Source organism: Mytilus galloprovincialis, chromosome 5, assembly GCF_965363235.1.
Source record: "Mytilus galloprovincialis chromosome 5, xbMytGall1.hap1.1, whole genome shotgun sequence".
NCBI classification, from domain to species: Eukaryota; Metazoa; Mollusca; class Bivalvia; order Mytilida; family Mytilidae; genus Mytilus; species Mytilus galloprovincialis.
Genome location: NC_134842.1, coordinates 67,700,471 through 67,844,649, shown reverse-complemented (window position 1 = coordinate 67,844,649; position 144,179 = coordinate 67,700,471). Strand labels below are relative to the sequence as shown.

The 144,179-nt window shown below is 32.2% G+C and overlaps 4 protein-coding genes and 1 long non-coding RNA gene across 7 annotated transcripts in view; 2 read left to right on the top strand and 3 right to left on the bottom strand.

Annotated features, from left to right (window-relative positions):
- Positions 1-10,648: 10,648 nt before the first annotated feature.
- On the bottom strand, positions 10,649-13,000 carry LOC143074672 (uncharacterized). The gene is made up of 2 exons (XR_012977998.1): positions 12,471-13,000; positions 10,649-11,855 (listed from the first exon to the last, which is right to left on the bottom strand). It is a non-coding gene; the product is annotated as an uncharacterized LOC143074672 (long non-coding RNA).
- A 230-nt stretch (positions 13,001-13,230) lies between these two features.
- LOC143076289 (uncharacterized) lies at positions 13,231-16,744 on the bottom strand. The gene is made up of 3 exons (XM_076252021.1): positions 16,602-16,744; positions 15,797-15,948; positions 13,231-13,676 (listed from the first exon to the last, which is right to left on the bottom strand). The coding sequence occupies exons 2-3, from the start codon at positions 15,862-15,864 to the stop codon at positions 13,247-13,249; spliced, it is 498 nt and encodes a 165-aa protein (XP_076108136.1). The 5' UTR covers positions 15,865-15,948; positions 16,602-16,744; the 3' UTR covers positions 13,231-13,246.
- Positions 16,745-69,081: 52,337 nt separating this feature from the next.
- LOC143076287 (ATP-binding cassette sub-family C member 9-like) lies at positions 69,082-115,739 on the bottom strand. Of its 3 annotated transcripts, none has more exons than XM_076252017.1 (35): positions 114,794-115,739; positions 113,129-113,308; positions 111,938-111,994; positions 109,868-110,152; positions 108,450-108,602; positions 104,865-105,020; positions 103,423-103,557; positions 102,009-102,171; positions 100,239-100,279; positions 99,541-99,789; positions 98,828-99,032; positions 97,672-97,878; positions 96,487-96,592; positions 96,083-96,178; positions 94,950-95,034; positions 92,964-93,044; positions 90,987-91,124; positions 89,985-90,109; positions 89,356-89,470; positions 89,014-89,031; positions 87,068-87,185; positions 85,082-85,359; positions 84,412-84,572; positions 83,570-83,639; positions 82,487-82,644; positions 81,666-81,758; positions 80,878-80,980; positions 79,823-79,936; positions 79,067-79,187; positions 78,323-78,453; positions 77,334-77,521; positions 76,303-76,406; positions 75,451-75,500; positions 74,156-74,302; positions 69,082-73,081 (listed from the first exon to the last, which is right to left on the bottom strand). In XM_076252017.1, the coding sequence occupies exons 1-35, from the start codon at positions 115,358-115,360 to the stop codon at positions 72,938-72,940; spliced, it is 5,142 nt and encodes a 1,713-aa protein (XP_076108132.1). In that variant the 5' UTR covers positions 115,361-115,739; the 3' UTR covers positions 69,082-72,937. The 3 variants fall into 3 exon arrangements, with proteins under 3 accessions (XP_076108132.1, XP_076108131.1, XP_076108133.1); XM_076252016.1 differs by lacking the exon at positions 108,450-108,602 and adding an exon at positions 107,346-107,498 and having other exon boundaries at positions 114,794-115,738; XM_076252018.1 differs by lacking the exons at positions 89,014-89,031; positions 108,450-108,602 and adding an exon at positions 107,346-107,498 and having other exon boundaries at positions 114,794-115,737.
- Positions 115,740-115,917: 178 nt separating this feature from the next.
- On the top strand, positions 115,918-126,566 carry LOC143076288 (transcription elongation factor SPT4-like). Its single transcript, XM_076252019.1, has 4 exons — positions 115,918-116,074; positions 123,090-123,196; positions 124,177-124,232; positions 124,974-126,566. The coding sequence occupies exons 1-4, from the start codon at positions 115,994-115,996 to the stop codon at positions 125,093-125,095; spliced, it is 366 nt and encodes a 121-aa protein (XP_076108134.1). The 5' UTR covers positions 115,918-115,993; the 3' UTR covers positions 125,096-126,566.
- Positions 126,567-137,905: 11,339 nt separating this feature from the next.
- LOC143074671 (uncharacterized) overlaps positions 137,906-144,179 on the top strand; it is a 13,424-nt gene continuing 7,150 nt past the window's right edge. The window contains exons 1-3 of the mRNA XM_076250021.1: positions 137,906-138,011; positions 141,060-141,109; positions 142,874-142,982. Of these exons, the coding sequence (XP_076106136.1) occupies positions 137,911-138,011; positions 141,060-141,109; positions 142,874-142,982 (260 nt within the window). The 5' untranslated portion in view covers positions 137,906-137,910. The remainder of the gene's footprint in view (positions 138,012-141,059; positions 141,110-142,873; positions 142,983-144,179) is intronic.

Below are 144,179 nucleotides of genomic sequence, written 5' to 3'. Positions count from 1 at the left end.
CACAATTGACAAAGAATCACACGAACAACAGCCAACAAAAGGCAACAAGTTCAAAATTTTAATACGCCAGAAGTGTATTTTGTCCACACAAGACCTACGTGTGACGCCCTGATACAAAAGTTTGAAAGCCGAAACGAGTACAAAGTTGAACAGCATCGAGGACCAAAAGATCAAAAAGGTTGTGCCAAAAACGGCAAGGGTTTTTACCTAGGTTAACATTGCCTAGGTAAATTTTAAAATTGTTTGTATGCACATTGAACGACAAATATATGTGACGTATAAAATTTTCTGACGCCAAACACACAAATGAATGAATGTGTATGTTGATAGATGTTTTTCTATTCTGTTAAATTGTTCCTTTTAAAATTGTTATACGATGATGACTGATGTACCCATATTTTGACTATTTTATTTATTGTGTCTGTTTAGTTAACGCATCAATGTAAATATAACGGAATTTGATGAGAATGTCATCAAAGTGAGAGGGTTAGCGATATAAAACCAGGTTTATTCCACCATATTCTACATTTGAAAATGCCTGTACCAAGTCAGGACTATGACAGTTCTTGTCCATTCGATTTTGATGCGTTTTGTTATTTGATTTTGCCATGTGATTATGGACTTTCCAAATTTGATTTTCCTCGGAGATCAGTATTTTTGCGATTTTACTTTTCAGACACATGATGGACAACGTTCAAAACTTGTTTTGTAAATTGCGACATAATCATCGAAAAACAATTGTTTGTCTAAATAACTTGTAATAATTACTTGTCGCCAATATGACGATAGTGTTTTGGAACATGTCCGTCGTCAGTTGTCAACCAAGTGTGGCAGTTAGAATTGATTTTCCTCTTAAGTTCAGTATTTTTGTGATTTTACTTTTTGAGAAATAACCCGGGAAAAACAATGACTATTTAAGTGGGTTAAAAGTAAGTGGAATATTTCCCATGAATATTGATTTTTTAAGATACTGATTTTGCTCTTTCCTATGTATCATACAGACCAATACAAAACAGTTCTGATGACTTGACACAAAGGAAACAAACAAACGATGGAACAAGGCAAAGCAGATAACAATCAGGAACAGAGAAGTGACACGAACGAAGAATCTAATTTGCAAACATATTTTCATAAACGACAGTTCTTGTAAACGTCAGGGTTGGTGGACAGTGTCTTGTTTATGCAGTTCAGATAGGCATTGAAGCGGAGTTAGCAGAAAATATCAACATTGAAGAGATATGTCAAAACCTGAGAGTTGAAGCTAAAAGAAATGAAAACTTCTACAAGGATTGTATGACTGACGACCAATATATAATTACAGAGGTTAAAGGTTATACAGATGAAAACAACTATATGTCAGGAACTGCGGATTTAATACTCGTTCTGTTGTGCAACGTGTATCAAGTTTGCGCCAATATAATCAGATTTGAGAACAACACATCTCAGCTACCACGTCCACAGCTGATATACGATGAAACATATATCTTGATTTGACAGGACAAGATGCAGTAGCACACAACAGCACTACTGTCAGAGAGGTAACATGTCATCAGAATACTCAAAAAGAAACAGCAACATCATTGGGCCCAAGCAAAGCACGTCCATTCCCCAAAACTTGTTCACCAAACAAAAACTCTAGAAAAAGTTCAAATTGAACATGTGTTGAAACAGAAAGACTGGTATTCGTACAGATAAACCATTAAAGAAAGCACCGGAAGATAAAGGAAAACATCTGATCAGAAACAGCAAAAACTGTTAAATGAAGGTTGCCACTCCACAAAAGCATGTGAAGACCAACAAACAGAAACACATAAGAAAATCAATAAATTCGGACGACGGAGATGAATGCTTAGAACCATATTCGAACAATTAAACAAGGGAATCTTTAAAGGAATGCCAGAAATCAGCTGTCATTTCAAATAATGGGCACATGAAAATGCACCAAACTAGACAAAGGATTTATTTGTCATACGTGTGACTACAATGAAGACTAGAAGGACGATATTGAGTACTGTAGATGCATATATATATATTTATAATAGATACCAATTCTTATTAAAATATACTTTTCTTTCATTTTATACAAGAGTGCACACAGATGTATCGCCTTCTTTATTTACCATTGATATTATGTTGATAGTCCAAAATTTAAAGCTTAATTACAACTATCACATAAACTTAACATGATCCAAGAAAATGAGGTCAAGGTCATGTAAACCGAGGAGAAATACATGTACACCTTACAATCATTAAAACACTAAATTTAGTTGGCCTGTTGGGCTTATAGTTTTTAAGAAACGGACTACTTAACCAAGAAAAACTAAACATTGGCCAATGAACCATGAAAATTAGGTCAATGTCAGATTGACCATACCAGGCAGACATGTACAGCTTACAATCCTTTCATACGATAAATATAGTTGACCTGTAGCTTATAGTTTAAGAAAAACAGACCAAAACACAAAAACTTAACACTGAGCAATGAACCATGAAAATGGGCCATTCCAGGTATTATCTGACAGCTGGGGTGAATGAGGAGATTTCTTTTATAAGTATATATGTATACATGTTGAGAAACCGGCAAAATTACCTCTCAGAAATTTTTCATACTATTGAAATACCCATTAGAATTTTTCTGACACTGCAACCTGTCAGAAGACACCTTCCACCCCTTTTAAACTTTCATTAAGTACTATGTCTCTGGGTATATTCTCTTTATGAGGCTAAAATGTATGAACATCTTTTTGTGGATATACCGATATTTAACATATTTAATCGTGGTAACTATGATGAGGAACTTTGCATACAGACTGTTTAAACACCTGCCTTTTATTTTGACCACAAGATGTCTTTAGGGTTACTGTCGTATTAACGTTTACCCAAAATCTTCATGTATTCATATATAAGACTCCGACTTCTTTTGAGTTGAGTTTTAGTGTGCGTATTGTTGTGTGTTTGTTTTTTCTACATTGGCTAGAGGTATAGGGGAGGCTTGAGATCTCAAAAAACATGTTTAACCCCACGGCATTTTTGCACCTTCCGAAGTCAGGAACCTCTGGCCTTGGTTAGACTTTTATGCTTTTTTGTTTTAACTTCTTGTGTATAATTTGGAGTTAAATATGACGTCCATTATCACTGAACTAGTATACCTTTTTGTTTACGGGCCAGCTAAAGCATGCCTCCGGGTGGGAGTTTCTCGCATTGAAAACCCATTGGTGGCCTTCGGCTGTCTCTCTGCACTTTGGTCGAGTTTTTGTCTCTTTGAAACATTTCCCATTTCATTTTTCAATTTTATAAGAAATATTTAATCACATAAATGGCCCCAAAAAGGTGGTCCTGTATTAGAAAAATAGTTATCATACTAGTATTTTTCTTCTTTTTCCTGCTAGAGGCTGATCCAGGGTAAATATTTAAAGAATCATTTCTTCTCCGTTTTTCAGCAAGAACTATGAAAATGTTTGCAGTTTAATTCTATTTGTTCTTTAAGTTTGAATGCTGTTGTGTCAACAGTTTGTTTGTTGTTGTTAGTAGTTGCCTATTTGTCATTTTCTACACTTTGAGGTTCCTGAAGGCTTGTTGACACTTCAATTTCTTTAGCCACATAAATATCCCAGATATTCTAAAATAACAAAGATGTCTATAAAGGTGTGCCATTCGTGTGTTAAGGTGAAATTGACTGTTGAATCTCCCTTGACATGTTATTTCTGTGTGTATCCCCTCATCTGTTTCGTCGACTCCATCATTTTGTTGTTCTTGGTTTTTATCTGAATTACTGTAAGGATCTACTTTCCTTTGTTTTATTTGTGCATAATTATGAAAATATAAGGTCACGGTAAAAAAAAAATCAGGTACACATGTGATTATTACTATTATTGTTGTAGAATTACTTTTAGAACTGTGTCAAAGGTATAGTTAGTGAGTTTGCAATTCATTTATATTACAATTTTTGCCGATTCCTTCATTACATTTAAAAACATTTCGGACAAGAACATTTCTATTGACCTAACATATCTAAATAATTGAATAATTTACATATAAAGAAGTGGTTTAGGGTTTTACAGGGATATAAATTCTAGGAATTTCAAATTTGCTTTAAATCTACATAAAATTTCTGGGCCTTATTAAAAATTTACCCTTTTGTCTTGTTCTCCTGTCCATTGCATTAAATCTCCCATTTATATTCCTTCAACAGGTTGGGAACAAACCCTCTGAACGGTGATTATACCTTGATATGGGTTAATCCCTCTATAGAGGGGTAAATTTGTCCTTAAACTAGTGGATATTTGTTTTCATGTGTAAAATAAAGCATAAAAATCATAGATCCGCATGTTACCCGTGCATTGGCGACAAACCTGAGAACTTACCCTCTATAAAAACGTGCTGTTTGAACGATTTTAATACCCAGATAGACGCCAAAGTGGATGTACAAGTACCGGAAGTAAGTATCTTTGTAATTTTCGCCATTAATTAGTATCAAATAGTTAAAAACAAAATAATGCAAATATGAGAAAAAACCTCCTCGCCATCAAACGTACTTTCTTCTTGGTATGAATATCCAGCATTTTGTTAAACATCGATGTGTACAGGATCAAAGAACTGACCAATCAATGTTCATCTTGCAAATTGATCACCTGCTTCATCTTTTTTATGGAAAGCTATTATTGTCCAAATTCATCGGTACAATTGTGGTACTATAAATTTGTTCTAGTAAATATATTTATTCCTTTTACCGAATAGCAATTTATCGGCATTTAATATTGATATGACGAATTAAAAGTACGAATAGTTATGGTTAATCATTTTCCTAAAAAAGGAGGGTTCCCAAAGCACTTAAAAAAAACTAAAATTTTAACAAACCATTGTTATATCGAATGAGTATAAAATAAACGTGTAACTTTATTGTGGGTAAATATGTAATTTACAGTCTAATGTTTATATTATGATATTCAGGATTTTGGATTTAAATCAATCGAACAAAACTTCCCTGTATTATTACTGATCTATTTTACACCTTATACATTATAATTTAGTATTGTTAAAACTTTTAACACTGAGGAAGGCCATTTTGTTAAGCCGAAATATTTGAAATTGTTGTATAGTTTACATCATCTGTTTAGTTTTTCCATCTTTGTGCGATGATATTCAACACATTTAAGTGTTTTGTTTTCCATCTATTTATCGGTATTGTTACACAATCTTTTAGACTCATATAATTTTTCCTGTTTGTGTAGTATTGTCAATTTTAATGATTCAATACCTATTAAGTATACTGGTTGGTAGATTCTTATAGATATGTTGATACTGCACGTAACACTAATTGTCAAACTTTATCTATAAAATACCTTTCTACATATTTTACAAACTCCTAGTATTGTTGTTTTAGGTCTGGGATATTATGAGATAAATATTAGGAAAGTGCTTATGAAATTGCTATGGGACAAAGCTATGTTTGATCTGCCAAAGATGCTAGGTTTTCACAGCCCAAAGAACTTGCAGAGCTTTCCGAATGCTGGAGGTAATAATATAAATGTACAATTAGATTTTTTGTAAATGAAAAAGATTCATTAATAATTCAGAATAATAATAAATAAAATTGTATTTTACAAAAATAGTCCAAATTACATAGAAGCCACACTCCACTGTTTAAAAAGATTCAAGTTGATAAAACCTCATTTAAACCAAAACCGATCAAAACTTACAAACCCCTTAACCCGAAGCTTAAACGGAAGAACGAACAGACGGGCCAACCGGTGGACAATCCTAATGGGCGCACTTGTTTCTAGTAAGCCGGTCATATGGCCGGCGTACGCCTATTCGTGCGAGAAACAAGTGTAACGGCTTATATACCGGCAAATCCAACATGGCTGCCCAAGGACCATTATTACCAGCAATTATAGGTTATGGCCTATTCCAGCTGTTTGAGGACGATGAAGAAGAATAGTTATCAAAGGTACCAGGATTATAATTTAGTACGCCAGACGCGCGTTTCGTCTACATAAGACTCATCAGTGACGCTCATATCAAAATATTTATAAAGCCAAACAAGAACAAAGTTGAAGAGCATTGAGGATCCAAAATTTAAAAAAAGTTGTGCCAAATACGGCTAAGGTAATCTATGCCTGGAATAAGAAAATCCTTAGTTTTTCGAAAAATTCAAAGTTTTGTAAACAGGAAATTTATGAAAATGACCACATTATTGATATTCATGTCAACACCGAAGTGTTGACTACTGGGCTGTAGATACCCTCGGGGACGAAACGTCCACCAGCAGTGGCATCGACCCAGTGGTGTAAATAGTTATCAAAGGTACCAGGATTATAATTTAGTACGCCAGACGCGCGTTTCGTCTACATAAGACTCATCAGTGACGCTCATATCAAAATATTTATAAAGCCAAACAAGAACAAAGTTGAAGAGCATTGAGGATCCAAAATTTAAAAAAGTTGTGCCAAATACGGCTAAGGTAATCTATGCCTGGAATAAGAAAATCCTTAGTTTTTCGAAAAATTCAAAGTTTTGTAAACAGGAAATTTATGAAAATGACCACATTATTGATATTCATGTCAACACCGAAGTGTTGACTACTGGGCTGTAGATACCCTCGGGGACGAAACGTCCACCAGCAGTGGCATCGACCCAGTGGTGTAAATAGTAAAATTGCAACTTTATCTTTTACAGACTGAATTGTGAGATTTTTATTAAACGTTCACAACTGTAACAAAAACATTTTTAAGAGCGACAAAGCATTTATACATTGCTCAATTATTAACGATTAACAACAGGATAACTATGATAATAATGATAACAATAGATACTTTATTTATAAAGGGTGACTATAATTAGTTACAAATACTTATCTTCCATGAGACCCCTGGCAATTCTAGAACAAATAGTAGTTTGTTTATAGTTAGGTTTTATGCCGTTTTAGCGCATTTTGGATATTTCGCGGCGGTCATTTTTTAATGGTAGAGGAAGACAACCACCGACCATCGGTCGGAAAAATTGGCAAACCTTGTCAATTAAGATAGGAGTCGAACACTTTATACCACCACGGTTGAGATTCGAACTCACAACCTCAGTTGTACAAATACATATGTAACTTGCAATCAAAAGATAAAAAAAAACTATTTAAACTCAAATTAGAAAGCATATGTATTTTGTACACCAAACACAAGATCATTATTGAACACTAATTGTTGTTTTGTTACCGAAATTAGTGTGCGCAGAATAATTTCTCTGTTCTGGTCATATCTTATTTCATGTGGAATATGAGGGTAGCCATGACGTATAACGGTAAAATTTCTTGCCAAATGACGTTAACGGTAATTCATAGTGCATGGCGATAAAATATACACTTTCTTTTAGACGATAAAAAAATCAGTTGAATTTGACGAATCACGCTATTTACCCCCAAAATAGCGGTAACGATTATTATTTGAGACATCTGACGAATATAATACGGTTAAATTTTAACTAATTTGACGCTAACGGTGGCCGAAAATGACTGTTTGACGCCTGACGGTAAAGGACAATACCAACCTGGAATATTATTCCATAAAACGGCAACCGAGTACTGAAATCTGTTTTCGGGCGTCGAAATTTGCTGCCAGTTTTAGCTGATCGTGAAGAGTAATCCGTTGATTCCGAACATTTTATAAACTGTTTACGTAAATAATTTGTTAAAATCAATTAATTGGTACATTTATACCAGTGATTTGTGCATGATCAATACTCCTTTATGGTATGTGATATGCTGAAACTAACAAGTTAATAAATAAAAGATTTGATGAGATAGGAGAGCATTTAAAACTGTAGCAATAATTTATGTCACGGTAATGTGTCAAATCAGTTATTTGATTATAAGGCTTGCATAATTTCAATGTATAAAATTGACCTTAATATAGTATTGTTTTAATTTCAGGGAGAGCGCTCGAAAGGAGAGAGTGAAAACTCAAGGTTATTTCGAAGTTACCATACCCCGCTATCTACCAGACACTTTCCAGAGGTTTTTTTAGAGTATCTCGAAATACTTTTGAAATTTTGTGCCAACAACTAGGTGCATGTCCGGAAATGCGTACACGTTTATATAGAGGTGGTAGAGAAGAACTCCCACTCCATAAAAAAGTCTTGCTGGTTCTGCGTTACCTTGCGTCTCAAGAGACTATCTTGGAAATAAGTGACAAGTTTAATGTGACTGAGTATACTCTTTTGAAATATAGAAGACAAGTTTTAGAAGCAGTCTATAACAACATGATGGGAAGGATTATAACTTGGCCGACTCAAAATGAACTACCCGATGTCGCTCAACGGTTTAACGACATGGGTCAATACCAATTTCCAGGGGTAATTGGTGCTATAGATGGCACACATATACCGATAGAAGCCCCAAGAGAAAACCCACAAGCCTACTTCAACAGAAAAAAATTTCACTCGGTAATTTTACAAGCAGTTTGCAAAGACAATTTGGAAATCATAGACATCAATGTTGGATGGCCGGGTCGTGTCCACGATGCGAAGGTTTTAAGAAATTCGACTGTATGGGAAGATGGAGATAGAAATTTCAGGGTATGAACGCTTCCATCTAATTGGAGACGGAGCCTATCCATTGAAGAGATGGCTACTTACTCCATTTCGAGATAACGGGCATTTGACCGCCGAACAGAAAAAATTCAACAAAAGTCTATCTTCAAAGAGACAAGTGATTGAAAGAAGTTTTGGACTTTTAAAGGGCCGATTCAGGAGACTGAAACACATCAATATGATTGACATTAAAGAAATATGCAATGTTGTGTGTACAGCAGTTGTTTTCCATAATATTTGTATATCAAATGGTGAGAATTTGGAAGAGTTTATGGAAGAGGACGATGATTTAATGCCACCTATTAATCCCCTATTTGATCAACAGGAGCGAAATGCAGAAGGGGCTTTGAAAAGATTTAATATGGCCAACAGGTTAAGATTTCTTTGAAGTTATGTAGACATGAACATTTGTAATGTTTATGCCAAGTTTACTGAATTATCAATCTGTATCTTGCTAAAATAAAGATCTACAAATTCTCTATCTCTTTTTAAAATACAATTGCATTTATTGTCTGTGACCGCTTGAATAGATAGCTCATTGTATGCAAGTTAAAATGAGGGTAAATTGTGTCCTTCGTCCTTTTTTTCAAGCTGTGAAAACCTTGATTGTTTGTTTTGTGTATGCCCTGCTGCTAAAAGTTGGGTGGTGGCATATTGTCTGTCCTTCCCTTCAATTTTCGCGCAAGAAGTCGGGAATTTTCCCACCCGAGTTCATGAGTTCACGCCGATATTTAGTGGAATTCGTGTCACTCAATTTTAAGTTTTTTGTGTTGTCTTTTTTTATTTTTTTATTTTGGACACGGTTTGGTTTTTTGTGTACCAGGCAAGCTGCGGAAAAAATATAGCGTGAAAAAGTAAAAAGTAGATGGATGTTATCTGAGCTACAAGCTCCAGCTTGCCTAGTAGTACGACCATCAGTTGTGATCGTGCATGAAATCTTGTTCGTACTAGTTGTCATTACATGCTTGTATGAGCCTCTAGATAATATGCCATATGATGTAGGTCTTTTAATCTTGCATGAATTTGCGTCGTTGAGTAGGTGAGCATTCAAGCAAAAGAAGGTCATTTTGACCTAGATTTTATGCATCAGTGACCAGGTTCAAGTTCATGTCAAAGCTTCTTTAGAAACTGTAAGATATAGAGACTTCTAAGCCTGCATGCAGATGCATATATGAGATCAAGAATCCAGGTTAAAGAAGGTGACTGTGACCTAGTTTTTATGCTTCAGTGACAAGGTAAAACTTTAATGTCCTAGCGCTTGTTTAAGGATACTTTAGGGGACTTCTACGCTTGCCTGTAATTTGGTTTGAAGAGTAGGTCAGCAGCCACGCCAGTTGGTCACTTTGATCTATATTTTATGTTTCAGTGACAAGGTTAAGATTTACGTTCAAGCTTCAATTTGAGGGTACTATAGAATATAGGGACTTCTACACTTGACAAAGTAGATTCCTTGTAACGAAAATTCTTGATCTGCTATTGCCTCTGAAACTAATATTCTGTCAAGCACTGCGGACATTTATATGAAAATATTTTCATGATATAAATTGGTGGTAATGAGAACTATTTGAATTCTTTCTTTTGTGTTGTTATGATTATCTTGCAATTCTTTCAAAAGAAATGTCCAAAGATACCATGTTTTTTTACGGTAGACTTGTATTGACATAAATATAAGACAACAGACAACCAGATCCTTTCCAAACACCAACATTACTTGAATGATCACGAGTATGTTCTTGAATGTTTAGTTTACATATTGTTATGTGGTCAGATGCAGGCTACCCTTGGGTGTGAGGATTCCTCACAGCTCATTGAAGACGCACGAGTCATCCTGTGCTGTTTTTGCTATTTAACTGACATGTTGGGTTGTTGTCTCTTTGGCACATTCCCCATTTCCATTCATTTTTCTATACAAGGATATGATCCTTTAGAACACTTCAAGAATAAATAACTTATATGGGTGTTTACCATGTCAAAACCTTAAGATGACAAGTTGTAAATGTTCTGATAACAGTTGACTGTTCTTTTTCATGAATGTTTGCAAAGTTTGAATAAGTATTAAAGACATGAAATAATATAACAAATAACTTTTATTCGTAACAAATGTAAACAAGTTCCTCTTGGAAATACATATTTAAAAAAAATAAAAAATAAATCTGTCAAGGACAAAGAAAGACTGTTTATGACATTATAAATCATTGTAAAGTATATAGACAATACATTTCAATACTTTTGAATATCCTCTTTGCTAAGGCTACAATTAGGAAAAAATCGTGTCAGCCCTAATCTATGTCCACATTATTTGTCTTGGGTAGATAGATATGTGATTTGTTTTTCTATATATTTTATATACAAGTTACAACATTTGTGCTTTGAAGTCATTGAAAAGTTGTTATTATTTTCAGAGAAACTGTGTACAGTTTACACATTTTTAAAACTTTTCTTTTTTAGTAAAAAATACATAAAAGAAAATTCTCAATAATTTATTTTGGGGTATGCATCTTTTACAGGGTTAGTAGGAGAACGGTTAACAAACTAGTTTTTTAATTCTATTAGTCTCTTTAATTATTCAACCAGTACAACTGATTTCTCTGTTGGATCACTAAACAACATACATATTTTCATGGCTAGTGTACACAGGAATTTTACCAAAGACAAGCTACAACAGCAAAACAGATTATGTTCTGAAGTTACCCTGGGGAAAACATGCACACTTAAATGACAAATCAATTTCAACACAATCACTGCCACACACTTTTCTGTCTACTCTAACAGACTGTATAAAAAAATATAATGAAAATAAAAACTAAAGTTACAATTGCCTATGAACAAGTTACTCTTATTCAACACTATAAAATATAATTAAAACAGGCTGTTACTGCCAACCATAATAAGAAGTTTTGATACATTCATTGGCTTTTAAGCTTTTGTTAATCTTCCCCTACCTGAATTTATGATTTTATACTTGTACAGATCCTCACAAGGCTAGCAGTAAAGAATATTAACATGTTAGAGCATACCATCGCCAATACTTTTAACATAATATTGTAAAAAAAAATTTAAAGCTAAAAATAACAATCAAATGCATTAAATGCAAAAACAGTTAATAGAAAAATCATGTCATTTTTTTGGAACAAGATCTCGCAGAATGCTTGTGAATTCTTTAAACACTTCCATCTTTTCCTTGTGATGCCTTTCTGTGGTCTTTTGGAGATTGTCCAATCTTTCATCAACTTCTCCCTTTTCCATCCTTTTCTTTTTCTTTCCCTTTGAACCAGCTGTAAATTTAAAGTATCTTAATAACAAATTGTGACGAATCATTCAGGTTTTCAATAAATACCAATAATTCATAAGCACAATACAGAAAGACTAAGGAAAATGACCAACAATCGCTCAAGTGGGACATATTTTAACAATATCACAAATTGAAGACCGCCCACAGGTGGTGAAGTTTACCAGGAAAAATTATATTGCCTAGGCAACAGGCAAGAAGAAATATCAATTTTCCAGTCCAGATCAGAACCAGAGGGGTGTCCAAATTTGGCGAAATCAGTAAAGATTGTGTTTATTGCATTGAAGAGCTATTAGAATCAATGATTTATTTAATTCATCATTTTAATATTAACCTATGCTATTAACTCTATTCAGGAGTTCACATTGCATAAATAGCTTCACTGAATTAGAAAGATTCAAACTCACATCCCAATAGATAAATCATAACACTTCTTATAATGCCATTATGAAGCAGTAGAGATAATGGTTTCTTTGGCATCACTCCAATTCAAACCAAAAATTTGGACCGGCTACTACTACTACTTTGGATTTCTACATGTCAGCTGACTGACTTTTAGCCAATATAATATTAGGATCTAATAAACACACAACTACAGTACCTTCTTCACTATCTCCACTATCTTCAGTTTTTTTTCTTTTTACTCCTTCAAGTTTGTGTTTTCTTTCTTCTTCTGAAGCACCTAAAACAAAAAACAAAAAAACATGAGAAGGTTTGGTTGCTAGAGCATTGATATAATTTCAAGACAACTGTTGTAGAAGTTGATGAGGCACTTGAAAATACCTGCAAAATCTAATTTGACAAATTCTGTGGTATGACCTCAATATTGTGACACAGTAGATGCTGGTACACTGTACTTAATATGAATTGTTTCCATAAATTTTGATTCTAATCAAGTTCTTGATACTTAAGGGCCAGTGGAGTGCTTTGTTAGGCAGTTGGACCTTGGGAGTAATACATCGTGTTTATGCTAATTCTTTTGTCATATATATGTATAAGAAAGAATATGAAATATATGCCAAAAAGACACGATCCACATCTTACATACTTATTAATAATAAATATTCAAAAGCTAAATTTAACTGCATGTAAATCGCTTTTCTGGATTTATCTTCATTAGACACGCTAGAGGTAAAAAATATGTTGTTTTAAAATCCTTGTAAAGTTACTTGTGTTGTTTTTTTTTCAAAGGTAAGAGTTGTTAATCTACTTTGTATGTATTTCAATCACCAAATTCTGTCTCATTAATTACTTTAAGAGGGCTGAAAATCATGTGATAACATTCTGTTTTCAAGTTTATATGGCCAAATATTATTTTCTTTTTGTTTAATATGTTTATGGTATTGAATAATTAAAAGCAATTTTACCAGTTTTCTCTTAACTCTGGAGAACATGTACAGGATTTACATCAGGCTGGTTTAAAAATACCTCATCCAGCTTTTCATCAATGGTGTCTTCTATAGGATTGCCTTCCCCACTTTTGTTGCTGAGTTTTTGGTTTCTCAGCTGTTTTTCTTTTAATGACTTGACTTTGAGTCTACACTGCTCTGATGAAAAGTCATAATTAAACCTTTTCATCTTGTCACTCATAAGTTGCCACTTGTTTTTAACTGGCTTCTTAGACTCTTCCATTTGTCTGAACTGCTCTAAGAGCAGTTTTATACTTTTATCATCCCATGTGACAGTGGTACATGTATTAGAGGTCACAGAGGTGGAAGTACATGTAGATGTTGAAGCAACATCCTCAATATTCGACACACGTTTCAATTTGTTATCTTCCAGTACATATACCACATATTCAGTATCACTGCAATACAATATAATAGACACATTATTGTACATTATATATTAATTTTTGCAGGATTTTGTTACCATGTTTATAAACAAAAATGGTGAGTTATTTTCTAGCATACACCTGTCTTAAATCAAGAATGCAGGAGTCTCTTTTTGTATTTCTTTTTTAGCTCACCTGGCCCGAAGGGCCAAGTGAGCTTTTCCCATCACTTGGCGTCCGTCGTCCGTCGTCCGTCGTCCGTCGTCGTCGTCCGTCGTTAACTTTTACAAAAATCTTCTCCTCTGAAACTACTGGGCTAATTTCAACCAAACTTGGTTACAATCATCATTGGGGTATCTAGTTTAAAAATTGTGTTCGGTGACCCCGCCAACCAACCAAGATGGCCGCCATGGCTAAAAATAGAACATGGGGGTAAAATGCAGTTTTTGGCTTATAACTCAAAAACCAAAGCATTTAGAGCAAATCTCACATGGGGTAAAATTGTTTATCAGGTCAAGATCTAACTGCCCTGAAATTTTCAGATGAATCGGACAACCCGTTGTTAGGTTGCTGCCCCTGAATTGGTAATTTTAAGAAAATTTTTGCTGTTTTTGGTTATTATCTTGAATATTATTATAGATAGAGATAAACTGTAAATAGAAAAAATGTTAAACAAAGTAAGAATTACAAATAAGTCAACAGGTCCAAAATGGTCAGTTGACCCCTTTAGGAGTTATTGCCCTTTATAGTCAATTTTTAACCATTTTTCGTAAATCTTAGTTATCTTTTACAAAAATCTTCTCCTCTGAAACTACTGGGCCAAATTTAACCAAATATGGCCAAAATCATAATTAGGGTATTTATTTTAAAAATTGTGTCCGGTGACCCGCACAACAAACCAAGATGGCCGCCATGGCTAAAAATAGAACATAGGGGTAAAATGCAGTTTTTGGCTTATAACTCAAAAACCAAAGCAATTAGAGCAAATCTGACAGGATGAAAGTTGTTTATTAGGTCAAGATCTTAACTGTCCTGAAATTTTCAGATGAATCGGACAACCCTTTGTTAGGTTGCTGCCCCTGAATTGGTAATTTTAAGGAAATTTTTGCTATTTTTGGTTATTTTCTTGAATATTATTATAGATAGAGATAAACTGTAAATAGAAAAAATGTTTAGCAAAGTAAGATTTACAAATAAGTCAACAGGTCCAAAATGGTCAGTTGACCCCTTTAGGAGTTATTGTCCTTTATAGTCAATTTTTAACCATTTTTTTCGTAAATCTTAGTTATATTTTACAAAAATCTTCTCCTCTGAAACTACTGGGCCAAATAAAAGCAAACTTGGCCACAATCATCATTGGGGTATCTAGTTTAAAAAATGTGTCCAGTGACCCAGCCAACCAACCAAGATGGCCGCCATGGCTAAAAATAGAACATAGGGGTAAAATGCAGTTTTGGGCTTATAACTTAAAAACCAAAGCATTTAGAGCAAATCTGACAGTGGAAAAAATTGTTTATCAAGTCCAGATCTATCTGCTCTAAAATTTTCAGATGAATTGGACAACTGGTTGTTAGGTTGCTGCCCCTGAATTGGGTAATTTTAAGGAAATTTTGCTGTTTTTTGTTATTATCTTGAATACTATTATAGAGAGAGATAATCTGTAAACAGCAATAATGTTCAGAAAAGTAAGATTTACAAATAAGTCAACGTGACTGAAATGGTCAATTGACCCCCTAAGGAGTTATTGTCCTTTATAGTCAATTTTTTAAAATTTTCATAAAATTTGTAAATTTTTACTAACATTTTCCACTGAAACTACTTGGCCAAGTTCATTATAGATAAAGATAATTGTAAGCAGCAAGAATGTTCAGTAAAGTAAGATGTACAAACACTTCACCATCACTAAAACACAATTTTTCATGAATCTATCTGCGTCCTTTGTTTAATATTCACATATACCAAGGTGAGCGACACAGGCTCTTTAGAGCCTCTAGTTTTTTAAATTTGAACAAAATTGACCTCAAAGGGCTGAAATATATTAGAATGAAACCTGTCAAAACCATCATTCCTACATGTCATGATATCATTAGTTTTTTTTTCTCTTCATACACCATTGTCATAAACTACATGAAACATTAATAAAATTTACATACCTGTGTCCTGATTTTTCGACTACACTTAAACTTTCTCCGCACACACTGTGCATAGCACTTCTTTCCATTCCTGTGTTATTGAGAATTCTATTTCAACTTTTTCACAACTTGCATGAAAGCACAAATGGCAACTGTGACACCTCTGATAGACACTATTAAAAAAAACATATGCATGCATTTAATTACTCTCATAAAAAAAAATTCTGAAAATAAAGCAAATCATTTTTTTTTACCAGAGAACAATGTAGTGTAAAAGTAAAAATCATGACTGGCCCTACATATAACAGGAGTAATATTAGTACCTAACCGACAGCCCATTAAACCCTGTACAATGGGGACACAAGTTTCATTAACTGATTAAGCTTTTAAACATGATTTTCAAGATCATTAACCAAACCTATATGCAGCAAGCAGTCTAATACTAAACAACAGCGCTGCCAAAGTCATGAACAGACATGACTCTGCACAGAGAGAGGGACAAATAGAAAGTGTCATTCCTATGAACCCTCATTAAACTTTGTTTGTTGAAAGTTACAAAACAGGACTTAGAGCCTTGTTCCTTGATAATATGATTTTTTAAATGTATTGGTTGTGATATTGTCCTATGTACATTAACTTCATATCCCTATTTTCTATGTACATGATGTAGGAGCATATATTTATATGTGTATAAAACTAATTTTGTTTCTGTAGGAACTTGTATGTTGATGGTTTGGTAAATAAATGAATAACATTTACAAGAGGAGTCAAAGGGTTAATTTGATATGAACATTAGGTAATTATAATTTAAAAAAATACAATTTACCAATAATCTCCGTCAACAAAGACTAAAGATTTCTTAGCCTTTTCCTGGGCATCCAGTGAATCCAGGGAATGATTTGGAGCTGAATTGTGACAAATGTAGCAGGTCCACCTTAATTTCTTACTGTTAACGTGTTCAGCATCCATCTACAAAAGAAATCATAGTTCATAGCCACTATTGATCAGTTTTTTTATTAAAGCAAGGTGAGCGATGGATGGGATAATAATAAAAGGGATGTCACTTACATCTGAATAAACGACTTTGGTTCTATTTACGCTTCATAAACCAAGAAAGTGTTATGTCCCCCAGACACGAGTGGACACAGGACCCCTGACATTGTGAGAATAGTTAGATTGCAGGTGTTGTTCTGGATCGGATGTAGGTCAATTCTATATTTGTGTTTTGTTTAATTTATATGTCAACATATGAAATGATGATGCATAGAAAGACCATGAAATGGATGATAATTTATGACAAAGCACTCATACCAAAATCCAATTCCTTTGATCAGTAAAAAAACAAATGTTTGGGATTTTTTAACTGTTTAGTGTGGTAAAATACGTGTTAAATAACAGGTGTCAACTCATTTTATCATTCAATGTATTCATAACAAATGTAATTGTGACAGAAAGATGATTAACAATACAGTTTCAAATGCACAAATTCGGTTCTTACAACAGTCAGCCATGTTTTTCGCCGCTTAGCCGGTCAATTCAAACCGGCTCGAGCGGGGTAACCCGGGCATGCGCAGTGCGAAATATTTTTACAAACAAGTGTCATGCCGGTTTGCCGGCGGCTAACGGCGTAAGCCGTTTGCTAGAAACAAGTCCCACCAATATCATAAGTCCCCTAAGTGGGGCATAAAAATGAAATGTATGCAAGTTGATGTACAAATTGCGTAGTTTCATTTAATCTATTATATATTTTTTATATTTCCTTAAAATCACAAAAGCTGGCAGAGTCTAATGATTTTTAAGCATTCCATGGCACAAAAACTGCTTGTCCCTTTCTGCCGTCAAGAAGGGAAGACAAATTAAAACTCTAGCTTAACAGGGTACTTCTATTTGAATGGTGCCACTTCTAGAAACTACAAGTTTATGTCAGAAGTAGTTTTCACTTACTGCCTGGCACTCCATGTATTTAGAGATGGAATCAGGCGCAACAACTCTACTGCTATATAAGCAGGAAAAGTAAAGTGTTCGCCATTATTCTTTGTTTTCAATATGCCTTTTTATATGGAGACATTTACCAGAGATTCATTTGTCAGAGTACAATGTTCGCCAGAAGTCTTGGCGTTCATTGAAGCAAACGAATCTTACAGTACTATTGGGCATGATTCAAAAGGAGAAGGTGGTGATTTTGTACTGGAGAACATTAAAAGCAAAAGCAAGATGTGGATGCCATCTGGCCTACCTGATAAGAAAAAATGGCTTGAAGTTTGTCGCAATATAGATAGACTAGATGAGGTGAGCTATAAATAATTTATTATTTTATCTACATTCATGCACTTCTAATGTGCTTTGGACAATGGAATTTTATTTTGCTTAACGAAGATTTGGTTTTGGAGCCCATGCCCCGACACATAGCATGCACCCAGAAATTGCAGTTTTTAAAGGAGCAGCAAACCCAGAGCCTCCTTTGATCGCTTTGGTCCTCCCAACAAACTTGGCAGCTGCTAGGATCAACAGTCAGCTGCTCCTTTAAAAAATTTCCTGGGTTTGTGTGGCCATTTCTGCACTCATCCTGGCCGGTTGGTGTCTTGGGGACAATAGGCTGTTTGATGTGTTTGTGCTGGTACCTGGTTGTTGAGTGGTATCTATTTTAATACTCTGAAAAAGGAAATAAAAACATTAAAAAATGAAATGATATAAAATTACATAAATGTGGAAAATGATTGAATGATATATATATATATATATATTGAACACAGATATTAATAAAAATACCGAAAGATTAACTTAATATTAGTAAATACAGAAACAAACATTTGTTTAACTAAAACAATATATCATACCTTTGTTAAATAATTCTATCATGCGGCACCTCTTTTAGTGTATTTATTAGACGTTGCAGACAATAATATAGTGATTAAAATAAATACCTCATTCAATTTCACTGATGGTGCTTCTGGTTGCTCTATCTCATGTGTGCTCTTAAAGCGAAATGATGATCCATTTGTCCAGGTGACAGAGAGTGCAACAGTGGCAGAAGTTGCCACTTCTAGTTCTAAAGCCTAAGACAAAAAAAAAACTTGCATTACAAAAAAGTTCTAAACTCCTTTGGCATTTTTAATAGGTTAACCTCTGACGATCGATAAAATATTGCTAAGGTATACGTATGCTTGCATTTTTTTTTTCTTAAATTGAACAATTTGTTTTTATATTGATTGGCACTCATACCACATCTTCCTATACTTATTTTATTTTCATACTATTTCAGCTACAAGATCACATGTACAACATACTTCACTTACAACCTGCTGACGATGATTACGTATGTTCCTATGATCTATCTGAAGAAATGTTTAACTTTAGAAAAATAATTCGTAATTCGTCATATTTTGATCAAAAGCAGCTAACACTCCAAGGAAAACCATTAGATCGAGAGCTAACGAATTTCACCAACAAAATAGGGATCATAGGAATGACTTTCTATCACAAGTGGTGGAGAATAATCTAGCAACAACAAAATAATATGAGCCGGTATTCATCACCCCAGGTGACCGTAATGAATATTTTGATATATCACGAAAAACAAAAACAGATATAGTGAAAGCTGTTGATTTAGAACTTGAATGCATTGATGACGAGAAATTAACAAAAAAGTGAATCAAAATTGAGAGAAAGAACAAAATATACCCATTAACTTTTCTCAAAGAGATAAAAAAAAAATATAAAAACCGCAGATAATGTTTAATTACCATTAATATATATATACATGTGTAACATATCAATATTTTGAATTAGAATGTTTAATCATAATACTTTATATTAAGTATTACTATTTATGTTATAACCCGGAAAATAAAACAAACAAAAAAGCCGATATAGAAATCAAGCCGCTACCTTTCTCGATGCATTTTTTAAACACTTTTAATTCATTTTACTACCTCGAAGATACTGGTTTTGTTCATAATTGAAGGTAACATGATGCTCTACTATTTGCTAACATGTATATAATTTGGGAGATATATAGTTGTCAGTTTTTGGCAATAATAAAACATTAATCACTTTATGATTCCGAAAGTGTTTTCTAAATATGAACGAATATATTAAGTACTACAATTCCAAACTCCTTTGGCATTTTTAATAGGTGAAGCTTTGACAATTGATAAATTATTGCTGAGGTATGCTTGCATTTTTTTTTTCTTGAATTGACCAATAGGTTTTTATATTCATTAAGCATGATCAATAAATGAAGAGATATAATTAACTACATTCTAATATTTTATATTTGTTATTATTTCATACCTTCTGGAACAAGGTGTCTTTTCTTCCTGAAAAGCACTTGCTAATATCCCTAGACGCCACCATTGTTCTTAATTCCCTTTTCTTACTGTTGGTGGGTTTTGGTGGCACTTTGATGGCATGCAAACTTTTTTTACCGCTTTTACTGACTTTTTCCTGTTAAATAAAATTGATGCCAACTGTCAGTATCAAAGATTGCAGTATTTGTTGATATTATTTAACAATGTAGAGACACACATTTCGAATTTTTTTCTATTTTTATGAGTTTTATTTTAAATTTTCATTACTATTATACTATAAATGAAGAAGACATGCATTCGTTTGGGGAAAATAACAAAGTGAATGTAAGAATTATACTGTATTTGTTTGATATGTAAAAGTAGATATTATTAAAAAATATGGATATTAAATTACGCAAATTAAACTTGTGATTCATTATTTATGTATTTATTTGGGTTTCATTCTTTATCGTGGTTTTGAGATTTCCAATGATTCCATGATGAGACCACCTCAATAAAAGTTACCCAATAACATACAAATAATTAAACCAAACCGTAAAAAAATGAGCTGAATGTATACGTAGACACTTAGTTTATCAAAATGCAAAATCGTCTTACAATCGGACTACCCTATCAAATATAAGTACCTCAATAAGTGAGGTAATGTGTTTTTTCTAAGCATCATGTTAAAAATTTTCCAATGTAAAGAATTATCAGGAAACGAACATTTATAAAAATTGAATATTTATTCCATCATCGTTTTTTTTTTTTTATATATATAGAATAAGAACATCAACAAACCAAAAAACAAGGGAGATGCTAATTCAAAAATCAAAACCAAAAGAAGTGAAGTATATCTAATATACTTACAAGTTAGTTTGGAGATATGAGTACTCTCCGTTGTGGCTATTTTTTTAATGTATCTGGCAGCATTTATGATACAGATATCATTTATTCAAAGGAGAAAACTGATATTCAATGTTCCGATGACTATGTGCAATGATTATTCGTTGTATAAGTCTATAGTTTCAATATTGAAATTATGATATTTGATTCGTCAACAAATTAAACCATAAATAAAGGCAACAGTAGTATACCGCTGTTCAAAACTCATCAATCCATGGACAAAAAACAAAATCGGGGTATCATACTAAAACTGAGGAAAACGCATTAAATATATGAGGAGATCAACGACACAACATTAAAATGTAACGCACACAGAAACGGACTAAGCATTATACAAAATCCTATGAGAATAACAAATATAACATCAAAACCAAGTACATGAATTTGGGATAGATAAGTACCGTGACACGTCTTATAGTAATGTTTTGAAGAGCGGTATACTACTGTTGCCTTGAATTCACACTCAAAAATAAGAGAAAACAAACGACACAATGTTTAAATGTATCACACACAGAAACGAACTATGATATAACAATGGCCATATTCCTCACTTGGTACAGGACGTTTTTAAAGGAAAAAATAATGGGTTGAACTGTGGCATGTCAAACCTCCCTCTTTTATGGCCATGTGAAATATAACATTAAAATGACAACACAACATTACAGGACTACAATATAAATAAATAAGAGAACACAATTGACAAAGAAACACACGAATAATAGCTAACAAAAGGCAACAAGTTTAAAATTTAATACGCCAGTAGTTTATTTTGTCCACACAAGACTTACTAGTGACGCCCAGATACAAAAGTTTGAAATCCGAAACAAGTACAAAGTTGAACAGTATTGAAGACCAATAGCTCAAAAAAGTTGTGCCAAAAACGGCCAGGGTTTTCTGTTGGTAATGATTTATACATTTGCAAACAGTAAATTTTATAAAATGACTATGCAAATGATATACATGATAAAACTGAAGTATTAACTATTTACAGTGGACAACCGAAATACATTACATAACCCGACAAAATGCAACACAAAAAAATAGACACATCCGAATAAGTCAAAACTTCGACGCCAAGTGATGTCATATTTGAATTTGTAAAACAGATCATCAAAAAATGAAAAATGACGTCACATCGTCACATTTGAATGAATAGGACAGAATTAGAATTGATTAAATATTATATTTAAACTAAATACTGATATTACATTTAAAAACAATGCACATTTCAATACTTATTAATAGCAAACTAAGGTACCAATTAACTATTATATAGCTATGTCCGGTTTGTTTTGAATCTTAACTTCAAACGTAAAACATTGTAAAACATCGCACAGATTACGTTAAACAAAATCAAATCTAATAAATGAAGGCGGTGATTAATTTTCTTAACTATAACACATGAATATCATAGAAAAGACGTCAACACATTTGACAAAATCTGATGAGAATTACAACATTAAAACTAAATACATGAATCTAGGATAGATAAGTACCGTAACACGTCTCATAGTAATGCGAATTCACACTCAGCAAAACAATCACAATCGGGAATAAGTATTTGGTAATTAAAAGATTAGACGACGTAATGACAAACTACAATCGACCATGTGGTAAAAATGTCCTTAGCTAGTTTGGTCAAAGACATATTGTATGGATCCACCAATTCGTGATGGTGTCCACAAAATTTACGGAGTGTCAATTTTAATCTGTCCTCCTCATAACTTTGTTGGAGCAGTTTCTGAGTAAGTAGCACACTCCTGTATATGAAGTCCGTATAGTGTGAACAAACACGAGAATAACCAATCAATTATCAGTATGTAAACACCATACGAAGGGACAGAGGTTATGTTACTGCTGAGAGATGGGAAATTGATAATTGGGAAGTTGAAATCGTCCCGTTTATCATAAATTTTCGTGTGAAGTCGTCCATCTCCGTCAATATTGAGGAAAAGATCAAGGTATGAAGCAGTCCTTCTAGTATCAGTAGTATCCTTAGTTTCAAGTTCACTGGGATATATGAGTTGTAAGTATTGGCTGAAATATGGGTTATTCAATGAAAGTACATCAACAATATATCGGAAAGTAAAATAAAAGAATTTCGAAAGGTGCTTTTTCTTTTTGTTTTTTAGAAGGTTCTGAATGAATTCTGCTTCATACGAGTACAAAAAAAATCGGCCAGCAAGGGTGCACAATTAGTACCCATTGGAATACCGACTGTCTGTTGAAATATAAATCCTCCAAACTCAATATATATATTGTCGATCAAAAAGTCCAACATTTTAATAATTTCATCTTCAGTATATTTTCTGAAAGATTCAGTGTGATTCTTCACGAAATATGAACTATTGTAACCCAAAACCAGAAATTTGTATCTACAATTCCCATTTCGATAGAAAAAGCTCTGTTTTATGAGATGGTGAAGTCGATCTTTCAACTGAGCATGGGGAATAGTAGTATATAGCGTAGAAAATTCAAAAGTTTTTATGTTGCTGCAAATTTGCAAAGATTGTGATCGAAGATTAAGCAGTAGATCTTTTTTGAAAATCCACATCTGGTTAACAGCACTGGTAGAATATATCTCATCACAATATTTTTGAAACCCATCTTCAACTGTAGAAAGAATAGTAGTCAGTACTTTAGAAAAATGTTTAGTCGAACATTTTGAAGACCCAGCTATGTATCGTTCTTTATATTGAGTTTTGTGTAATTTAGGTATCCAGTATAATGAAGGTAAGTTTTCTTCGTTTTCTTTGATGTTGATACCAAAAGAAAGTAGGACAGATTTATGATTTTGTATAATATATAAAAATTGATGTAAAGATTCACACTGGATAAAACTATTCATTACGTTCATAATTCAAGTGAGTGTATTCTTGTGATATTGGGTCCATACTTTTGCTTGCGCCTTTGTTTCAAAACATGTAAAAGGTGAATTTCGATAGGTCGTATTGATCTCGTGATCTCCATATTGTTGAAAATGGTAGAAGATAACGAAACAAAAGTGGCTGTGTAAAATTTTTCCGAAAAAATGTTGAAAAATACACATTTGAGAAGAAATTGAATCTTATAAAACAGCTTCCGGTTGAAGTGAGTGTATTATTCTTAAAGTTCAATGACTATATGGTTAATATTATTTAATATTATTTAATATTATTCACAGAATTAGAAAGATAAAGTTCACATTTACATACCACATGAGTTGACATGGTGCGGATCTGTGTTACTTTCAAGTACCAAGATTCCAAATGAAAAATATCCTCGATTCGCTGTCTTTTCTATACCCGTGCAGACGGATAAACCCCATATAAAGGTATAATCACCGTTCCGAGGGTTTGTTCCCAACCTGTTCAAAGTAGATTGAAACTCAAAATATTCTTTAAAGGAGTGCCATAAATCAGCTGTCATTTCTAGCTTTAAACTGTTCTGAGTTAACATTCTTTTCTTTTATAGAAATGATCACTGTAGAATAATAAATGTTTTAATGACACTAAAAAACTCATATTGTACATATAAAAAAATATGAAATAATTAAATCATTGAGTTTATCTGAAATACAATTGGTTTTCAGTCCACAAGCACTGATATGTTTCAAAATAATTAATTTCACATGACAGATAACTTGTTACCATCTAATTGCGCAATAACTTTAAAAAATGCTTCACTATTCACTGTAAAGTATTTCTGTTATTGTTTAACTTACAAGTACCAGGCACTACTTTATCTGGAGAATTGACATCAACCCCATAACTACATTAGCCCCCTTTTATAAATTGTGCAAACTCTTCTATGGGCACAACGGCCAAACCTTCCTTCTTTAATTCAGTTATGATCTTTAAATATTAAGATTAATCAAATAAGTTTTAAGACATTTGAGTATTGTAATGCAATGAGTTTGATTTAAACTTGAATTCTGTCTTGACAACGTTTACTATGGGATTAAACACCTTTTTAAAGAATTTATTGGTGTATAAACTGGACCAATTTCCTCACAAACAAATAAAAGACTGAAGTCAGGATAAGAACCATGCCCGACATACATGTACACCTTACAATTATTCCATACATCAAATATACACGTAGTGGTCCTGTCACCAACAGTACATGAGAAACATCAAATCACGGCATCTTACTAACCAATGAACCATGAAAATTAGATCAAGGTCATATGAAGTTGAACCAAGCAAGACAGATATGTACATATTACAGTCATTCAATAAACCAAAAATAGTTGACCACATGCTAATAGTTTCTTGAGAAATAAACCAAACCACAAAATGTAAACCGCTTTCAAAGAACCATGAACATGAGGTCAAGTTCATATGAATCCGGCAATATGGACATATTCACCAATCAATTAACCATACACTAAATGTAGTGGTCAAAATGATTTTAATGTCTTGAAAAAAGATAAAAACAAATCACAAAAACTATACATTTATTAAGGAATCAGGATATTTCAAGGTCAGATGAAACCGGCAAATAATGCATGTCCACTGTCAATTTGAATATACAAAATATAGTTTCATAATGCTAATAGCACCTGATATACACACTTGACTATGTAACCTTAACCTAAATTGTTGTTCCATCAAATGATGTCACGGTTACGAGGATCATGTAGGCTTGCAAGAAGCTCATCTATACAGAATACAGTTATTCTAACAAACTCATAATAATTGCATATTTTTCAATTGGCCAGAAAAATAAGTAACTTAATCAAGGTCAAACACAAAAGACAAATGGAAATTCTTAAGGAAGCTGGCTTGTCATGTTTTATTTTTTTGTCAGATTTTCGGAATCCTCTGGGTTTATCCATTTGAATGCCTTGAAAAAAAATTGCCGGTGACCCCCATTTTTTATTTTGTAAATCTTTTACATGTATAATGATAAGCCATCTGTAAAAGTCTTATAAATTTTTAATTACTTTTTATCAGTTTTTGAGAACTTCAACTTGTCAATGATAGAGCTATGAAAAGTCAAGAGAGAATATTTTCCCGCCAAAATTTCAATGACTAATATCTCGAAAACAAGCACGGTGACTTATATATTTTTTTGTTCTTTGGATTCCTTTATTAATCCCCTATCTATATAAACTAGTGTTTTGAAAAGGTAATTACTTTGAAACTGAAAAGCGAACTCCCTTAAAACAGGTGATATGTATACGAGGTATGATAAGAAATATTTCTGAGATAAAATGGTGTATGCGTCATCCCTAGCTTGTTTCACATTCTGCTTCTATATACAAGACAACAAAATAGTTTGTTTATAGCTATACGAGCTTTGAATTGGTACCGTTTTAATATCTCCTTAATTCTACCATGCCTATTTTTCTAAATTCAATTGCTTTTCACTATTACCATTTGGAAGTATAATTTTTTTATAATTTTTTTTTAAATCTTAGATAAAAAAATAGTATCTGAGATATACACTTGACCACCAATACTTGACCGTATTCATTGATTCATGAAATGAGTTCGAGGTCAAGTGAAAACTGTCTGACGGGCATGATGACCTTGAAAGGTACGCATATACCAACTATAGTTATCTTATTTGTCATAATAAGAGAGAAATTAAAATTACAAAAAAACTAAACTTTTTTTCAAGTAGTCACTGAACCATGAAAATGAGGTCAATGATAAGGTCATGTGACAGACAGGAACTTCGTAACATAAGGTATCTATATACAAAGTATGAAGCATTCACGTCTTCCACCTTATAAAATATTAAGCTTTTAAGAAGTTTCTTTCAAGAAGAAATAGATAATAGATATACACGAACACCACTGTTTTATCGTGCAGGAAAATAAAAAAACATAATAGATGAAGAACTATTTTGGAACCATTCCAAGCGACAAAGCGCAAACGAAACACACAAGAAAGGACAAGCAATGTAAACATTTACCATGAATAGCTTGTTTTCTGATATGTGTACTCTAGTGTTTCTGTTTGAGTAAAACTAATTCAGTCCAATTATTCGTGTAACACATACGAATACACAATCTCCGGAGTACATACAAGATATAAACATAAATCAACAAAATAATCAAATAGAAAGACTGATTGATAGTCAAATCACTAACTTAGTATGCAGACTTTTATAAGTAAAAATTGTGATTTATCGCATTCCAAAAACGCACTTTTTGGACTATACAGGGACCGGAGTTAGCTTTGTGGAAATCATCTTATATTTTAAGACAACTTTGTACAAATTGAGTACGAGGAAGACAAATTGACCGTTTTCCATTTCTGAATCTTTGTCTTGTGGTCTCACTCGTTTCCTTTTATTATAAAGTACATAACTAATGATTATAATACTGTCACAAATATTTATTAAACAATAATCATAACCAAAACTTTTATTTTTGATTCTAGAAATAAGTGAGCATAAAAAGTGTATCAACAAGTTCGATAAACCATTAGTCCTTGCTTAAATTAAACTCCAGCAATTAATACGAAAACATCCTGTGAATGACGACTTCAAAAACAACTTCGTCAAAATACGTTTATGATTCCCAAGAGCAAACTTGACTTTGCAAAAGAAAAGTTAGTTATTGCAAACAAAATCTCAAAAAAAAATAATGCTTCTGACTGGTGCGGGAAAAGCAAAGCTATGGCGAGAGTGTTAAAATTCAAGACCTTTGAAAATATGGTGAATATCTGCAATAAGAAAGGAACAGATACAAAGATTAAAAATATTTGTGTTTTCAAACTGATTGCGGATATAAGAACGAGCGCAAAGGTGTACACAAAAACACCGGAGTAAACACCAAGCCAATAAAAGGGAAAGAATGAGGCAGGCAATCAAAACAAATAAAGTTTGATTGACTCTGAACGATCCTGGTGTTTGTACCGTCCCGTCTTAGTGAACCGCTCCTTGTCTGACCAGTGTTTGAGGGGCGCTTGGACGGCACGGGTTCATACCGTCATTTTATCAATGGTGACCTACTACGTTTTCTGCGAGTGTCTTTACGTTCTAAACTTCTCGTAAGAGATCGACCCCTACTAGCTGATCTTTCTCTTAGGTCGTGTTTCGACCTTTCTGCAAACCAGTTCGATATTCTCTTGGACATCAATTTCTTTGAACAGAGTATACTGGTATCTTATCTTTAAGCCCGTTTTCTCTGTTTGCCCTATGTCTTGGTCTCCGCTTTTCGAAAAAAATTTTACACACTGTGCATTTAAATCCATATGGACTGTGCAGCTCCATCACATGTTTTTCTATCTGCCATTTAACATGTTTAAACGGAAATTCTATGTCGACACAAATCTTGCAAACTAGCATCTGCTTCTCTTTAGTAAAACTCATGTTGTTATTATTGTAACCTGCATTGGGTCACCTGCATTGGTACTTGTTTTCCCTAAAAGTGTGTACTGAAGTTTTTTAATTCTTATCAGTAATTGACTTTTCTTATTGTATATTCCTTGTATAACTATCTTTAACATTGCTAACTCTAACACTTTTTATTATTCTGGACTATGTTTTTTACATTCAGAACACGCATTAATTCTAAGCGGTTTTGATATACTTACAGATACCATGGACTAAACCATGAAGTAACCTGACAACCAACACTATCACAATGTACAATTTAATACTCGTCTTGTTGTGCAACGTGTATCAAGTTTGCGTCAATATAATCAAAGTTAAGAACAACATATCTCAACTTGCCTAACACGTCCACAGCTAAATATATGATGAAACACCTATCTCGTTTTGCAAGGATTAGATGCATCTCCACTGAAAAAAACTTAAAAAACTTCGAATTGAAAGAGAAAGACAGCTATTCTTACAAATAAACCAGAAAAGCACTAGAAGATGAAGAGGCGGGGTGGGTGCAGGCTGACAGTTACACGGGCCAGTGTATTAAGTTTAAACAAAGGACGGGGTAAGTTCAGACAAACACATAAGTGAAACCATCTTCATCTTTCTTTTCTTTCTCATACACACACACAATTCAATTTCACAAGTGACAACCCGTTCTTTATAGTACGGTTTTTCAGTGTATTGTGCCGAGTTTTAAGGTTATTGTACCACTGAGACTTTCACTTATATTTAAGTATAAAAAATAGTTGTCCATTGCCGGTGGAGAAGTCATACCGATCTATAATCGCAATTTGAAAGTGCGTTTATTTATGGGAACGGCAAATATTTGCCTATACCTAGAGCGCTTCGATCCAAAAGAATTGCCGTATTTGTCCTAGTAGAATCAAAATAAATCATGAGGCCTTGAATATATCTAGATTTTACCACAGGTTGTCCCTCGATGCCGATATTTTAAAAATATTTGTCATAAAGGGCCAACCCGCGGTAAAATCGATATATTCAACCCCCATGAATTATTTCTTAAATATTCAATAAATAATTATCATAATAAGAACTTTTGTTTTTTGTTTCTAGAAATAATTGAGCTTAAAATTTGCATCACCAAGTATTTCTTAAATATTCAATAAATAATTATCATAATAAGAACTTTTGATTTTTGTTTCTAGAAATAATTGAGCTTAAAATTTGCATCACCAAGTTAGATAAATCATTAGTACTTGCTGAAATTGAATTTCAGCAATAACAACAAATACATCCTCTGTCTGGTTACTTCAAAGCAACTTGGTCAAAATACGTTTGTGGTGCATATTGACTTTGCAAAAGAAATGTTAGAAATTGTAAACAAAATCTCAAAACAAAAGTATGGTTATGACGGGTGCTAAAAAGCAAGCGATGGCGAGAGCGTCAAAATCAGACCCTTTTTAATATGGTGAATATCTGCAAAAGGGAAGGAATAAAAACAAAGATAAAAAATAGCTGGTGATGTCAAACCAATTAGGTATATGACAGAACGAGAGCAAAGGCGTACACGAATACACTGGAGGAAACACCAAGTAAAACAAAAAGAGGAAAGAATGAAGCAGGCAATCGACATAAATATTTTCTTGGCAAATAACACACCACATGTGTCCAGAAAACGGAGACACTCCGTAAATTGTATGGACACCATCAATAATTGGTTGATTCAAACGATGTGTCTGTCTGGTTTTTCAAGAATATGACTGTTTTAACGATTGTGAATTCGCATTGTTGTAAGACGTGTCACGGTATTTGTTTATCCTAAACGCATGTGTTTAGTTACTATATGTAATTCTGATCGGATATTGTTTAATGTCTCATCATTTGAAGTTGTATTTCTATTTTATTTCTTTTTTCTATAAAAAGTAAAGATAACTAATCACCCAGTTCATACATGTGATTTGTTTTTAAAGTAACTATATGGACACATTTTGTTTGTTTTACAGTTTGAGTTAGAAGAAATACCGATATAGCTAGATTATACAATTAATTATGTAATTACTAACACAATTCTATATTAATATTCTTGTAATTGTTATATAAGACCTCAAATAACATAATTACAAACTCCATCTTGAATTTTATCCAATTTTTAGAAATTTGTCCTAGGTTATTTTGTTTAGTTTAAACATGTTTATTTATAGTGGATTGGGAAACAAGTTATTGCAACTTATACTAATCCCTTTCCACTTCGAGGGTGCGAGTGCTACCTTGTAGCGGCATTAGCCTGCCCCTTTTCGAAATCTACAAGGATGTCTTTTAAGTCCAACATATATGGCTCTCTCTTAACACGGTTCAGCCATTTATCGTCCCCTTCCGATAGACTATCAATCATCGTTCCCTCAAGACCATACTCGCAAATGGTGTCAAGGGAGAGCCAAAAATTAAGTCCCTGAAATTTTCACCCCAAAACGGGGATCGAACCAGGAACCTTTGTGTTCGTAGTCCGATGCATTAACCATTACCTCACGTTTTTTTTTGTTTGTTCATTCTTATTATGTGGTTAGCATGTCGGAATATACTATCATTTGAAAATACATGTACAAAGTCAGAAATATGACAGTTGTTGTCCGTTCGTTTTTGATGTGTTTTGTCATTTGATTTTGCCATGTGATCGGGGATTTTCTGATTTGATTTTCCTCTGAGTTCAGTAATTTTTTTTGGTGATTTTACTTTGTATTGTTTATTTGTGTATTTCTCCTTCCTGGGTGTATTTGCATTTATTTGTTCAGTATTCCTGTCATGTGATGTTAACATTTTAGAGGTAACTTTATCATTGCCATAAAAGCGCAAGGTTTGGCTAGCCACAAAACTAGGTTAAATCCACCATTTTTTGTACAAAGTCAGGAAAATGGCAGTGGTTATTATATAGTTCGTTTCTGTGTGTGTTGCATTGTCTTTTGATTGTGTTGCATTTCAGTGTTTCTGTTGTTACGTCGTTTTCCTCTGATAGTTGATGTTATTCCCTCGGTTTTAGTTTGTAACCCGGATTTGTTTTCTCTCAATCGATTTATGACTTTTTAACAGCGGTATACTACTTATTCCTTAACGCCGAGGTAAAAAAAAAGGCGAGAAAAGGAGACCAAAGGCGTATAGACAACTGAAGAAATTGAGTGTCCAGCTCATTAGCGTAGAAACATTTATCCAACGCTACAATCAGCGTATTCATAGAAACATGTAAAAATACCCCAAAAAAAAAAGCTGGACTCAAAAGAAGTTCCTAATCAAATGGCAACATCAAAAGCTCAAACACATCAAACGATGGATAACAACTGTCATATTCCTGACTTGGTTCCCGTAAAACCGCTGATTAATTTAACAGTCTCTTGAAATTCTATTTTATTAAAAACGATGTGTGAATAATACAGATATAATAGGTAAAAATGTAAAACAAAAAAGGTACGCTACAGCAGTCCACACTGTGTTATAATCGTAATTACTATTAAAACAAACAGATAAGGACCAAAGGAACACAATGAAGCATATAGAAAAAGCACAATAGTAAAAATTAAAGACAAGAACAAAACCTCTCACTTGTTTGATAGTCGCATGAAAATTCCATGATATTGACAACGATGTGTGAACAAATAATGAAGAATAGAGGAAAGCTTACATGTGAATCGCCCCGATCTAACTATTTTGCCAAAGGGATATAACGTTAGCCCGAAAGTAAAGACGTTAAGCACGTTATTGCGTCAATGCATTGAAATGCGACAAAACAATTTGATAAATAGCTCTTCTATGAAATCTAAATAGTTCAGCTTTATGAAATTTATATCCATAGATTAGGCAGGTATTACTGATTCCAAAAATATAAAAAAATATTCTTTAACTTTTCATAATTGTTTCAAATAATGATAAAAATGTTGCCAAAACGTCAAAAATATGCGTGTCAGATGTAACAAATTATTCGCAAAATAACTTTTGCGAGAATTTTTGTGGTCTAAAAAAGAATTTAAAATCCGCGAAAATTCGCATGAATGATGAACGTCATATATAATTTATTATATCATTGCTGTTTTTTGTGTTGATGGAACGGTCAAAGCTGATTTTTTTTCAAAAATGAATAATCCTCGCCATGGTCAGGTTTCGGAAAATGGTAAGTTATCAAAAGTTATCGCTTTTTAAAATATCAGATGATATAAAATTTTGTTTTCATATATTATTCCTTCAAAAGTGCTTAGACAGACCATTTCAAATCCGGAATTTTACAGCACTCACACCACAAATAAAAACGCATTGGCTTCGGGAAAATGTCTTGCAAGATTGTCCAATGTCGAATTTCGCCGCTTTTTACCAAAACACTGTCAGTTTCAACGTCATTATATTAAATATTCTATTTGTAGCATACCAAATAGTGCTTTTGAGTAATTGTGCTTTAACCCCACAATACGATAACATACTTTTTGATAAGCTGTTAAGTCGAAATGACTTCGTTTTTTAACAAATCAAATGTCTTGCAAGTTTGTCCACTGAACAATTTTCTTACGTTTTGAACGTTTTCTATTCGGGATGCTATACATATATAATAAAATTGAGAATGGAAATGGGGAATGTGTCAAAGAGACAACCCGACCATAGAAAAAACAACAGCAGAAGGTCACCAACAGGTCTTCAATGTAGCGAGACATTCCCGCACCTGGAGGCGTCCTTCAGCTGGCCCCTAAACAAATATATACTAGTTCAGTGATAATGAACGCCATACTAATTTCCGAATTGTACACAAGAAACTAAAATTAAAAAAATACAAGACTAACAAAGGCCAGAGGCTCCTGACTTGGGACAGGCGCAAAAATGCGGCGGGGTTAAACATGTTTATGAGATCTCAACCCTCCCCCTATACCTCTAGCCAATGTAGAAAAGTAAATGCATAACAATACGCACATTTAAAAATTCAATTCAAGAGAAGTCCGAGTCTGATGTCAGAAGATGTAACTAAAGAAAATAAACAAAATGACAATAATACATAAATAACAACAGACTACTAGCAGTTAACTGATATGCCAGCTCCAGACTTCAATTAAACTGATTGATATTTCTAAAAGTTTGTTCTTTGTTTTGGTGTAAAACACCACTACATCATGTACATGTATAAATGACATTTGTTGTATTTTATTGACCTGTCATCATAGGTAGGAGAAGCCGGACATCAGGCGACCTTAAGTTAAAATATTTGCAATAACTGTCGATTAGGATCGGAGTCGGACAAATCTCGCCACGAGCTTATCTTAAAATCGCCGCAGGCTTTTTATCACTTTATATGAACTCATTAGGCCAATCACCCTCCTTGGCCATCGAAATTGAAAGCAGTTCGTATTATCATATGATATATGAACGATATTTCATTGTTTTTAAATAACAAGTACGGTTCGATTTCATGTTTTAAGATCAGAGGACAAAACAAAATAACCAAATTACAAATTTCGAAAATACATTTGTGTAGATAGAATCATAGAAACCACGATAAGAACTGTAATATATAATAGTAGTTATAATCAAATAGAAAACGAATAATTATCTAAAATAAAAAAATAAAAAACATATGGTAATTTGTCAATAAATAGGTAAAATATTTAAGATGACTGGGGTTGTTCATTTAACCAAGATTCTAAAGTTGTGAAACGGCTATATTACGAGAGGATAAAAGATCAACCGTTTATTTTCAAACTTGTGAAGCGTAGAACTGCAATTTGCCATTCATCTGCAATACGGTTAATTTGAGCTGAAATTGAAGGAGGCAGTAAAATTGTTGTACCTGAGGAGTTACACCTCGATATTATACAAAGCTTGTAAACATATCAGATGAATATAATTATTTTTTTCACGCAATCATTCTCTTTCTTGATTCAATTACTCCGTTGTAAACAATAGAAGTCTTTTTCATTAAAATCCTTTCACTTATCATCACACACACACCCTCTCTCTCCCTCCCCCCCAAAAAAAACACAAAAAAACAACATTTAAAAAAAGATAAAAGATAAAAGCACAAAACACAAAAACTATGTTATTTAAGCAACATGAATTGCTTCCTCCCTTCCCTCTCTTCTTAAATTTAAACGGGTGACCAACGCTTTATATAATGTACTATAGGCACTAATTCTCAACCAAATACCTATTTTGTATTGTTTATTTTTGCTTGAGTAACTACCAGTAGGAAATATTTCATACATATTCAAGACTTTGAAGTATCCATATCGATCAAAAATGATTACAAACAAAACTCGATTACCGACGTAAAACGTCAAATTTTGACGTTACCAATTGGGACGCAATATCGTGCGTAACGTCAAAGGAAACCCTTCTCTACCAATTTACTTTAGTAGAAGTCATTAAGCCAAAAGTGCACAAAGAAAAGACCATGTAATAGTAACGTAGTGAAATCAAACATTTTGAAGAAATACACATTTAAACTTGTCATAGAGAAAAAAATTTCCTTCCTGCAGGGAAAAAAAGAAAATTCAGAATACAATTGGAAACCGCATAAAAATACAACTGTGAAGAAATTTTTTAAAGGTCCGAGTATTTCTGCAAATGAATGAAGAGTAGAATACCTCTTGTTAGAAAAAGACTATAACCAGAAATAAAAAATCAAAATCACAGTTGATAACAACTTAACTGGGTTGAAACATTAACTGACAATGTTTGTTGTGATATCGCCAAAAAATTGCAATGTAACTGATGTGAAAACAATGAACAAGATCTTACACAACAGGTATCGTGGTATAAGAGGTGCACACGTAGAGAGGAAAATGTAAAAAAAAAATGTCAACTGTAACAATTTCAACAGTTAACGTTGAATAATAGGAGTATTAGGTCATCTTATTTGTTAGTTTAAAAAAAAAGTCCGAGAAGTCCTGATTCCGAAATACCAGGTTTAAAAACATGAAATCCCGAGTTCCCTAATTTAAAGAAATTCCGACATCCCGAAATTCTGCGATTATCGAAATCATTATACATCGAAATCTGAAAGTCTGTACAATATTGTGTGAAAATATATTGGTTATGCTACCTATTCTTTATTTCTATATAGGCAAGCTAGCAGCATGTCTAGTTAACTATATATAGATAGAAGAAGGGATTTATGTAGCTTATTTCAGATGAAACATAGGTTCAATAAAGACATGCATATCGCTTATAACAAAAAAAGTAAAAAAAAAAAAAAGGTTGAAAATCTTTACCCAGGTTCCTTTTTAATTTTGAAAAGGTATAATGACTTGGTTTATTTACTTTTAGTGGATAAATGGGGGAAATCCAAAGTGGTTAACCATAACAAGTTAAAACCATATAAAGGGCAGGAAGTTCCAAAATGGAATTATAAAAAGGTTCTTAAATGAAAAGATTTAAGAATTATATTTATATTTAAATGTAACAATAAAAAAAAAATAAAGACATATAGCATGTTAATATGATACAGAAATATTTACGAAAAAAAATAAAATAAAATTACATTTCAGCAGAGGTGTAACATACAGTTGTATACTATTAGTAAATACAGTATATACATATGTATATATCATGTGCAGCATTTCATTTGTACAAATAATTGTTAACATAGTTGTACTATATTATATGACATTACAATGTACAAGTTAAACATTGACATGAATAGCAAGGCTTATCAATGATAATAATTGTTAAAGATTGACAGAGATCCAGATTTAGTTCGAACAAGAGGCTACTTGTATGTCTGCGGGAGGTGTCCCTATAGAGGAGAGAAAGCCGTGTGACAGACCATTTCTATCAGTATCATGCACAATTGGAACATTGTGATTATTTTTGTACCTTGTGTATGTTTAGATGTAGGAGTGAATAGTCTTAATAGTCATACCCGTGGTTATGGAAAGCGTAGGGAAGTCCAAACATTACAAAAAAGGACAAATTTATAATGAAAGGAATTATTTGAAGAAGGCGTCAATACCTTACATGCTTGAAGATAAACGTGATATCGTGAAGCAGTCACTCCTATTCGATAGCTCCAAAACCTTTAGCTTATTTGGAGATATCTACAGTTACTTCTTCAGCAGCAGTTAAACCAGACTGTTACAATCAAATATGCCTTGTCTTAGTATGCCAGCTTTCTCTAATTACTCCGTGGCACCGACAGCTTCATCACCTTATTTTCCGCCTGTTACACCTGTCGTTTCATCTAGGGAACAAACTACTATTACCAAGTTTGTACTTGAGAGTCCCGTTGCATCATGTATTTTGAATATGGAAACACCAACAGAGACATTGTCTTCTATACCAGTTCCACCTTTGGATCAGTTTCAATTTGATCTAGAAGATAATTTAGAATGTGGTAGCTGGAAATCTCCTTTCTCGGTATCGTTCCAATCTGTTGGAGATGAAGTAGAATGCCCAGATGGCATAGCTACAACTAATGACAATAACAGTGACCAAAATAACAATCATATTGATTTGACTATATCGTCTTCAGTCCCAGAGGTACAAGTGTCTGATGTGCCGACTGTTGAACAACAGAACTCAGAAGTTAACCAATTACGGACAGAATTTCATAGGTTATCCGGAGTTTGCATCGGCTCGTCTGTTGGAAGCTATTAATGGTTTAACAAATGCCATGACTGTCCAGACTTTAGTCTTAAATGCCATGGAGCGGAGTTTAACTCCAGTCAGCAGAGACCGCTACCGTCCGTATGCGGGAAACCACGGTAATTCTAAAAAGAACAATAAAAACAAATGATTCAGGGACTAGTTAAAACTGTTGTGTTATTTGGTGTAATTTGATAATAATGGTTGGGTTGAGAGGGTGAATTTTAAAACACATTGTGTGGTGTTATATAATTTAATAATAATTATGGTAGTGGTGGATTTTATATATTTATATTGTTGTTGAGATAATTTCTTTGCTGGGTTATCTTTAGTTTCATATAAAGTGGCATTGGTGGACTTTAAAAATTTGAATTTATCAAGTGTGTGAACTTAATGATAATTGAAAGTTGAATGTCTCTTGTTAAATAAAATTCAGAATGGAAATGGGGAATGTGTCAAAGAGACAACAACCCGACCATAGAAAAAACAACAGCAGAAGGTCGCCAACAGGTCTTCAATGTAGCGAGAAATTCCCGCACCTGGAGGCGTCCATCAGCTGGCCCCTAAACAAATATATACTAGTTCAGTGATAATGAACGCATAGTAGACTCCAAATTGTACACAAGGCCAAGTTCGGATGGATATCTAGAGTAGATGGGATTGACATGGTCATATATAACACCTGTTATGATTGGATATAAGTTTCCCGCCATTAACTCTCGAGGAGCCCTGGGTTGTGTCAGGGTTCCTAGAGATCGACTCGATATCCCGGATGTTATCATAGTTATGACGTCGATCCAATCAAATTTGAATGTAAATATATTCAGAATAGGGGCCTTGTACTTCCGGTAATCTAGAGACCTTACTCTTTAAAATTATTTATCGTTCATATATGGAACTCTAGTCAGAACTCGAGTTCCATCCAAACTTGGCCTTGGGCGAGAAACTAAAAATAAAATAAAACAAGACTAACAAAGGCTAGAGGCTCTTGACTTGAGACCGGCGCAAAAATGCGGCGGGGTTTAACATGTTTATGAGATCTCAACCCTTCCCTATACCTCTAGCCAATGTAGAAAAGTAAAGGCATAACAATACGCACATTAAAATTCAGTTCAAGAGAAGTCCGAGTCTGATGTCAGAAGATGTAACCAAAGGAAATAAACAAAATGACAATAATACATAAATAACAACAGACTACTAGCAGTTAACTGACATGCCAGCTGCAGACTTCAATTAAACTGATTGAAAGATTATGATTTCATCATATGAATATCAGGCATAATCCTTCCCGTTAGGGTTTAGTATCATATCATCATACACTCATTCTCAAGTTAGGGTCGCAATTCTATGTACCGCAGTGTAAAAGACATATTCAACCAGAGACTTGTACATTTCTATATATAGTCGGATAGGGGATACAGGTGCGGAGATAGAAATAATTGTTTTCCACATGTAACTCTCACAATTTAAACAAAATTCAGCTTTAAGAACGTCACAAACTGTATTTACGTTACTGTCCACGGCAAGGTATCAAATTATTAAAATCTCAGTCTCGTGTTATTTGAGTAATTTGTGCACAAAAAATTCTGCAGTTATTTGAAGAATTATCATACTTTTCAACTGATACTTGTATAATGCATACACATAACACAGTATAAAAATCAGATTGAAACGAACTCTAAATTTCCAGTGTCACCAAGTCCAAACTATTTGAATTAATGTGTTTCTTAAACGACGTTAGCACTGCCTTAAACGTAGTTATAGTAAACAAAACCTATTTGTTTTATTCCTTCGACATATTGTTTTAGCTGACAGATATCAAATATAACAAAATTGTTCTGTTCACATTGATTTTGCATTTTTTTCCATACCAAGGATCATGGTTATAAAATCAGGGGATATTTACGTGTTGCACAACACAACAATAACACACATCTCAAATGTCAACAGCTCGTAGTTATTGGAAAGGTGGAAGTATATGTAAACTTTTTACATCTGTACTGTCCGCTACATAAACAGTTAGTATTAAAAACGAATGACTATCCAGCCAAAAATATTTACGTTACGGATATTTACGATACAAAATATACCTTTGGAACGGACCCAGGTACTGATCATCATTTTAGCACTTTTCAAAAACAGCGTCTATGACGTCATTGTTTAACACGTTGTTTACAAGATTTCATGGCGTTACATATCCATACATTACAGAAGAGAGATAAAAGCAAATAGAAGAGCAAGGTAACTATGACTATGTTTGATATTTATTTTTTCTTACGTTTTGAAATAAACTGATGAAGTAGAAGTTTAATTGTATTCCATGCTTAGTTCTTGTCATTTTCAAATACACTTTTTGTACTGATCATTTACACAAGTTAATTGAATGGGGAAAGTATTTACGTTACGATTGGGTAACGTAAATATTTTACTAACTATAACTGAATTATAGAGTGAATACAATAAAAAAAAAGAGTTGTCTTTGTGATCTTAAAGTTCGTTTATAGATATATGGTGCTAGTTTCAGTGGTTAAAGTTAATAGAAATGAATGTTTTTCTACTGTAGCTGCATTAAAAAGATGCGTAGTAATGCTAGAATTGTCGTAGAATTTCACCATTAATTAAGCAGTCAAATCAATAAAACGTGCTAAAAATGCATCTCAACATTTATATTATGCTATATCAAGATAACAAAATGAACAAAAAACAATACATACAAGTTTACCAATTACTACACCTAATCTGCCTTTGGGTCTAATTGTAACGTAAATATCAAAATTTTATTATTGCTTAAAGGTAAATTTTTTATTACATTATTATAACATACATAATGTTTACCTAACTAGACCTTCTTATTATTCATATCTTCGTTCAAAACAAAGTGTTTGCTAATATAGTTCATATTTTGATATCACTAAATTAACATAAAACTGGAACATTATAGTTCAATTTGATGCAACATGTACTCCTTTTTCAGGTATTCATGGCCAAGTCACGAAGTCAAATCCAAAAAGAGTACAGAGAGAGAAAAAAATTGAAAGACGGAAAGAATTATTTAAAGAAAGAATCAGCCAGGGTAATTAAATACTATGTTCCAGCAGCTGAATTGCAAACTAAGGAAAGAAAGAAAAGAAACGCAAGAGCAAAAGTCCACAACCAAACACATAGACGCAAAAGAAATGCTGCAGCGTTGGCTTTGAATGAATCTATTACAGAAAGCAGTGGTTATGAAAGTATAGGTAGCCCATTGGTGGTAAAGTTGCCACTTGTTGGAAGGAGGAAAGGAGGAAAAAAGAAAAATACAAGAGCTTTAGCTAGAGCCCATGGTGCAATGAAGCGTTTGAAAGTAGAAAAGGAAAAGCTTCTGAAAAAATTAAAAGCAAAGTCCAGACAACTGAAAAGGCTCAGCACTAAGATTAATTCCGGAACTAGAAGGCCATCTGAACCTTGTACACCTAACAGCAAAACTGAATTAGAACTGAGAGAATTAAATTTGACACCCAGAAGAGAGAGGGTAAAGCGAAAGTTAATGTTGAAGAATGTGGTGTTGCACGAAATTTCAGAAGCAAGAGCTTCAACTTCGTCAATGTATGAGAGACAGTCCATAGCTAGACTAGTTTCTGGAAAGTTGTCAAAGAAATACAGACTCAATCTTGCTATAAGTAAAGGAACTGGTATATGTAGAAAGACTTTGACAAAGGTGTCCACAAAGCGGGTAAGACCAGACAGACGTATTTGTGCATTCAAACAGCTTGTTCTAGATGTCGAAGATTTCATGAGCAGAGAAGATAATAGTCGCATGCAACCAGGAAAAGGGGATGCAATTAAGATTTCGAAGGGAGAAAAGAAGCAAACAATTCTTCTAACAAATTATCTTGCTGATCTACATAAGAAATTTTCTGCAGAAAACCCTCAAGTGAAAATTTCGTTGGCAACCTTTTGTCGTTTACGTCGACGCCATATCTTAACAGCAAAGTTCATATCTCGAACATCCTGCCTATGTATAAAACATCAGAATATGGCCCTCAGGTGTCAGCACTTAAGAAATACAACATTTTCGTAAGAGAAAATCCAGAACACTTAATTGGTCAAAGTCTTGAAATAGAGCGTTCTATGGACCAGCTGCTAGAAAATCGAGTTGCTTATCGAGTATGGAAACAAGTCGCTGTTGAAGATAAAAAGAAAATGAAGATTATAGAAAATACGGTAGAGAAAAATGAATTTATAGAGATGATGAGAGTTGAAATGAATCAGTTTGCGAGTCACGTTGACAGAGTACGTTGTCAATATAGAGAAATCAAAACACTTAAAGATAGCCTTAAAGAGAAAGAAATTTTAGTCCAAATGGACTTTGCAGAGAACTATTCGTGTTAGTCTCTTGCAGAGGTACAGAGTGCCTATTGGAACCAGACCCCAGTCACCATACATCCAGTAGTTGTATATTTCCGTGGCCAATCAAAATTAGAACACAAAAGCATCGCAATAATTTCTGATGAACTTTCTCATTGTACGAGTACAGTGTGCACATTTCTTGATTCTTTAGTTCCAGTCTTGAAGGAAATCTGTCCAAATGTCGAGTTTGTCCACTACTGGACGGATAGTCCATCAAGCCAATACCGCAATAAAACCATTTTTGACCTCGTAGCAAATCATTCATCAGTTTATGGAATTCAGGCCCGTTGGAATTATTTTGAGGCTGGGCATGGCAAGGAACCTTGCGACGGTCTTGGTGGAACAATTAAAAGAATGGCTGACGAAGCAGTGAAGAGAGGAGCAGTTGTTATTCAAGATTCAAAAGAATTTTTTGATTGGTCTATAACTTCAAACATGAAAGAAGTGAAGTTTTTGTTTGTAAAAAAAGAAGATTGCAAGAAGAAGCTCGACCAACTAAATAAACTAAAGCTGAAGCCAATAGAAGGAACAATGAAGTTTCATGCTGTAGCCTATGACTTACAGACGGCCGAACTTTGCACCAGAGAAACATCATGCTTCTGTGACACATGCTTGAAAGGGAAGTTCTGTGAATCCCGGAATAGACAGACATATGAAGGTAACACAAATCATAACAGTCACACAGAAGAAACAGTCACACAAAATGAATTGCAAGAAAGTAATGAGATCCAAAATGAAGATTATCATGAAATAATAATAGTAGAAGTGTCAGTGGATGACTTTATTGCATGTGTAAAAACTTATGAAGGTCAGTGGTACATCGGGAAAATTTTAGATATGGACGACGAAGATGTACAGGTTACCTTTCTCGAAAGAGCGAAAGCTATGTTTAGGTGGCCAACTTCACCTGACACGATATGGTGCAAAAAATCAGACGTCTTCTATAAACTTGATTATCTAGAACCTTCCGGCAAGAGCAAACGCTTTTGGAAAATAAGCCCAGAGGACAGAACTAGAATTGAGAACAACTTTGAAGCTCATGAAATGAACACAAATAAATAATCATATTTGTTGAATCGTTTAACATGTTTGATGCATAATCTCTGCATTTTGATATTTACGTTACCAATTAAAAATGTGAAATTTTTGTCTCTTATTTGATGGTAGACAAATGTCTGAGTTAATAAATTCGTTGTACATTCATTAAAAAAACTTTCAATGTTTAAGGTCAGAATTTCGGATTAAAATTTTATAAGTTAGATTATTGATATTTACGTTACCTTTACACAGGTCTATGAAAAGTTTAAAATATCTACCATGCCAACATTTCTTTGGGAAAACCTTTTTCATATGTCATTGCAATTATTCAAAAAAAGGTATCAGCCATAAATTGTTTACTTACAATGCATTGAACTGGAAAAAAAATTAAATCAAAGAAAGTGATTTTATAGAGTAAAAGGAACAGCTACAGTTAAAAAACGGACCCAGTTTTGATTTGGCTGATTCGGTCATATGAATTTCGGACCATGGTAAACAGAAGTGAATTTGAAAGTCAAAACTGTCGGTCTATTTAGATAACTCAATATTTTGAAGTATATTGATGAGCATTGGCTTTATTTAATATGTTTAAAACAGTCAGTTGCAGATCACGTAAATATTTTGTCAAAAATTGGACATTAAAGGCGCCAAAACTAAAAGCTGGTAATTTTTTTATCCATGTATGCGAGTAGAAAAGAATTGCAGTTTTGATTAACAGGTTTATTTAGGTATGATGTATGAAAGGTTTTAATGTAATTTTGTGACCTTTATTATAATTGATTTAAGCATATGCCTTAGCCACCGTAACTTGAGAATGAGTGCATAACATATACGAGAAGAACGTAACCCGTGCCATGCCAACAACTGGTTTTTAAATAAATGTGTTTAATTCCAATGCAAAGACCCTATAAGTATTAACGCCAAAATATGCAATCTTTAATGACTTGACAACAGTATCGTAACTATATCCCTTCTTAATAAGTCTATTTATCATCTTTAGCAGCACAGGGTAACGAGTAATAAAGAACATTGGACAATAGTGCTTTTAATTGTTATAATTGTTATTAATATTATGTGTTCATTTATTGATGTTATATAAAGAAAATGATATATATTGGATAAATTGTGTTGTTGACTATACTTTGTCTATGTCTTGGCTTATATTGATGTGTTCGTGTGGACACCTCGCTTAAAAGGCGGGGTTTTGTAATGTTTGCCATGTGTGATAAATATGTTCGATGATTCGGGAAATATGTCGTCTGAACGAAACGGGTTACTTTGTGGATTTATAATAGAATAGATAATGACATGTTTTTTGGAGTATTTATATGCTTACTTTATATCGTATCAATCATTAGGAAATTGTCTTTGTTGTTTGTAATATCGTATTTGGTTTAGAACAGCAGATATTGAGGTCCTATTCGTCATTTTTGGTTTCACATGTTTTGTAAAGGAAGTCAAGTACTCGTTTCTAATACTACTTCTCCTTGATGTAATTACTAGGCAACCCGATAGCTTCAGGCTTAAGGGGAGGTTTGGCATGCCACAAAACCAGGTTCAACCCGCCATTTTTTCCTTTAAAAATGTCCTGTACCAAGTCAGGAATATAGCCATTGTTATATTATAGTTCGTTTCTGTGTGTGTTAAATTTTAACGTTGCGTCGTTTGTTTTCTCTTATTTTTGAGTGTAAATTCACATTGCGATAAGACGTGTCACGGTACTTGTCTATCCCAAATTCATGTATTTGGTTTTTATGTTATATTTGTTATTCTCGTGGGATTTTGTCTGATGCTTGGTCCGTTTCTGTGTGTGTTACATTGTAGTGTTGTGTCGTTGTTCTCCTCTTATATTTAATGCGTTTCCCTCAGTTTTAGTTTGTTACCCCGATTTTGTTTTTTATCCATGGATTTATGAGTTTGAACAGCGGTATACTACTGTTGCCCTTATTTATCGGTCAGAAAAGAAAGTTAGGTTTCGAGCCATATACACTTCAAACCAAAAATCTGACATACTATTTACCTTTATTAATAAAATTTATTATTAGTTTGATTCAATGTTACATAAATACAAGTCTAGAAAGATACAATAACACAAACAGTAATGGTCATGTGATTATGAGAGTAAGGAGAATATTGTTGGAACCAATGGCAAGGCCTAAATTCTCCTATACTGCTGGTGCTGACATTTAAAAGCTCAGAAGCGGCAAAGTTCGAATTTGGTTAAGCTAGTAATAAAAAAATAATAATAAAATTGCAGAGATCTTGCAAATGATATGAAGGTTTAGGGGAATAAACATTAAATTTATATCTGCAATTTTTAGCGTGTAACTTGTAGTGCTAATTTTACAAAATGAATTTAACTGGGAGAATAAGTCGCCTGTGCTATGTTTATGCTCTTTACTAGAATGATATTTTTTTATTTACATAAGAAAAAGCAGGGTCAAACTTTGAAGAATCTACTTTTTGTCATGTTCAGCGTAAATAGTTGTAAATATCTTTAGTTATTGTTGTAATATATAACATATAAATAACTACTGCTAATGGCTCTGTAGATTGGAGTTTTACCTCTAAAAACAATTCAAGAGGAGTGCTCATGCTATATAAAATGTATACTATAATATATGTCATTCTGTGAAATGACTATGGCTGACTACACGTATGTGTACTATGATATAGAGACTGTCAGAAATAATATAATACTAGTATGTAGACAGTATGAAAGCCAGTTGAGCCTAGTGGAGGTTTCTCCTATATTTCTCTATATGCAGTAGCCATTATAATATGAATGTATAGTAAGAAGTATAACTCAAATAGTTTCTCCTTTATCTAATTGTTAACATGTATTCTTGAAGCATCAATAAAATAAGAAAACTTCGTTTACCCATCTTCTTTGGTTAAAGAGTTTCAATTTGGTTACTTTATTTCCAAGTTAAACGAAGTTGATAGATTAATCTTTGTTCTATAGCTTGCTAAAGCCTCTCACTTATATGGCAGTCGCACAATACTACATTATACTGACAACTATGTGAGCAAAACAAAGATATTATATGTAAAAATGAGGTACGGCAATCAACCTTGTTATGTAATCTATTCTTTTTTAAACAAATAAATATTTTCAACCAAGAAAAACAAATTAGCATATAGACAAAGTACATGAGCGAAAATAAAATAGACGAGTACAAAAAAATGACTGTGGCAAGATTACACAATGGCGGGATGTATAAGTATTGAGAAGAATATCATTTACGAGAGACGAAGGATACCAGAGGGACAGTCACATAAATCGAGAATCAACTGACAACGCCATGGCTAAAAATGAAAAAAGACAAACAGACAAACAATAGTGCACATGACCCAACATAGAAACCTAAAGAATAAGCAACACGAACCCCACCAAAAACTAGGGGCGATCTCAGGTGTTCCGGGAGGGTTAGCAGATCCTGTTCCACATGTGGCATCCGTCGTGTTGCTCATGTTATAACAAATCCGGTAATTAGTTTAATTTCGTAGTTACGACGTAAGGAACATATCCAATATCATCTGTGAAACGGTTCTTCCATAACGGTCAACCAACTCGTGATGGCGTCCGTACAATTTACAAAGGGATGATTTCAACTTCACCATTTGGCACTCTTGGTTTGATAGCCTCCTTTTGAGCAGCAACCCTCTATCAAGAAAATCATGATAGGAAATACAAGCACTGGAATAGCGTATCATTCAGCAAGATGAAAGAGAGTTAGATTGTATGTACTCTAAAAGATCTTTGGAATGTTTAACTAACCACATCTGATTAGGCAGTTTCACAATAACTTTGAAGCCCGGCTTTAATTGCTGATGCAATAGATGTTTTATAATAGTTTCGAAAGAGGTTTCGTGGATCGTTTGGAAGACATAGCAATATACCGTTTATTTTTCAAAAAAGGATCAGACCGAAAAGGTTTAGAATTTACAGACAGATAAAAAAAAAAAGTCAGTGCCTATACTCTATACATGACCATCATGCATTCTGGTTAAGATGTTTTTACGCTGAGTTCACTGGATCTGTAAAGATGGATAGTTTAGTCTTAGATGCATGAAATTATTTATATATAGTAGCTGTTTATTTCTTTGAATAAGCTGTCGGTAACTGCGAGTATTCTTATATTTGTTCTTAGTTTTCATTTTGTTGTGGGGATGTAACTCAGTGGTTGTAGTTTGTTAAAAAACTGTGTTAAATATTTGTTTTTCGTTATTTTTTGTACATTAATTTCATCGTTTAAATTGTTTTAAATTTGTCAGTTCGGGATTTTTTACAGCTGACTATGTGGCATGGACTTAGGTCATTGTTGAAGGCCGTACGATGACCTATAGTTGTTACTTTATGAATTCGACGTTTACTCCAGATACCTGAATTTTTGACACATTTGGACAAACTCTGGCGTAGTTTTCAATGAACATGTTGAAACACTCTGTTCTTAAACAAATTAAAGACATGTAAACCAGATTTCACGGTATTCCTTTTGATTGAACTTGGTTTGTTAGCTGGTTCACTTGTGATAATTGATTATCGTTTGACCAATTTAAGAATATTTTATTACAGAAAAAACGTTCGTCCGATCTATTTATTTGACCGTTAAGGAATAACCGTTTCACTTATGATATCGGATATGTTCCTTACGTCGTAACTACAATTCCCTTCCCTTTCATGAATGTGATATACCGGATTTGTTATCACATAAGCAACACGACGGGTGCCGCATGTGGAGCAGGATCTGCTTACCCTTCCGGAGCACCTGGCATCACCCCTAGTTTTTTGGTGGGGTTCGTGTTGTTTATTCTTTAGTTTTCTATGTTGTGTCGTGTGTGCTGTTGTTTGTTTGTCTTTTTCATTTTTAGCCATGACGTTGTCAGTTTGTTTTAGATTTATGAGTTTGACTGTCCCTTTGGTATCTTTAGTCCCTCTTTTATTCAAAAAGACTGTATGATGCAGAAACAACAAAACGCAACAGTGACAGATACCCTATTCTAAAGTTTAATTCACCCATATCGCGTTTTTTTCTCTATTTATCGATTAAAATATGAAAAATAACCTATAGTTTTTCAGGTTCAAATTTTGAAAATAAGTTTAAAAAGACACGAAATACAGATGAATAGAACATAGTTATTACAAAATCGACAAAATACATATTGACCAGAAAGTCATCCGCCATCTTTGGATGTAACTAACTGCAGTTACGGAGATCACATGAAAAAATATTCATGCGTTTCCCTCAGTTTTAGTTTGTTACCCCGATTTTGTTTTTTGTCCATGGATTTATGAGTTTGAACAGCGGTATACTACTGTTGCCCTTATTTACCCCAGTGATTAATATATTTCCAGATTTAGAAAATTAAAGAAACAGCATACACGGCTTCTTCCGTCACCCACTCATACCTCGAATTTGACATATATAGAACGGTGAGAAATAAGGTAAATTTGAAAATTTAATGGACCCAAATACCTCACGGCTAATTTTGATACTATTTTGTAGATAAATATAATATTCTTGATTCAGGCATGTCGTATAGTGCCAAAGAAGGGAAGATCTTTGAAAACTGCGTTCGAAGGTCAAAAGGGGGGATTTTTTCGATGGAAGCATGCACTAAGAATGCTCCACAAATACAGCTAGTCATATTTATGTCTGATTACCAGATATTAGTGATACGTACACTCGCTTGCAATATGTAAGAAAATGAAACAAACATCTTTATCTACGGAAATAATCGACAAAAAATATTCATAATTAAGAGTTAGCTATGCAATAATCATGATAATATATGGATACATATTAAGATATTTTTGGGAAAGTTTAATTAAAATGCCATTAAGAACTGAGGAGAAATAAGAACTGTAAAGTTAATACCCTGTCCATGATGTTATGAAAAAAAAATTATGAAATTCTTTTCTGATTATTTAAACTTAAAAGGATGTTAGAACTATAGAAATGAGTCTTCATGTTCATGACACTATAGTATATACAGTTTGTGTTTATGTTAATAAATAAATCAGAACTAGACCAATTGCACATTGAGAACATGTATCCCCCCTTTTCTTTTTATAAAACAACGACAGACATGGTTGTCTTTGTTGATGTAGTTCATAAATGTTATATGTTTCTAGTCTTAATATATATTAAACCGTTGCAATGGTTTTACACTAGTCATTTTTTTGAGCCCTTAAGACATAATGGTTAACTTTTACAAATGATGACCTGGATGTCTCATTGGAACTCATACCATATCTTATATCTATAAACAATGAATATATAGCAGACTTGAAAGCCCGATATATATGGGAACAAAGATTCACAGGGATATTACGCTTCAAAAGTTGCCGTCAATGTATAATTATAATACTTTATTGAAAAGCACTTTACGCCCATCTGGGCCAATGGCCTAAAACATGATACATAATATACAATTTACATATATAAAACAATGAAAATTAACAATGCAGACACTTTGAACTAATCCTTGTCTTTCTTTAAATCAATATATATAATATATATATATATATAATTTTTATACGTGTGCATGTAAAACAAATTTCGTTGTAGAAGGGTCTAAAAACAGCACAAACAACATTTTCCAAAAGACCAAAAAAGTGTAAAAGTATATTTAAACAAAACGCATTTGACTAACAGGTCGAACAACTGATGTTCTTTAACCCTGCTGACTGCCATTGGCGATTGCCAAATAAAATTGATCACAAGATGTAACACAATGGATCTTAATATAAATTTAATACTAAACAGAAAAAAAAATTAACTCACAAACATACAGTGTCAATATGTTTTAGTACACCAGATCCGGATTTCGACAATTAATGTCTCTTCAGTGATGTTAGGGATCGAAACAGTATTTGGAAATTTGGAAGGCCATATAAAAAGTACCCTCATTTTTCATTTTTTAGATAGACTCTTGAATTTTAAGAGTCAATATAGGATGAACGGATCATATAAACCGGAGGGAAAATATGATACAAGCCCAAACGAAAAAATATAAACGAGTATAAATTGAAAACTACGTTCAAACCTATGATTGCGTTGGATAAAAACCGCAATTTTTATACGTGTGCATGTAAAACAAATTTCGTTGTAGAAGGGTCTAAAAACAGCACAAACAACATTTTCCAAAAGACCAAAAAAGTGTAAAAGTATATTTAAACAAAACGCATTTGACTAACAGGTCGAACAACTGATATTCTTTAACCCTGCTGACTGTCATTGGCGATTGCCAATTAAAATTGATCACAAGATGTAACAAAATGGATCTTAATATAAATTTAATACTAAACAGAAAAAAAAATTAACTCACAAACATACAGTGTCAATATGTTTTAGTACACCAGATCCGGATTTCGACAATTAATGTCTCTTCAGTGATGTTAGGGATCGAAACAGTATTTGGAAATTTGGAAGGCCATATAAAAAGTACCCTCATTTTTAGAAAAAGTACCCTCATTTTTCATTTTTTAGAGAAACTCTTGAATTTTAAGAGTCAATATAGGATGAACGGATCATATAAACCGGAGGGAAAATATGATACAAGCCCAAACGAAAAAATATAAACGAGTATAAATTGAAAACTACGTTCAAACCTATGATTGCGTTGGATAAAAACCGCAATTTTTATACGTGTGCATGTAAAACAAATTTCGTTGTAGAAGGGTCTAAAAACAGCACAAACAACATTTTCCAAAAGACCAAAAAAGTGTAAAAGTATATTTAAACAAAACGCATTTGACTAACAGGTCGAACAACTGATATTCTTTAACCCTGCTGACTGCCATTGGCGATTGCCAAATAAAATTGATCACAAGATGTAACAAAATGGATCTTAATAAAAATTTTATACTAAACAGAAAAAAAAAAATAACTCACAAACATAGTGTCAATATGTTTTAGTACACCAGATCCGGATTTCGACAATTAATGTCTCTTCAGTGATGTTAGGGATCGAAACAGTATTTGGAAATTTGGAAGGCCATATAAAAAGTACCCTCATTTTTAGAAAAAGTACCCTCATTTTTCATTTTTTAGATAGACTCTTGAATTTTAAGAGTCAATATAGGATGAACGGATCATATAAACCGGAGGGAAAATATGATACAAGCCCAAACGAAAAAATATAAACGAGTATAAATTGAAAACTACGTTCAAACCTATGATTGCGTTGGATAAAAACCGCAATTTTTATACGTGTGCATGTAAAACAAATTTCATTGTAGAAGGGTCTAAAAACAGCACAAACAACATTTTCCAAAAGACCAAAAAAGTGTAAAAGTATATTTAAACAAAACGCATTTGACTAACAGGTCGAACAACTGATGTTCTTTAACCCTGCTGACTGTCATTGGCGATTGCCAATTAAAATTGATCACAAGATGTAACAAAATGGATCTTAATATAAATTTAATACTAAACAGAAAAAAAAATTAACTCACAAACATACAGTGTCAATATGTTTTAGTACACCAGATCCGGATTTCGACAATTAATGTCTCTTCAGTGATGTTAGGGATCGAAACAGTATTTGGAAATTTGGAAGGCCATATAAAAAGTACCCTCATTTTTAGAAAAAGTACCCTCATTTTTCATTTTTTAGAGAAACTCTTGAATTTTAAGAGTCAATATAGGATGAACGGATCATATAAACCGGAGGGAAAATATGATACAAGCCCAAACGAAAAAATATAAACGAGTATAAATTGAAAACTACGTTCAAACCTATGATTGCGTTGGATAAAAACCGCAATTTTTATACGTGTGCATGTAAAACAAATTTCGTTGTAGAAGGGTCTAAAAACAGCACAAACAACATTTTCCAAAAGACCAAAAAAGTGTAAAAGTATATTTAAACAAAACGCATTTGACTAACAGGTCGAACAACTGATATTCTTTAACCCTGCTGACTGCCATTGGCGATTGCCAAATAAAATTGATCACAAGATGTAACAAAATGGATCTTAATAAAAATTTTATACTAAACAGAAAAAAAAATTAACTCACAAACATAGTGTCAATATGTTTTAGTACACCAGATCCGGATTTCGACAATTAATGTCTCTTCAGTGATGTTAGGGATCGAAACAGTATTTGGAAATTTGGAAGGCCATATAAAAAGTACCCTCATTTTTAGAAAAAGTACCCTCATTTTTCATTTTTTAGATAGACTCTTGAATTTTAAGAGTCAATATAGGATGAACGGATCATATAAACCGGAGGGAAAATATGATACAAGCCCAAACGAAAAAATATAAACGAGTATAAATTGAAAACTACGTTCAAACCTATGATTGCGTTGGATAAAAACCGCAATTTTTATACGTGTGCATGTAAAACAAATTTCATTGTAGAAGGGTCTAAAAACAGCACAAACAACATTTTCCAAAAGACCAAAAAAGTGTAAAAGTATATTTAAACAAAACGCATTTGACTAACAGGTCGAACAACTGATGTTCTTTAACCCTGCTGACTGTCATTGGCGATTGCCAATTAAAATTGATCACAAGATGTAACAAAATGGATCTTAATATAAATTTAATACTAAACAGAAAAAAAAATTAACTCACAAACATACAGTGTCAATATGTTTTAGTACACCAGATCCGGATTTCGACAATTAATGTCTCTTCAGTGATGTTAGGGATCGAAACAGTATTTGGAAATTTGGAAGGCCATATAAAAAGTACCCTCATTTTTCATTTTTTAGATAGACTCTTGAATTTTAAGAGTCAATATAGGATGAACGGATCATATAAACCGGAGGGAAAATATGATACAAGCCCAAACGAAAAAATATAAACGAGTATAAATTGAAAACTACGTTCAAACCTATGATTGCGTTGGATAAAAACCGCAATTTTTATACGTGTGCATGTAAAACAAATTTCGTTGTAGAAGGGTCTAAAAACAGCACAAACAACATTTTCCAAAAGACCAAAAAAGTGTAAAAGTATATTTAAACAAAACGCATTTGACTAACAGGTCGAACAACTGATATTCTTTAACCCTGCTGACTGCCATTGGCGATTGCCAAATAAAATTGATCACAAGATGTAACAAAATGGATCTTAATAAAAATTTTATACTAAACAGAAAAAGAAAAAAAATAACTTGTGGCCACGATGATATGCCACAAACATACGGTGTCAATATGTCTCTTCAGTGATGTTAGGGATCGAAACTCATTTTTAGAAAAAGTACACTCATTTTTCATTTATTTTTTCATTTTTATATATATATATATATATATATACAAGAGATTTAAATTATATTAAGGATTCCCTGCCCTCAGTCTTAGTGACATTTTTAAAAAGGAAAGTGTCCTGCAAGTGTCCTGTTTTGTTTCAGGATTGGGGATATGTTTTAATTTATCTATATCATTTAAGTTATTATATTTATTTTCATTTAAAAATTCTTTTCTTAATTGTTCATTTATTTTTACATTTAAAAAAGAAATGAAACTCATCATCTAGTACATCACAATGTGTACATAGTCTTAAATCTCTGGAAATTTTCCTATATCTACCAGTTTCTATTAATAAACAGTGGTCACTTATTCGAAATTTACAAATTAGTTGTATTCCCTTTCATGAATGTGACCTACCGAATTAGACTATTTACCGGATTTGTTATCACATAAGCAACACGACGGGTGCCACATGTGGAGCAGGATCTGCTTACCCTTCCAAAGCACCTGAGATCACCCCTAGTTTTTTTGTGGGGTTCGTGTTGTTTATTCTTTAGTTTTCTATGTTGTGTCATGTGTGCTGTTGTTTGTTTGTCTTTTTCATTTTTAGCCATGGCGTTGTCAGTTTGTTTTAGATTTATGAGTTTGACTGTCCCTTTGGTATCTTTCGTCCCTCTTTTAGCTTTTATTTATTTTTTTAAAAAGTTGATGTTTGCTATGCTCTTGTAAATTAAATATTTTATCATTATATAAGTTTTCTAAATTTTGTTTGTATATTAACCTAATATTTTTATCCTTATTTTGGTTAACAATTTCTAAATAATTTTGACTTCTGACATGAATTACATATAAGTACCAAGAATAAATACCGCCATTATGTAAAGTTTTTACCAAATTAAGTGTCTCTTTTAGTAAGGGGCTAGTTTCTACCCTTAATAGTCTATCATGAAAAAGAAGAGTTCGTCTTTTTATAAAGCAATCAATAGGGTAGCTGCCTAATTCAGATCGAGCAGCTATATTACAAGGGCATTTTTTTTACTCCTAACGTTAACTTATTAAATTTATTTGGTACTTTATCAGGTGGACTTTTGTCAATGAAATTAAAAGTATCTATCTTTTTATTATTTCATCTCCTTTAACTGAAGCTTTATAAAATGATGAGTATCCATCCATATACCATATTTCACTGTTATAAGTTAATATTGGTCTAACGAGTGAGTTAATAAATGGTTTGACAAATTTATAGGAGGCTGTTGAAACGAATAACAATATGTTTATATAGAAAAAAATAAAATCACAAAAAAAAACTGAATTTAGAGGAAAATCGGAAAATTCATAATCACATGGAAAAATCAAATAACAAAACGCATCAAAAACGAATGGACAAGAACTGTCATATCCCTGACTTGGTACAGGCATTTTCAAATGTAGAAAATGGTGGATTAAACCTGGTTTTATATCGCTAACCCTCTCACTTTGATCAAATTCCGTTATATTCACATTGATGCGTTAACTAAACAGACACAATAAATAAAATAGTCAAAATATGATTACATCAGTCATCTTCGTAGAACAATTTTAAACGGAACAATTCAACAGAACACATAAACATCAATCTACAAACACATTCATTGATTTGTGTGTCTGACGTCAGAAAATTTTATACGTCACATAGATTTGTCGTTCAATGTGCCTACAAACAATTTTAAAATTTAGGCAATGTTAGCATACAGGGTTAAAAAAATCAATAGTATGTAAGCTTAAATTTCAGAAATAAACTCGAAATTTAAAATAGTTCAAAATTTATACATGTTGTATATAGAATTTATAAGAATCCACAAATAGTTAATTCTACTGCGCGATTGAATGATTTTGACGTTTGTGGTTTAACGTATTTTGTAATTCATAATAGAAATATATCATAATGACATAAAATAGAACAATATCATACTGACGGGATCTTTTAAAGTACAGAGTCACGTTATAACATCAATTCTCTGTAATAATAAACCAAATATGAAAAATTTTGGCCAGATTATTTTTTTTCGATTACTTTTTTTTAAGTTGAAATGGTCCAAACTAACAGTCAAATTAAAAAGAAATCTGTATAGTATGGTTGCCATGGAAACAACTGAAATGGTCCAAACTAACAGTCAAATTAAAAAGAAATCTGTATAGTATGGTTGCCATGGAAACAACGTGACATCATATGTATATATATTAGTATAGCAAGGAAAAATGGCTGACATTGTATTTTATGGTAAAAAATGAGATAAAGCATAACATTTTTTGTTATTTTCATGGGTATTAGAGAAGAATTCAATCATTTAAACATACATGCTGGATATGTTTTGCGAGTTGGAACACGTAAGAATTACTTGTATATACTGTATATATATTATTTTTGTTCTTCCCTAAATGAGCTATTCTGTAATAGCCCTATAGAACTATATAGGGGGTTTCTCTTCCTGTTGCGAGGGTACAAGTACAGTACGGAACAATCTGAAGGGATACATTACACAAGGGTCACAGTTGGATAATCTCTGCTCTACTTTCGAGAGGAGCTTAAACAAATAAATGTAGCGAAGTGCATCAAAATCGAAAATCATTTGTATCAAAATCAAATTACTTACATAATTGTTATTACATAGAAAACATTTAGCGAGGTCAAAATGTGAGATTAAATTATTGTTCTATCTGAATATTTGCAATAACATAACAGTGTAATGGCAATAAAAAGTGTTTTTTTAAATTTACAGTATAAAAATTACTTCGCCATTTGAGGCCAGGATTTTGTAAAACCTGTTTAAAGAGACCACTTAAGAGAGAGTAAAAATGTTGGCTCTAAAGACAGGTTGTCTTTAAATATTACAGGTTCTATTTATATGAAATGTACTACAGAGGGATCTTATAATACAGATTTTTGCTTAATATTGATGGTTTCTTAAGAGGTTTGACTGAAATACAGAAAAGTAGTTAAGACTTTCCTGGCTGCTCATTGTCACCTTCCATTTTCCAGAATATTGATGTTATCATCCTTCCTAATTTTTTTTAGGAATGGCTATTCGACATAGCAAAGTGGCAAATCAACGCCAACTTTCACCAGGAATCAAACGATTGCAACAAGATCAGAAAATATAGCATTCAATTATATGAAATTACAACCGATAAAACATCCAAGAAATTTTCAACAGGAATGCATTGAACTGGATGTTTCTGGAGATGACATTGCTGTCATCAGTAATTCAGAAAACAGTTGTGGAATTTATATTGAACAATTTCTGGATGTACCAGAAGCTTTCTAAAGCATACATCTTTAAACAACCACATCGTCATTGGGAACTGTCACTTCCAATCAAAATGTAAATCTACCAATGACACATACATAAACATATATGCACTGAAGATTCAATGTAAACCAGAGTGTTGGTTCTTGTTTCAACTTGAGTTTGAATGCTGAGGAAACAACAAACACAAACAAACTTGAAAGGGTGGGCTCTGAAATCCAGGAAGGCTCATGTCACCTTTTCCATAGACCAAAAGAAATGGCGTGCAGAATTTTCGTACCACAACATATTACTTGTTACTTCTCTCGTTATTCATGACAGATAAACACCAAATATAATAATGGAATAGCTGTTAAATTAGAAAATGAAACTTTAATTATCATACAAGAAGTAATGGCTAACATTTTTGAAGACACATAAACCTGTGGTGACTGATCTCAATATTTTGTTGAAAACATTATCTGTTAATTCTATTCATACTTTTAAGATTAAATCTATCTTTCATCTTTGAGTTTAGTCTGAAATATAAGTCTCTTTGATAAAACTAGTTTGCATATATATAGACCAATGTATTAATTTTGGCCTAAACACTGCATTGCCGTCTCATTTTTAGCTCACCTGGCCCGAAGGGCCAAGTGAGCTTTTCTCATCACTTTGCGTCCGTCGTCGTCGTCGTTAACTTTTACAAAAATCTTCTTCTCTGAAACTACTTGGCCAAATTAAACCAAACTTTGCAACAATCATCATTGGGGTATCTATTTTAAAAATGTGTCCGGTGACCCGGCCAACCAACCAATATGGCCGCAATGGCTAAAAATAGAACATAAGGGTAAAATGCAGTTTTTGGCTCATAACACAAAAACCAAAGCATTTAGAGCAAATCTGCTAAAAGGGTAAAATTGTTTATCAGGTCAAGATATATCTACCCTGAAAATTTCAGATGAATCGGACAACCCGTTGTTGGGTTGATGCCCCTGAATTTGTAATTTTAAGGAAATTTTCCGGTTTTTAGTTATCTTGAATATTATTATAGAAAGAGATAAACAGTAAACAGCAATAATGTTCCGCAAAGTAAAATTTACAAATAAGTGAACATGACCGAAATGGTCAGTTGACCCCTTTAGGCGTTATTGCCCTTTATAGTCAATTTTAAACAATTTTTCGTAAATCTTAGTAATCTTTTACAAAAATCTTCTCCTCTGAAACTACTGGGCCAAATTAATCTAAACTTGGCCACAATAATCTTTGGGGTATCTAGTTAACAAAAATGTGTCCGGTGACACGACCATCCAACTAAGATGACCACCACGGCTAAAAATTGAACATAGGGATAAAATGCAGTTTTTGGCTTATAACTCGAAAAACCAAAGCATTTAGAGTAAATCTGACAAGGGGTAAAATTGTTTATCAGGTCAAGATCTATCTGCCCTGAAATTTTCAGATGAATCGGACAACTCGTCGTTGGGTTGCTGCCCCTAAATTAGTAATTTTAAGGTAATTTTGCAGTTTTTGGTTATTATCTTGAATATTATTATAGATAGAGATAAACTGTAAACAGCAGCAAAGTAAGACCTAAAAATAAGTCAAAATGACCAAAATGGTCAATTGACCCCCTAAAGAGTTATTGTCTTTATAGTCAATTTTCATTTTCCACTGAAAAAAGTAAAATCACAAAAATACTGAACTCAGAGGAAAATCAATTCGGAAAGTCTATAATCACATGGCAAAATCAAATAACAAAACGCATCAAAAACGAATTGACAAGAAATGTCATATTCCTGGCTTGGTACAGGCATTTTCAAATGTAGAAAATGGTGGATTGAACCTGGTTTTATAGCTAGCTAAACCTCTCACTTGTATGACAGTATGACGTGTATGAAACTACTGGGCCAAGTTCATTATAGATAGAGATAATTGTAAACAGCAAGAATGTTAAGTAAAGTAAGATGTACAAACACATTACCATCGATTTATATGTATACTTTATTATGTTTTGACCTCTTGTACACGTTTGTGTCTGAGGAAATAAAATATTTTGTCTTGTCTTGCCATCACCAAAACACAATTTTGTCATGAATTCATCTGCTTCCTTTGTTAAATATTCACATAGACCAAGGTGAGTGACACATGCTCTTTAGAGCCTCTAGTTCTGTAACAATAGCATAACACCACCACATAGAAAAAGTTAGTTGAAGTATGAATACTAAACAACAGTAGCACTGCCACTGATACTTATTAAAATTAGGTTCTGCCTAAAGTACACTTCATTCTAAAATTACGGTTTTTCAACAAAGATGTAGTATGTTGTCCTCTAACCTTTACTTTAAATTGAATTGAAGAAAAAAATCACCAAGTTATAATATAATATATATAATAAGGAAATTTATGTTCCTTAGCAACCGACAATAAGGACTGGGATGATTAAGATTTATATAAGATTTTAATGAATAATGCAACTAACTTTGATGTTAGAGGTAGTTTTTCTATCACATTAATTTTTTTATGTGGCCAGCTGTAGGTTGATGCATACAGAGAATTGATGATAAGAACTAAAGAAATACAAAAAGTCGCACATACAAAACACAGATACATTATTTTCATAGATTTTTTGGCTAATTTTTGTGCTGAATGAATAAGACTTCCATTCTGACTAATGATATTACCAAGAAATTTAAACTTTTCCATTTGCTCTAATTTGTCACCATTATAATTAAAAATTAAAAGAATGGTCAACATTTTTCCTATTGTTACTTGTGCTTAAATTCATTGTTTTATTTTTTTTTACAATTTACATTTAACTGTCATTAATCACAGTATTGAGACAAATGGTTTAAACTTTATTGAAGACCCTCTTGAGTTTCAGACATTATCAAAATATCATCAGCAAATAGGAGGCTTCCAATATTTGTCTGTTCTATTTTCAAAGGATCACAGTCATCCTGTTTAAAAATTTGAGGTAGATCATTTATGAAAATATTGAATAGGTTGGGACTTAAAGAATCCCCTTGTCTTACCCCTCTAGTTACTTCAAACCAGTTAGTGAGTTTATCATTAATTTTAATTGAAGATTTTGTGGTTGAATACATATTTTTATTACTTCAAACATTTTACTGCCAATACCCTGAGACAAAATTTTATATAATAAAGATGTTCTCCAAATGGAGTCAAATGCTTTACGTAAGTCAACATAACAAATATATAATGGTTTCTTTTTTAAATTTTTAAATTTATTAATCAAAGTTTTAAATACAAATAGACTATCTGTAGTTCTTAATTTAGGATGAAATCCAAGTTGTTCCTGGCTAAATTTGTTTTCCATATATTTAATTATTCTGTTATTTAAAATTGAACTAAATATTTTGGCAATACCATTTATAAGAGATATTCCTCTGTAGTTATTTGAGTCTTTGGAATCTCCCGACTTAAATATTTGCACTATTAGAGAATATTGCCATGTTTCAGGGGAATATCCTGAATCAAGAACAAGGTTATATAATTTTGTGTAGCATTTAATAGTTACTGGACTACATTATTTAATCACCTCATTTACAATGGAGTCTGGTCCAGGGGATTTTTTTCATTTTAAGGGATTTTATAACATTCTTTACTTCTATATACTGTTATTGGACTATCACTTATTTCATTAAATCTTTTTTCACTCTCTTTGTTTTTCAAAAAATGGTTTATCTCATCTTCTGCTTTATCGCAAGGTTTGTTCCAAAGACCTTGCTTTTGAAAGTGGTTTGTTAGGTTATCTGATTTCATATCAATTTCTGTGGTATTCATATTATTTCTTATAGACTTAAGTAGTTTCCAAAATTGTTGAGGGTCTTTAGTTTGAAGATTTGATAGTTATTCAATCATTTGTTGTTGGTGTTGGATTTTTTTCTTTTAACTTGCTTTTTTAAAATATTTTGCAGTTTCAAAAAATTACTGTTTCAAATTTCTAATACACTATCACTAGACATCAATATGCACGTCAATTTGAAAAGGTAACGGAATACTCAAAAAAAATAATAAATGAAGACATGCTGCACTGTAATATATATCATGTCCAAATTAATTTGAAGCATCAGAAGCAATTTTTTTTTATTTTCATCAAATAGTTAACTGTGTTTACAATGCATGCTGAATGTTGAAGCGGCTTGTCCTTGAAATTATTTATGACGAGTAAACTCACCACCAGATGGCCTACCTGATAAGTTGCGTCATGATAAACAATATTGGCACGCTCAAATGACTCGACATGCATTAACTGCTTTAATATATTCTTGTATGATTTTTGCCTGCAGAATAGACATTTTATACCAGTCATTGTATTTTTATGCCATGAAGCGTGTTTTAACGAAAGTTGATTCATCATTACACGCATGTTTTTTTCCCCTCACTAATTCAAAGGCATGATCCTGTTTTCTTCTTGGATGAATGAAAATGAAAAAAATCAGAAAATCTCACTTTTACGCGATTTTACAAAAACTGAACTGCACCGTGGGAAAACTCTACGACAGGGCTGAAAAAGTATTATGAAAAGTATAATGTTTGCTCTATCTTCGTGTGAATTTTCAGCCGTGAGGTATTTCGGTCCATTTAACTCCTTAAATAAGCGACTTTTCCCGATTTGTCACTCCACTAATACATAGTCATCTCAAAACCAGAATCTATGACTATTTTTGAAATTACAATTTTCTCCACCATAGTGGCAATATATCAATTTCACCTGCATATTGGATATACATTTCCAAACATATTTGGTATTCAAGAGCTTGCAGTTACTACTTAGACTTTGTAAAACGTCACCAGTATCAGAAATTGATGAAACAGGGGTTTTTCTAAGAAAGTATAGTCTTTTTTCTAAAAATAAGTTCATCGGAAGGTACCAAGACCTTGAGGATAAATATTCCCATATCAGCTTCACAAATAATAGAGGATGGTACTGAATTATAGATTCTGGTTACTGACTTTGTTTAACATCTTAGAAATGCGTTATAGTATTCTTTAAATAGTATTTATGAATATTACTTTAATTTACTTGTACCTTAATTGTGTTGTTTTTTCTGTAATCATTGTTATTATTGTCTTTCATTTATGCTAATGTGTTTTGTCTGTAGGCTTTATTGTGTTTCTTTGATACATATGAAGTTGCTCTGTACTTATACATCTCGTCATCGTATTATTGTTGTAAGATGATTAAAGAAAAGATGTTTACGATTCAAATGATAATGTATACTTTGTAAGTGATGGACTAACAGCCCAGTATAGAGATAAACAGAACATTTATTTGCTGTAAACCTATTTTTTAGGTTTTAAAGTTGGAAATTTGAAATTTATCTTGTTATGAAGCCGGCTAGGGGAAAGGAGCTGCTACTTGCAAAGGGGTTGCAGTGAAAATAACAGTGGAAATGGTAATAGCAAACGGTCATGATGTCACGAATTTAAATCGTTGCGGCAAGTGTTAAATGACGCTAATAGTTCAATTTATTGGTTTTAGTAGAGTCCCCACACTACCATAACAGCTGAATTAACTATTAGCGTCATTTAATATTTGCCGCAACGATTTTTAGGCTATGAACAAATTAATACCAGATAGTTTGAAACCTTTAAATATCAAAACCATTGGGTTTTATCTGTATATGTGACTAAGCATACAATTAACTCAATAACTGAACAATTGCCAAAGATTGAAAAGGGGCATGAGATCGTTTTATAGACCATATCACCTCGGTAACCACACAAAGTCATATCTTAGCATTTGCATGACTACAAATATCAACATTTTAGGATTTTAAGAAAAAATACACTATGGACAAAGCTCATCACGTGATTTCAAAAACCACATATAATGAGGTCAAACGTTTTCCCCCAAATCATCAATACATTTATAAAGCCCACATACCATACATATAAGCATTCTGGTTTATTGATGATAATTTATTTCATTCTAAATTAATTTTTGAACCAGTGTTAAGTTACGTAGTAATATTAGTTTAACATTGGGTTTCACATTTACCATGTTGACTGCCGTCCTTAACAGCACCATTTCAGATTAAATTTGTCAAAAGTCTGATTATGATCCTCTGAATCGTGGCTAGAAGTTCAAACTTCAATTAAAATTTGTAAACCCATTAATTGAATCACGACAACAATCCAATGTTGTTCAGAAAGCGTTCAAACTGAGCAGTTTCCAACTACCGAATTAGACTATTTACCGGATTAGTTATCACATAAGCAACACGACGGGTGCCACATGTGGAGCAGGATCTGCTTACCCTTCCGGAGCACCTGAGATCACCCCTTGTTTTTTGGTGGGGTTCATGTTTATTCTTTAGTTTTCTATGTTGTGTCGTGTGTGCTGTTGTTTGTTTGTCCTTTTCATTTTTAGCCATGGCGTTGTCAGTTTGTTTTAGATTTATGAGTTTGACTGGCCCTTTGGTATCTTTCGTCCCTCTTTTCCAACCGAATATGTCCCGATTATACCCTCCTCAATCCGATTCTAATTCGATTTGTATCTTTTGCAAGGTATATAACGACCGAATTTTTCCCGTCGTCATCCTGGTTCTACCGAATGTGATCTGACAGAGATCATACAGTGAACCGACGCTGACGGAAGTTATCCATTAGAAAACTGTCCCCATATTCGGAATTACATGTACTGTTGAAACGCAATCTGATAAGTGTGCTGTTCCACCTTGCACAAGATTTTTTTCTTGACTCAGTCGTATTGTGTTTTGTAACTGTCTGGACTGCCAGATAGGTTTAATTGCCGAATTTCGTATGAATAACGGCACTAGCCCGGAACAGTTTCGGCATAAAGATAGCAATGAAAAATTTCTCAAGGTCATGCACATTCCAGGGGACAACGTCTAGAAAACATAGAACATGGTTACGATACGTCATAATTTGTCACGACATAGCCATGATTAGACTAAGATCAGTAAATAAAGGCAACAATGGTATACCGCTGTTCGAAACTCATAAATTGATAGAAAAAAAACAAATCCGGGTAACAAACTAAAACTGAGGGATACGCATTAAATATAAGTGAACCACGACACAACATTAAAACGTAACACACACAGAAACTAACAAAGCATTAGACTAAATTCGATGAGAATAACAAATATAACATCAAAACTAAATACATGACTTTGGGATAGAAAAGTACCGTCCCACGTCTTATAGTAATGTGAATTCACACTCAGATATAAGAGGAAACCAACAACACGGCAGAAACACATCTTTAAAATGTAACACACACAGCAACGAACTATAATATAACAATGGCCATATTCCTGACTTGGTACAGGACATTTTTTAAAGACAAAATAGTGGGTTGAAACTGGTTTTGTGGCATGCCAAACCTCCCGCTTTAATGGCAGTGTTAAATACATGTATAACATTAAAATGACAACACACCATAACAGGACTAAAATACAAATATATAGGAGAACATATTGGACAAAAAACCAATCGAATAATAGCTAACAAAAGGCACCAGATTTAATACGCCAGGAGTGTGTTGCGTCCACACTAGACTTACTTGTTACGCCCAGATACAAAAGTTCGAAAGCCAAAACGATTTCAAAGTTGAACAGCAAAAGTTCAAAAAAGCTGATCTAATACGGCCAGGGTTTTCTGCTTGGGATACGAACATCTTTATTATTTAGAATAATTTATACTTTTTGCAGCAAACAGTAAATTTTATAAAATGACTATATAAAAGATATACATGATAAAACTGATGTATTAACTAACTACAGGAAACTAGAGGCTCTAAAGACCCTGTGTCGCTCACCTTGGTCTATGTGCATATTTAACAAAGGACACAGACAGATTCATGACAAAATTGTGTTTTTGTGATGTTGATGTGTTTGTAGATCTTACTTTACTGAACATTCTTGCTACTTACAACTGTCTCTATCCATAATAAACTTGGCCCTTTACATACAGAGGAAAATATTTTGTAAAAATTTACAAACATTTACCAAATTAATGAAAATTGTTAAAAATTGACAGTCAGACTATAAAGGACAAAAACTCCTTAAGGGGTCAACTGACCATTTTGGTCATGTTGACTTATTTGTAGATCTTACTTTGCTGAACATTATTGCTGTTTACAGTTAATCTCTATCTATAATAGTATTCAAGATAGTAAACAAAAACAGTAATATTTCTTTAAAAATTACCAATTAGAGGGGCAGCAACCCAACAACCAGTTGTCCCATTCATATGAAAATTCCAGGGCAGATAGATCTTGACTTGATAAACAATTTTAGTCTCGTTCAGGTTTGCTCTAAATGATTTGGTTTCAGAGTTATAAGCCAAAATCAACATTTTGCACCTATGTTCTATTTTTAGCCATGGTGGCCATCTTGGTTGATTGGAGGGGTCACCCGACACATTTTTAGCTCACCTGGCCTAAAAGGCCAAGTGAGCTGTTCTCATCACTTGGCGTCCGGCGTCCGTCGTCGTCGTTAACTTTTACAAAAATCTTCTCTTCTGAAACTACTGGGCCAAATTAAACCGAACTTGGCCACAATCATCATTGGGGTATCTAGTTTTAAAAATGTGTCCGGTGACCCGGCCAACCATCCAAGATGGCCGCCATGGCTAAAAATAGAACATAGGGGTAAAATGCAGTTTTTGGCTTATAACTCAAAAACCAAAGCATTTAGAGCAAATCTGACACAAGTAGAATTGTTAAACAGGTGAAGATCTATCTGCCCTGAAATTTTCAGATGAATCGGATAACCCGTTGTTGGGTTGCTGCCCCTGAATTAGTAATTTTAAGGAAATTTTGCTGTTTTTGGTTATTATCTTGAGTATTATTATAGAAAGAGATAAACAGTAAACAGCAATAATGTTCACCAAAGTAATATTTACAAATAATTCAACATGACTGAAATGGTCAGTTGACCCCTTTAGGAGTTATTGCCCTTTATAGTCAATTTTTAACCATTTTTCGTAAATCTTAGTAATATTTTACAAAAATCTTCTCCTCTGAAACTATTGGGCCAAATTAATCCAAACTTGGCCACAATCATCTTTTGGGTTAGTAGTTTGAAAAATGTTTCCGGTGACCCGGCCATCAAACCAAGATGGCCGCCATGGCTAAAAATAGAACATGGGGTAAAATGCAGTTTTTGGCTTATAACTCTAAACCCAAAGCATTTAGAGAAAATCTGACACGGGGTAAAATTGTTTATCAGTTCAAGAATTTTCAGATGAATCGGACAACCTGTTGTTGGGTTGCTGGCCCTGAATTAGTAATTTTAAGGAAATTTTGCTCTTTTTGGTTATAATCTTGAATATTAATATAGATAGAGATAAACTATAAACAGCAATAATGTTCACCAAAGTAAGATTTACAAATAAGTCAACATGACTGAAATGGTCAGTTGACCCCTTTAGGAGTTATTGCCCTTTATAGTCAATTTTTAACCATTTTTCGTAAATCTTAGTAATCTTTTACAAAAATCTTCTCCTCTGAAACTACTTGGCCAAATTAATCCAAACTTTGCCACAATCATCTTTTGGGTTAGTAGTTTGAAAAATGTGTCCGGTGACCCGGCCATCCAACCAAGATGGCCGCCATGGCTAAAAATAGAACATGGGGTAAAATGCAGTTTTTGGCTTATAACTCAAAACCCAAAGCATTTAGAGCAAATCTGACATGGGGTAAAATTGTTTATCAGGTCAACATTTATCTGCTCTGAAATTTTTAGATGAATCGGACAACCCGTTGTTGGGTTGCTGACCCTGAATTGTTAGTTTTAAGGAAATTTTGCTGTTTTTGGTCATTATCTTGAATATTATTATTGATAGAGATAAACTGTAAACAACAATAATGTTCAGCAAAGTAAGATTTACAAATAAGTCAACATGACCGAAATGGTCAATTGACCCCCTTAGGAGTTATTGTTCTTTATAGTCAATTTTTAACAATTTTCATAAAATTTGTAAATTTTTATTAACATTTTCCACTGAAACTAATGGGCCAAGTTCATTATAGATAGAGATAATTTTAAGCAGCAAGAATGTTCAGCAAAGAAAGATGTACAAACACATCACCATCACGAAAACACAATTTTGTCATGAATCCATCTGCTTCCTTTAATATTCACATAGACCAAGGTGAGCGACACAGGCTCTTTAGAGCCTCTAGTTTTAACTAGATACACCAAAGATGATTGTGGCTATGTTTGGTTAAATTTGGCCCAGTAGTTTCCGACGAGAAGATTTTTTTTAAAGTTTACGGACGCCAAGTGATGAGGAAAACTGACTTGGCCCTGAGGGCCAGGTGAGCTAAAAAAAAATACAAAACAAACCAGATACATTACATGAAATCGGCTGAGTTCTCCGAATGTTACAGGAAGCACCAAACTATCGATGGTGCCTGGACGACCTCTCGTAAACATTCCCAATCCCCATGAATCTGAAACGAGCGTATACGACTTCGATAAGACAATTTTAGGACATCTTAGATCAATTAGGATAGTAATTCAAGTTTTTAATTTTTTGTCTCTTAGGGAAGATTTAAAACGGGAGGCATAATTGGCACTGTGTGTACGCCGTATTACGGAACAATGTTTAAAGAACAATTCAATACGAAACAAGAGTGCACACGCTGAAATGTCTCGCCGTCTACACTAATCATTGATAGTATGTTGATAGTTCTAAGTATAAAGTTAAGCTTTATTACAACTGTCACATAAACTTAACATTAACCAAGATAACTTAACAAAGACCAATGAACCTTGAAAATGAGGTCAAGGTCAGATGAACCATGCTAGGCAGACATGTACAGCTAACAATGCTTCTATACTACATATATAGTTGACCTATTGCTTATAGTTTAAGAAAAATAGACCAAAACACAAAAACTTAACACTGTGCAATGAACCGTGAAAATGAGGTCACGGTAAAATAAAACCTGCTCGACTAACAAAGATCATAAAATATTTCCATACACCAAATATAGTTGACCTATGGCATATAGTATTAGATACAAAGACCAAAACTCAAAAACTTAACTTTGACCACTGAACCATGAAAATGAGGTCAAGGTCACATGACATCTCCCCGCTAGACATGTACATCGTTAAATACAATCATTCCATACAACAAATATAGTAGACCTATTGCATATAGTATGAGAAAAACAGACCAAAACACAAAAATTTAACTATAACCACTGAACCATGAAAATGAGGTCAAGGTCAGATGACACCTGCCAGTTGGACATGTACACCTTACAGTCCTTCCATACACCGAATATACTAGCCCTATTGCTTATAGTATCTGAGATATGGACTTGAACACCAAAACTTAACCTTGTTCACTGATCCATGAAATGAGGTCGAGGTCAAGGGAAAACTGTCTGACAGACATGAGGACCTTGCAAGGTACGCATATATCAAATATAGTTATCCTATTACTTATAATAAGAGAGAATTCGACATTACAATAAATCTGAACTTTTTTTTCAACTGGTCACTGAACCATGAAAATGAGGTCAAGGACATTGGACATGTGACTGACGGAAACTTCGTAACATGAAGCATTTATATATATATATATATATATATATATACAAAGAATGAAGCATGCAGGTCTTCCACCTGCTAAAATATAAAGCTTTTAAGAAGTGAGCTAACGCCGCCGCCGCCCAATCACTATCCCTATGTCGAGCTTTCTGCAACAAAAGTTGCAGGCTTGACAATAAAATTGAGAATGGAAATGGGGAATGTGTCAAAGAGACAGCAACCCGACCATAGAAAAAAAAAACAGAAGGTCACCAACAGGTCTTCAATGTAGCGAGAAATTCCCACACCCGGAGGCGTCCTTCAGCTGGCCCCTAAACAAATTTATACTAGTTCTGTGATAATGAACGCCATACTAAACTCCAAATTGTACACAAGAAACTAAAATTAAAATAATACAAGACTAACAAAGGCCAGAGGCTCCTGACTTGGGACAGGCACAAAAATGCAAAAACACTGTTTCACAACACTATCTATTAAAGTTTATTTATAGAATATAAGACACATTTTCAAAAAGATTACTGTTTACATTATTTTGTTACTCTTAACCTCAGACAAGCTGTTCAAATACATTGATTTTTTGGTGATTTAAGTAAGTTTTTTGTCAGGAGCAACATAATTTAATATCTTGACTTACATCTAGAAATTGACAATGAGGGTCGGTTGAAAACAAAACTTTACGACAAAAGAGATGATTTCAGCTTTCCAATTGTGAACTTTCCATTTCTAAGTAGCAACATTTCAGCAGCACCTGCATACGGGATATGTATTTCCCAATTGATACGATATTCTCGTGCTTGCATTTCCTATCATGATTTTCTTGATAGAGGGTTCCTGCTCACAAGGAAGCTATTTAACCAAGAGTTCCAAATGGTGAAGTTGAAATCATCCCTTTGTAAATTTTACGGACGCCATCACGAGTTGGTTGACCGTTTCACAAATGATATCGGATATGTTTCTTACATCGTAACTACAATCCCCTTCCCTTTCATGAATGTGACCTACCGAATAAGACTATTTTCCGGATTTGTTTTCACATAACCAACACGACGGGTGCCACATGTGGAGCAGGATCTGCTTACCCTTACGGAGCACCTGAGATCACCCCTAGTTTTTTGGTGGGGTTCGTGTTGTTTATTCTTTAGTTTTCTATGTTGTGTCATGTCTGCTGTTGTTTGTTTGTCTTTTTCATTTTTAGACATGGTGTCAGTTTGTTTTAGATTTATGAGTTTGACTGTCCCTTTGGTATCTTTCGTACCTCTCTTAACAGTCCAGTCAATGCATGTCAGTTGCTTCTGTAAGAAATCGGAGACTAATTGATGAACAACAATAAACAAAAAACAAACATGAGAAAAATTACAAACATCAACCTCTTGGAGATTGACAGACACATAAAGTATGTGGCGGGATAAAACGTGTAAGTTCACTAAGAGGTATATTAGTTAGAGAGCCATTATCAGGCAGAAGCAGAGTCCTCCAATGATAAGTGATCTACATTGTAAGTAGCTCTTCAACAATGCTTACTATGTATCTATTTCCTGCCTTGTTTGCGACAAAGTGTATTCCAATCTGATCTTAAGTGACTAGGATTGCAAATGTTCTGGGCATTCTGGCTTTCTCCAAAAGCAAAACTGTCATGATAATGCCAAGACTTCTAAAATAGAAATGAACACCAACAAGCAATCAACCATTAGTAAGAGGATAAAAGTGTATATATATATATATTCAGCAGGAATAAAAAACATTAGAAATCATTTTCATGTTTAATCATTATATTTTCCTGTAAATTAAGCCAGGAAAAATCTATGTTAAATAGACAATTCTGTACAAAAAGTGTTAATAATGCCTAAAATGCAATAATCAGAAAATAATCAAAACAAAAATATATGTGACAAATAAACCATAAAAAACTAAGACTCTACATTGATAAAATGTCTATGTAAATTTTATGTGCATGTGTAAAACTACAAAATCAAACTTAAAAATAAACAAATATTGTACTCAGCAACTATATTCAAATATAAAAAAAGGAAATAAATAGATACATTAACAAAAAAAAAAACAATGTCAACAGGGTAAATAACCTTCTTGTAGATTAAATATTTCAAAATATGAGGTGATGCACACATCTTTCATTCTAAGAAGCAAACTGAAAATATACCAATTAAATTGACTAAAGCTGTGTGTGTAGGCAAAAAAAAATGCTTCACATGAACTTAATATTCTTAAAAAATTGAAACTAAAAATGAAAAAAACCATCTTATTTGTTTGATTAATCTTTACAATTTTCGTGAATGTTGTATTGAAGGAATTCTAAACAGTTGTATTAGTTTGCCTTTGTAAGTAGTTTTGCACAATTTTCGATTTTTATGCTATTCATCTCAGTTGTGGATCCAGGGGGAGGGTTCAGGGGGTTGGACGCTCCCTTTTTTTTAGCACGATCAATGCATTTGAATGGGGGCATATAGTTGGAAACCCACTTTGTCCTGGGTTGGGAACCCCTCCCCTTTTCAAATGGCTGGATGCGCCACTGCATCTTGTATTTGTAGGTTTGAAATTGTTTTGACTTGAACAGTATGTAGAAGAAACACACATCTTGCATACCTTAATATTACCCTGGTATCTTTGATGAGTTAGAACTTAATAATTTACAGACATGTAGTTGTCAATATTCTGAAATTTGATGCAGTTGTCAAATAAGTGAGAGGTTTAGCTAGCTATAAAACCAGGTTCAACCCACCATTTTCTACATAAGAAAATGCCTGTACAAAGTCAGAAATATGGCAGTAGATGTCCATTAGTTTGATGTGCTTGAGCTTTTAATTTTGACATTTGATTCCATTTTGAGTTCAGTATTTTCATGATTTTACTTTTGAATGGATCTGAGGTTAAATATATGCCCTCTGACGAATGGTGTCTCTCGTTTATTTAGGGAAGCATAACTAAAAAAACATGACTATATATGTTTGAAACTGTTACCTTTTAGACGCCTAACTGCTCATCAGTTGATACAAACAAAAAGAACATTTGTTAACATTTAAAACTGTTACTTATATGTTATGTGTGGCTTTGTCAAAATATTTACAAGTCTTTATCATTCATAGCTGTATAAAGAAGATAATTAGAACTTTCTTTATTGCTATATATTACACTATTTATAATTAGATTCTTTTCATTCAATTAAGTTATCAAAAACAATCATAAACTACGATTTAACAACAATGTACTGATAAATAAAAAAACATATATTTAAAAAAAAGTTATAAAATACTTCCACAATGTATTATCATGTAATTCAGTAAAAAAAAAATTGTCATGTCACAATAATAATTGGCACCAACTGAAAAAAAAATTTCATAGCCTATATAAATATGTAACAATAACGCAACAGGTGAATTTATTTCCACTTTTCACTATATAAATGAGTGTGGATGGTGTTTAGAGAATAATGGGCAAAATGTGCAGAATAAAAGGCAAACAAAATAAATAGAGAACAGAGCATCATGGGTGGTCAAAATAGACAAAATAGATAAAGCAAATAGAAAATTGGTCTAAAATAATAAAGAAATGAATGGGCCACTATCCAGACCCTAATATATTCTGTCGCCAAAGAAATTTTGTGTAAACCAATGCAGTGCAAAAAACTGTTCCTAAAATAAATATTTAAGGTGGTACCTAACACTACAGGGAGATAACTCTGTAAATTCAGCTGAACGTTTTAATTACATTGTGTTGTATAAGGAATATTAAGCTTCTCAATGATCAATATTGGTGTTTGTCCAATTGCTATATACCCAGTGTAATTTTTCTGACAAAACGGTTGGTTCAAAAAATTTTAAATTTTTATATTTTTATTAAAGTCTCAAAGTAAATACTTTGACAAAATTTTATGAAAATTAAACGAACCAAATTAATTTTAGTGAAAGTGTTGGGTACCATCTTAACAACTAGCTGTCAACTGAAAGTGTGTACTGTACACAAATAATCATTTGATAGGTAATCAACAAATATATCAATACATGACAATATGATATAAATGTTTCATTCACATAAATTCAAGCACTGATTTCATCAATTTTGATATTGTCAATACTTTTTACATGCATACCTGTATATTGTTTTCTTTCGAACACAATTTTTCATAATTATTTTCCCTAGAAATTACTAATTGCACTTACATACTAAATGTTTAGTTAATTCCCTTACTGAACATACGATAATAAACTGAAATATGACTATCCCTCCTAATGGCAGTGATGTTCTGTTATAGAATGATTCTTAACAGCTTAAACTTTAAAAATTTTATGATAAACATTTAGCTTTGACTATCTTTAACTGCAAAAATTCTGTCTTATATATAATGTTTACCTGAACTGTCAAAAATAAGTATTACAAAAATACTGATATTAAAAGTAAATTCAAATTGTCCATAAAAGGTGTCAGACCAATTAAAAATCCCTTTCTGTTCAACCAAATTTTGCAATTTTCACAGCTTTCTTAATATTTTACCTTGAGTTCATAGAAACCAGGTATATCCTGAATTGTACATGTATCAGCTTTCTATATGCCAATTTTCACCATACCTTTAAAGCCTTCTAACAAAATAACTGACCTTGGAACAGAGGTACTCCAAAAATAACCCCCGGTTTTCTAGATATCTTAAATTAGTATACTATGGAGCGCATTAATCCTCAATTTTTAATGCAAACTCATAAGACAAGTAAATTTTGGCTCAAAATGGTCTAGATATATTTCTCTTTCACCAAAAGTTTGTTACATTTCTGCAAATTTGTTGGTAAGTTTAAGTAAACAAGGACATCAAAAGCACTATTTTGTGTCGGAGAAGGGCTACTTTTACATACGTTCTAAATTGGAGGGTGTGAATTGGTGGTCTGACACCTAAAAACTGACAAAATCAAACGTAGGAATATATCAACAAAGGGAATGAAGTTAAACAATTGTCCTGGCTTTGTACAGGCATTATCTTAATATAATGGTGGGTTAAACTTTGTTACAAGACATGCAATTTCACAGTCATTTCACATAGCAGTCCTTGACAACTAGGAAAAGTAGATCTCATGTTATTCTGTTCATCACATTCACTGACAGACCAGGTAAAGATGTTAATATGGATGTGGAACAGAAATTGACTGCCACAAGGAAGATCAGTCATTTTATTGTCATGATAAAATGTACACTAAATCTAAATATAAGGTGCATGATTTACGATAAAAAGGTTTACTTGATGTAAAATGTTATAATTACTTCCCACTTTATTATCCAAGTCTATTTTCTTGTCACATTAGCTAATTGATCATAAGATTTTTAGAAACAAGGCAAATATTAATCTGACAATTAAACCTACAAAATTGTTGTGATCTCTCAAAAGTGTTGCATTTTTCAATGTTAACTGTTAAGAAATCAGTGTGAAAAGATTCATCACAAATAGATACAGTTTATGTTTTGAAAATGCATGAAAGCCTTGCTGTTACATTCATATATATATGGAATAGCTTGGACCTAATTTTATTTCTAACATTGTAAAACTATATACATATTTTATTGCTGCCAGTATCAACCTATTTTGGGGCTAGATTTGATTTCAAATTATCTATTTTTGACACTTTTGACCAATGCACTAAACATGCTGTCTTTGTCTTTCATTAAGTTCTTTGGTGATTCATATTCCATAACCTTGCCTTTGTCAAGAACAATAACTCTGTCATAATTCATAATTGTGGAAATACGATGCTACAAGAGACAAAAATCATGTTAAGTTACAATACAACTGGTGCATACTGTATAGGTGCAATACTAATATCATTACTAAATATGTTATCATGTTTGATTGATTGATTGGAACTAAATGCCAATTTCAACACTATTGTGCTATTTGTTGGAGGTGAGTTGGTGAATGGTGCTGCAGTTATAGGAGAGAACCAACGACCTTCGGTAAGAAAACTGACAATCCTAGTCAATTAAGACTGGAATAGAGTGCCCCTCCCTCTCGTGGGATTAGAACCAAGAACTTCAGCATTGACAGGCTAGTGATACAGAAGTTCCACTAAGACCACTCGGCCCCGTATTTAGTTTGACAAACCCCAAATAGTAAATTTTCGTCAAGGCATATAGTAATCCTTCCAAGTCTATGGCCATTCATTTCTAATTTACAATGCTATTACTTTTATGCTTAGCTAGTGATGTTGAATACATATCTGAAAGTCAAACTCATAGTTAAAATTCAGAATTCATACCAAAAACATGAGTTATGGGTTTCAATTCAACAGATTTTCTGAAGAGAAAAAGATACAAAGATATATACAATTTGCACTTTCAGATACTAATGCATTCAGGGTAATATTTTCAAAAATATACACAAAAAGCATTGCGTTTGGTTAAAATCATCCTACGATTGTGCTATTTGTTGGAGGTAAGTTGGTAAATTGGTTGTATTATCAAATACAACTTACATTTAAATATTAAGAATGAACACAAATGCATCAACTTCCATTTAAGACAAAAACCGTCTAAAATTTAACTCAAATGCTAAAATTGTGAAGATTTCAGTAATATAGCATGACTTTATGATGCTAGTACCCGATATATGTGCATTGTATTGTCAGCCCATATTTATGTGGCAGAAGTATTCCACTTTCCAATAAATAGCTAGAAGTTTGTATTTTAACAATTTTGTAAAACTGCTATAGTTTGGGGCCAAAAGGGATCCTTCTGAACCTACTCCTTTGTGGTTTATCTTTACCCACAAAATCCATCAAAAATGGTATCCTATGAACAGTTACAAATCTAAATAAAAAAAGTACTTACTGCTATAGTGATGATAGTTTTGTTTTTAAATGCTGAGAAGATAACTTGTTGAAGTTTATTATCCGTGGCTAAGTCTATGGAGGCTGTGGCTTCATCTAGTACTAGTATCTTATTATTCCTTAAAAAGGCTCTGGCTAAACAGAATAACTGAAAATACAAAATATATATTTTAATAATAATTTTTTTTTACTCCAGAAATAGATTACCCTAGATTCATTTGGCAAAACCTTTCAGAAATTTTGGTCCTGGTTGTTTTTCAACTTTGTACTTCATCTTTCTATTTTATTTTTTTTTTATTTGAGCATCACTGATGAGTCTTTTGTGGACAAAATATTGGATTGGCATACAAAGATATACACCTGACATCTTTTTTTTTTAGATGAAAATGATAAAATGTTGATTGAAACCGCGTTTATATCACACATGTGTTATATTGTGGAATAGAAAACATAATTAAAAAAAAATATATTTATTTGTTAGTCTTGTACGATTTTTAATTTTAGTTTCTTGTGTATAATTCGGAGTTTAGTATGACGTCCATTATCACTGTACTAGTATAGATATTTGTTTAGAGACCAGCCGAAGGACGCCTCTGGGTGCGGGAGTTTCTCGCCGCATTGAAGACCTATTGGTGGCCTTCTGCTGTTGTCTGCTCTATGGTCGGGTTGTTGTCTCTTTGACACATTCCCCATTTCCATTCTCAATTTTATGCTCTCTAAAAACAATAGATTTCCAAAGGCAAAAGAAAATTAAAATATCATAAGAAGACTGACTGAACCACGCATGATGTCATCCCAAGACTAACTCAGAAACAAAAGATTTTTAAATAGTTTCACAAAAAGGAAACATAATGTCAAACTGAAATTATTGGGGAAATCAAGTAACAGCTCCATAACATATTCTTAATGATACAACTTTCAATAAAAATTGCAGTATTGTTCAACACTGGAAATTATATTACCGGTATAGAGTTATCTCACTAAAACAATAATATAAGACAGAATCTCCCATCTCTGTGAATCAAAGTTAGAAATGTGAAAGTTTGTCCTTCAAGTTAATTTCATTATATTGTTCACAGATGCATGTAACAGTTGTACCTTATAGTTATTAGATATAGGAAGATGTGGTGCGAGTGCTAATGAGACAACTCTCCATCCAAATAACAATTTTAAAAAAGTAAACCATTATAGATCAATGTACGTTCTCTATCAGTATGTTTCCGCAGTTCTATGAGAAATAAAGTATTCATAGTATTAATTTAATTTTCAATGTATGTTAAAAGTTATTTGACAAACCTGTTTCTGTCCAACACTGAAGTTTTCTCCTCCTTCTGTTACATCAGAATCTTAAAGGAAAAAAAAAGTTTTTAAACATTTAAAAATTTGTGTAAAGGGTTTTATTGCAAATGTGTAAAGTTATTTGCAAAAACTAAATCCATATTTCAGTATAATAAATATACAGTAACATACAAATTTCAAACTTATTTTTTCAGATGATAATTTGCTAATCTTGATGAAATTTATTTCCAAGTTTCATGTCATTCAATGTCACTTGACAATGCTACAGCAGAATATTGGATGTCTATATTTAGCTTCCTCAACAAAATTTTGCAGACTTGACAAAAATATATGAAAAATATATTAATTTTAAACATAAATCTCTGATTATTTCCCCTTGATATAAAATAAAATATAGGATTATTTCCCCTTAAAATAAAATTCAAATCTCTGATCATTTCCCCTTAGTACAAACAACAATAAATCTCTGATTATTTCCCCTTATTACAAAATAAAACAAATATTTTATTATTTAGTTTAAACATATTTATTTAAAGTGGATTGGGAAACAAGTTTTGTAACTTATATTAATCCCTCTCCACTTTGCAGGTGCCAGTGCTGCCTTGTAGTGGCATAAGCCTGCTCTTTTTCGAAATCTACAAGGGAGTCTATTACGTGCAAGAGATATGGCTCTTAACAAGGGTAAGCCATTTATAGTCCCCTTCGACAGCCTATCATCATTTCCTCAAGAGCATACTTGCAAATGATGTCAAGGGAGAGCCGAAAGTTTGATTATTTCCCCTTAAGTTCAACCTAAAACGTAATTCTCTTAACACATGCATCTCTTAAAATGACAATAATGCCACTTACTTAATTGGTCCGGCAGGGCAGTAATGACCTCTTTCATTTGTACTGTTTCTAATGCTGACCACAACTTCTCATCATCTAAAGTATCTGTAGGGTCTAAATTGTACCTAAAACAAGTAGACAAATTTTATCATTACTTTTATATAGCATTTTCTTATTGTACAGATATATGTGTGTGTATGTCCATTTTTAAAAGTTTTTAAATGCTTTCAGACTCTATTAAAGAAGGTCTGTTTGTTGTGTTCACACATTGTTGTCAGTATAGTGAAATTTTATGTGACTGCCCTACAAGTGAAAAATTTAGCTATAGCTATTAAACCAGGTTTAATCCAGCATTTTCTATATAAGGAAATGCCTGTATCAAGTCAGGATATGACTGTCATTTTCCAATCAGTTGATATGTTTGAGCTTTTGATTGTACCATTTCAAATTTTCCCTGGAGTTCAGTAATTAAGTTATTTTACTTTCTGATATTTGACCTTGAAAGTTTAAAGTTATTTATTGTATTGTATTGTTGTAAGTATTTATTTATCTGTTTCTAAATACAATACTGTCTACACTAAAGTTTTTTACTGGAACACATTGAATTATTCATATGTGCACCAATTTTTATGGATTAAAGAATTTTATTTTTTTATCATTTTCACACTATCCACACAAGTATACAGCTGAATTTGTTGTTTTTTTTAACACTATTTATGTATTCTTAGTTGTTCTTAGCTCAAGAAATAAATGAAAATAAGTACATGTACCACATACATAGTCAAAATGACTCAACCGTATATTGTATGTTCATGCATTCAAATATAGCCAAAAAAACCAAAGCAGAATAATATGGATTTTGACTGAAGCTTTAATACCTGCCCATTGTAGTGAAGTAATTTTATAAAAACATTAATTTTCCTTATTTTTTACATAAGAATTTAAAGGGGGTGTGGTATATCTTAGTATCTGAGTATATTATGTAAAGAAGAAAAACATTTTTTCCCGAGATTTCAACCTTGCAGACACAAATCTTTATATCTTAAACTTACCTCACAGAGCCAGCAAACAAAACTGGATCCTGAGGGATTATTGCTAACTGGGATCTCAATTTTTCTAAAGGTACTCTTGCTATATCTTTCCCATCTATGATTATACTGCCACCACATATATCAATCATGCGGAACAAACTCAACGTAACAGATGATTTTCCACTGCCTGTTCTTCCACATAAACCAACCTGAAAATATTTGTATATACTGTAAACTCAAAAATTATTGGGATGTTTTATTTTTATGAAAAATGCGACAGGGTTATAATGGCAATAATTAAAACTCGCATTTTGAAATTTTTTCATATGAATTAAACAGGATTTTTCTCAATATTGCAAATATTAAAACCGCATTGTAGTCTGAAATGACAAAATGGCAATACTGAATACATGCAACAATTTCTGAATTTACAGTATAATATTTCAAATTTTTGGAAAATTGCTCTTAAAAATGCTGATTTATTTCCCATAATATAACCATGTACATTGTAATTCCATTTTCATGTAAATCATAATAGGGATCTTATTTTAAACAAGGACATAAAACAAGTTTGAAGTCTGTAATAAAGATCTAATATTTGATACATCGCAACCATTTCAACATCCCTTAATATTTCAAAACTCTATAACAAAGCTTGCAATTCTTTCTTTTATATTGATAGATTGATTGATTAATGTTTTATACCACATTCAACACTATTGTGCTATTTCGTGGGAGTCAGTTTTTATGAGTGAAAGAAGCCAGATAAAATGACTGATCTTCAGAAAGAAAACTGACAATTCTAGTCATTCAAGATCCAAGTCCAGTGCATCTGCAACATGCTGGATTCGAACTCACAACCTTAGTATGGAAAGGCTAGTGGTACAGTATTTGAGACCACACGGCAACAGGGGCCCCCTTTTTTTTATAATATTCAACATTAATTAAATATGAAATAAAAGTAAGGGTATAATACTGTAGAAATAACAAAACTTTTGGTATGACATTACCTTTTCTCCAGCATTTATAGTAAATGATGCCTCTGTTACCACAGGATCTAAGTGGGAATCATATCTTAGACTGACTTTATCAAAAGTTATCTCCCCTTTCTCAGGCCAGGATTCATCAACAATCAAGTTTCCTATAAAAAAATATATAAAACTGTTTTACAATATAATCATGAGTATTGTTTTTTTTTATGGTAATATATTCAATATAATAACAAAGCTTATTTGTGCAATTACCCTTCAGAAGCATTCAAATTATAATATTTCTGGATATTAGTAAGAAATAAAACAGTTAAAAAGATCAGAAAATCAGTATGTATTATTATGATTTAGATGCAAATTAAAGAACAATCCATGCTAATTTATTTTCATGGATACCAACTTTTGTAAATTGAGGAAAAGTTGTTTTTTTATTTTTTGTCCAATATTCAGAATTCTTTTGTTTTATCCATGGGATAAACTATCAGTTCATAACAGTCTATTTAAAAGCTTCTTATTTTGTTTGTTCGGTTTTCTTTCTACTCTTGTGCATTCAAAGATCGTACTCATTTTAGACTGAAAATAGGTGTTAATCCTTATCTTGGTGTTTGTAAGGTTCTTAAATTGTGTGGAATGTTACCCACTGTCTGGGTGTTTGTAAGGATCTATCATTTTGTATAAACATATCCTCTCTTTTTAAAACAAATAGTTGTTCCTCATCATCTGGGTGTATTTTTAGGTTATATAATTATGCAGGATGTTACTCACCGTCTTGGTGTTTGTCAGGTTCTCTTTCTAACTTGGTATACTCATGAACTCTCTCCACAGAATTCATTAACATTTCTGTCTCAGTTGTCATTCTTACAATCCAATTTAAATAAAATGATACCTGAAATCATTTTGTTACAATACATTATTATAATAATTAAAATCATAAAGGTTGATTTTTTTCTCTCTATAAAATTTAGTTTATTAGTTTCATAAAAATGTATGACATATTAGAACATAGACTTCTGATTGTTTAATATCAACATATTTCAAGAATTAACCTAAATAAAGCAGTGCATTTTTCTTATTTTGAAACCAGATTTTTTAAGAGAGTGTAGAAATTGTATCTTTGTATGCCAGATATAATCAAATTAAAGTTCACAGTCTCATGCTAGCTTGGTTACTTTTTTTCAGGGGTGAAGTCTTTCTTGTTATTTCTCATTCCACGGTTATCATAATAGTCTTATAACTTTATTTTCATGCTCTTGCATTTGCACTATTTTACTTATGATTTTAAAAAAGAAACAAGATTGACTGATTGTTGGTGTTTTACACCACTTTCAGCACAGTCATGTCGTCCAATTCTTATAGACATAGGGAGCTTGAAAATGCAAAGAAAATTGGACCTTCAGCATTAAAACTGTCATTCTTACTCAATTAAGACCAGAGTCAAACACATCTTGCCACAAGTAATGTTGAAACTCACAGATTGGTGATCACTATACAAAAAGAAAAAGCTTCATAGTTAATATATACCTGTAAAGCATATGTTATTCCTAGACCAACAAATGCAGGTGATGTACTGCCTGCCAGACAGCTGGATAGTGTTACTACAGCAGCAAATAAAACTTGGATTGACCCTAAATAATCCTTGGAAAGAAAAAAATACATTTACTCATTAGATTCTGTAAATTTAAAAATTTGTTGTTATGATCCTTGAAAATTATTGCTGAGTTCACACGTAATTCAAATTCGAATCGCATTAACTAATTTGAATTAATTTAATTCGCATTTGAAACGTTTTACGTCCTAACGTCAATTCTAATTCGAATTGCAATGCGCGTCAAATTAGCCTGACTGTGCTAACGACGTTAACTTTTAATTTGTATTATCACAAACATATTTCTAATGCAAATTGATAAATTCAAATTAGCCAATTTGAATCAATTCGAATTAAAAAAAGAAGAGTGTGTGACTGCGATTAGCGAATTCGATTCGAATTCAATTCGAATTAAATGTACGTGTGATCGAGGCATTATAAAAATATGAGATTAATGATTGCATATTCAGGAATTGCTGCATACAAATGCTATTACAATTTAAAATGAAAATTTTTAATGTTGCAAAACCTATCCTGTCGCAACTTTTGCATCAATAAAAGCATTGCAAAAAATTCCAAATTAGAATTATTTCATTTCAAACAACAAACTGTGAAAGATTTTTCATGTTGATAGCACAGAAAGGGCTAGATACAATATTTATCATAACGACATTTTACTACAAGAGTCATTGTGTGTTATGGGAATAACAATATCATCAACCCTGGCAAATAAATTGATACTTTAGGCAGACCACTATAGACAAGAGCCTTTTTTGACTGACATGAAAATTTGAAATAAAAGGTCATATTAAATAGGTGGAAGGTATAAATTTGTTGTAAACTTAATTTTTATAAATTGTAAGAGTACTGAGTGTAAGCAGGTTGGACATTAAAGCTGGCATGATTTCAGAAAAAAAGTTTAATTCATACTATTGTAAACCATTGATTTAGTAATAAATAAAAAAAAGAGAGAAATTGTCATATTACTTACCAAATTTACACCTAACCATCTATTAGCTGTATGCATATATAAAAATGGTGTGTTGTTTTTGTTTATTAAATTCATCACTTTGGAAAAAAATCTTTTCTCTGCCCTGAAAAGAAAAATGTTTATAATTATTTGAATCTTACATTTTTTAACAGCTATTGATGTTTGTTCTTTCAATAATTGTTTATTGAAGTCTGGACCTAGCATGTCAGTAACTGCTAGTAGTTCTTTGTTAACTTTTGTATCATTGTCATTTTGCTTAGTTTCATTTGTTACCTAATCTGACATTGGACTCATATTTGTGTACAACTGAGTTTTACTGTGTGTTTGTTTTTTCTTCATTGGCAAGAGGTACTTTGGTATGTGATGAAAAGTTGTCTCATTGGCAATCATAACTCATCTCCTTATTTTCATAATGACCATTGAACTTGAAATCATTGTGAAAAAAGAAATACCTGATTCAGAAATTTTCAATGAAGGCAACTATAATGCAATGCAACAAAATGTAAAAGTATAAACAAATTAAAGGTCCATAGGAAACAATATCCTTCTCACAATATCACATTTCCATGTTTGCTGACAAATGAAATCTGGGTCCAACTACTTATATTATATATGTATTAAGAAGATCAATTAATATTTGATGTGACTTCAACCAACCTTAAAATCCAAATTTTTACCTGATAAGGGTAACATAGACAGACAAACAGACATACAGACACACAGTAAAAACATTTCTGTTATGTTTTTTAAATTGGACCTCAGAAAACTGAATAATAAATATACTTTACCTGTATGCCCTAATAGTCTGTAGTCCATTTAATGTTTCTGAGAAATGTGAAAAGATTGGTGATTTTGTTGTATTATCTAATCTTTGTAACTCTCTACAAAACAAATTGCATATAAACTGTTATTATTGTAATTTATTTAGCAGTTATTTTCTTGGCTCAGGAAAATCTTAAAAATAAGATTTACGGTAAATGTATTGATATTTTGGTAAATTCTAAAAAAATGAAATGTTGAGCAAAAAGAAAATTGGTTTTACATTTGTTCCAGGTTTAGGAGTTTGAGGACTCTCATTCATATTAAACCCTGTCACATACTGTAAGGTATGCAATGATTTGATTTGATTTATGTTGTTTAACACCACTTCTAAGCACCACATTCAGACTATTTCGTGGCGGACAGTTTTTATTGGTGGAGGAAGCTTGAGTGGCCGGAGAAAACCATCAACCTTTGATAAGAAAATTAACAATCCTAGTCAATCAAGATTGGAGTCGAGTGCACCAGCATGAGCAGAGTTCGAACATACAACCTCAGTGTTGACTGGCTAGTGATTACAGTAGTAACTACTTTAGACCACACGGCTGTACAGTGACCTATAGTTGTTAATGTCTGTGTCATTTTGGTCTTTTGTGGATAGTTGTCTCATTGGCAATCATACCACATCTTCTTTTTTATATTTAGACTCTGTTGGATAGTTATATAATTGAAAGTCATACGATATCTTTTTTTTTATTACACATATATGGTTTTCTACCCCCTATAAAGTTAAAATGGCAATGGGGAATGTGTCAAACAGACAACAAACAGTCGAGGGCTAAACACTTACCTAGCCGAAGCTCTGAAGAACAATTGTATGAGATAATACAGTATAAACAGAGGTATGGCAGCTAATAGAAAGTATGGCGTGGTTATAGTATTGACAATCACAGCACATAGTGTGGTAAATAAACAGCCTAGAAAGTTATCCAAAATATTTGGTAGTTTCTGAAAAATAAAATGATACATATTACTTCACAAAATGCTGTTGATTCATTTTTCAATTTCCTGGAAGGAGGAAAAGTATTTTCATCAATTCTGTAATTTGGTGCTTTGCCAATGTATGTATACAAGCATAAAATGTTTGCTTGTCATGTTTTGGAATTTTTGTCAGATTTTGGAAATCCTCTGGTTTTATCCATTTGAATGCCTTAAAAAATTTTGCCCATGGACCCCCATTTTTCTTTTTATAAATCTTTTACATGTATTATTATTATTCATTTGTAAAAGTCTTATACAATTTTTATTTTCTAATAGTTTTTGAGAACTTTAACTGGTCAATGATAAAGCTATGAAAAATCAAGAGAGAACATTTTCACGCCAAAATTCCAATAGCTAATATAGCGAAAAACAAGCACATTGACCCCTTTATTTTTTTTGCTTTTTTGATTCCTCAATTGATACCCTATCAATATATACTAGTGTTATGGAAAACTATTTATTTTTAAACTGAGCAGCGAACTTCCTTAATTGCAATTCTTGTGCAATGGATCAGACAAAAAGGAAAGATTTAATTATTGCATTTTCATGAATTGCAACACACAAATAATGCTAAAAATATTTTAATTGCAAGTTTTATATAGATTAGACCGTTGGTTTTTCTGGTTTGAATTGTTTCACACTAATCATTTTTGGGGCCCTTTATAGCTTGCTGTTTGGTGTGAGCCAAGGATCTGTGTTGAGTGCTGTACCTTGACCTATAATGGTTTATTTTTTAACAAGTTGTGACTTAGATGGAGAATTGTTTCATCTGTACTTATACCACATCTTCTTTTATGGAAGGTATTTTTTGGTAAACCTGTCAAAATTTTTGCAGACCTGTAATAAAATATCTAGGAATTTTTAAATTTCTAGTTTTTGAATAATATATTACCTGATCCACTTGTCCCATATCATTAGAAAATCTGTTGATAATTCTTCCGCTGGGATTTGTGTCAAAGAATCTGTAAAACGATAATTATGTATTAAGGGAGCTACCATTTGATTTTTATGGGGGGGCTAGGATGAAAAATTATGTCCTGCATTTTTTTTTAGCTGTAATCTCTGTCCTGCCTTTTTATTTTTCACTCTGTTCGGTCCTGTCTTTTTTTTTTTAGTTTATCCTGACTTTTTTTTACCTAAATTGTCGTCCTGACTTTTTTTTTTTTGCAAGTGTTTCATCCTGCCTTTTTTTTAACTCAAAACTCCTGTCCTGCCTATTTTTTTTCAAATTTCATCCTAGCCCCCCCCCCCCCCCATAAAAAATCAAATGGTAGCTCCCTAAAGCAATTACACTTGACAATATATATTGTTGCCTACCTATATATAGCTACCAACCTAAAAAGTTTATTACCCGAACAAATTCTATGATTCAGATCACTTCAATTTTTGTTTAATGATTTTTTCCTACTTTCGTGTCTTTTTCTTGTCTAAAACATGTAACTTATTTTGTTGGCAAAAAAAAACAACAACATCCCTACCTACAATGTGTACTAACAAACCCTGCAAGGCATGGGTAGGCAACATCAAACAAAGATTTTTTTAAAGGTGGTCTTATTGTATTATTTTATGCCAACAACAATGTGCTTGAATAATTTTTTTAAAACAATTAGTAAATTAAATTGTTTTAAAATTATATTTTAAAAGAAATTCTTATATGACTTTAAAGTAAATTATTTGTCTGTTGATTTCATTTATGAACTATATATTACATTTTATTGATATCAGAATTCTTACCTCCCAGGTACATGCAGAATTGTATCCAGCATCAACTTGTGTAGATTTCTAGATGCCCTAATCCCAACAACATAGAGGACCAGACCAGCCAATAAAGCTGCCATGATCCCTCCTACAGATAATGCCACATAGATATTGGTGTAATAAGTGTTGTTAAATACCTGAAAATACAGCAAAATTAATAAGCAACCAGGTGTGTCTATAACTTGTTATTCTATATATAGAAAAATACCTGCATAAATAAAATACAGAATATACTGGTAAAAAGAAATTTCTGCAATCTTCTTTGTACTGATATAGAATATATATATATATAATCTGTTAATATAACCAAACAGCTTATATTTAAAGCATAGATGTTGTGTGATTGCAAGTAGTTCTGCGTAAAAAGTTGCTTTAGTTTATCACTAATTTGCAGAGCTGTAATAAATTTTCTTCATGCTTCACTGTGACATTTAGATAAAGACCAGCAATCATAGCTTTGTTTCTTGGCTCTTGATGTTTTACATATGTATAGAGATTGTGTGTATAAATCAAATCAATTTTGGTAAATTCCATTTTTGAAACATTCAATATGCAAATGAATACACTATACAAAAATTTCAAGACAACAATAAAAGTCACATGATCAAAATATTCCCATCGGTTATCTCCCCTTAGATTAACTTACAGGTGCAGTCATATTGGTGCTATTTCCTAGCTGCTGGAATGCTTTTAGCTGTGTATTAAACTCAGTAGAATCTTCACTCCACACAGACAGCCAGAAATTACTACCAACTAACAAAGCATAATAGGATACCAGTAAGGATAGAACCAGTATAACACAAGCAGTGCCGCAGGCTTTGACATAATGTAAGTATACAATGGCCTTCACTGCACCTTTCTCCTGATGCTCTTTCTTTATCAATTTACCATCTTTTTCAGCAGTATTGCTCTTCAAGGGAGAAGCTGTAAAATAAATCTTTATCAATAAGGAAACTATTTTCCATTGAAGAAAATTTATCTTTTGATTTCTGTTTTATTTTGTTGTTGTCCAAGGTAAAATCAGGAAAATACCAAAATACCAGGAAAATTCAAAACGGAAAATCCATAAGGGCTATTCCAGAACAAATGTATGGGGGGGTTTGGAAGGCAGTTTTTGTCAGCACCCGCCACCCAGACAATTATAATTGAGAATTATTGTGCATTACAGTGTGAAAAGTTGTTCTGACACCCATCACCCATGTATTATTAATATAATGTGCCTTCCAACCCCCCCCCCCCATACATTTTTTTCTGGAATAGCCCTAATCAAATGGCAAAATCAAAATAGCCTTGTTTTGAATTTATGTTTATATCTTTAACAATCTTTTTTACCTACTCTCTATTTCTAATGTATCAAGGGTTAGGGCTATGAAATGACAAATCATTGTAAAATTGACTGTTTTTAGTGATGAAGAAAAATACCATACAGGGCATACGCCAAAAAAGAAACTTATGGTAAAAATGTATTTTACTTTAGTTACTTATGTCTATGCCATTGTAGCAAACAGCAGGGCACTATTTCAATTGAACTTTCAAAATTATGATTATCTGACATATAAATAAATTTGGAGTATTTACTGTCTTCTGATTGGTTAAAAGAATTAGATTAATTTCAATGTTATCCATTTTTATGAAGACACTCCCACTCTAACGTGTATTCATACGCAAACATCTGTGTACGTTGTTATTCTTATTTATATATATCTTTGAGCTTTATTTTAGATAGAAATTTATTTATAATGAATGGCAATAATTTATTTTGAATTTATTGAACATAAAATTAATTTTTGACTCTTGACACTTAACATAATCCGCTTCACGAATTATTCAATGTGAAGAGTCAAAAATTAATTTTATGGTTCAATAAATTCAAAATGAATCACAGCCATTCATTAAATACAGCAGAAATGATGCTGTCATAAATTGTACATTGAAGTATGACCACAAATAATCACAAACCCTTGCAATAAACCATTCCTCCTTCCTTGTTAAGTTGTTCCTTTGATTTCTATGTGTGTGTGTAGGAATTTTGTGTGAAGAATGAGCCATGTCATTTTTTCCTGTTTAATTACATTCCCCAATGGTACACATCTATGAACTTACAGTAAACCAATTTTTTTTTCAATGCATTTAAATTTGCCAATTTTGGAGTTTAAAAATAGTTTTATTCAAACTGTCTCAAATTTGTAAAGCTTATCAAATACATCAGGAATATTTGAAAATTACAAAAAAAGATCTCTGTGAAATCGGCTAGAACAGGCAAATTGAGATGTCAAATAAAATATCCAAGAAAACAAGAATGTGTTCTCAGTACACGAATGCCCCACTCGCACTATCATTTTCTATGTTCAGTGGACCGTGAAATTGGGGTAAAAACTTTAATTTGGCATTAAAATTAGAAAGATCATATCATAGGGAACATGTGTACTAAGTTTGAAGTCGATTGGACTTCAACTTCATCAAAAACTACCTTGACCAAAAACTTTAACCTGGAGCAGGACAGACGGACGAACGGACAGACGGACGAACGGACGGACGGACGAATGGACGCACAGACCAGAAAACATAATGCCCCTCTACTATCGTAGGTGGGGCATAATAAGTTAGAAACTATTGATCATGTTGATCAAACCTTCAGAATCTTCGTTTTCTTCAATGTCTTGTTCCTTAAATTCTATAACTGGTTCTTCTTCTTCTTCATTGTATGAAAACTGTGAGAGCTGACGACCTAATGTGTTGGAACTGAAAGACTGAAATATATTCAAATGATTAATTTTGCATTAGATGGTGACATATTTTTCATAAAAGTGTTGGGACCACTGGTTCACAACTATTGGAGCAAGCCAAATGAAATAATTTACTTTGTTTTTGTCTAAGAAAATCAGAATTTCATTGCATTGTTTCTTGGGATTTTCTCATAAAGCATTCCAACTTACAGAATGTTGCTACATATCAATGTTAATTTACTTTGAATTTGGAAAATAAATATTGTTAAAGTCTCCATTTTGCATTCTATTTTTATTTTTCTGCAGGCTACATAACTTGAATGTGCTCATTTTAAACATTTTACGCTCACAAATCTATGAAATGGACTTCACCACTCTGTATAGAAGGTACTCTATTTTCTTAATTCAAGCAGTGAAAATATGAAGTTTTGAATATGAAAATCTGAGGCCTAGCCTATGAAATTATTTCCTTACTGTGAATTTCTTATTATTCATGGTGTACCAATTTCTGTTGATTTTATTGGAATAGGAAAACAAACAATTATAAGGTTCAACAAAATATTCCATAGGCTTGTATTCAAAATTTTGCAAGGCAACGAAAATAAAATATCAATGCAAATACATTGTTCCTTAATTAACGAAAAGTGGTACCCACAAAAAAAAAAGATTCCGCAGTAGAAACCTAAATTTAACTAATTCTGTTTTTAAGCTACAAATACTGTACTAAAGTAGAGAAAATGTCTATGTGATTCATTTTTTCACAATGACAACAAAATAATTAAGTGCACAAACAGTTATCAAATTTCAAAAAAATCATTGCAAATTGTGAATTAGTTAATATGAGACTGAAATAATCAAACTTTTTTTGTGAAATATTTGACAAAAGTGGAATTACTTATTCTAAATTATTTCAAGTGGATAAATGTTGCAGTCATTGTGGTAAAGTGGAAGAACTAGTTTCTAAAACAATTTAGTGGAAACTAATGATTTCAAAGAGTGAATTTGACAAGAATATACACAAGATGAATTTAAAATGGTTGATTTAACAAACTGGAAAGAACCAGTTTAAATGAATACAAAATTAAAGAAAAAGAAATACAAATTTATAATACATGTATCAATGAATATTATTTACGAGATAAAATTTAAATAATTAAATAAGATACCAACCATCAATATGCATGCACTATCAAGGCAGTTTTGGGCAATTTGACAAAAAACAAATCATAATCAATAATAGATTATATTTTGATTTGTTAGCAAGATTTTAAAGATATAATGCCCACCTATGATAAAATGAGTAAAAGCATATTGCATTTTAAGAATTTTTTCTTCAACAAATATATTTTGATTATTAGCAATTCATTTACAAATATATTGCCTACTCATGTTAAAATTAGCATATATAGCCTATGGCTTTTAAAAATACAAGTGAAACTGTGGGATACTGCTTGTTAATGATACCCCAGCCTGTCAAGGAAGTTGTTGAGAGATATAACTGAAAATGCATCACACGGTAAAGCTGACTTAAATATAAACCCTGAATTCAAATTTCAGAAATCCTATTGACGTTTTTCCTGAAAAAAGGTATGACAAAAATATTCATGGGACGGACCAACAGACTGACAGACAGAGATAAAACTGTATACCCCACTTATTTAAAGAAGGAGTATAATTAATCTGTAATGATTTAATGATAAAAATTTTTTTTAGAATGATTCAAATGTCTATGTCACATGACAACACCTTGGTTAAGAAAACAGAAAAGTATATTATACGGATTGCAATAAACAGTACACCACAGAAAACATGCATCTTTGTACAATACTTTTCATCACTCATGATAATTTACCTTGGATTGAGACTCATTCTGTAAAATACAACTGTTATATAAGGTGCATGCTAGTAAGGGTCCTATTCAATTATTTTCAAAATAAAATTACCGCAAAAAAATTAATAATGGTAATACACCTATTTTTGAATGAAGCTATGGCGTCTAATAATAGTTACTTAAACAATAGATTTATAGATGAAATTTTCACAAATATCACATGCCTCTTGTGTTATTTTATTTTTTGAAGTAATTCTTGATTCCAATATTGAAGGGAAAAAAATGCAAAATATCTAATAAGCAGTTTTCAACTAGCCTATGAAGCTATACATTCGTTATGAACTGTATATTATTTAGACTTACGACTGATGATTGATGTTGAAGTTCAGTAATACTTGGATAGCTATGTTTTCTTCCCTCCAAATGAGGACTCCCCACTCTCATTTCTGTAGAACTCTCTGATGGTCGTTCACTCTCTCTGTAAAGATAGAAAAAAGATTGTGATAAAGGAAGTATACTATTGGATAATTTTGGAGAATAAATGAACCTAGTCTAAAATAAAGCACCCATGATGCATGATGATGGTGGATTAATGTTTAAGATCAAAAGGAAATTAGTAAGTTTGTTTCATGGGTGGGGGAGGGAATAAAACTATTTACAATAAATTTGGAATTAAGCTTTTGGAAAATTAACATGATTGAGGTCGTGCCTGATTGAAAAGAAAAAGTGAAGAACTTCATGCCCTGCTTTAATACACTTTCATAATTCCATGTTCAGGAAATCACAAAATATGGGTCAAAACTCTAAGTCTGTAAATCTTTAAAAAAAAAGGAAAATAACAAAAATCCCAAACTTTGAGGAAAAGTCTCTAAGTAATTGGCTAAATGAAAAGCTCAAACCCATCCGACAAATGGTTAACAACTGTCATATTCCTGACTTAAATGTTGACAAAATAGGTAAATAATAAACTATAGAACACTCAGAATGCTTACCTAGGTTCAATGGTTGATGCTTCCCTAAGAGCTTTCCTCCAAGACTCGTATAATTCTGGATTGACCTTTTTAACATCATGCAGTTTACCCTGGTATTGTATGCCACCTTCTTTCATTACTATTACCTGTTGTGAAACAAAATCATTAAGATTCATTTTTTTATTGGTTCATGTGTCAGATTTTAATGTTTTAGTGAAAAAAATATCAGATTCCATATCCTAGTTTGTTTTTTCATTTGTAAAAATAACATAGATTTAATACCCTCTTCAACAGCTGAACTACTTGAATGTGTACTACAGGGATAGAAATTAAGTTTGCTTGTTTAATTGTTAAACTATGATGGTATTTTGAAATTTGTGAAATTATCACAACTGACATAATCTATGAAAACACTTCACCTATTTAAAATAAAAAGTCCTTTATAGGTCAATCGTACTATATAAAAATAACATTCTCTTCAAGCATGCAGCACCTACACTTACATGACTAGCATAACTGAGGTATTACAGTTGATGTGTGACTAGAATTACAGTAGAACCTACACTTACATGACTAGCATAGCTGAGGTATTGCAGTTGATGTGTGACTAGAATTACAGTAGAACCTACACTTACATGACTTGCATAACTGAGGTATTGTAGTGACTAGAATTACAGTATAACCTACACTTACATGACTAGCATAGCTGAGGTATTGTAGTTGATGTGTGACTAGAATTACAGTAAAACCTACACTTACATGACTAGCATAACTGAGGTATTGTAGTTGATGTGTGACTAGAATTACAGTAGAACCTACACTTACATGACTAGCATAGCTGAGGTATTGTAGTTGATGACTGACTAGAATTACAGTAGAACCTACACTTACATGACTAGCATAGCTGAGTTATTGTAGTTGATGTGTGACTAGAATTACAGTAGAACCTACACTTAAATAACTAGCATAACTGAGGTATTGTAGTTGATGGGCGACTAGAATTACAGTAGAACCTACACTTACATGACTAGCATAACTGAGGTATTGTAGTTGATGGGTGACTAGAATAACCGTCCTTTTCTTCTTCAACATGCGATTCAAAATGGCTTCCTCAAACACATGCTTCCCTACGTGAGCATCCAATGCAGAAAATGGATCATCCTGTTTAAAAAAACATATTAAGTTACAGAATAATCCATTTACCAATCCGTCAAAACTCACATTGTTGCCAAGGAATGTCCTTCAAAATTTGGAAAAGATCTAAACAGGCAATTTTAGGATTTCAATGACATTAATGTTATAATTATATATTGCTAAGAGCATAAATATTATTTAACATATTGTTTTTAATTATTATAATGCAAAATGTATTTGACACACAACCATAGTTGAGATTTTAAGATGCCTTTCTGAATTATACTGGTTCTCTGTGAAATTAAATCCTTTTTTAATGTGTACACGACTTAGTTAAAAATTTTTGCTTTAGGCCTAAATTAAAATATTGTTTGTTTGCCCTTTTCCGACCCTATGTTTTGAAACAGGGTAGGTAGGTAGGTAAAATATTTTATTTTTTTCCCCAAAAAAATAACTTGGCTCGGTATATTATTTGTCATGGTATAATATTTTATTTTATAGATACAAACTCTGCAAAATGTTATTTGTGTCCGTTTTGTTTTTGCAAATAAGTTTTCTGGGACTATTAGTTTAAAAAAAATATCACGTAGAATGTGAAGCTAATTCATATGCACTACTATTTTGTTTTCAAATATAAAAAAAATAGAGCTGTGCCGCATATCTTCAACACGTTTATATGCCTGGAACTTTGAAGAGTTTGGAAATCAGTTTGAACTTGCACTTTTATTCTGTACTACGTACCTTGTATGCTTACCTTAAGATTTTCTGTAAAAGATAACTTTGTACTGATAAGATATGTCCGGGCAGACATACATTACTTGTAGAAAAAGTCCCTAGAGTGTTAAAAACATCGTGTGTGCCTTTGTTTCCAATAAAAATGCTACAAGACTTTAAAAAACTCTGACAATTGTCACGTATTTTACATCGCATTCATAAATGATCTGTATGGACAACTTGGCGATTTTACTGCCAGATGTTCTCCACTTTACAGGGTTTTGTCACTTTTGGTTCATGTCAGATATAAATAATATAGCGGCATCGTTAACATAATCATCCTGATCTGCGGATCACAAAAGGCCATCCCTACATAGAATACAACGTCCGTTACAAATTAGTTTGTACACACGTTGATAATTTTGTATCAAACGAACTTTTTTGAAAATGAACCCTGCTCTTTAAGTATAAAGGTACAGAGAAGCGTTCACATGCTGAACATCGATTTCAAACAAATGCTTTGAAATTTCAAATGCAAGTGTTCATGTCAAACGCTCAGGTGATACCAAACGGACTGGACCTTATACGTTGAAGATAAAACCCGAGAATTCCGGATAAAATAGTTTTGAGCGGGAAATACAAATATAAGATTTTTGGTAGGAACGAAAAAATAAAATAAAATAAAATCTTGCTGGTAAATACAAATAAAAGATTTTCAGGCGCAACGAATTTATAGGGTCGGTCGGTAAAGGGCAAACAATCAATATTTTAATTTAAGCCTTACTCTTCCCCGAGAGTGAAGGAATTATCATAACTTTAATCATAAAGTATTTTTTCATCTTATTTTATTCCGAATTCATCCTCAATATGTATATTTTTTTCTACAACAGTGAGTTTGCTGGATATAAGAATCTAAATTTTTGTCTTTTCATATCTGAAAACTTCAAATGTTTAAAATGAACACAATCTGTAAAGTGTATAGTAAATAGTCTCCATTGCTCAATTTAGTCTTGGTATCTATGATGAGTTTATTTGCTACATAGTAGGTTAAGATACTAGTCCCTACACTTTAGTCCTTAAAAATATTCAGTCATAAACATGTAAAGCTTTGTTAAGACAGATTTCTCCATACTGTATTCAACGTTATCTTACCAATAAAACTGTATCAGCTTTGGAGTATAAGGCTCTAGCAATACTTATTCTTTGTTTCTGGCCTCCACTTAGATTTATACCCTAAAAAATAAAATTAAAAAAATAATTCAAAGTCTATGACTATATGTGGCAACAAGGTACAAAACAAGTACATATTTATCAAAGTTATGGACTGGCTTTGTTGTCTCGTGGTAGCATGCTCACATTATGGGTTCCATCCAGAGACAGGTCAAACCAAAAACTTTCACATTGGTATTTACTACTTCTCCAAAAAGCATGCAGCATAAGGAGTTAGAGCAATGGCAGTTTGGCTAGGAGTCAGAATAATGTGTCCTGATAGGGTGACATGTCTTCCAGCAGACTGTTACTTTGTGAACTAGTATGTTAAAAATCCCTGAGTTTTGCATGTTTTGTTCTAGTACAACATGTACAAGGAAGTGTTGATATTAATATCACATTAAAATATATTCATCCAGATAATGCATTTAAGGTGGTACCCAACACTTTCACTAAAATTAATTTGGCTCGTTTAATTTTCATAAAATTTTGTCAAAGTATTTACTTTGACACTTTAACAAAAATATAAAAATTTCAAAAATTTTGAACCAACCAATATATCAGAAAAATTACACTGGTTATATAGCAGTTTGACAAACACCAATTTTGATCATTGAGAAGCTAACTATTCCCTTAACAATACAACGTAATTAAAACATTAAGCTGGTTTTACAGAGTTATCTCCCTGTAGCATTAGGTACTACCTTAATATTTTTTTCCAGTTGAAAACATATGAGCTGTGTTTGATAGAAACCAACCTTATGCATGTGTATAACTGTTTCAAATTAAAAATAAGAGTTTAATTTGGTGTGTTTTGTAAAGTTCTTATATCAACTCAATTTTCAAGTATTTATAGACTTTGAATCGAGATTTTTTTCAACCAAAAAAAATGGGTTTGTAAATGTATTGAAATTCATTTGAACCAGTTCCAATTCTTTCTGAGCAGCTCATATGATAAGATTTCAGTGCTCACATAAATATTCTGGAATAACTTTCAGGTAAAATGAAGGTGATCGTGTAGAAATGAGATTAATTGATACAAATAATATCCCCAGATTTGAACTCAGTTATCACTGTTTTCTGACAATAGGTACTATTGTCAGAAACAGGGAGGATTGTGCCTGATATTCATATGATGAAGACATAATTTTTCAATCAGTTTAATTGAGGTCCGGAGCTGGCATGTCAGTTAACTGCTAGTAGTCTGATGTTATTTATGTATTATTGTCATTTTGTTTATTTTCTTTGGTTACATCTTCTAACATCAGACTCGGACTTCTCTTGAACTGAATTTTAATGTGCGTATTGTTATGCGTTTACTTTTCTGCATTGGCTAGAGGTATAGGGGGAGGGTTGAGATCTCACAAACATGTTTAACCCCGCCGCATTTTTGCGCCTGTCCCAAGTCAGGAGCCTCTGGCCTTTGTTAGTCTTGTATTATTTTAACTTTTAGTTTCTTGTGTACAATTTGGGGTTTAGTATGGCGTTCATTATCACTGAACTAGTATATATTTGTTTAGGGGCCAGCTGAAGGACGCCTCCGGGTGCGAGAATTTCTTGTCGCATTGAAGACCTGTTGGTGACCTTCTGCTGTTGTCTGCTCTATGGTTGGGTTGTTGTCTCTTTGGCACATTCCCCATTTCCATTCTCAATTCTACTATTATCCTACTACTATATTATTTTGTGCTTAGTACCCTTCTGTCATGGCTTTGTGTCTCAGAGACAATAAAAACTTAAATCATTACTGAAAAAAGTTCAATAATGGTTTTTAATCAACAATAAACAAAATATTTTCACAAAAAAGTACTCTTTACAATTATAACATGTATAATATATTATGAGCTTGAGTATACTTAAATGTTGTTGACCTACTAGTATTTTTACTCTCAAGAATTCTTGCAATAAGAGCTGCAGGATAATTTGACTTACCTTCTCTCCAATTTCTGTAGAATCACCAGATGGTAACATATCTAAATCTGGCTGCAGAGCACAGGAGTGAATCACACTTTTATATCTGAAAAGACATCAACAAGCATGGTATCAGCTGTATGGTATCATTCTAGATAAAATGTGGATTCATTTATTTTTGTGAGTTGAGGAAAACTTGCATATTCTTGACTATTTGATTTCGAGGTTTTTCCCTTCTCTAGTATTCTCTACCATGCAAAGCCTATAGAAAATTAGTAATTTGTTTAATATTTAAATTGATGGTTCACCTGTACCCACAAAATCCAGGAAAAAAATGAAGAATATATCACTATGTAGTATATAGATATTGTGAATTAACTAATTTTCACAAACAATTTATATTTTTACTAAAGAGAATAAAGCCAATATAAATTGCTGTCAATACATAAAACTTTAATCTTTCCTATTTATCTTCATCAAATATATTTGAGAGTCACGAAAGTTGATTAGAAAAGGCTAAATGTGAAATACAGTACATCTGTGAAAACAAGTTTGTTTACCGTATCTTAATCCGACTGTAAAGTACATGGTGATAAAGTTTTGATACTAATGGTTCAATCATCTATCTTTGTTACATAATTCTTCTTAAATTTCTTAATGTTATATATATATCTTGAAGCTTGTATATCAGCAGCACGTCATTTTCGCTTATGAAATAGTATATGAACTAAAGAAACTGATATGGTAAAGATTTATTCCACTGATGTTTGCCACCAAGGTGAGGGAAGGGCATTTATTCATGTTGGATGGGATTTATAAACCAATTTCTTTAGTATACTATTTTCTGTTTGTGGGGCTGAGAAAAAGAGACAGTCCTTGTCCACCAGAAAATTTTTGAAATATAGCCTTAAAGTAAGGTAAGTTTTATTCCTTTTAAATATTCAAATATCATTTCTTCATACTACTGTACATTTTTCGTGAAACCAATTTTTGTGGATTAAGGAAAACTTACAAGTTCTTGGATATATTTAATTTAGTGATTTTTCTTAAGTCTATAGAAAATTTGTCATTCATACAGTGGTTCACCTGTACCCTAAAAATCACTGAATTTTTTTTTTTAAAAAGATAAAGTATTATCCTTTCACTGAACAAACCTTCTCCATGTGTAAGGGAGACCAAACAACACATTATCCCTGAGTGTATCGTGAAGTAACCATGCTTTCTGTGCTGCATAGGCTAGTTTTGATCCCCTGAAAAAAATACACATATATATGTATTTCAAAGTTACCCCTTCACTAAAATAATCTCTGAATTGCTTTTGGATTTTCTGTTTTTCCGGTTCTTTTTGTTTTTTGCATAAGTCTAATAATTCATCGACAAAAAAATAAAGAATATAATTTTCTCAAATAAGAATTTATTTCTTTCAACAGATAATGACTCTTTAGATAAAATCTACATCAACTCAAAGAATATGAATTGATCTATTTCTAGTAAAAAAGATAAAAAATGTTCTTGTAATTTTTAGATATAACAGTACAACCTGGCTGAAATTACATACTTGTGCCAATTAACTTCTCCTTTGACAGTTAACATCTCTCCCAACATTGCACTGAGTAATGACGTCTTTCCTGAACCTACTGATCCAACTATTATTGTCAACTTTCCTAAAAAGTATAAAATTTTCATATCTGTGGCTGAAAAATACTCTACATATATATATTAGTTATAAATATGCTTTTTGTGTTTTTGACTTTTTTTTCAGGGCCACAGGGAGGAGTGTTGTGACATTTGGGTTGCTGTCTCATTAACTCCCCAGATATTTCTTAAAGCATCCTGGTAGAAAAGAAAATTTAAAATACCATCTTGTTTTTAAAAAATATAGCATAAGATCAACAACACAATATTAGAAAATCAATTCAGATAGCATCACATTCTGGGGAGAACACTGTAACTTATACCTCAATTTTATTTTCATTTCATATCAATTCTTTTTAGAGGTATAGTTAAAACTACAACTTTTTGTGCTTAAAAAATTTGAAAATTTACCAAAGATTTAAAGTTGGTCTCAGTGGGGTCTAAGTGTGACGCGGGATTGCTGATTTTTTATAAGCGTGACACGTGAAAGTCAAATTATTGTGGCGTGAAAACGGGAAATAAGGTCTTGCGGGACCCAGGAAATGAAAAAAAAATGAGAATTGCTTACGTACATAGTGTAAGCGGGATACGGGAATCTGACAAAATAGTAAGTGGGATCCGGGATTGAAACACCCCCCCCCCCCCCCCCCCCAATGAGACCTCCTTTATATGCAGATTTTGTTAGAACCATAAACATAACAAAATACCAATTTTTCATCAATCTACAGAATTTGAAATAAGAGAATCCATAGCATGTTAATGAAGTTATAAATAGATACCTTTTTCTAAATAAAATATCTCTCAATTAAGGGGTAGACCTTGGTTCAGGAAGATAACTCTTTAAATCAGTTATGCGTTTGTTAAAGTCATGTTTCGTCATTGAATTTTAAGCATTTACCTGAAACAGATTGGAAATAATCTATGTATCCTAGAAGCTTAGAACATATTTATGAAAATGGCTGGCACAAACGTACTGATGATTTTAAGAGTTATTTCCCTTAACCTAGGTCTTCCTCTTTAAAACTTTCCATGTTCTAAGTTTAAAAAAATTATAATATATCTAAATGTACATGTATAGGAATTTGATTGGTTTTTTTAAGTATAATACCTGTAGGTATTTTGACATTGATGTCATTCAAAGTTGGTTCTTTGGATGAAAGGTCCCAGGAGAAGGACCCATTGTTGATTTCCACAACCATTCTCGCCTCTATCAATGTAAATTTTTCAGCAATCTCGTCCTCATCCTCTGTAGATACACCACTAGTATGGCGCTGTCTTCCAGTTGTTTCTTTCTTATCATTTACTGTTAATGATCCTACAAATAATGCAAGTGTATATACATTTAAAAATATAAATAAGGGGTTTTCAGACCCTTATTAAATCCTCTCTTATAGTATGAGAACAATAACTCTTTTCAACAAGAATGTGTGCCAAGTACATGGATGCCCCACTCGCATTATCATTTTCTGTGTTCAGTGGACCGTGAAATTGGGGTAAAACCTCTAATTAGGCAATAAAATCAGAAAGATCATATCATAGGGAACATGTGTGCTAAGTTTCAAGTTGAATGGACTTCAACTTCATCAAAAACTACCTTGACCAAAAACTTTAACCTGAAGCAGGACGAACGGACAAACGAACGAATGAACGAACCCACAGACCAGAAAACATAATGCTCCTCTACTATCGTAGGTGGGACTTACAAAATCTAAGATCTAAGAACACATACACACATAAACATTAAGGATAACTTTTTTATCAACTTTTCAAAAAACATCTGTAGAAAAGAGCTATTTAATGCTACAAAGGTGATTTCAAATAAAAACCGTAACAGATATATATATGCAAAGCCATTGGCATATGTCTTAAACCACTTCTAATTAAGGAATAACAAATTTGATTCATTTGCTTGGTTTGATTTACTCAGTCTTTTTTTTTAACAAATTCAATTATATCAGTTCTTTGGTAACTGTGACTGAAGGGCTTAACTGACCTGGTTATTAGGTTAAATGGTTCACTGTGATTAATATTCTGTTTCATTGTGTAATCTCTTATTCAAAGAACTACAGTATAATGAACATCAGTGAATAATGACCCAACTAAACTGTTTTGATAGGTTTACTATTTAGTTTCTCCTTTAATGATCTATGCCTCATCCCAGTGAATTAGACCCACCTGTTCTGTTCGGTTCACTTACACAGTCATTCCTTGGATGAAATTTGCTAATCTCTAGTCACCTTGACCTCAGTGAACTTTTAACCTACCTGTTTTATTGGGTTCACTGTGTCGTCTCTCCTTCAGCTCCATGATATCCTTCAGTGAACTGTGACTGTTCTGTCTACTGTGACCAGGTGTTCTAGACAGGTTACTCTCCAGTGAACTCTGACTACCAGACATCTCATTCTGTACAACTGTCACCGGTTTACCTGTTCCATTTACACTCTCTACAACAACTCCAACTTTCATTGGCTGAAAAAATATAAACACAATGTACAACTCTCAACTTTGATTAACTGAAAAAATACATACACAATTTACAACTCTCAACTTTGATTGGCTGAAAAAATATAGACACAATTTACAACTCCAACTTTCATTGGCTGAAAAAAAAGAAGACACACATTTCTGAATATATAAGCTATCATGACGAATAACAGAGATTGTTCATTTTTAAAAATTGATGTTTTGTTTACATTGCATGCAACATTTCAGTAGTTGTTGCTTTTTTTGTTGTGATCATTTTGTGTGCATTTAGATACTTTAAGCTACACATATGTTGAAAGAGGTGCATAATGGCAAATAATATAAATACAATTGTCATGATTGTTGAAATTTCGTTTCTAAAAAAAAGGCCCATAAGATTTCAGCTGCTTGTTTTTTCAACTATGTGAAAATTGGGCACTCTTTGTAAATTTGGTACTGTTATGTTACAAAACTTAGTTTTTAACATTAAATGCTCTACATATATCATATTTACCTTGTCTTCCATGGTATCTGTACCAATAGTATGTGTTTTGTGTTTATCCCCTGTGTTAAACCCCTCAGCATCTTCTGCCAACAGATAGGGAATTACCCTTTTGGCACTGACATTTGCATTGATAAATGAGTTTATAAAAGCTGTAAACAAAATGGTTGGCAGTCTCAGTACATTGAATAGAGCTAATGTTGACAGAGCTTTCCCAGCATCTAGTGGCTCATCCTCTAAATATGGATACAGTATAAATGTCTGAAAACACAAAAATGAGTGTCATCCTTTAATGCAATTTTCACTCAATAATAAAATTGATAAACAAATTAAAAAGAAATAATGTACCATTTAGAGAAAATTCTCACTAATAAATGAATTTAAGGCTTGTATTGTCACAATTTATTTTAAATAAGTGCAAACACATTCATGTATTTTCTATTTAACATCAATTCTTACAAGCAAGACAAGAGGGGTGCAACATATGGAGAAGAATTTGCGTACACTTTTGGAGCACCTCAATTTACCCCCAATTTTTGGTGGGGTAGTATTGCTCAGTCTTTCGTTTTCTATGTTGTGTTTTGTGTACTGTTGTTTGTCTTTTCTCTAGATCTCTTTGGGTTTTTTCCAATGGTATTTCAGTTTGTTTGTTGACTAAGAGTTTGATATCCCTTGTGTATCTTTCACCTCTATTTTACAGATGTACTTACAATCATAGTTCCTAGAATTGGTATGGCTACTCCAGCAAAGTCTGTAAATATATTAAAATATAAAGTACATGTACAGTGGAAAATCATGTATAAGAAATCATACTTTCATGCTATGCCCTATGCAGTTTTTAACATGGGGAAAGGCATTATATTTGTCAAGATCTTTATACCAAGCATTAGCAAAGTGTCAAATCAGGAGAATGTAGTTCAGTTTTTGATCTTGGTCATGTCTGTTGTAATTATTTTTCCTAAATTAGGCTGTTATTCTTTTCTAAGAATTGTTTCACAATTTTCATGTCATGTTTTTTTTTCTGTCTGATAATGTACAAGAATGCTACAACAGCCAGGGGTTTCATTATTTTTTTAGACTGGTGGTACCTTTCAGATTTTAGCGGGAACCAAACCCAAAGGGCGAGGGGTCTGATGGCCGCCTAAGGCCCCCATTGGGTCCAGGGCTAGCCCTATTAGGGGGGCCAGGGGGCAAAGCCCCCGGAAGCTCCTGGATTTTAGGGATTTCAGCCTTAATTTTTTACTTTAAAAAATAGGGAAAAGTCTGTAATATTTGCTTCAATTTTGGGTAAGTTAACATTGAATTGGTTTTTTTTTTCTAGAGTAATTATCTGAAAATACATTGCTTATAATTATTTTGTAATCAGTTATAAAATATGTATGACCTATAATGCAGGGGTTTCATGTGAAATGTTGTTTAAATGTTTTGTTTGTTTTTATACTTTTATTAAATGTTTTGTTTGTTTTTATACTTTTATTAAATGTTTTGCATTTGTTCAATATTGTCAATTTGTGAATGAAATTTCATAAGTTACATACAATGTAGTATATTATTAAAAAAAAATGATAATAAAACTTGTAGCTTTTTTTTATTGCTTTCAACCTTTTGTTATAATCATAAAAGGGGGGGGGGAGGCAAATTAATTATAGGCTTCTTAACTATAGTAAGTAACTGTAAAACTGTGTTTTTTCACTTCTTCGGAGCTTTCTTTTTTTAATTTTAGAAGTCTAAAATCTCGTCAGATATTATATTTTGTAAACGTAACAGTTTAAGTTATATATGTTACTTCAGATTGTTTCACAAAGTCTTACACTAAAAATTTCCTGCAGACAGCAGTCATTTAAATCACAACATAGAACACATATCGAGAAAACGGTGATCAGGGACAACGTACGGTCCAACGGGAAACGAACTGATTTGATACAATTAACGATTTTCTGAATTTCATAGAATGTTAACCTTTATTAAACCTTTTATTCATAAAATAATCTGTGATACAAGCTGCTTTCCTTTTCTTAGACATAGTTATGTTGTTGTTGTTTAAATTCATCAACAATTTGCCGCTTGAAAATATAGTGCTAAATCGTCGCATTTTAAAGCGCTCTTATGATACAGATACAGACACGTGGTTTATAAGTATCACTTCTCCTTACTTTGGAGGTGTGCCTAAATTGGCAGAAGATAGATCTATACTTTAACGCGGACCTCGACGAAGACACCTTAAACATACACCTGAATGGCGTACACGGAGATTATCACTTTTAAAATAGGAAAGAAAGAAATTAGATTTGAACGATTTCAAAAGAAATTTACACATTATTTTTTTGTTTTTGTTTTTTTTTCTGCCGGTACCAGACGCTTCCGTAGGCGGGTAAAAGTACCGGGTACCGGGTCTTAATGAATGCACTGTCAATGTCTAAAATATTCATGTTTCTCATTCATTGTTTTTAAAAACTAAAATTACATAAACATTGTCTTACTAAAGAATATACGGAAAACTGCTGCCCTAAACAAGGCCCATAACTCTGGTTTCCTGCTCTGGTTAATTGTTTTCTGACAAATTTTCTCCCATGCCAACAGTTTTATTACTCTCATAGATTGAATCATCTCATTGCACTTTTTCACTCTGTTATCAGCATTGCTCTAAAACAGAAAAAAGTAATTCAATTACATTACCTAAAAGTTAATCTGCACTTTAAAGAGGGTGTATTTTTTTTTATATAATGATACCATGCAGTAAATATGTACCATGTTTTGTTTTATTCAAAGAATCCATACTATAAATGACTGATAAAATTACAAGAAATAACTTCAAAATTAAAAATAAGGATGTATGGGGGAAGGAAGGCATTTTTTATTTGACCCCACCATGCATAGATTTTAAATTGGATATTTCATTTAAATGTTCATGCAATCTTTCTTAAATAACCAACAATCATCAATTTTTAATAAAAGTGCCTTCTTACCGCCTCCCCCCTCCTCCATTTACAATTAATTCTAGAAAAGCCCTTAGGAAAAATTAAGCTTCTCAATGATCAAAATTTGTATTTATCAAACAACTACATATTCAATGAAAATTTTCCAATAAAGTGTGTGGTTCAAATTTTATGAAATTTTTATAATTTTATCAAAGGGTCAAATAAATTTAAGTCAAGGTGTTTGGTACCTCCTTAACTACAGATTTTATTACAAATCAGCATTTAATAAGCAGTATACTAGTTTTAGTTTGAGTGTACTGTCTATGCATGTATCAGACTTTTTATATTCTTATACATGTACTTTTGTTCTTTCAACTTACATACCTATTATGTGCAATTATTATCATTTTAAAATAAGGTACAGATACTAGAAGACAATTCAATTTCAGATCTGCAGAAAGCCTTTTATAATCGTTTATAACAAAATGTGGTTTAAAGAATGATTATCAAAAGCTTATACAAAATCAAATATTCTTACTTTACTTCGTTTTCAATAAAGTTGGTGTTAAAAGTTGAGGTGCTCAGATCGCAATATATTCCTTTATTTCCATGCGTTGCAGCAAATAACCATCCACCTTATTTTTCTTTTAATTTCCTTCATAGAAGTAATTGATGAAAATCTAATTTTCAAAGTTTTCAACCGGACAAAAGCATGTCAATACTGACAGCAGAAAGGTTTTTATTAGGGGCTAAAAAGCTAGTGCACTCACCATAACTTTCTTTTGCTTGACAGACAATTGTCTAGTCCAAATTGTTATGATGTCGTGAAAGGCTCATATAAAATTTGCTATGACGCCTTCCTAAAATTATACATTTTGTAATAACCTTCAAAGAGGTCATAACTATTTGGACTAGCATTTGTCTAGATATATATAATATTGCAATGATGCTGCAAAGGTAAAAATACATCACTCACCATGACTTTTTTTTGCTGGACAGACATCTGTCTAGCTATGTAGTACTGTAGAGGTGCTGCTAAAATAAAGATTGATGCCCCGATAACAGCACTAACTCCTAGCTTAAAATACAGCAGTATAATTGCAACCATTACCTAAAAAAAAATGATGTACAATAGATAGGATGTAAGACTAATTAATGAATACACAAGAATATTCCACTGTAGCAGAATGTCCTATTCACTGTGTAACTGTGGGATATAGTCATAAAGTGTGAGAAGGCTGACTAGGATGAGAAGAGATGTCACAAAGTGACATTATGTCATAGTAAACAAGAATGTGTCCTCAGTACACGAATGCCCCACTCGCACTATCATTTTCCATGTTCAGTGGACCATGAAATTGGGGTAAAAACTCTAATTTGGCATTAAAATTAGAAAGATCATATCATAGGGAACATGTGTACTAAGTTTGAAGTCGATTGGACTTCAACTTCATCAAAAACTACCTTGACCAAAAACTTTAACCTGAAGCGGGACAGACGGACGAACGGATGGACGAACGGACGCACAGACCAGAAAACATAATGCCCCTCTACTATCGTAGGTGGGGCATAAAAATACATATCAGTATTACCAAGTTTATAAGATCCCTGTTATAAGGTGTCGGAGGAGTTGCTTCACAAGGTGTCATTGTGTTACAAGAAGGTACTTTGTCACATTTTTCCCCCTCACTGTTAGATAATTTATACCCTGTAGATAAACATCATAAAGAACCAATAACTGGCATTTTTGAAAGACTATGAAATTAAGGACATCTTGAAGTAAGATTTTAAGTCATCTTTGAAAACTTATCAGACTGGAACTCTTTTACATGCATTTTGTTGTTTTAAGTTTCCAACTCTTGCACTATTTTCAATATTTGTTTTTTCAATCTCTAGACTTGAAGATCTGAAACTTTCTTAATCCTTTCAATTTTTTCGTTTTCTGATTTTCCAATTTTTCCGTTACTTTAGTCTTTTATTGTCTTTTTTAAATCTCTGTTATCAATTTAAGGTTATACTGTATTTTTACATTTGAAATTTTGCATGTGTCTTTTGTGTATAAAATCTAAATTGCTTGTTGGTAGGGAAAATATGAATATTTTATTAGCAATTGTAAATATGGAAACAAGTTTTCCAGTGGCGGATCCAGGGGGGGGGGGGGGTTCCGGGGGTTGGAACCCCCCGTTTTTTTTGGCTGATCAATGCATTTGAATGGGAGCATATAGTTGGAACCCCCCCCCCCCCACCCCCCTTTACTCTGGGTTTGGAACCCCCCCTTTTTAAAATGGCTGGATCCGCCACTGAGTTTTCCCCCTCTTCCAGCAGTAGTTACATATCTTTGTTCTTTCAACACAATCATGTATATGAGCTGTAAGTGACATGCTATTTGTTGACCAATTACAAAAAAGTGGAACAAACCTGTAATGGTGCTGCCCATATATAATGGAAGAGGAAAAACAACATCATAATAAATAAGGTATCTAATGTCATGTGATTCATGATTGAACCAATCGTCATCTTCCCTCCACTGATCACCAGTCCTGATATTGTCAATGATTTCTTGTAAATAATGGTCTGAAATAATATTGAACATGAATCAATAAGTTATTGAAAACAAATAAAATTTATCAATCATAAGCATACTAAAATGATCAGTCATATAACATATTAATGTGTCAATTCATCATATATTGTATTTTTAATCCAAAATATGGCTGTCAATTGCAACACAAAATCAGATGACATTTTCAACAGAATGTTATATTTTGATAGTAAATTTAAATTATAAAGAAAAGAAAACAAATGATAAACAAATAATTCAATTTAACGTCAAACATTTAATTGTATGTTACAATTCAAATTTATATCTTTGCATGACCTAATGCTTGTTTCAATTTGAACTAATTTCACATTTCAAAAGTGGAACTTAAAGGTTCAAAGTTATATTGTAAATGTGTTTACAGAGCCTTTCCCCGTGTTAAAACACAATAAGTCTTAAGCTGAGGTGAAAGAATTCAGTTTGTGAAGGGTTTAAGCAAGTTTAAATTTCATGAACATCAACAACTTTATCATGTTTATTCCATTTCTTTTTTTTAACAATAATTGAAAATTTCACAGCTAAATATTTATCTTCATTTTGATTTATCATTTAAAAACTGATGAAAATTATTTTATTAGCAATTTTTTAGAGTGTAGAATAAAGACTGCTTTTAAAGACTCGGACCTATCATGCGAAAATAAAATGGTCAAAAAAAATAACTAACATTTCTTTTGATAAGATACATTCACAAGACAACATTTGAAGAAAGTTTTAAACATCTGTTTGAACACATTTTTTTCTAGGTTGATTTTGTTTCATAAATACTGTAACAAGATATACTTAATAAATCATAGCTGTTGAAATTAAAAGCTCAAGCAGAAATCAGTGACTTAGGGACGACATCAAAAGTTCAATGTAGGATAAAAAACTTAATTCCCCCCCCCCTTCTTAACTTAATTTGGGAGAAATTGATTTACCAATTGGGATATATGTAAAAATCGATTTTTTTATATACAAAACTTGCAGAATTTTAACCCCCCCCCCCCCCAAACTATTTGATTTAAGTTTTTTATCCTACATCAATCTTTTGATGTCGTCCCTTATATTGTACAATCATATGCTATTTAAGGCAGATACAGATAAGTTATCTTGAGGTCTTCAAAGACACTTATTTAACAACTTATCTATGTCAAATGACTCAAGAATATTTCAGATATGTATGGTAAGTATTTATTTATAAAATTCTATGAGTGGCAGATTCAGGAGGGAGCATATAACTAATTAGAAAATATGTAATTTTTTGGCATAAAATTGTAACAAAAAAATTCATTGCAGACAATTATGCCCCTCTTTTCTTTGAATCATGAACCCCCTGGGTGATGATCATCTTATGTAAAAGTGTATTCAAGGACCTCACTAAATTTATATCTGTAAGCAAAATTCATATTATCATGCAAAAAACACCTATGTTATCTGCGTGTTCTGAAATCAAACCAAAACATAATCTAAAACTAAATAAAATTGCATATAAATTAGTAAAAAGCTGTTAAAACAATTACAATTACATGTAAAGCTGGTGTTTTCAAAACATTATCAGATATTATTGCAATGTTTTTATTATTGTGAAAATAGCAACTTAAGATATCTGTGTAGCAAAAATAAAAAATTGCATTTCCAAATTTTTGTCACACAAATTCCTGAAATTTTAATAACTTATCTAATTTGGTAGTACCAAACTTGGAACATTATTTAACAATAAAAATAGTAAACACCAACATTTCTAATTTACAGTATAAGGTTTATAACTGATTTTCATTACCATTTATTGCCATGATTGCCTGCTTTATCTGTTTGTAGTTCAAAATAGGATATAGGTCTGGACAAATTAACCATATTCTTATCATGTTTATAGCATGTTATAGACACATGAGACAAATTAATAAAAACTCTAGGTTTTTTGTCAGACAAGCGGTGTGACCACATAGCATAATAATTATGGTAATGAAAATCAAAGATTATCTCTTATGCACGTTTTGAAAGAAATAACAGGGTAAAGAAGCCATAGCTCAACAAAACAGAATAATTAAAATTAAAAATGATAGCGTTAACATTGGTACATCAATTATTAGTTTAAACAACACTCGAAATATACCAACATTCCAAAAACAATCATGCATAATGAATACAAGGAAAGTTTATGTCTCATTTTGTTCAAACAAATTAACATATCTACAATACACTTGATTTGGCCTCGGAAGTAAGCTTAAGACAGCTGACCAACAAAATACACACTTTTTTCTTTCAAAAAGTGAGACATAAATTATCCTTGCACATCTTTTCTGGAATGCAATTAATTTTACCTGTAGGGCTGTTTTTACTCTAATACCTTCTCTGATTACAAGAAAATAATGATACTGAAGTAGAGATAACTGAACTATGGTGCATATGAACAAAACACCACATAAAACATAGCCGTTTTGTAGGAACTCTGACACTGTCAAGTAATGGATGATCTGAAAAAGGCAAAGCAGTGCAAGTTTCTTTAATAATGTGTATACTTAAATTTTCTTATATCAGTATATAGGGTAACATTCTAATCACAGCTGTTGAAAAATTTGTGTACAAATATAGCAAAATAATTTTAAAGGTTATTCTTATCATGCTTGAAGTTACAAGATTGTTCAATTTTAAATGATTCGACCTAATTTCATTTTAGATTTTTTTCCCCACAGCTGTGATTAAACATGTTCAATGCACTTATCTGCTTATAAATATAGGATCATTCAAGACAACTGTTCTTACCAAAATCAACATACAAATTTAAAAAAAAACAATATTGCAAATTTTGATGCCATGAATTTTATCTACTGTAAATTCAGAAGTTATTGCGTGCATTAACTATTTCAACTTTTGAAGACTGAAATAAAATGCGAGATTGCTTTTTATATAGACATGCACTCACTCAGTCGCATTATATTCATTAATAAAATCTTCACAATATTTTATGAATTTACAGTATAGATTGCAGTGTTTCCAAAAAAAATCAGAAACAACAGCCAGCATGTTTCTATATATTTCCAAACCAATTCAATTATTTCTAGAAAATCATGAAATTCTATATCATAAAATTAACCTACAGCTAATTTCCTAATGCATGTAAAACAAAACTTTGGTTAGCTTGCTTGCTTTGTTTGTATATTGTACAATCAGTAGAATAACACCCAATTAAATTCAAATATGATATATACAGGTAAAAGTACTATGCCTATATAAATTGTTTAAAGATGTCAATCTTATTTACAAAGCTTGAATAAACAGTTATACAAACAAAGCAAGCAAGCCAACCAAAGTTTTGTTCTACATGCATTAGGAAATTAGCTGTAATACAAATATGACACCTGGGTCTCACATAAAGAACAGTTACCTTGAATGACCCCGAAATATATATTTGCATAATAATTTACCTGTAAAGCAGTTTTAACTCTAATACCTTGTCTAATGACGAAATACACTTGTAGCTGATTAATGGTTAATTGTATACTGGTCCCAATAAACAAAACGAAACACAATATGTAACCATTCTTAAAGAAGTCAGATATGGTCACGTAGTATATTATCTGGAATATATAACACCATATATTACTAAGTACATGGTGACAGGAGTTTGGGGTTGGACTGCTTGGTAGGACTGTGGGGAGAATAAGGAATCTTGAATAGTATATTATATATAGGGAGATCTAGAGGGGGAATAACAAATATGCATGTATTGGTAGAAACACTTGAAGCATAAGTCACGATGAAACTTACTTAAAAATTGCTCCTTCACTTGTATATAAACTACATTGTCAATGATTAGCTGTGGGAAACCAATTAATACTTTGGATAAAAAAATAAATAATGCTTTTAAATGCTTAAATGTTTACCATGAACAACATGAATGTTGATACTAGTTCAGAAGGATCTGCTTATCATGTTTATAAATATATGATTATTTTTTCTAGAGCAACAAAGATCACTAACAGACTTTTATGGGGTTGATGCTGTGTAGTGTTTTTGGACTGATTTGTTTTTTCATCTGACATGCTCATTTTTTTTCGTTTCTTGCCATGGACTTTAACAGTTTCTCTTAGACTTATAAGTTTTAAAAGGTCCAACTGTATCAAAAGACTCTATTTTCAAGATATACTGAACATGCTGAAAGGTCAATTAAAGTTGAACCTCTGGTTTCGGAAAAAAAATGCAAATGAATAATAAATAGACACAATGATCTGTATGATGTATCCATATATTCACTGAGTTTTTCAATACATAAAAAGTATTTTATATTCATATACTTTTAATTTAATAAGAAAATATGGTGCTTTTAAATTTTTTGGGAATGAAAGATTATGAATTTTAAAAGCATTTTTTAACATGGTTAAGGAGGACATGTATATCAGTGTTTAAGCCAGGATTTGTTTACCGTGTTTTTGTGTTCATGGTGTCAAGGTCAGCATGTGCTAAAATCTGTGTTGCCATATGATATTAAAAATGTCTGTATTGCAATAATGTTTACAATTGGAAACGAAAAATATCAATTATTAATTACATATAAACATTTGAATAAACAGAAAAGTAAAATAACTTTATAAAATAAATAACATACCAGTAATGAATTGTTGATTTGAATATTTTAAAATTAATGTTCTTTATGATCATGCAGCTTTTTTCTGATATAAATATGTGCAATTTTGTATATGCAAAATATATATATGTTCACTACTTCCACCAAAGAAATTGCAACATTGGTTTTTGCATAAAAAGTCGTACATATCATATGTGTATAGACCCTAATCACAAATTAATAAACACATAAAAGACTATAAAAATATTACTTATATACCTGAGTGGAATTCATCTGATTAAGTATAAAAGTAAAATTATTGGATAGGTTGTCTTGGTAACCATATAAAGAAGCATTCTGATTGGTCAGCGAAGGAACAGGGAGGTCACGTGACTTTGTTTCCTTATAAGCATAAGCAACAACATGCTCAACGCACCAAGGTCCAACAAATGCCAGCATGTCCCCAAATAGTCTTAATAATCCAGCAAGTGCAAGAATGGGCCAGAAGGCTCTCAAGTAGATCTTGTGAAATGATGGCTGTTCACCTTTTAATTCTGCTTTACTCTAAAAAAAAAATAATAATAATTGTTTATGCCATTTATTTTCATTTTTCTAATCAGTCAACATACTGTACATGTGGATTCATTAATATTCCTTGGATACTAATTTTCGTGGATTTTGTGGGTACAGTGAAACCACAATATTTTCAACAAAATACAAATTTTTAACAGAATGTTTGCAGACTTTGTTAAAACAAAGAATTTAAATATCCACAAATATGCAAGTTTTCCTCAATCTGCGAAAAGTTGTACCCATGGAAGTAAATGAATCCACAGAAGTCAAACATGTCTTCACAAAGCTGGACATAATCTATGAGAAATCACAATGTCAGTATTTTTTTATTTTCCTACATCATGTACATCTTAACAATGCTTAAGGTGGTACCTAACAATACAGGGAGATAACTCTGTAAAATCAGGTAAACGTTTTAATTACATTGTGTTGTTAAGGGAATATTAAGCTTCTCAATGATCAAAATTAGTGTTTGTAAAACTGCTATATAACCAGTGTAATTTTTCTGACAAATTGGTTAGTTGAAATTTTTTGAAATCTTTATATTTTTGTCAAAGGGTCAAAGTTATTACTTCGTCAAAATTTCATGAAAATTAAACGAGCCAAATTAAATTTACTGAAGGTGTTGGGTACCATCTTAACTATTTTTTCTGAAAGACGACCAGTTGCTGTACAAATGTTAATTGACTACAGCATACTTTGGATTCATTTATTTTTTCATGAGTACCAATTTTCTTAAATTTAGGAAACATTGTATTTTTGTTGATATTTAATTTCGTGGTTTTACAAAATTCTGCATACATGCATATAGAAAATGTGTTCTTCATCTATACCTACCAAATCATTGAATATTAGTATCCCATTAATCATAATGAATCCATAGTTCATTTAGATCTCTTTGTGACACTTTTTTGTACATATACAATGTTTGATTTGTCATGTTTGTGTATTTTCATATACCTGTAAGATCGTTGTGGGGCTCATATGGAAGGATCCTATCCTTTTTAGCCCACCCTATTTTGGTACACTTTCAATGCATGCTCGTATTTAAAATCTTGGTTAAGACACTGTTCCTTTTTTTTTTACATGTGTAGTATAGAGTGATTGTGTGTCATGAATTGATTCACCTTTTCTCAAGATTCATGGCTGATCAATTATCAATTTTCAAGAAATTGAAATATTAACTATATAATTTTATATTGCACATTTCAATATTTTTATATACATGTACATGCTATATAGGCGATATAATGGTTCACGAGGTACATGTAGCCATTCACTAAATAAAAATCGCGTAGACATTTGAACATAAAAATGTTAGTTTTTAGTCAAAACAGTTAAAATCCATGACATTAACAATATCAATAACGCCATGTAGAACTTTGAAACAGAATTCATTTCAATCTGCAAATCCCAACCCTAAGAAAAGCAAGTGTGTATAAATTTCTATTCATTATAGTTGGTTTTTTTTTAAATTTAGTAATTAAAAATTTCATATCCCAAAAGTGTTTAACATGTTTAAAGCTGGCATGTTTACCAGGTTGGCCAGAATATGGTTTTCAACAACTCATTTAAAGGAATTGGAGTTATTTCCCTTGCATTGTAAACCTTAAGAATTTTAGTTCACTTCTAAAAATAATAATTGATTTTTTTTTTATCTTATACATTGTTGATTTTATACTGTGTACACTCACAGTCACATGCACATATATCACATTTTTTTGTATTGTATAACTGTATAAAAGATTTTCCTCATATAAGAATGATAATACAAACCTTTTCAAATTCAAATGCTGCCTTTAACTTTTTATAGTTAGTAGAAGAAAGCTCACTCTGTAAAAAAAGACAACAAATATTAAACATATTGTTAAAGGTGAAGGTAAAGGAAGTCTCATTTTTTGCCAAAAAATTAAAATTTCACAAATATTAAAATGTTTGATAGTATCTGTTAATTTTGTTCACATTTCTAGACTTTGATTTTTTTTTTAGCTAACATTATATAAACCGTAATCAGCTTTGCATGTTAATCCTTTGTTGTCTTTAGGTTGCAGTGTCTTGTATTCTTTATTAATTTATTTGGTGCATAAAAATATTAAACAGATAATTGACCATTCCTCTTTGTATGAGGTAAAAGTGGTACACTTAGGCTACAGACTAAGGTGTAGAGTTAATGTCCCCTGCCAAGTTTGCTTGTCAAAAATAAAACAACTTTTTTTTTATTCTGGAATTCCATCCCCCTCCTTTAAAAAATCATTTCAATTTGTATCTGCTCTCCTAAAAAATACACAAAATCTTCTTATTTATCATACATTTTGTTTACATACAAGAACCTTTCTTAATATTCTTATTATACATGTTATACATTGTGTACATGTACATGCATATGCATACACCATTGGTTGCCTTCGGCTGTTGTTTGCTCTGTGGTCGGGTGGTTGTCGCTTTGACATATTCACCATTTCCTTTCTCAATTTTATGTATGTACAACAAAAAGTAAAATGTAATATACATTGTAAATAAGCCTGGTAGTTTTCTCATTTTAAACATGTTAAATGATTAACATTTGTCAATTTCATGGCCTTTTCATGTTCATGTAGCTGACTATGTAGTATTGGCTTTTCTCGTTCTTAAAGGCTGTATCATGTGTATGATGACCTACATTGTGTAGTTGTTAATTTACGTGTCATTTTTGTCCCTTGTGAATTGTTGTTTCATTGGCAATCATATCACATCTTCTCTTTTACCATGTTTACTATGTACTGTGGATTCATTCTTTTTCGTGGGTACCAATTTTCGTGGATTGTAGAAAACTTGCATATCGTGGATATTTGATTTCATGGTTTTCCAAAAGTCAGCAATTAATCACAAAGCAAATTTTCAATTCGTTGTTTACCTGTACCCACGAAATCAACAAAAAATGGTATCCAACGAATAATAATGAATCCACAGTAAGAAAAATGTACATACCTCTGGAAGATCTCCAAGATGTTCTTGTTCTAAAGGATGTTTGTATCCTTGTCTTAGTAAACTTAATATCCAAAAACATGTGATTTTTGACATTAGATTTACATGCGAAAATATGTAATCAGATTTCCCTAAATCTGGTGATGGTCTAACAGGAATTGGGTTACTAAAAAAGGCATATCTCTGCAAGAATAGAAAGATTCATAATCATGATTTAGTAAAAGAATAATATCATTCAAGCTTGATAGAGGTTTGAATTTGGATTGTATTTCAATATTAGACACATTTTCAATTAAGGTTTCTGACAAAGTATAAATTAGTTAAAAGCCTTGAAATTGGTTATACATGTTGTATGATTTGAACTTGTATTCAATTGAAGATTTCTTGCTTTTGTACAGGGGTGTGCAATACACTATATATGACTATGAAAAAAGTCTATGATCATGATGATGTTGCGCTATACGTTAATCTGTTCAGAATATATACAATTAGGCCTAAATAATTGTGACCCCCTTTTTTCTTAAATCTAGAGGGAAAAATTGTGTATATATTGATTTCATCATCCTGTTCATTATGATAGGTGTACATGTATTACTCAGATCATGCTGCTTTGCACATGACTCATCATCATGATCATGCTGCTTTGCACATGACTCATCATCATGATCATGCTCATGTTCAATTATCAAAATCATTGTAATAAATTACTTTGCTCTTCATGGGCCCTTTAATTTGAATAAAAAGATCTTGTCTGTTCTTAATACCAAAATGTGGTAAAACAAATTTCTCTTGTTGTGAATATTTCAGTCAATTTTATATTAAAAAAAATGTGGTTAAGCATGGAAGTAAAAAGTCACTTCTCAGTTGTGAAGAAATCATTTCAAACTATGCTGATTGACAAACCACATGAACCCTACTTATTGTCTTAAGCTTTGTTTCATGGTGATATCTTTCTATTTTGAACCAGATTTCCCAAGGTCGGAACTACCCAGCCCTTTTTTTGTCTGGACTCCCTTTTCAAAAGCATTGATCATCAAAAAAGCAGGGGTTCCAAATCCCAGACCCCCCCCTTTTTTTGGCTGGACTCGACACTGTTTACTGCAATACATGCAAAAACAATGTAAAATGTATGTACATGTATATGTTTTTTGATATTTATCAAAATGATTAATTATGGAACATGATCATGACCTTGTAAAATGACACATTTTGTTCAATCACATATATATTACATCCTACATTTTCAACTTTTTTCATTCAATCTTTTTCTGGTCCAATTGTATTAAAGATAACAATAACAAAATTTGTTATTGTTTAATAATCTTTAATACAATTGGACCAGAAAAAGATTGGATGAAAAAAGTTGAAAATGTAGGATGATTGACCCTAAGTCATCCCAGTTTCCTTTTGTGATTACATGTACCATAATTACCACTAATCAAATATTGACATGACTGAAATAAACTTGACTTCCTCAAAAGGTTAACTGTTAACCCAATGATATGAATTAGTTTCAAAATAACCATGATAACTATAATTAATGTAAATGTTGGTCATGTAGGTGATTTTTAGTTAGAACGTGGATTGTGTGGCTGATTTTTCACTACTAGGAACAAAAAAATGTACATAATATATATTCTATTACATTTTTTGTACATAAATTTTTACCTGTATAAAAAGAAAGATTATTTCTGTCATTAATAAAACCAGGTAAATCGCTATGTCTATCCATGTAACCCACATTCGAATATGTTCCAATGTCACTTTATTTTGGTCAAGTGAAATATACTTAAGTACTTTTAAAACAACACAGGACGTCCAATATAGAATCAATGACAATAAAAATTTCGGTGAATTCCACTGTTCCAAATTATGATAAAAAATGATGCTTAGCAATGTTCCTACTAATGCAATACACTGTGGTACAATTACATGTAGATTTATTGTGTCTGTATCAGCAAGTTCCGCCATAATTCCTTCCAGTAATGAAATAATTATGTTAAGAATCAAAAGCAAAGTTACGATCCATCTGACTGTGTGTCCTCTAAAATGTACCCATGTTTTCGCTTCCATATTCCCAAGTGAAGATCTATTCCATACAATAAGAATAAACAAACTAAACATAGAAAAAATTCCATGTGGAACAAGGTTTAGGACATCAATGTAACATTCATTTCTAATAACACCCTCCTTCACACTAAGGGCATTATCCCTATTTCCACAAAACCCCATCATTTTTTACAGTGATGTTTTAATCTGCCAGTAATATTTCAATTAATACTTTTAGTTGAACCTGAGAGCACATGTTCTAATGAACTAATCGACCGGCAAGATGGATCATAAATTGCACAACGTTTGTTTGAATAGGGTTTAAGGTTCATAATTCAGGTCAACGATTGATAACTCAATTTCTATTGATAACTGAATTTAAACATGGACTAAAAGCCGAATCGTTGTAGGAAAATGTAATAGCAAGTATGTCGTTTAAAAATCCAATTAAAATCTTTATTTTTCGGGTTTATTTAATGTTCTTAGCATTTCAAACTATCAAAATAACGTGATGCTACATCGGTGATCTTTTAATCTAGGAATCTGTTTTGATTAGCCTAACAACTCCCCAACAGAATAATCATGCAACTTCCGGTATACTCAATTCTTCGCCTTTTCAATCTGAAATTAATATACAACGGTGGATATAAAACAGAATCAATTATATTTTTGTATTTCAACTATATTAATTCATGAACGATATAAATGTTAAATAAAACTTCGTGACTACGATTTTCATGTACTATATTTCCTACGCTAAACCGGAAGTTGATAAAAGTGCTAAACACACCTGCGGCCTGCAGAGTATTAAACATAATAATGGCTCAGCCAGCATCCCTTGAGACTGTTCCTAAAGATCAAAGAAATTTAAGAGCCTGTTTATTGTGTTCCCTAGTCAAGGTTCATTTTCGTTATATACCAGAATTCAGTGTCTCCATTTACTATGGAAGTCATAGACTACTTTTGCAGTTTATAGTACTGAAATTTATAAACCACACAATGACACATATACCCCAAACTCGGTAGGTCTTTTCACCACCGAACACCACCGCACACCGCCAAACACCACCGAACAAACCAAAAGTTTATTATTTTGTCCTTTATCGTTATCAATGTGAATTAAATATAATATTCAAGTTAATATGAGGCAGGCATTACCTGTGAATGGGGACGAAGTTTGTTTAAATTATTTTTTTTGTAATTTAAATATTTGTTAAAATAAAGATACGGAAATACCGTAACGTTTTCGATTTTGGTTCTGTTGTTAGGGATTTTACTTGTGACGTTATTTAAGTTATGATGTCATGTTCAATGTAAACAAAGAAACGCAATGCATCAGGTAGGCCTAACGTTTATTCATACCAATCAATTCAATCACGTTGATAAAAGAAACCGAAATACCGTACGTAACGTTCCCGATTTTGATTCTGTTGTTAGGGAATTAGCTGTGACATTCTTTAAGTTATGAAGTCATATTCGATTTAAACAAAAGAAACGCTTTCATCAGGTAACGTTTTTTCATATCAAAGAATTATCAAAATTGAATTTAATTGTATTGAGATCCAATCTTATAATTTACTAGACTGATAAATATAATTTTTTTCAAAGTCTCATGCAAACAAGACAGATATCTGCGCAAAAGCGGAGAAAACTGGAACAGGAAGTAGATCTGAAAAAAAAGTTCACGATTTTGAGTTCATTAGTAGAATGAAAAATTCGGGAAATTTTCCCGATTTTTTTTTTTTTTTTTTTTTTTTTATTGATTTTTCTACCGTAATTGGGGACTTCGTCCCCATATTAATTCAACAAATCAGAAGATTTAAAGTCCAAATAAACATGTATGATATCTATAGAAAACAGAAAGGAAGAGTCTTATAATACCCCACTTTTTGAACTCCGCTGACCCACATGGACACCTCAAATATACTTTTTTCCATTTTTACTTCTTCTAACTCTTCTATAAAATAGTTGTACCAATAATAATAAAAGAGAAAAATATCGAAATCTAACCAATGAACAGAGATCCAGGATACTTGAACTGATTACTAATTATGAAAGTGATGAATGCGGAGACGTTTTTTCTTATATTGATTTTCAATTTTAACATAAAAATGATGCCCATAAAAATCGAAAAATTGATTAAATTATATGTAATTTAATTTATTTTATCGTTTTATTGCATAATATCAAAGTTTTTCTTAGTGGTTGGTGGTTTTTCAGGTGTTCGGTGGTGTGCGGTGGTGTTTGGTGGTGAAAAGACCCACCCCCCCAAACTCGAAGGTAACTGAAGACCTAATGTATTCTACAATAAAAAGCCTTCACCAGATACAAACATAGAATGTAATGGGTTAAATGACAATTTTAATTTACATTAGACAGTTACATTTACGACATCATTTTTGTTGATAAACAATGATAAAAAAACTCTTTACTGTAGTGAAGCATAAAATTAATAAGGGGGAGGGGGGCAGAACCTTTTTCGGTATGTCAGGATCATGTGCTTTTAAGCTTGGGATTTTGGGATCCAGGATTTCATTTATCGAATTTGGGGATGTCTGGATTTGAGGTGATGATTTTTTTTAGATTAGGGACGTTGGTTTTCATGTTTTTAAGCCCAGAATTTAGGGATCAGGATCCCTCCCCCCCCTAATAATTATGACATCTTGAAAGGTTAATTTAAATTTTTGCTGACGCCTTCCGTCAAGGTCATAAAAAAGCATCCTCCCAGAAAAAACTGTAATAGCCTTTAGACGTCATAATTATTTGGACTAGCTGAGTCCTGATCTTAGTTGGTATCACATCTGTTCGGGCCCAATACACTTTTGCACCAATCACTTTCGCACCTGGCAGGTTCACCCCTACACGCTCACAACCAATTTTAGATCAAAATCCAGTTGAACTTTTATAAAATCATGATCGTTGTGTTAACTTGCTTTTGTGTAAATACTGTATATGTTTAGCTTAGACATTGAAGATTTTAGATAAAACATACTAAAGTTGATTGTTCTAAACAACTTTGCCCCCTTATCTTACTTTATTTTGAATCAATAGAGAAAAAAATATAGCCATACACTAATCAAAACTTGATTAATTTAAGATTTTTTCAACACAAGAAAAAAGTTGTCAGAATATCTTTATTTTAAAACAATGACAAACAATTATAGTAATACACTAACTAAAACATAATTATTATCATTAAGATTAATTCTTAATCACATTGATATTACATCCTACATGTTCAACTTTTTTCATCCAATCTTTTTCTGGTCCAATTATATTGTATTAAAGATAACAATTACAAATACATGATTGACCCTAAGTCATTCCAGTTTCCTTTTGTGATTACATGTACCATAATTACCACTAATCAGTCAGAGCTCAGACAAAAATAAGTCTGAATCTGCTTTTCTCTCATAGAGGTCTAAATTTGTAAGTTTTAGGATTTGTCTCCTTTTAATGCAAGACAAAATATGACTTTAATATATGCTACATATATATATGTTTCAAAGGGACAATATACATCATTAGTTTTAATAAAATGTATACAAGTTCTCTGTACCTATGTATCATGTGTATTTGGTGATGAGAATAAACTGATACTACTTTTGTCATTAGGCCAAATAAAAATATATGTGTGGTTCCAGTAACCCGACCGACCCTAGAACTTTTTTTTTCATTTCTGAAAAATAAATTTGCAAACGATCAAATTTTGAGGATTGTGAATTAAAATAATTAAATTCATAGATTTCTGTCATCTGAATTTCCATCACAAGTATCTGTTAATTCTAAAATGCAACAATTCATAACCAGAATGCAACAAAATTAACTAAAAACGTATCATGACTGTTTATTTTACAACCAAACACATGTAAAAATGGTGGACTTCCGGTTGGGGCGTGTATAATACCGGAAACAATTTCGGTAAACACACGATTTTTTTCCGGATTTTGACATTCAAAAATAAAAATTTTAAAAAATTTAAAAAAATTTGCCGACCTACCGACCCTATTTTTTAAAAGTATGTAACTGGAACCACACATTTATTTTTATTTGGCCTTATGTATACTTACATTGTGTAACTATAGAAAGATATAACAGTTCATAGTATGCCAATCATGCATAATACACCTATGTTATTAGAGAAAAAATATTCTTGTAAGAACTACATCACTCCAAGGCATTTGCTGAGACATAAATCATGCTTAATTGCAATGTCTTTTAATTTATTGTTAGGAATAATGATCAGATCATGTAATGAGGTTCTGCACAAGCTTCACAGTAATTCCCAAGTGTCTCATATTATTAGTTACATGCCTTTAATAACTAAGCCTTGTTATTATAACTAAGTTTATTTGCTAAAAGCCTTGTCTCATTGATTAACCATGCCCATGGCTAATGAAAAATGTATTAAATATAATTCAAAAATTAGTAATCAAGGCTACATGTATGCATTTAGATTCTGCGCAAAGTTTCAAGAGTATCATGAGTATATAGGGCCCACTAAAAATTAAAATGTTTATGATTTATTTTACAAATTAACAAATATATGATATGTTATATGGACCATAATTTGGTATTCAGCCTTTGGTTTCTTTTTGTATCCTTTTTTATAAGTTCTAAAACTTTAACTTTTATTCTGTGGGTTGTGTTGGTGTTAAAATAGTATTAATGGAACAATCAGACAATTGAGTTTTTCAAGAAAAAATTAATACATTTTGATTCACCGTTTACGTGACAGGAAACCAATCTTTATTTTCTTGATTTTGCACAATATATTTCAAAAGACATGAATGAACACCATTACTAGTGTTACTTGCTTTATGTTAATATTTAAAATCTATTTTCAATGTTAAATTAAAGTTTTTTTTAAACGCAACAGGAAACCATAAGATACCGAAAGCATTTTTTTAGTTTTATTTTATTGCAAAATCTGCTTAAAATAATCTGAACAGTATACTTTTTCTTAAAATCCATCTTAAATGTAACAGTATTATAAAACTCCTAAATATGTGCTTGTTTTGAAAACAATTAGTACAATTTATTCAGAAATTTCCATATTTTCTTCATTGATACAGGATACCATAATCATTGTATCTTGATGTTTTAGCCAAAAAAATGTATTTATATTTGGTTTTGAAATTCCAGTTATATACAATTTATTCCAAATCATTGGCAATGTAAAATTCTACAAATCCAGTAAAGAAAAAAACTTTTAACTTGGAATTAAAATCTTTAGAATAGGCACCATGTGATATTTGTGACCTGTACACCATCTACATGGTTTCCACATTTTAACCTACTTTAGTGGGCTAAAATCAATAAAGTACTTCCTTTCAAGTCATATGCATGGTAAAAGTTTACTTCTCCTTTGACAAGTTTATTGCGTTTCTGAAAAGTGTTTGCAGAACATAAATAAAAAAAAATAATTAAAAATTGTGGCAAAGATACCAACTTTGTACATTCCAAGTGTAACGGTATATTAACATGTATTTTTTATTAAATTACCTTTATTCACCTAAAATATCCAGTAATATTTACTGCTGAAGCAAAATCAATCCAACGAGCATCGGCACAATGATAAGAGACGTAATGTGGATTGAATTTTCCAAGGACCCTTTACATCGTTATCCGGAAACGAAGTGTGTTATAATCATGATAATGTGGATTTGAAATCAATTTTGTCAAGTCATTGGGCATTTATTTTCACACAAGATCGTATGTAACATTATGCACATAGGAAAAATAATAGACCTTGGCGCAATCTCTTTGAAAATTGTATTTTCCTTTTTTAAACAAGACGAAACAAGTCTACAGATTATGTTTGCTAACATCCCGTTGGAAACAAAAACAATGTTTAGACCTAGTATTTCATATATCCGGCCGTAAGGGCGTGATCATATGTTAGTCACATGTTTCACGTATGACCGGAAATGATGAAAACTTAGCTACAAAAACAATTTTAATAAAAAAAAGGAAATAACTGGACTTCTGTTTCATGTGAAATGTAACGCATAACGATAACGTCATTTTCTAACTTAATTATTACGAAAAACAAAACTAGAATGTAAATCATCTCTGATTTACAAAATGTACCTGTTTGAACATCTCGCGAGAGTTCATATTTGCATATTGTTATAAAGAATTCTATTACAACAAAGCAGATAACATCATCTAAAATTTGCGTTACGAAATCGGAAACCAAAGTAACGCCAGTGTTCTTACACCTGCTACAGAAATACTTATAGTTCTCGGCATTTTCTTCTGACTATTATAATTGGTCGATGTTCTTTATTATTTGAAAGCAAAAGTTACAATTTGCCGGTGACGATTATCTATAAATCAGTCGGCGTTATGCACTTCGGAAGCAAAAAGTAACACAAGAAACGACACAAAAATACGGTCGTATAATCTTTGAAATTTGTTAATTTCGATTTTTTTTCTAGGGAAGAGTAGCATACACTTGTATGTTGATAAAAATAATGGTATCTTGAGATGTAGTTACAACTTTTCTTACAGTAAAACATATTTTTATCACTTTTCTATTGTTATAGGAAACGAGCCCAATAGCAAATTATGGTCCATATATATACATGTAGCATGTATAGATTTAGAAAATTTAAGGATTAAAGAGTAGACAACTCATGAAAGTATCTGTAATAACACATGCAAGTTATTTTCTGTAATAACCCTGAAGAGTTACATGCCTAACTGTCAGATAATCACTTTATACTTAAATATTGAAAAAAATCATCTATAGCAATACACATTTATACACTAAACAAAACTCCATTACATACAAAATTATCAAAAACAAAACCAAATAAATGGGTACAAACGTGAAGGGTGTGAATCATTGAATGGACGCTAACTTGGTTTTTGGGTGAGCAGACCCAAATTCAAACATCCATAGTCCATCATTGATGAGTATGTTGAAATTTTTGGCATGAATCAATGTTTAAATTGAAGACTGACTGTGCTAGGAATGTATAGCCAGTCAAGATCATTGAAAACTCCTGTCACCATATTGAACAGATTTAATATATATTTTTAATATTGAATAAATTCAACGAATTCATTTCATTTTTTCACCCATAGACCATTTGCACCCTACACATGCACACCCTTTTTATTAGCTTTGTGTTTGTTCATGTTAATAGTTTTGTAAACAATTGTTGGTAAGTTTTCTTCATGGTTTCAAAGAAAAGTGCGATTTTTACAATGTTTTTTTGTGTGTTGAATAAATCTAAATAATTTTTTGGTTAGTCTATTGCTAATAAAAAAAAAACATTTTTTGTAGTAAAGTGAGATTAAGACAACTTTTTTTCGGTGTTGAATAAATCTTAAATTATGTTTTGGTTAGTGTACTTCTTACGGACCTGATACCAAATACAATATGCAATTTTGTGAGTTGCTACATGTTATTCATCTACAAAGCATCTTTAATCGAGCGTCACTGATGAGTCTTTTATAGACGAAATGCGCGTCTGGCATAATTATAAAATTTTAATCCGGGTATCTATGACATGTATAATGAGATTATTATCAGAAAAAGTCGGAGATTACTCTGACGTCCAACAGCTGATTTGCCAGATAAGCTTGGGCTGTGGGACTTCAGAGCTATTTCCATATCAAAAAGTGGTTATTTGTCCTTCCAAAATAGTTGCGCTGTTTCGTTGTGTCTGGCGCCAACTAACAGCATTAGATCCATACTACGGTAATCAGGTCTCAATTTGTTCATTTTTCAATTGAAAATAAAAGTAAAGGTAAAATTACACAAAAAAAATCAATATTCTGCATGTTCTGGAGACATTAACATGTTATTATATAATGAGAAAGATATTAGTTACCTGTATACTTATATCATGTATATTTGAAATATACAGTAATACTAACCTATGTATTTTTATAATTTCAGACAATTGACCAGTTTGAGTTACATGGATGTGATAATTGTGAAGAATATCTACATCTGAAGAACAACAGGACAGCAGTATATGACTGTACCAGTTCCAATTTTGATGGGTAGGTTAACAGGATTTTTTTTTATCATCATGGTCATAGACCTACAAATGACCTATACATGCTATAAAAAAATGAAATTATTGAATTATTTCATGTATTTTTGCTATATTTACTTGTGGTTGTAAAAACCCCTATCTAGTAATAATGAGTCTATAGGATTTGTTTGCATCTAAAAGTATTTAGCCTTTGACCTTATAAGAATTGAACATACAAATTACATGATTTAAATGTGTAAAGCTTTTGTTTTCAATTTTTTTTTTTATGAAATGTGAAGCTAGTTTGACATGTTTGAGGTGACAGAATTGTCTATCCACTTAAGGAAACTTGAAATGACAAAGTCACATGACTTGTGACCGTAGCTGTTCATTTGTTGATAATTGATATGTCTCACAAACATGTTTAACCCAGCCGCATTTTTGCGCCTGTCCCAAGTCAGGAGCCTCTGGCCTTTGTTAGTCTTGTTTTATTTTAATTTTAGTTTCTTGGGTACAATTTGGAAATTAGTATGGCGTTCATTATCACTGGACTAGTATATATTTGTTTATTGGCCAGCCGAAGGACGCCTCCGGGTGCGGGAATTTCTCGCTGCATTGAAGACCTGTTTGTGACCCTCTGCTGTTGTTTTTTATTTGGTCGGGTTGTGGTCTCTTTGACACATTCCCCATTTCCATTCTCAATTTTATTCTAGTCTCATGGTGAAAATCTTAAATTTAAAAGAAAATTTTGAAACAGGTCTATGATGGAACCAAATGAATGCAATAGCAATTGCAGATATTTTGCATTAAAATTCATTCTAAGACTATATTTATAGTCAGATAAATTTGACATTGAAATAAATGTAGAAGATTTTTTATAAGTCTCACAAACAATAACTTCAGAAACTTTGAATTATGAATCCTTTAATTAGCAATTGTTCTTTGTTAAGAACTTAAGATTTATTTGAATCATATAACAAATAATGTCTATTTCATGATTAATAGGTTTGTAGCTCTCATGGATCCCAAAGACAGCTGGGTGGCTAAGTGGCAGCGAGCAGGTATGTCACATATTTCAATTGAAAGAGACACATAATTATACTCAACTCAATGTGAACAATACATGTTTCTGGAATTATCTTCATCTGAAGACTCAAACTTTGCAAGGCCATATCATGCATATTTAAACTAATGTCTTGTGAGCAATATCTGTAGAAATGATTTATACAGAACAACCACAAACCCTATGAGATAAACTGATCTTCAAAGACATGAAAGAGGGTATACATTTACTCCATGGTATATAATGTGGTCCCAGAACCTCCATCTGAGTGTGAAAGGGGGTTGAAAGACCCCCACATAAAGAAAATTCTTCAAGCTTTTCAGGATTAATAGATACATGTAGGCATTCAGAATAAGAGTAAGAAAAGTGACAGATCTATTTGGGAAATAGGTTATGATTTGTTGCATGGCAACATATCTGCACTATCTGGCACTAATTTTGCCATTAAAGATCAAAATTTTACAGAATCACACACACACACTTCACTCACCAAATTGTTGTCCTCCTGAATATACTGAAATATTTGACACTTGAATTATGCCCTGGGAAGTTTCTAGCAAACTTAAAGTACTGTGAAATTAATTGAAAAAAAATTATATTCCAACTATCATTTAAATTATGAAAATACTAATGCACTCATTTAAATTCCAATATGTCTTAAATTTATTATTTACAGCAATATGATAGTTTTTTCTCTGACAAGATACAATGTATAAAAACATGGTGTTTTTTTTCGTAGGCGGTTTTGTAAAAGGATGCTATGCCATATCAGTAACAGGACGTTTACCACCTGGAGTTGTCCGAAGTATCAAACAGAAAGGTGTCATATACAGATCTAGAGATACCAGTCAGAAATCTTGATGTAACCAGTTGTGTTATAGTACCAGGAAGAAGAAGAATATTTCATTGGACTTCAGATTTCAACCAGCAACATAAATGCTTTAAAGAACTAAGGGCTGTGTTGCCTGGTCTTTTTATGAAAAATGTTGTTGAAAACTGTTCAGATATCCATTTGCATTGATATTAACATAAGTTTTGCATTAAGGTTCCAAATACATGTATGAAACTGCAAGTGCAATTAAAATGTTTTATTACGTTCCATGCATGGCAACTGATGTTATAGGAGATATTGATCCTGGGCTGATGTCTTTTCATGTGGAATGCATTTTTTTAGGGTGAAAATTCACCAAGCAGCAGTAATTTCTATTATAATAATGACTTAAATGATGCATTATGACCTATTTGTATTTTTTTTTTAAAGTGAGAATCTCAGATGATCTTCATTTCAGCTTTTCTTGAATGTCCCTTGATTATCTTGAGATCCTCAAACCATTGGTCTCATATGTATCTGATGAAGGGTATTTAGTCAGTATCTTATGTTTGTAGAATAATCATTCCTGTTTTGCTTTAGTTCTTAAAATGAATACAGTTGAAGTTCAGTGTGAAATGTTTTGTGTTATGTTGCTAAGAAACATTGTACTAATTATTCATACATTTTATTTTATCTATATATATGAAGAAAGATGATCCATTTTTATGCCCCACCTACGATAGTAGAGGGGCATTATGTTTTCTGGTCTGTGCGTCCGTTCGTTCGCTCGTCCGTTCGTTCGTTCGTTCGTCCGTTCGTTCGTTCGTCCGTCTGTCCCGCTTCAGGTTAAAGTTTTTGGTCGAGGTAGTTTTTGATGAAGTTGAAGTCCAATCGACTTCAAACTTGGTACACATATTCCCTATGATATGATCTTTCTAATTTTAATACCAAATTAGAGATTTTACCCCAATTTCACGGTCCACTGAACATAGAAAATGATAGTGCGAGTGGGGCATTCGTGTACTGAGGACACATTCTTGTTTAAGACAACTTTGTAAATGCTTGAAGTTGTTAAAACACAGAAGTTTCGTATAAATGCACATATTTATTCAATTGATCTAGCCTTTTCACTTAAAATTGATTTTTTTTTCAATACTTTTGTAATTAAATAAATGTAATTGTAAAAATAACTAATTTATAGGTTTTCACATATGAAAAAGATTTCATCTTGAGTCAATACTTTAATTTTGAAAGGTAATTACTTATTTTAGTATTGACTTCTTAGAATTCATTGTTTCATCCTTGTTATCATAATGTGTATGTTTAATTGTTTTGGTTATTTTACATTTGCAAGAAATATATAATTAAGTGCAGTAAGATATGTATAATACAATTTTGCTTAAGCCTTGGCAAGATGCCATGGTATGTGTGTAATATGTGAGTTGGGAGTGAGTCACACATGTGAATATTTGTGTAATATGTGTAAGAGAAGACAAATATGTCAATAAACATTTTTTTAAACCACCTAGTTATATTTTATCACACATTCAGGACATGTAGGTTTCTGTAGATTTTTTGACAGATATTGGAAATTCTCGGGTTTTATCCATGTTTTGCTATAAAAACATTTTGCCAGCTAACCCTTACTTTTCTTTTTATAATTTTAAATCATATAGTTTTGAAAGGTTAATTATAAAATTCCTTTTATTTTTTTACAGTTTTTTGAAAGAAAATGTGCCAATGTTAAAGTATGAAAAGCCTAGAGAGAATCATTTCCTGCCAAAATTTCAGCAATAAATGTACTAAAAATTTCAGAATTTATAGTATCATTTTATTCTAGGTACTACTGTACCAGGAAATTATTCTGTGCTTATTCTTATATTTTATAAATATGAAAAAAAATAATGAGACAGCAACCTAATGTCACCAAAATCAAAGGACATCCTAATATAATTATTATATGAAAATAAAAAGATGTGGTTTGATTGCTAATGAGATAACTCAACCTGGGAAATAGAAGGTGAGCAACTTATTATGTCACCATACTGCTTTCAAAAATGAGAAAAAAACATAACTGTTAACAAACAATTAAAGGGCCCAAAAAGACCAATATTAAATCAATTCAAATGAGGAAACTAACAACCTGAATTATATTAAAAAGTTTATGATAAACAACAACCAACAACAACCACTGAATTTCAGGCTCCTGACTTGGGACAGGCACAAATAAAATGTGGAGGCGTTAAACATGTTTGTAAACTGGTGACAGTGGTGTAACAGCACAACACACTGTAAAAATAGTTGAAAAAGGCAAAACTCAGGAGATCGATACAATTTACTACTGAAATTGCTGTTCATTGTCTATCTATGCGATTTTTTAATTTTTGACTAAAATGCGATTTAAATTTTCAATATTGAGAAAAATCCTTTTTGATTCATATAACAAATTTAAAAATGTGAGTTTAAATTATTGCGATTATAACCCTGTCACATTTTCAATAAAAAAACATCGAAATAATTTCTGATATACAGTAATAGAATAACTCAATTGGGCTCCCATTTTCGTTGGAAAAATTTGGTTGACTATATAGGGAATCACTGAAGCGGGCCCCCCTTATGAAAAGTTCTGGATCCGCCACTGACAATTTGTGAAAGTAATCCATTATAGGTCAAAGGACGGTCTTCAACACGGAGCTCACACCTATAAACAGCAAGTTATAAAGGGCCCCCAAAATTGCTAGTGTAAATCCATTCAAATGGAGAAAAAAACAGTAATCTGTATAAAAACAAAATAGGTTTTAAGGTCTACAAAACACTAAAGATTAAGCAACACAAATACTACCAGAACCATCCTGTTGCTCATATTAAGTGCACATTTCTTGATATCATAATTCGAAGTGACATGTTGAAACTGTGGGAGATATCTTTAAATAGTCATATCAAAGATTAAATAGCCATAGATATGGTAATTATATCTATAGTCATATACAAATTTCCGTTTTTATGATACGAAATAAGTATATGGTTTCCGACTTCTTTTATTATCTAAACATCAAACTGTTGTTGGAAATGAAAACTGTAAAAAAAAGTCAATTTGACAGCCTGCAACTTGATGACGTTACAATTATTTTGACGTATGGGTTAGGTTTTTTTTCCACATAGAACACCACTTTGAATGATATATACCTTATCTGACCTTATCAGTATTTTTCATCATTGAAGTGGAATTTTATGTGTTAACAACATATATATATATAGTTTTTAAGAAAATTCAGTGTCTGAGATTTTACGATGCAAGACAAATTTAAGTAGTTATCTACAGTTTTATCGTTCATCATTTCAACGAGGTTGATTTTCTTGCTTGATTCAATGATAATCTGTTTATCGCTATATTACATATGACGACGTTATTATTTCGTTGACACCCCGTGCACCCTTAGTTTCTAGCGATATCTTTTCATATCTCTCTACTGTGCTGAGAAAGGAAATTCTCAGTCAGTGGGATCAAAGGAAAATTCCGTAACATGGCGATAATTGCGTTATGTGCTTTCTATACAAATGTTCACCGATTTTGAAACAATTCAAACAGCAATATTTCAGATAATAAAAGAGATAAATGCATTATTTTTTTCAGTTTTCGGTTATAGTTTATTGATTCAAGGCTGTAGGCAAAATTTTAGAAAAATTCGTGACACGTATAAGTTCATTAACTGTAACTTGACCATAGTTTAAACGTCATTGATACCCGCTAAATCATAACTTTTACCTGATGTATATAATCATAGGATTTATTTCACACACAAGCGAAATTTGTTTTTCGGAAAATAACGGAATTTCGTTGTAATACCGGCTACATATATACTTTACACTAACCATGTCAATTTTGATTATTTTATCATATATTTATCATGAAATAATGTTATCAACACACTCAAAAATTCTACGTATGAGTTCTTTGGCCACTCGATTTGTGCTTTAACGCCACTCTTAATCACCGCTTTTGGGATAATTCGTAGTAGCCAGTTTTTATTGGTGGAAGAATCCCGAGTCCCCAGAGAAAACCACAAACCTTCGATGGGAAAACTGACAATCCTATTGAATTAAGAGTCGAGCGCACCCGTACGACGGCGAGGTTCGAACTCACAACCTCAGTGTTAACTGGCTAGTGGTTACAGTAGTAACAACTTAGACCATTCGACCCCCTAAGGATAGAAATAATGGATGTCTAAAATTCAAGGTATTCATAATTTGTTATAAACTAAATGTTCGTATGAGCTGTCCAATGTCAGAAAACATTTCGTCTTATCATGAGCATATCCACAAAGATAAAGATAGAAATGCGCATCGAAAATTCGGGACAGTGAATTAATTCATTCATTTATCATGTTATGAAGGCCTTATACATGTTATATAACTGCTTAATCGGTGTTTCTAGTACATGACTTTTGCTGTACAATAAAAGGATAAGATTAACGTCCGAAATAAAACTAACACATGTCGTGTTTCCGTCATTCATATCTGCATGGACTTGCAACAGAAAAGGTGTCATGATTTTTACTATGCAGTTTTGTTTTCTGTCTTGCATTATGCTATCTCTTTGCCATGGATTTTTATTGACCAATAAAACAGGTATATCTTCCGTAGGAACACCCGGCTTGACCGACAGTCATTACTTAATTTTAACGGATGCACTAGGTGTACAGAAGCAGTTACTCTCGCAAATGGAAACTTTTGTTCTGCGACTTCAAAATGAGTTAAAAACTGTGAACCAAGAAGTCAAGGATTTAAAATCTGGAAACAGTGCCGGTCATTCGTTTGCTATCGTAGAATTGAAAAATGAAACTTCTGAGTTACGTGAAAAAAGTGCCCAGTTACAGAAAAGCTATGACGTCTTGCAGAAGAAATTCGATACTATTCAAAACGAAAACAATGTCCTTAAACATGATAATGTTGCACTGAAAGTTCAAATGTCGAATTGGAACAATTTCAGTGTTCTTATAAATCAAAAACTAAATTCTTTTACACACTCCATTGCCGCTTCAGACATCCAAAACGTTACCACGATACAAAGCAGTGTTGACACCCTTAAATCCCAAGTGAAAATTTTAAACACACGTTTTTCTTCTCTATCATGGACCTCCACATCGCGAGGCCAGGATTTTTTAGCGTTATTAGATAAATCGAATGTGGCTGATCTAAAGTTAGAAACGTTTGAACAGAACTACGCACTAGACGGTAATTCTACGAAAGATAGATTCCAGTCATTGGAGCAGAATTTTACTAGCTTGTCAAGCGAGATCAGGACTTTGAAAGGAAAGGTGCAAGATATGAATCAGCCTGGTACGTAAATGTAAAAAAAAATGCAATAGTTAAGCTATATAGTTATCAAAACCAAAGTTTTCCTAATCCCAACTTTGCAATTCTTAAATTGTTTGCATGTAACTCTGTAATTTTGAAATCCAAACTTTTGTTACATATACAAAATAATAATATGTGATATGATTGCCAATGAGACATGTATCCATCAAGTTCAATTGTAGTGGATTTAATGCATTATAGGTATCCGTACTGCACTCAACAATGAAAACGCCAACACATATGGTATATTCGGCTTTAAAAGGCACTGGCATGAAGCATTATGAAACTGAGAAAACTAACGGCCGAATTCATAAAAACAAAACAATTTACGAAAAAACAATTATGACAAATGTCACACATTACTTTGTTACTAAATTTTATATTTCAAACTGTCTAATTATATTGACTTCTTTTGTGTACATTTCGTATGCAGCAGGCATATTTAATTTATTCAATTTGCCCGGGTCCTCCACCAAATTATGAAGAAAGATATTGTACCTTTCCAGATAAATATTGCCAGAACGGCTTCGAGTGGGATTCCGTCTTTAGGAACGATTCACAATGCGGGGTACTAGCTCTTTGTTCACACACAAGTCGGCAGTTCAATACAGTAAACATAAACAAATTGGTAAAATCCAAATTCATTTAATAGAGTCCAAATATGAAATAATAGTGTTACAACTTAGTTATTTTAAATCAAAAACAATGTATATGATTGCGATGGAAAATCCGAACGCAGTTCATGTGCTCTCGTTGGCATATCCAAACGGAGTCCCTGTATATAAATTTATCTTTCTTTAAATACCAAATAGCGTTGCTAACAACAAAGTTCGTAATGGTCATTTCGTCAACAGAAATTAGATAACAGATTGATTACGTTTATCAAAGAGAATTACGATAGGTGATCAATTTATCGGTGAATTAAATTATGTGTGTATTTGATATGACCGAATAAAGTTGCATAACGAACTTGTAAGATGTTTGCATTAGCCTAGAGTTTAAAAGGTTATTGACAAATAGAAATTGATAATCTTACATGTTTCAGATGTAAAAAAAATATTTCGGACATGTGAATTCATAGCGAATTTTGAGATCATTATTAGCATTGAATAAATTGAATATGCCTGCTGCATACGAAATGTACACAAAAGAAGTCAATATAATTAGACAGTTTGAAATATAAAATTTAGTACCAAAGTAATGTGTGACACAAACACGAAATATCGACACCCAGAATCCTGACTTGAGACAGTAACATGCAGAATATGGCGGCGTTTATTGTGTTTTATGGCGCAAACCTCTCCTAATCTAGGACAGTAATGCAACGGCACACAACAAGAACAAACAACAAAACAAAAACCAAGACACAATTAATGTTATAACTTTGAATTTTTCGAAAAACTAAGAATTGTCTTATCCCAGGAATATATTACCTTAGCCGTATTTGGCAGAACTTTTTGGAATTTCGGATCCTAAATGCTCTTCAACTTTGTACTTGCAATTGTTTGGCTTTATAACTATTTTGATATGAGCGTCACTGATGAGTCGCATGTAGACGAAACGCGCGTCTGGCGTACTAAATTATAATCCTGGTACCTTTGATAACTATAGATATCAACCAATACATCACTTGTTTAAAATTGACACTATACATCTTTTGTTTGATGTGTTTGAGCTTTTGATTTTTCCGTTTGATTAGAGACTTTCCGATTTGAATTTTCCTCGGAGTTCAGATTTTGTGATTTTCCTTTTTTTACAATATATTTTAAAGACCTAATTTGCTTTCCAGATTTGACACGGTCACATTCATATATTGACGTGAAACATGCAATTAATGAAGCATAACCGTATTCGTATTCTTATCAGCATGTTGTTAATAAAATACATAAAAAAAGCCGTTAGTTGTCTCGTTTGAATTGTTTACATTGTCATTTCGGGGCCTTTTTATAGCCGACTATGCGGTATGGCCTTTGCTCATTGTTAAATGCCGTACGGTGGCCTATAGTTGTTATTTTCTGTGTCCATTTGGTCTTTTGTGGACAGTTGTCTCATTGGCAATCATACCACATCTTTTTTTTATTTACAGCATTTTGTAAATTGACATTACACAAATTGTTGTCCTTTTTTACTCAACCGTCGATAAGTTGTAATAAATCACGTGGTTGATGCTGCAAATCAGAAATACATGTCGAGTTGTAATAATAATCATTACAACAGTTGTTGTAACAAAATTTAATGTTGCTTGTTTTATATTCACATCAGCTTTATGTCGATTACAAGTATTCAACTGAAGAATACACATTACTTTCCAACATAATAACATAGATGTATTAAACGAGTAGGCATATTACAAATTCTGAATTTTAGATAAACCTCTAACAAATGTACAAATTACGAAAGCCTATATCCCACATTTAGATAACAAATATTCCTACCATGTACCAATTACAGAAAATTAAAATTAAATTTTGTTTTGAATTGAATCGTGTAGTTACATAGTTTCGAGATGAAATTTTCAAACGATGGTTCAATTGCCGAGCAATGTAATTTAAGAATTGCAAAATTGGGTATTTCAAAGTTACAGAGGTATGAGCTACAGACCAAAACCAAATCGTGAGATGAAAGTTAATGTACTGGCATATGCTCCTCGCATTCTTTATTTTCCTACGATAAGCGGGATTAGATGGTGCAATAACAAACACAAAACGTCTAGTTAGTGCTCTTCTATTATCAATAGCAGACGTTCACCCCCTCAGAAGGTAAAAAGAAACATAATCATATATATGTAATAACTGTATAATATTTTAGCAGTAACCGTTGAAGTTATATTACAGCATACATTACCAGCTTTAAACTCATTTAATTATAAGGAGACGTGGTATGATTGCCAATCAGATAACTATCCAAGAACGTTCAAATGTAGTGGATTAAAGCAATAATATGCAAACATACGGCTTTCAAAAATGAGATAACCCATACCGTATGTCAACTCTTGGGGTTACTAAAGTTTATTGCCAGAAGTTACAGAAATGTCGCTACGTCGCATTAACCTTGTTAGGCCTACTTTGTTCTAAAAGTAGCACATATCGTAAGTTTTCTTTTTTTCTTCATTTTCTTTTTAACTTGCAGCACTACTATTAAATTCAGTTTTATTTCAGATTTTGACCCCTTGAATTCTTTTTCTTTCAGTTGCCTTAACATCATGCATTTCAAGTTCAGTAGATTATCGCAAAGGACAGATCATAAAATTTCCAGTTACCAAAACATCTATAGGAATCAATAATGTGACTAAATTCCATACTACAGGAACCTTTACTTATGAAACATCTGGCGTCTACCTACTTGCCGTTCACATTGCGAATTCTGGCAATTCGAATGCAGTATTTGCATTGTACAAAAACAGTAAAGTTATTTCGTATGTTATGATTGTATATGGGACACATAGTACCGATTATAATTCAGGATCGGGAACTGTAGTCGTTGAAATGAAGGCTGGTGATATTTTACTTGCAAAAGCGATTGAAAATTTTAATGTACAGGGTTTTATTTACAGCTGTTTTACTGATAATGTTTGATTTTATTTTGATTAACTTGACTTTTTAGCGTAGGTTTTCTTCCGTTTTAAACGGCAAACCCGATAAACCATAGATATATAATTAACAATCGTGGTGTAATGGAAAACAATTTTCTACAATAAACTCTCATTATATCTGGACGATGTGTATTCTGTTACACCTTTCCTCAATTTGTGTATTTCCTTCGATTATATTCTTAATCTGTTTATGTGTTCCAGTCTAGGAGGATTATTCATCTTTAACCTTATAAGAACATTAAAACATCGTATCATCGCTACCTTTCCCCTTCTCACACAAATCTCAAACTGAACATTGCAAGGTCATACCAGTTCTGGAGAACTTTTCAAAGGACAAACGTCATCTAGGACACAATTCGTGGCTAACCACAGAGTGAGTTAACTTTACAACATTGTTTTTGAAGCCTTCAAATTACTCTATACATATTTGAACATTCTCTCTGTGAAACACTGGAAATTTAACTGCTCTTGAAAGTACAACATTTTCTCGGATTCAACGGACTGTGCTATCTATTACTTTTGACATTTCGTTTTAATAACATTAAGGGACGACATCAAAAGTTCAATGAAGGATAAAAAACTTAATTCAAATAGTTTTTTCACTGACCCCCCTACACCCCTATTAACTTAATTTGGGAAAAATTGATTGACCCATATGGATATATGTAAAAATCAATGTCGGATAACCAAATCTTGCAGCAGTTCACCCCCCCCCCCCCAACCCCCAAACTATTTGAATTAAGTTTTTTTTATCTTACATTGATCTTTTGATGTCGTCCCTAATTGAACACATTGTAAAATTGTATTTTATTTGTTTTTGAGCTTTTTACCATTTGTTAGATTGGTTTAAGAATAAATTGTCAGCACCTGATATTCTTATTGCTTGAGCCCAATCGTGGTTATACTTAATGGTCAGGCCATTACAATGTGTTTGATGCGACTGTCATACAGGTGAAAGGTTTAGCGCTATAAACCAGGTTCAATCCATCATTTTATACATTTGAAAATGCCTGTACCAAGCCAGGATTATGACAGTAGTTGTCTATTCGTTTTATGTGCTTTATCAATTGAATTTGCTATTCGATTAGGGACTTTCCGTTTTGAATTTTCCTTGGAGTTCAGTATTTTTGTGATTTTACTTTTTAATGGAACCCTGGCAATTAGAGAAATTTGGATAGTTAATTGAAAGAACATCATTAATGTATCTGAATGTGAAATTAAATAATCTTCTTGTTTTTGACATGTGTATGAAGGAACACCGACTCATATGAAAATAAGAAGAGGTCGACAAGGTTAGGCACACAGGTTGTGCCCATAGGAATGCCGTCAATTAGGTAAAAATATCTACATCAAAATTCAACAAATATGTTGTTAATAAGAAACTCCAGCATGCTGATCAATTGTTCCTCTTTTGAGCATGTTTAACCTTTTTTGTTCACTTTTTACCAACCATGCCGTATGGTGTCCAAAATTAATAAACTTATAGCTACATTTTATTTACTGAACCGTATTGATGGTTATTTCTTACAGACATTTTTTTCAACTTCACTCGGGGAATGGTTTATACTGGGTTGAACAATCAAATATTTTGATAGAGTTAATTTCAGAGAAAGATCAAGATTTAAAATTACCCAAGAAGTCATTGCCCCATTTCTTTTATTTTAAATTCCCAGCAATCATAGTTATTTTGTCTTAAGTACACATAGGGTAACATTCATATCATATCAAATCTATACTTAATACCCTTAGCGTACAGAACTTGTGATGAAGAAAACAAAATACATTTAATAGCATAAACGAGCGCAATAGTGTCTAAGAGTGGTAGTATACTTACTAAGTAAGTAATTATTCATTTTAGTGACATGTGTATCATAACATACATTTATACATTTATATCCATAGCAATTTGATATTTATACCCGGCCAATTGGACCTATATGTCACTTTAGCGATATCATATCATATTCGAAAAACGTAAAAGTTTACAAATAAAAAATATATTTTATGAATGAATGCTGAATTTACAAGTGAAGTACTCTAAACAATAGGTCAAATATGGCTTTCTTTTTTTTAATTTCATACATCGTATTATTTTAGAAAGAAAGGGTTCTACAGTGATAACAAGTTCTTTCATTTCATATCCAAATGACTTATCGACAAATTTTCAGCTATGCGCTGGAACTAATTTGTTTAAAAGAGGGGCGAAAGATACCAGAGGGACATACATACTAAATATACACTACTTTCCTGATTTTTCTTTTAGACCAGGTATGAAATAGTTGTTCGATAAAGTTTTATAAAACTTATAAAGCATATTGCAAACCTGCCTCTTTGATATAGCCCTTATCTCATGTATACATGTTAATTGGAAGATTTTATCAGCATTGCATGCAATTTTCTACTGGAATTCAAGATGTTTAGTTATCAAAGGTACCAGGATTAAAGTTTAATACGTCAGACTCGCATTTCGTCTACATCAGACTTATCAGTGACGCTCAGATCAAAATAATTATAAAATTAAGCCAAAAAAGTACAAAGTTGAAGAGCGTCGAGGACCTAAAATTCCAAAAAGATGTGCCAAATACGACTATGCATAGTATGAGAAATTCCTTAGTTTTTCGAAAAAGTCATACTTTTGAAAACGATAATTAAAAGTTAATAATTTAGAACGTAGTACAACACATGTTGCAGGAAATTAAAGTGTTCCTGTAAATACCATCCTGCCTAATGTGTTTGCAAACATTTGGTGCTATTACATGATAGATCTGCTACCTATTATACTTAATGTACAAATTGACAGTTCAATTCAATTCAATGGACAAAGACATATTTACTGAAAATACGTATTAGAAACAGCTTCTGTGATATTTATTGAACACTTAAATCTGTAAAGATACTGCATATATATTGATCTTGAATTTTTTGTATCATTTGCAATAATAACGACAAGAATGAATAACAATTGAACTGAGAAGGGAAAAAACACGAACATTTAAAAGAAAAAAATGAATTCTGAAAACATATCAAGATAAGGTTGTGAGTTAGAGTCCCTATCATGGCAACCATAATTAACTACCGAAGGTAGATAGTTCTTTCCGGGCAAACCGTCTGTCTCCGCAAATCACAATGGCTGCCACGTACTGAAAGTGACGTATACAACCAACCAATCAAATAATCAACATATAAAATAACACTTTCTGAAAAACTTGGTTCATGATGTTTGATGAAAAATCCCAGCTACTTTGAACAAAAAATGAAGAAGGTTAAACTAGCACAACAAAGATGTTGCCGCAATATAATATATCGGTAATATGGGAAGATGGATATCGCGTTTGTTATAACATGAGCAACACGATGGGTGCAACATATGGAGCACGATCTGCTTAACCTCCTGGAGCACATAAGATAACCCCCAGTTTTTAGTGGGGTTCATATTGCATAATCTTTAGTTTTCTATGTTGTGTCTTGGATACTATTATTTGTCTTTTGTCTTTTCCTTTTTAGCCATGCCGTTGTCAGTTTATTTTCGATTTTTGAGTTTGCATGACTATCTCTGGTATCTCTTTGAGAATTTTAGTAGAGATTCATTACGAAATACAGGAATTTAATTGACACAAAAGCCCTTTAGACAACCAGAAATGTTCATAAGTTTGTTTATCTAAACATTAAGATATCTGATAAAACTGATAAAATAATAAGAAATTAATGGAAAAAATTAATACATCTATACAAGGAAGCATTAAACGTTTTTCTTTTGAATAAACCGGTAAAAGAATTAGTACTGTATGTGTTTTAGTTTACGTCATTAGTACTTAATCGTATCCTAAAACACTCGAAAGCTTTCAACTACACATTATTCCACATCATAACTGAAATTATTTCCCTATCGACTTTAATTTCGACCATTACAGAGACATGTTGAAAAGCTTGATCATTTTGCTCTTCACTTTTACAAGTAGTGTGGTAAGAGGTTTAACAAGATATGACAACAACACATGTTTTGACAAAAAATCAAGGTCAGTATATCCCCTTTCAACTATTGATTAGATGCTGTGATATTTTTGAGAATCGAAAACATGTCAGAAAACAAAATAAAACAAAAAACATTCTTGAAAGCGTAAAAAAATATAAATAAAATTTTGTGTTGATCCGTCTGTCGACAATTGAACATAAACTGCGATTTGTATTTAAAAGTATCCTTAATCTAGTTTTATAAACACTCCTTCTAGTTCGATCATTAGTATTCTCTCCCATAATTGTAATTTTTCAAACGTAGTTATTAGATCGAACACACCATTTCGCCCATTTTAAATTTCTTGAACTATTTGTTCTCAACACAGTAGACAAACGGTATAAAGTATGAACACTACCATACTACATCATCTAAACCATTTAGAATTCCTATTTATTTCAATGTATTTAAATGCAACAACATTTTTACCAAATCACAATGCACCATTTATTTATTTTTCTTAATCATAGTGAGAGCCATGATCGGCGATAATATGCAAGGTTGTGATTTCTTAGAAAATATTTTTAAGACTATTAAAGAGATATTAAAGAGGGGAGAAAGATACCAGAGGCACAGTCAAACTCATAGATCGAATATAAACTGAAAACGTCATGGCTAAAAAATAAAAAGACAAGCAGACAAATGATAGTACACAAGACACAACATAGAAAACTCAAGACTAAGCAACACGAACCCCACCAAAAACTGGGGGTGATCGCAGGTGCTCCGGACGGGTAAGAAGATCCATCTACACATGTTGCGCCCGTCGTGTTGCTCGTGTTATTACAAACCCGGTAAATAGTCTTTGGCATATTTTATAAAACGATTAATGTAAGCCTTGTACTCAAAACAACATGTTAAACAATGCTGATTTAAAAGACAACGATGTGTGAAAGTTCAAATTTTTTCCCAATCTTTTTTCATTTTTTTTTAAATGTACCTCATTGTTTGTTGGAATATTTGAATTCAAAAATGTATAATATTCTAAACTAAGATTGAAATATGTCCGCATCGGAATTTTAATTATGTCAGGAAACAAAAATTCTGGAATGTTCAATCGTGTTTTCATAAATGCTGATTGCGTCATATAATATCCCAACATTTTAATGAATGCCTGAAACAAAATTTCATTACGGACATACTTCAATTATTGTTTAGAATATTGCACATGTCGCAACGGATACGTTGAAGTGCATTTATTAATGAAATCAAACAAATTAAAAAAAAAAAGATATAAAATAAAGCAGAAAATATTAAATACAAGTGAATATTCGTAAAACTTTTCGTTATTGTGATTGGGTTTAACCTAATGGTATGAGTTACGTCGCTTATGTAAGAATGGTTTCAAGAACACAATTATACACTTCATATCATCTTCTTTATAGATACTGCACATGATTTAAATATTTCTTAAAAGTAAAAGCAGCATTATATATTTCCTGACGAAAACCGGATACCGCTTACATCTTTCAAATATAGAACAGCAATGACTTAAAAGCAAACGAATATAATGTATGTTTTATAATTTAGTTCATTTATAATTTTTGGAGTTAGCATGACGTCCATTTTCGCTGAACTAGTCCAGATTTTCATTTAGGGGACAGCTGATGCCCACCACCGGGTGCGTGATTTTCTCGCTGCATTTAAGACTCATTGGTTGCCTTCGGTTTTTATCTGCTCTTTTGTCGGGTTGTTGTTTCTTTGACATATTTCCCATTTCCATTCTCAATTTTAATCATATATAGTATCTTATCTAAAATTCCTATCAATGAAATTGTTAACTTTGAAAACAAAAACAAAATTTTGCAAAGTCAAGGTGGGACAGAATCGACTGCTAGAAAACTGGATATGATTTTGTATAGCTAAAAGAGACAAGCCATGTTCACGAAAAGTCAAACTTACCTTCAAAAGAAGTAAAAAAAAGAACCAAAATTGGTCAGTCTAGATTAAAAATCTAATAACACAGTTGGTAAAAAATTATGACAAATCCTTAAAATCGTTCGTCGAAATATAAATATTTTGGAGGAAGTTTGTTAAGTATGCTATTGAGCCATCCTTTAACCTTCTTTATTATTTCTGACCTTTCATATCCATTCTCATAAAAGTGTGGGAGTGGGATATAGTGTAAGTTTTAACTTCAAAGAAGATTATTTGTTTAAACACCTATTTATGATACAAACAATTCCTTTCTTCTGTATAGCCATTTTCAATAAAAAATATGCTCTTTACGGAGACTTGATTCCATCATATCCATCTTAAAAACGAAATAAAAATCTTAATATGTTATAAGTATTATTAATTCGTAGTTCTTTTTTTTAAATTTTCAAAAGGCGTGCTCAATAGTTGAATTAGCAGTGACACATTTTAAAGCTATTTAAGAAACGTTTTTAGAGAAGCGTTTTCTTTCATTTTAATCAAAGAAGGATGCCAGCATAATCGAAATGAATTTTGTTTGTTCACGCCATGCATTTCCTCATATTTATGGTGTTTGCTTCATTTTAGTTGACATCTATGACAAGTAGTAGCCAAGAAATCGTGTCAAAATCAATCTGATCGATTTTATATCAAACCTTTGTAATCCACTTGGTCGTTTAAACTGGTTTCTCTCATCCAAAACTCTTGTTTGACTCTGGGACATACATAATGTCATTCAAATCCTATCTTGTTTATAAATGATAAACTCATCACAGATACCAGGATTGATACTTTGTATTTTTGCCAGACACGCGTTTCGTCTGCAAGATACTCATCAGTGAGGCCCGAATAAAAAAGTTAAAAGGCAAAATAAAGTAAGAAGTTGAATAGCATTGAGGACCAAAACTTCCTAAAAGTTTTGCCAAATACAGCTAAGGTCACCTATTCCTGAGGTAGAAAAGCCTTAGTATTTCAAAAATTCAAAGTTTTGAAAATTTGGATTATTGTGATTTCTTTTCTATATAAAAATAACACTTATAAATTTTGTTAAGGTATTTATTTTAGGATGAACGATTAATTGAAGCCTTAAAATAAACACATATTCCGTAATTTACCTCTTTTTTATAATATTTTACAGAGATTATTATTGCTGTGCAAGTTATGAAGAAATCAACGGTATATGTATCAGTAAGTATGGTATACGCTATATGATAGGAGAGGAAGACAAGTAACTTAATCATACCAAAGAAATAAAGTTTGTCATTTTACAAAAAACGTTATGCTGATATATACAGTTTTCCAGTTACCGATATATTCATGAATAGATATAACATGTATAACATCATAGCTTTGTTATGAAACACCTGGTTCTCAATTCAAATTTGCTGAATGTTTAACTCAGTTTAATTCATATAAAAGCCACGTGGATTATTGATAATGTTTTAAAAACCTGACAAATATTTAATTGTATTTAGGTAAAGTTTTATTTAACTTAAACACTTAAACGAAACTGTTACTGGTGCACATATACGTTTTGTCCAGTTCATACATGTCAGTACAAAGTGCTCCTGTACTATCATGATGTTAAGTATATATTTGGACAAAATAATTCCAATTTTAAAGTTTTAGTTCTTGAATTAAATCAAAAGTTGCAACTCCCTTAACCAAAGGTTATATTAAAAGAGGGGCTAAGATTACGAAAGGGACATTGAAACTCATATGTCGAAGATAAACATACAACGCCATGGTTAAAAGAAGAAAAAAAACAATAGACAATCAAGTTTCAAGATTTCAAGATTTTATTGTAGAGCAACGCTCAAACACATATATGTGTAACATGAGGTAAATATACAATAAATGAATATGGTTTATAATACAATGGTAACATTTAAAAACAACAGTACACAAATCACAACAAAGAAAACTAAGCAAAACAAAACCCAACCAAAAACTAGGGTCGATCTCATGATCATGTTCTCCGGAAGGTAGGGGAATTCTGCTCCATATGTGACAACTGTTGTGATGATAATGCTATAAAAGAAAACGCTAATAAGTCTAATTTGGTAGATCACAATCGGGAAAAGGGTACAAAATTGTAAGTACGACATTAGGAGCATATCCGTTACCATGAAACGGATATTTCCAGATATATGTACAGAAAGCTCTCCCCTAAATGGGCGGTCCCTGATGACGTATATTTATTTACTGAATTTACCCCTGTAAATGCGCGCTCAGTTAAATTCATAGGTCTAATGAGAAGGTTTGTTCTAACAGTGGATACCCAGAAGAATTCAAATTCGCAGTCACCATCGTATCTAATCGATTTTTTCTCTTTGCCATTCCAATCGTATAATCCTTTTCTATACAATCCAAAAGTCATCTGTTTACAAATAGTAAACCAACTCGTGATGGCGTCCGTAAAACGTACGAAGCGATTACTTCACCACTTGGAACTCTTGGTTCATTAGATTTCTTGTGAGCAGCAACCCTTTATCAAGGATATCACGATAATATTTTGGCTCTTTGGGTTTGCCTACTCCAAGCTGTTTATTCAAATGGCCTTTAACATATATGGCCCAAAGCGTATCTGATTTAATTAGTTCAGTAGCAGATTTCATGATCAAGGAAATTGGGTGCACACGTTTTGTTTTAGAGAAATGAACACGCATCATTGAAAGTTCAAAATGTACGGACATCTGGAAGAGTAGTATAAATTAAGCATGTATTCTTTTAATAAATGTGAACTTAAAATGATTAAACCAGATAAAAAAAAACCACATATATGTATCGGATAGAAATACATTGACAAATAGAAAAATATTGACGACTATGTAATAATAGTTCAATGACATGACTACGTTTATTCGAGTTTCTTCTTGCAGCACTGTCTACTTTTATCTCATATTAAAAAAAAACGGTTTGTTAATATTGATTCTTTACGTTTGTTCATAGAATGCAAATTAGGATTCATGTCAAGAAAGGGTGATTCTTGCGAACCCTGTGGATTTGAATTTTTTGGTAAAGACTGTACGCTTGAATGTATGTGCAACAACTTACAAAGGTAATATAGATCATATGCATATTATTTCTTTAACGAATAAACTAAAGCGCTATTATTTCGTATGTGAAAAGCTGAAACTATTTCTTAATATTTTTTTAGCAGAATTTATTGTTGAAAGATAAGTGGTAGCTCACATTTGATAAAACTAGACCAATTTAGAAAAGCCTATGCATGTTGTTGACACCAATTGTATCCGAAAACAAAACCAATTGTTTAGTTCTCGCTAGCTTTTGAGTTTCTCGTTGGTGTTATGTTAGTCTTTCATTTACACATTTCAAAACCATGTTTAATATATTTGATTTATGAGTATGGTCTAGGTTCTGTGCTGTTAGGTTCCTCTACCATTAATACATTCCAACATTTAGAAAATAACTTGCTACAATACATTTGTGTTAACTATACTCTTGCAATCTGAAGGTTTTTTTTTTATTTTGACATAGCTTGTCGAATCCTACCTCAACTCATTTGTTCCTTCCTTTTCTATCGCATCCATTCGCTGGATGTGTTTGAGCTTTTGATTTTTTCATTTGATTAGAGAGTTCTGTATAATTGTTGTTTCAATTTTTGTAAATAAAGCTCTATGCTAAGAATAACGAACTACATAACAACTGGGGTAATATCGCAGATATATTTGAAATTTCACTTTCACTTGGTATGTAATGTGAATAAAAAAAGGGGAATGAAAAATCAGTATATTATTCGATATGGAGTACAAAAAGATAGAAAATAATGCTATTGGCGACTGGGTTTTGAAAAAAAACATTGTTTTGACACATATATAGCATTTTAATGCTCATACGCAAAAATGAGGAATGACACTTTTAAACTAAACAATATTTATAATGATACGAAAATATGGCATGTTTGCCAAGGAGATAACTTCTCCCTACAATTATGGAACACAGACCGTCTTTAACAATCAAACCCATTAGGCATAGGCAGCTTTAAAATCCCGAAATGCATTCATAAGCATTCGTTTTAAAGAGCGTTTTCTCAAATCTGTGTTTCGGAGAAGCTTAGAACATATTTATTAATTGCGAAATGATTGAGCAAAAACTAATACAAGCGGCTTTGGTACTTTATGTCCTTGTATTGTTATACGTTTATAATATAAATCCAAATAAAATAAAAATCTAAACGTAAAAACTAAGAAAAATGTTTTTGACAGGCATTATACTCACTGAAACAATGTATGGT

Bases quoted from the DNA above. Each gene is read 5' to 3' on its own strand.
- LOC143076288 (XM_076252019.1), top strand. From the start codon at position 115,994: ATGGCTCAGCCAGCATCCCTTGAGACTGTTCCTAAAGATCAAAGAAAT. The intron at 116,075-123,089 runs GTTCATTTTCGT...TTATAATTTCAG, and splicing joins TATTGTGTTCCCTAGTCAAG to ACAATTGACCAGTTTGAGTT. The intron at 123,197-124,176 runs GTAGGTTAACAG...CATGATTAATAG, and splicing joins ACCAGTTCCAATTTTGATGG to GTTTGTAGCTCTCATGGATC.
- LOC143076289 (XM_076252021.1), bottom strand. From the start codon at position 15,864: ATGGAAAGAAGTGCTATGCACAGTGTGTGCGGAGAAAGTTTAAGTGTA. The intron at 13,677-15,796 runs GTATGTAAATTT...ATTGTATTGCAG, and splicing joins GTCGAAAAATCAGGACACAG to TGATACTGAATATGTGGTAT.
- LOC143076287 (XM_076252017.1), bottom strand. From the start codon at position 115,360: ATGATGGGGTTTTGTGGAAATAGGGATAATGCCCTTAGTGTGAAGGAG. The intron at 103,558-104,864 runs GTTTGTTCCACT...ATTTTTTTTTAG, and splicing joins TATGGGCAGCACCATTACAG to GTAATGGTTGCAATTATACT. The intron at 82,645-83,569 runs GTAATATATTAT...TTTATTTTTCAG, and splicing joins ATATGGGACAAGTGGATCAG to AAACTACCAAATATTTTGGA.